Source organism: Oncorhynchus mykiss, chromosome 12, assembly GCF_013265735.2.
Source record: "Oncorhynchus mykiss isolate Arlee chromosome 12, USDA_OmykA_1.1, whole genome shotgun sequence".
In the NCBI taxonomy this organism is placed as follows: Eukaryota; Metazoa; Chordata; class Actinopteri; order Salmoniformes; family Salmonidae; genus Oncorhynchus; species Oncorhynchus mykiss.
The window spans coordinates 70,585,965-70,730,143 of NC_048576.1; the positions used below are offsets into that span (position 1 = coordinate 70,585,965).

The following is a 144,179-nucleotide window of genomic DNA, read 5'->3' on the forward strand; positions in this document are numbered from 1 at the left end:
AATTGCTGCTGGTCTGCTGCTGACGTCACTCACAATGCACTTTTGCAGCCAGGCACGTGTGTTATGACAGAATATCGTTTTTGTTTCATTTAGAGGGAAATCGCGTGCATTTTAGCGTTTGTCATTTTTAAAAGTTGCTAAATTTGTTGCTAGGTGCAGTTTGGAAAAAAAAGTTGCCAAGATAGACTGAAAAGTTGCTAAATTGGCATCACTGATACTCAGAGGATATGCAGTCAGGAGACACAATTGTGTAGCTATATAATTGGCCTTCTGCATATTCATGACTTGCATGTTTCGTCACAATATGGTTTTGAATGTTTTGGACTGATGGCTGATTTAGCATTCTACTCAATGCCTTGTCAATGAGCACTGATGAAGATTCTGTCAAGTGCATTAGTGGCTTGGAAATACAATGACATTCAAACTAATTAGTAGGACAATATTTTGTCATCATTGTGATGTCACCAGATTGACTTTAGATGCAGTATGTTAGCTAGCTAAAGTTGAAGGGAGGCCACCGGATTCTAGCTAGTGTTAGCATCGTTGTTAGCTATTTTTGACAAACTGCTAGCAAATGACAACACTGCCTAAAGAAATGCTGGCAAAATTGTTTCTTACTAAATATTAGACTACTTTTGCAATGTCATCTTATTTCCAGACAATATAGCGTAATTTAGACTAAACAGTAGTCAGCCTCTGTCCAAAATGACTGGGCTTATCACCACTTTGGGGCACCACCAAAGATTTTTATAGCTAAACCAAGATAGACCACAGCCTGTCGTTTCTAACAGGAACAAATGAGCCAGTGGGCAAAACAAGCTAGTTGGGCAGAGCTAAGCACGAGCTAGCGAGATCCTATTGGCGCGTTCTACCGTCATCTGCATATTTCCTTTAGGGAACACCTATTTTGTGAAGTGCTTGTGTGCAATTCACCTTTGCACTCAAAATAATTAGTCTAACCTTTGTTCAAAACAGATTCTAGTTTTGGGAACATCAAATGTTTAAGTGATGAGAAAATTTGCAGAATGTCGGCCAAAATCCATCTCGTCACTACCATATTCGACCGAGTGACAGAGCTGCAACGTATGCGAGCTTGTTTGCAAACACATGTGTAAAGATACATTAAAATATGCAACTGGCTTACAGGTTTAAAAAAAAAATCATAAGACCTCAATCAAACAACAAGATAGACAAACATGAGTCCATGTATATATTTTTTGGTTTTATGATTTTTAAACAAATATAAGATTAATTACAGCATAATTTACAGATATGTTTTTTCAAATAAGATCTACAGAGTGAACTCAATTACCGATTCAACTGAGCACTTAAGTCAGGAAGTGATGGACAAGTGTGGGGTTGTGTGATGTGGCATCACATCATGCACATATACAGTCAAACAGAAGTGAAATATCACTTGAAACTGATACTAACATTATGCAAATTACAAAAAAAACAAGGTCAACACATTCAAGAAGTATTAGCTTAAAATAAATCATTCATACAGTATGAGAAAGGCACTACATAAACCATTTAGGCAAAGACTAGTGCAGTACTGCGGCAATGATCATCTCTATTGTTATGGTTTAATGAAAACAACAAATGGTATTCTCATTATGACAAACTATGAAGGATAAAGGGGTATGGTATGAATTCAAAACACCAAAGAATAATGTACATTTCTATCTACAATAACAGGTTGGCATTCATTGTCATCAATCTTGTCCTGGAGGGAGCTCTGCAGTGGTCACTAGCTGGCACAGCCAGTCATAAAATCAGATTTTAAACCCAACCCTAACCCACACTGATAACCCCAACCTTAAATTAAGGGGAAAAAAGTTACTTTTTCTTTTCATACATTTTTACATCACCAATTATGAATTTGCAGCTGGTCCAGCTAGTGGAAATTGCTCAGGGCAAGATTCATGACAAACATCAACGTACTCTACAATCCAGGGAAGAAATCAGTATCTTCCCTTCAACTGAGACACGCTGCCTGTCGGCTGAGAGCAGGGCTGAGCCCAGGGGAGAAGGTCAGAGAAATATCCTGCCATTATCAATGCCATTTCAGACACATAAAACAAAAACCACTCACATAAATTACCTATATGAATGAATGTTCAATTAACAAATTCACTAGTCATCTTGGTTCTCATCTCCTTGGTTTTTACAAACACATATTACTGACTCGTGTTAGTGAGATTCTAGATACAGTTTTTATGTAATAAGGAATAAGATACAACCGGAAAGAATGGACCAGGATATTTCTCAATCAGATACAGGTGTCCCCTTCAATAGAGAATGACATGGGACACAGACAGACGGACTACCAAAAAGGTCATCACGTTAATAGGTCATTGAGAACTATGAAGCTAACAAATAACTTCTCTTTGAAAAGCTAGACAGCCATCTTCCTCTTTAGAGATTCTTATAAAAACAAGCGCTGGTTCATAAATGAAGGTTGGAGATCAAAACCATCTTAAAAAGAAAGTCAAGGAAACAAAAATATACCTTTGTATTAAAAAATCTACAATTTAAATAAAGTACTTTGTGTAACACCCACAGGAAGTGAGACGTGGCTTTTCGAAACATTGAAACCAACGCCTCGATCACACCGATAGCGTCATTGCATTTTGGTACACCTAAAGTACATTCCTTTCCAATGGAACGCTGCATTTGCCTTTATCTAACGTAGGCATCAAACTGTATGTGTTTGGTAGCAGAAGGTGAATGTTGAACTTTTGTTGCAGACATATCCAGATGATTCTGCGTACCATTTTGCGCAATGACACTGTAGGTGTGTTTTTAGGCGTTAAGGTGAAAGGTAAAGAACAAAACAAGTGGCTAAATGTAATGCATCTCGTTCCCTTTCACAATATGGGACAGAGGTACCTGTGGATTATAGATTTTTGAAGAAAACGGGGAGTTAAAAGATTTAAAATGAGTCTGGCTCGTTCGTCTCTTCACATGGGTGACGCCACGTCAGAGCTCAACTCCATGTCCAGAGTGAGGGAGTCTGGGAAGACAGAAAGCAAGAGGGCTGCCATTAAAACAAGTTAAACCTTGCCTCACATTTAAGCACAGTACGAGTATGTGCATGTGTGTGTGTGTGCGCGCATGTGTGTATTAGTGTCTGTCAGGACTTACCCAGCGGGCCAGGGTTGGCCTCAGCCTCATTGTGCATCAGCGAGTCCAGGGTGCGAGGGGACATGGGAAACAGGTCACTGGTGTTACCAGAGTTAGTGCTGCAACAAGACCATACAGGAGAAGAGAGAGACACCAAGATGACATGTTAACACACAAACGTCATAGTGATTAGACCTCTGTCCTTTTTACCACAAGCAATAAGCTAACTGTCAGTCTACTTCCAGTGCGCAAGTCATTTTCATCATCACTGCTGTTATGTCACCACAGAAAAGGACAATACTCCACATTATTACAGGTTGAAATACATGAATCAAGTAGTTCAGTGTTGACTGGGTCGGATTAGTAACCGGTTAGGACAGTTCAGCCCCTATGTGTCAATGTGCTTCCCAGTGGCAAACGAATGACTGAAGTTAGACGACAGTAGCAGAAAGAAAGGAGAGCAGTAGATGTGTGAATGAGAGAGAAATGACTTGTCCTCTTGGGGGCAGCACTGAGCACATTGTCACATAAGGATGCTGGGATAGTTAGTGGGAATGTTAATTACAAATATTCTAGACAATCTAGTTTGTTAGAGCAAGCCAGTGGGCAGAAACACACCAAAACCCCCTACACCCGACAGACATTCCATTCTAAAAGTGCAATGACGTCTCACAACAACCTACTACTATAAAGTCATTAGTGGAGAACAGTGGAGGCTGCTAAGGGGAGGACGGCTCATAATAATGACTGGAACAGAGCGAATGGAATGGCATCAAACCATGTGTTTTGATGTATTTAATACCATTCCACAGATTCCGCTCCAGCCATTACCACGAGCCCGTCCTCAACTTCCCGCGGTGGAGAACTAAAGGAAGGACCAACGTTAGGGCTTTAGGCGTTATTCTCCACTGAAGGCACTTCTAATGAGAACTTCAGTCTACAGCCTTTCAATCCACAGCCTCTTCTCCCCTCCTGCTGTTCTAGTCCGTTCATAATGACATTGAAATGTAGACCATTTTGATACCATTATCAAGCTGTAAACTAAACATGGCTAGTCTGTACTGATTTTAATGGAGTGGTCATGACACCAGTACATAGACTTACAGGGAGTTTGAAAGGTGAATGATCTACTGAGGATGTGACTGGGAAAGGGAAGCCATCTTTGAGTAGAATGAACCCAACTCAAAATGGCTGTATACAATATGACTGGAAGATTCGGTGGTGTTAGACCCAAGGAGAGTGACAGTGAGTTGGAAACAAAACGGTGTGGGGGGGGGGGGGGGGGGGGGGGGGGGTGAGGAGGCCGAGAGACTTATACACCATTCCTTATCTGAGTCTTACCCACCCTCTCACACACATACGTAGAGAAACACACACACACACACACACACACAGCCCTACATGCCCCCCCACTGCCTACCCAGGGAATATCCCGTTCCCAAGCAGCTCGCTGTCCGGAAAGTCCATGAACACGGAAGGGCACCTACGGAGACAGGTCAGGATCTCACTGAGCAATCCTCTCCAACACCCCCCTCCACCAAACAGACACCTCTACCTATGTAATACACATACTCATCTAATCCTACAGAGACAGGTCAGGTTCTCACTGAGCAAACCTCTCCAACGCTGCTACACCCCCCCCCGTAAACAGTACCTTCAACCCTGGGTTAGCCAGTATACACACCCTTTTGATCCCTCTACTAAACTCATACACGCCCTCTCCGTCCCGGAATAGAGAGCACTGAATGGACTTCAGAACACCTCACACACACTGTCTGTTCCCCTAGAAGTGCAAGGAAAACTTTCTCTTTGGTTCTACTAGTGGTGTTATTGTGTTGAGCGATTCGTATTAAAGTGATCTGTATGCTTGTCTGGGGATCATTACTTGCTTCCTCCACTCTGCTTTTTCTAGAGAGATGTGTACACTTTGCTCTTGCCTGCCTACAGTCCTGTGCTTCCTGTTCCATTGTCCCCAGGCCAGACCAATGCCTGTATAAATAAGGGAAAGACACTGACTAATAGTGAATCCGTCTGTCAGTTTGTTGGTGATGACGATCTGGGAACCACTCTTCCAGGGTAAAACTCCCACCCTTACAAGAAGCCAACAAGGGGATGTTGTAGAAGATATAAGTTTTACAGTTTGCAACTTGACTGTCCCAGTTCCCATTACACAACCTAGTGTGAAGTCACTTAGGAGCATTAACTCCTTGGAGGGAAGTGAGCACTAACAGCTCTCAAGGAAAGTGGATACTTACGGGGTTACACAGATGAACTTTGTCTTTAAATAGGGTTGAATGGCTGCGGGAGAAAACCAGAACACGTTTTAACGTACACACAGATCAAAATATTCCCCATCTCACAAAGCATCAACCTCTAAAACGGTAAAGAAGTATTCATTGTGGAGGTACTTCCAGATCTTCTACCGTTAACTCATCCCACAGTTTCCATGACAATATGTTAAACTTCCTGATTGACTTACTACTACACGGGTCTCCGAGCTCCGCCTCTGGAGCAGCTTCCGGTCGGCAGTACTTCCCGAAGGCGTCCTCCTTGGGGATCTCTGGGAAGAGGTAGACCAGCGGAGACACCAGGATGTTGGTGGCGTCCATGATCTTGTATCCCATAATGATCTCCGCAAAGGACATGCTGTTGAGCTGCTGCTTGGTGTAAGGCTCCACCGACTGGATCTGAGTCTTCCCTAAAGACACACAGAGAGAATGAGAGGGATACGAAACCATGTCACAAGAGCAATAATGAGATTATGTTGCACATTATTTAGTTCAGACAAAGACCAAATGACACGCACAATAGGAAAGCGAGAAAGACAGACAGAGCGTCAGCCAGCCCAACACGCTGTCCTCTTACCACTGATGTCCTTCTCCACCCAGGTGAAGGTGATGCCTCCCTCCTTACTGCTCTCACTGAAGCGCAGCAGGAAGGTACCAGGAGGCTTAGGGCTCAGGATGGCCCTCTCCCTTTCCTTACTGATGAAACCCAGAATATACCTGCACAGAGAGAAATGACATTTTTTATTGTCACTTACACCGGATAAGACAGAGAAAGACAATTTAACTGCATTACACTTGTGCATTAACCCTAAAACCTGTACTCCTCCTCAATCCAGTGTCCTGCTATCTAGGGTTCAACGGCTCAGTATTACAGTTCTCAGCAGTGCTCATATGAACTCAATGTCATGAACTCAACTCCCTCCAACTTGGATTTTGCCCAGCTGTTCCAGTAACAAGTCGGTAAACAAACAGAAGCGACCTCTCACCCTTCATTCCACAAAGCCAGGATGTACTTCTTGACCAGGTCAATGATGTTGTCCAGCCATACCCAGAAAGAGAAGCCTTTACCCGCCATGTTCTCCTGAGGACAAAGGAGGATCTAATCAATTCAAACTGAAGCCGTTTACGACAGATAGATAGCTATAACAACATATCAATAGAGACTGATTGGGCAAGGACATACTTTGCAGAACTTGGCCCAGGTGATCTGGCATCCAGAGTAGTTCACACACGGCCCTAGACAAACAACACAAACACATTTAGTAGGCATTGACGCCATACAGACCATCCATAGAAATATAATTACTGGAGTGGACACTCATTCCGACTCTCATTCAATGTTCTGTGATAAACATCATTCTATTGCTTTGGAGCCATGCAATCCAGATGAAGGTAGAGTTGCAGACAGAAAGGTTCCTCGCCTAGTAGTTTCTCAGCCAGGGTGGTGAGCTGCTCGATGGTCAGGCCTCTCTTAGTGGTGGAGGAGAACTGCCAGCTCAGCACCTCCGCTACCTGATCCCACGTCCCCACCGGAGGCTTGGTGAAGAAGTTCACATTCTATAGGACACAACAACAGGAAGAGGAGGTCAAGGTGGATTTCGGACACATTTTAACCCTCTCCAAGACAGATGCCAACGCAAAGAAGGTATGACACAGGAAAGATGATATCAATGAGACTATTTGGGGGACAGAAGTTGCAGGACAGCGGTCTAACGTGAGGTGGCGCCAGCCGTCTTACCTTGGGGTGGTTGGTCAGCATGTTGTACCACAGGATGGAGGCCCAGGCGTTGGGCATCTGGCAGATGTTGGAGATGACCACCACTGGTAGAGAATGGGTCTAATGGACCATAGAGAAAATGCATGAGGAATGTTAACCTGGACGTAGGCTCTATTAGCATATACGTATGGAGCAAAAGCACCTTTTGCCAGGCTTTCGACACTAACCTAGGCTGTTCGGTCATTCTATTCAAGTCTGACATGAAATGCCATTTAACACATTAATTTAATTGTATTATTTTTTGGATTGCTGTGACAAAGTAGTCGGCCGTGCGGGAGGAAAAGCTGTCCATGTTCTGAGTGAGATGGCAGAGACATGGAGTGCTTAGTCCCTCACTGAGAATTAAGTCTTAAATCACACAGCAGCACCCCTCGCCTCGCTAAATGGTGTCGTTTATAGAAGACGGAGTGTTGTGGTAAATTATTTCACAACGTGGGAGTGCCAAACCCTCCCTCTCAAATGCCCGCACCCTAATTTCCCTCCATTTCTCAATGCTAATGTGTTAATTATCCTGGCTAATGCATTTTCACACTGCTGTGTTCAGGGTGGGGTATTGCCGCAGTGTTGAGCTCAACACAAAGCACTAAGCCCTGCAGGACATAACCATTAGATGAATGATTCCTGTGTCCCAGCAGGGGGCTTGGGCTAGCTACGGTGAAATCAGAGGGAGGAACCATGGTGGTGCTAAGGGAGGTGTTGAGCGGGTCAGAGATGGATTACCCCTGGACTCGCTCCACCGGCCCGGGGGTGGATGGGACGGATGATGGGGCGAGGAGCAGCAACAGTAGGGAAGCACGGAGAACAAGTGTGATACTAAATCAGCTCATTAGTATTCTCTGCATGGGGAGAGCAGAGCCAGGCCCCTGGAAGCCTAGGGCACCATCAAGCTAATGATAATGACTATTTTGTCTATTGGCTCGCGTGTGTGGCAGAGCCAACTCGTGGCCTTAAATATCTAATCTCCGTGTAATTGCTGCTGACGTAGGATTAAGGTGGAGTTAGGGGACTACATGCTGAGCGTTTGGTGTGGCCATAATGAGACTTGACAGAGACCACCTGGGAGTTAGGAAGCACAACAGCAACTCCCCACGCAGCCTGTGTGCACACAGGTAGAGAGCGGAGTTAGGTCTCACCTCCAGGTCGATCTTCAAGCCCTGGTGGTAGACCTCTGTCTCAAAGGTGATGAGGTGGAGCTCCTCTGTAACAATCAGGGAGGCCTGGGGAGGAACAGGACAGTCAGGGTTATAGGTCGATTTGATGCTACTATCAATACGGATGACAATTCCCCAAATTACAAGTTTAAGTTAACAGTATCGCTAGATCAGACACCATAAGAAAGGGAGCATTCAAGATTGAGTGTGGGACTCACATCACTGTTGGTCCTGCCACCATTGCCACACCTCTGTTCCCTCAGGGTCTGAAAGAAAAGGGCAGTTATCAGTCAAGCAACATACTGTACAGTATCACACTAGACTCCCCACTGTACTGACTAACAGACAGTCACTCACCAGGTGTTTGAACTCTGCCGACAGACTGCCGTTGTTGGACTCCTCCATGTTCATCACCTTGGTGTTGGTACCTAGGATGTTGAACTTTCGGGACCTGGGAGAAGCAGGGTACAGCAGGTAGGGTCGGTTATTCACAGGCTCCATGGCAAAGGGGACCTTCTAATATTGATAGCTTAGGAGACAAAGGGTTTCAACGTAACAGAAAAGTATCTTACCCTCGAATGGCAGCCACGTCCCCAGATTCCCTGAGAAACAAACAATAGGTCAATTCACAACTTCCCTGGGACTGAGTCGATCGTTGTGTTCTACGCAAATCAGACATGATCGTGGGAGTGATGAACGCAAGGCATGCAAAACTCACTTATCAATAATAACTTTGATCTTCAGCTGGTAATTCAATTCTGGAAACTTCACCAGTAATCTGAAAATATTTATAAAATAAAGTTTGGTGAGAGCACATGAAGCAAACGTCAAAGACATCAAATAAGGCAGTTTGGTATTCAACATAGTCATCAACTGGTGGCATTGAGTTGTCCCGCAGCTCCTCTTACCTGACTTTGTTGGTGAACTGCACACCTGTCTTGATGACCAGTGGTCTGTCTGGATGCATGGGCATACAAGGCTGCCTTTCCACCACGAACGCACTGCAACACAGTGACCAGATAAGAGGTGGTGCATTAGAGCACAACAGTGGAAGTCTGTGATCGACAAAACTCTGAAGCCTCATCATAATAAAATGTCAAAATATCTCCATATTGACCAAAGGCTATGCCATGTATCCGAAACATCTGAATATTATGCAAATTCGATCCTATAATAAATATCCAAACCATCTGGACATGTGATAGATATTGAAGCTAAAAGAGAAGCTCCCCACCTCTTCATGAGGTTCCTGAACAAGTCCACTATCTTCTCCTCCAGAGCGGGCCGATGCTGGATGATGGGGTCTCCCTTATAGGACACCTTCTGCTGGAGCTCCTCCAGCTTCTTGATCTGCTGGCGGATCTGCAGCTGAGACTCAGCCAGGGAAGTAATCCTAGGAGGTCAAAGGTTAATCTAGGTCAGTCATTATGGCAGTGCTACTTTGTTCTTTAAACAATTTTGAAACTACAATTGAATCTTATGGTGTCTTGTATCGACTACCAATAACAGCAACTTCTCCTTCTTCGCCATTCTGACGTTTACTCTACATGAGTGTTGGGGGAGATAGTGTACGGTCATGGGGAGGGCACAGAAAATGATTTTAACGTGGAAAGTAAAGGCTACTAATGGTAACTGACCATGTCTCCAAGCGGTCCAGGCAAATGTTGGGTGGTCCTCCGATGCAGGCAATCTGCTGCCTCCTCTTCCAGTCAGCCAGCTCGTCATCTGTCAGGTTCTTCTGGACAAAGTCCATGGCTGACAGCAGCCCTGCCATCTCAGTCACGATTTGCTACAACAGAGAGGGACAACAACACATCCTTCAGACACTGATGTAACCAGTGTTAAAGTGACATTCAGGGGGCTCTGGAATTACTTTTAAGATGAGATACATTTTATTAATCCACACGAGATGGACATCAGCCGCAGTGCAGCGCCCAATGAGCAGTTTAGGGGGTGAAGTTCCTTGCACCTGAGATATTGATGCCAGCAACCCTCCGGTTGCCAGCTCACTCCCTGCCAGCACTAGGATTCGAACCGACAACCCTCCGGTTGCTGGCCCGGTTCTCGAACGTCGAGGCTATGATTATATCTTGCACACGATTCTTAGGATGATTATCATGTTAGACAACGTGATTAGTGAATTTGTTTTACAATTTTGGCCTCGGGGGAAATTAAAACTAAATAGTCTCCAGCCCCACATTCTCCAATATTAGACAGCGATTATCGCCCTCCTCATCTTGCTCATAAATATTGAGTGCCTGACAGCAGCATGAATATTAGTTTAACTCAATTGAAAATGAATGAACGAGCACACATTAATATCAACACACATATCACAGATCTCTGCATGTGTAGTGAAAGGTACTGCTGCAAATGTTTATGTCGGGGATGCAACAGATAGGGAAGCAGCTTGGGGCGGAGAATTAGAGAATGACTAACCCAAATCTATACTATTTAACAAACATGTAAATATGCAGGTTTATGTCATTTACTGCACACACGTATGCAGTTCAAGCAGAATGTCAACTAGCCTAGCCGACTTATCGCAGAAATTCTGACTATCCTGATTCAGGGTATTCAGACCCTCCAAGAAGGGGTGTACGATGTAGGGTCAGATGGACACTAAGGAGGGGTGTACAAGGGCCCTACCCTCCTGAGCTGGTCCAGAGCACTCAGCATCTGTTCCAGCTGAGACATCTTCTGCCGGGTGGCTGCCGCCTGGCTGTTCCCATTCATGTCCTGGGACAACTCTGAGCAAATAGGAGAGGAGTTGGGTGGGTTATCTGTAGATTTAAGAGTCAATGATATTTGGTAGTATTTGATGGCGGGCCAGAGTTTCAAAACAAGAACAAGCAAAATCAATAGTAGTAGTAGAGTATAAAATTAGAGCCTCTAACAGATTCATGTCCTATCCATAAATTCCGATAAGATTCTAGAAAAAGAAATGTAGAATTGTAATATTAAAAGTGAAACTTACCACCCTGACTTTTAAGGGTCTTGTAGTTGAAGTCAAAATCATCCTGGAGATTCTCAAGCATCTTCATCTTTTGTTCCATATCCTATAGCAAAGCAACGCAAAGCATGTCAATCAAATGAGGTATAAAAAATAAAAAAAAACACTCCTGTGTAAAACCACATTCTTCGGACTAAACATGCAGTCTCACCTGCACCCTCTTCCTGATGTCCTGCAGGTTGTGCTCCAGGATCTGTTGTTTCTCCGTCACCACAGTGCCAGACGGGTGAGACGCCGTTCCGTCCTGTGCGGCGGTGGTGGCGGTCTGCAGCAGCCTCTGCTCTTCCCAGAGGCAGCGGGCTACAATGCGGGCGATCTCCATGGGTTTCTCCAGGTACTTGGACTGCAGGTGCTGCTTAATGCGCCGCAGGTTGTGCTGGTAGAGCACGTTGTTCTCCTGCAGGAAGCGGCTGTACTGCTGGTCAATCTCCCCCAGCAGGTTGTGGAACACCAGCGTGGCGTGGGACTCCTTGTTCGCTGCGTACGCCCTGCATAGAGCATATAACCTATAGTAACAACCTAGCCTCTAATAATGTTCAAATCTCTAGTTATAAGTCAAACAAATTGTAAAAACTAAATCTACAGATAAGACATGATATACTTTCCGAATGCAATGTATTCAGACCACGTTACGTTACAGCTTTATTCTAAAAATGGATTCAATTGTTTTTTCTCCCCCTCAATCTACACACAATAGCCCATAATGACAAAGCAAAAACAGGTTTTGGAAAGGTTTGCAAAAGTATATTTAAAAAAAACTGAAATATCACATTTGCATAAGTATTCAGACCCTTTACTCAGTACTTTGTTTAAGCACCTTTGGCTGTGATTACAGCCTTGAGTCTTCTTGGGTATGAAGCTACAAGCTTTGGCACACCTGTATTTGGGAAGTTTCTCACATTCTTATCTGCAGATCTTCTCAAGCTCTGTCAGGTTGAATGGGGTGCATGTAGATTGATGAGGACATGTTTTAATTGAGTCCATTTTAGAATAGGGCTGTAACGTAACAAAATGTGGAAAAAAGGAAAGGGGCCGGACTACTTTCCCGAAAGCACTGGTATCCATGTCATATGGAAATATGACCCACTGAATCTAACTTGCTTTGGTATGAAACTAAGAACCATTTGGCAGGAAAGATTGAAAGATATTTGCATTAGGAGCACTGACTTTTACGGTAACAAGGAAGTTTGGGAAATGAAATAGCTTTGGGTAAATCCATTTGAAGTCCCTTTTTTGACAGCATGACTTTTGCTTTAAACAAAACTGTCCATACATGTCTGCCAATGGAAGAAGCCGTCAGAAAGTGACTGTTTGGACCCGAATGCCAAAACATGCTCAACGTTGAACCATTTGGCTTTCCCCAACACACCATGAGGCATCCATATCTTCACCAATGGAAAATATCAACGGTTGAGTTTGATATCATTTAAAAGTGTTGTCAAACGATTGTTTATTATTTTATTTGTTTTCTTAATATAAACATAAAAAAAATAATAATAATCTTTAACCTCAATTACGTGTAAACTCTGATTTTGTTCATACGTTGTAGCTTAGACCCTACTTCAGATCCTCTGAGGTGTTTGTGTTGTGCCGCCTTCGGTTGAGACACAACATGCTGTTGAGTACAGGGTGGGTGTCATTTCAATCATAGAAATAGATTTAATAGAATGGCCTGATCAACTCTATGCGAAGGAGATGTGCCGCGCTGCATGAGGTAAATGCTGGTCACTTCAAATACTGACTGGTTTTCTGATCCACGCCCCTAACTTTTTTTTAAAAAGGTGTCTATGACCAACAGATGCATATCAGTATTCCCAGTCATGTGAAATCAATAGACTAGGGACAAATGAATTTATTTCAATTGACTATTTCCTTATATAAACTGTAACTCAGTAAAATCTTTGAAATTGTTGCATGTTGCGTTTATATTTTTGTTCGGTGTAATTACTACCACAAAGATGACTGCCGGTCCACCCACCAACAAATGTCGACTTAAAAATGGTAATGTCTATTCTATGATGTATATTTCAATAGGTTTCCTATGGATGACTGGCAGTAGAATTTAAAACATATCTCCATTAAGTCAAGATTCTCTGATGTGTGGACCGACAACCATGTTTGAAAGTTTCTCATTTGAGCACATTTATCAGCCAAAACATGACACCCACCTGTATTCAAGAGCATGTTGTGTCTCAACCGATGACGGGCACAACACAAAAACCTTAGATGATGTAAAAATAGGTTCTTAGCAGCAACATATGCGAATATGAAAAAAACACTGGAGTTTACGCATTTTTTTGATAATTGACATTAAAAGGTTAAATGAAATTATAAAATAGTTTGACAACCCTGTTTGTAAGCTTCTAAATTAAATTAATCTCAACCGGTTATCTTTTCCAGTGATGAAGACATGTGTCATGGTATGGTGGGGTATGCAAAAATAGGTCAACTTTGAGCACCTTTATCTCTTGAAGGTTTTGGTATCCAGGTCCAAAAAGTCCCTTTCTGAGCAACGGGCAAATGTGTATGGAAGGTTTAGTTCAAATCAAAATGGGTGCTGTCAAAAAGTGATTGAACTCAAATGGATTTACCCTTTTTCCTGGCAGAACTGACAACTTGAAATCATGAGATGCCAATTAGGACAATCATTTCCTGTGTGTTGTTCCCTGACGTGCTCCCTGCTAACAGTCTAGCTGTAATGTTGTTGTTGCTACTTCAAAATAAATCAAAACAATTGTAGAGGAAAATCAATGCCACACTGACGACTAAAGTCAACATTTTTGAAAACAATGAGCCTGATGACATATTTCCTTCCCCACTACTAACAAACAGAATGAGCAAGCACAAAAATGAGCCATGTCATCCTGCACAGTGTTGCCAGCAGCAGTGGTGTTAGTGAACTGTGGGTACTAGGTACCTATTCTGTAGTGGTGTTGTGAACCACAGGAACTAGGAAAGTACCCACCAGTCCTGGCTTTCGATCCAGGGGGCGAGGAACTGCCGGAGCTCCATGGGGAAGCTGTCGCTGTATAGGTGGTACAGCTGCTCCAGGTACCTGGTCTCCAGCTGCTGCAACTGGTTCCACTGGGCCATGCTGCCGGCTGCCTCCACAACCCTGTACAGGACACACATGAGGAAACAGTTTGAGGGAGAAAGGGAAGGCAGGGAAGACACAAGGAAGCGAGATACTAATGAGGGGAACAGCTGTGGTCTCTTGATACAACGCCAATGCAGGACGAAACCTTGAGGCCACCGTACAGTACGCCTCTACTTTGAAACATTTCCAATACCTTGGTCAATTGATTTGTTCTAACTCCGATTGTCTTGAATCTGATGAGAGCATGTATAGACACGTCATATTCGACCTGACAGGAAGACCTCAGAAACCGAAGACAAAGTATCTGATGGTACCTCAGCCAGCTTCCTATAAACACACAGAGACATCCTGTTCAGCTCAACACACAGCCTTCACCGAGAAACACAGACCAAAATAAACCCTGGCCTTTGGCCAGACAGAAACCCCGTGGTCTCCCTCATTACAAGAAAACTATTCAGACTTCAAAGTAAACAGCAACCACATCATTGATATTCATCACCAGCAGAATATAATGTCACTGTTGTCATCGTCAACAAACCATTGAATTATGTAGGCTATGTAATACAGACGACACAGTCTGCAAGTTGGCACCAAAATGTTGCTGCTCCTCATTCCTTCATAACAGTGCAATTATATTTTCAAAGTGAGTGATTTTCCACTAACAGCGGTCATGATTTCAGTGAGTTATTTGAGCAGCCATGCTAACCCAGGCCTGGTATTCTTCCTACATTACAGTGTACTTGCTAAAAGCCTTGACAAAATCCTAATTACCACCAGTGAAAGGTAGAGAACAACAGAGCATCCCCCCCAGCCCTGAGAGATCATACAGTCATCAGCAAACATCTGCCACCCTTCTCATTTTACTGGACACAGGGAGGAACACAATGTTCTCCTAGTAGCTCAAATGCACAATAACTTGCAAGGTGGTGGTGAGGCTACAACTGCCCTGATAACAAGTCCCTATACAGTAGCAAGACCATGTTGTACTGTAGGCTAGATGTCAGGACATCCAGAAGAGAGAAACAGGTGCAAACTGTATAGTCAGGGTAACATTTTAAAATCACGGGATTTGAGATTTCTTCCATTCTTTGCGTCATCATATCTAATATGCTCCATTGACAGATTCAGATAACAGAACTTATCCAAGGAATTGGGTCTTTGTGATTGGATAACAGGTGAACAAACATGCTCCAACCACATTTTGCTTTGAAGAGAAACCTAGGGTTGCGTCTCAAATGGGAAGATTTTCTTGTGCCTTGGTCAAAAGTAGTACACTATAGAGAATAGGTTACCATTTGGGATGAATCCTCATTTATAAAATGTCACTTCCTCTTGTCCTACACAGGTGAAACAATGAGTTTAAATTGCCTGTTAGCTTTATTGCTCGTATTGGCGTTGAAATTGGTAGATTAGATTGCAATCCTGGTTTACTTCCCCTGAACTTTTCTTACCATGTCCACTTCCTGTCAGACTGGAATAAGGGCAATAAATAACAATTTGATCATTCCAGTCGATTCCACAAATATGATGAAAAGTCAGGGAAATCATTTATCTAATGCAAGCAGAGGTTATGAGCCACAAGATCACACAAAAAAAGCTTGTGATGATGTGCACTGGAAAACACCGGTGACAAATTGCTAAATGTTTGCCACTGTTTGTTATGTTGCTAGCGTGAACAAGCATATTCCTTTTGCTAAAGCTTTTTGTCGTCGTTGTATTTTACCCCCCTTTTCACCTCAAATGTGATCTTGTCTCATCATTGCAACTCCAGAACGGGTTCGGGAGAGGCGGAAGTCGAGTCATGCGTCCGCCGAAAACATGACCCGCCAAACCGCGCTTCTTAACACCCGCCCGCTGCACCAATGTGTCGGAGGAAACACCGTCCAACTGACAACCGAAGTCAGCCTGCAGCTAATACTTGCTAGCAGATATCCACAGAGTTCCAGTCCTTGCGCTAACGCTAGTTATCAATTGCGCTACAGCTAGTTAGCAACTTCCTTCAAACTGCACGCAGAGACATAATAATGGTATCCACGAGTTTATCTGAAGTAGATACAATGACAAAGTATCCCTTGAAGTCATTCAAAAGTATTACTGAGCGTGAAGTTTTAAATGCATTCTGTCATTACTAAATGTGTCATGTGATAAGACATTTTAACATTACTATTTTTTTTTATTATTTGTTTTTTACACAGAACTGCTTTAACTCAGCGACATTTGAGTTTAAGCCCTGCCACAACATCTCAATTGGGATTAGGTCTGGACTTTGACTAGGCCATTACAAAACTTTTTAACCCTTTTCATGTAGACTTGATTGTGTGTGTTTGGATCATTGTCTTGCTGCATGACCCAGCTGCACTTCAGCTCACAGACGGATGGACATTCTCCTGTAGAATTCTCTGATACAGAGCAGAATTCATGGTTCCTTCTATTAAGGCAAGTCGTCCAAGTGCTGAGGTAGCAAAGCACCCCCTCAACATGAGGTTGAGGTTCTTACTGTGGAAGGCAGCGTTTGGTTTTCGCCAGACATAATAGGACTCATCCAGAAAGTTGACTCAAGTTTTCCAAAAGGCATCTGGTTGATCATCAAAACTCTTGGAAGAATGTTCTATGGACAGATGAGTGAAAGTATAACCGTCTGTGAGCTGGAGCTGAAGCTGAAGCGCAGCTGGGTCATGCAGCAAGACAATGATCCAAAACACACAATGAAGTCTACGTGAAGATGGCTAAAAAGAAACACATTTTAAGTTTTGAATTGGCCTAGTCAAAGTCCAGACCTAATCCCAATTGAGATGTTGTGGCAGGACTTGAAATGAGCAGTTCATGCTTGAAAACCCACAAATGTCGCTGAGTTACAGCAGTTCTGCATGGAGAAGTGGGACAAAGTTCCTCTACAGCAACGTGAGAGACTGATCAACAAGTGGAAGTGCTTGGTTGGAGTCATTGCAGTTAAAAGGTGGCACAACCAGTTATTGAGTGTAAGGGGGCAATTACATTTTCACACAGAAGCATTGGGTGTTGCACAACTTTGTTTATGAAATAAATTAAATATGTAATTGTTGTTATTTGTTCACTCAGGTTCCCTTTATCTAATATTAGGTTTTGGTTGAAGATCTGATAACATACAGTATCAAAAATATGCTAAAATAGAGAATTAGAAAGGGGACAAATACTTTTTCACAGCCCTGCGCCTGATTAAAAGGTGAGCCACTTTCGTGGTACTGGTTATCCCAAGGTGAACTTAGTTGACCAAAGTTCTCGCTAAAGTTCTCGCTAACTTCTCAAACCAGATACGTAGTTCTATGTTCTATGTTGAGGGGCGTTTTACTATGTGTGTCCTGATATTTTCAAATATATTATGTATTGGCCATTGATGTTTAAATGATTGAGATGTATTGACTATAGAGTGACATATTCATATTGGCTGAATACCTGCTCAAGGGCTTGCTCATTTCGAGAGAGCTTAGGCTAGAGTGACATGTTGTCCCAGGGCTCTACTAAACTCTGCTGTGAGGGTCCACTACATTACAAGGTTATTTGAGAAAAGGAAAGATAGGAAAGTTAGAGGGCACCCCTACTCATTTCACATGTTAGACATGTCACCTTTCCTTTCCTCATTCCTCTTTCACTACACTGATGGAAACAAGTGCATCACCCTGCCTGGGGTGTATTCATTACGCTAATTCTGTTGCAAAAACGTTTTGTTTGGTTTGCTTCTGTTTGGTTCTTAAACAGTAAATGGCTTCCATTGCAAGGCATAATGAATACACTAGAGGTCGACCGATTAATTGGGGCCGATTTCAAGTTCATAACAATCGGTAATCTGCATTTTTTGGACACCGATTATGGCCGATTACATTGCAATCCACGAGGAAACTGCGTGGCAGGCTGACTACCTGTTACGCGAGTGCAGCAAGGAGCCAAGGTAAATTGCTAGCTAGCATTAAACTTATCTTATAAAAAACAATCAATCTTAAAATAATCACTAGTTAACTACACATGGTTGATGACATTACTAGTGTATCTAGCTTGTCCTGCATATAATCGATGCGGTGCCTGTTAATTTATCGAATCACAGCCTACTTCACCAAATGGGTGATGATTTAACAAGCGCATTCGCGGAAAAAAAGCACTGTCGTTGCACCGTCGTTGCACCAGTGTACCTAACCATAAACACCAATGCCTTTCTTAAAATCAATACACAAGTATATATTTTTAAACCTGCATATTTAGTTAATATTGCCTGCAACATTCATTTCTTTTAACTAGGGAAATTGTGTCACTGCGTTCTGTGCAAGCAGAGTCAGGGTATATGCAGCAGTTTGGGCCGCCTGGCTCGTTGTGAACTGTGTGATGACCATTTCTTCCAAACAAAGACTGCAATTAATTTTCCAGAATTGTACATAATTATGACATTACATTGAAGGTTGTGCAATGCAACAGCAATATTTAGACTTGGGGATGCCACCCGTTAGATAAAATACGGAACGGTTCCGCAATTCACTGAAAGAATAAACGTTTTGTTTTCGAAATTATAGTTTGCGGATTTGACCATATTAACCTACGGCTCGTATTTCTGTGTGTTATTATATTATAATTAAGTCTATGATTTGATAGAGCAGTCTGACTGAGCGATGGTAGGCAGCAGCAGGCTCGTAAGAATTCGTTCAAACAGCACTTTCCTGCATTTGCCAGCAGCTCTTCGCTTTGCTTCAAGCATTGCGCTGTTTATGACTTCAAGCCTATCAACTCCTGAGATTAGGCTGGCAATACTATAGTGCTTATAACAACATCCAATAGTCAAAGGTATATGAAATACAAATGGTATAGAGAGAAATAGTCCTATAATAACTACAACCTAAAACTTCTTACCTGGGGATATTGAAGACTCATGTTAAAATGAACCACCAGCTTTCATATGTTCTCATGTTCTGAGCAAGGAACTTAAACGGTAGCTTTTTTACATGGCACATATTGCACTTTTACTTTCTTCTCCAACACTTTGTTTTTGCATTATTTAAACCAAATGGAACATGTTTCATTATTTGAGACTAAATTGATTTTATTGATGTATTATATTAAGTTAAAATAAGTGTTCATTCACTATTGTTGGAATTGTCATTATTACAAATAAATATATATATATATAATTAATTTAAAAAATATATATATATTTTTTTAAATCAGCCGATTAATCGGTATCGGCATTTTTTTGGTCCTCCAATAATCGGTATGGGTATTGAAAAATAAATAGTTTGACCTCTAGAATGCACCCCTGGTGTGAGATCGTGCTACGTGCAAAAACCAGACAAACCACAACACAAAGCAGCTGAGCTGACTCATCATCATGTGTCAAAACTCAAACTGTCACCTTCTAATTAAATTACTTGTTATTTTCTTTCAACTTCCTCTTACTGGAGTTTCTCAAGTCATACAAAGTGCATGGGCTTAAATGGATCCCATGTTAATTAATGAACAGCTAAGCTTGTAATTTACAGTACCTCAACAGACAACTCTTTGGCAACAGGTGACAACTTAGTCAAAACCCATAAAATATAGATGACAAGATAGATGAACTACTAAAAAGCAGAAACTTCCTTTGTTCAACCGGACCCTGCATCCATGAGTAGCTTTTTGCAATTTTGGGGGGGGGGTTTCTCAGGTCTTACTCATTGGTAGGAAGAAGTTTGGTGTTGGGTACTATATTTGACTATTATCTGAATCTTATAAAAAAATGTTTTGCCAATTTGGGTGCAGAAAAATGTGCTTAAATTCTCAGAGATCAAATTATACTTTAACAAAATATTTTTTTAGAAATGCTAAATCGTATCTTTCACTAACTACAGAAATGCTTTCAGAACGATCCGAGATGGTGGGTGTCGAAATCCTCTCTCTTTTTTGACTCAGTCACACTTAGAACATGAAAAGGACACCACACGATTCAGATCATATCCAAAATGGGCATTACCAGTGCCTATAAAGATTGCTGGCTTTGCTATAGTTCTCCATACACAACTGAAAAGAGCAGAGCTTTTGTCAGAGCAGCACTTGTCCCATAATTCCCATTAGAGAGTGGGGTGGAATGCACAGGCAGACGACAGAGAGCCACAGAAACACAGAGCTCCACCAGGGTTAACAACACAGCTGTGTGAACAGTGGCACAACACCAGACAGGCCTGGAGATCTCTACAGCCTTGGCCTACAGAAGCAAGTCAACATGAACTTACTTTCACTGAGCCTGTGTTGAGAGAACTGTAGGTCTCAAGAACAGGAAACATTCCACACTGCAGGAAGGCAGCAGTCATTTGTAATCACCAGTATCTCTCTGCAGCCACTATGGGTAGGCTACACCATAAAAACATTGTTTAGACATGTGACAAGCGCTTGTCTAAAAGAGCGTGGTGTACTGTACAGCATGGGAGGTGGGATCAGCCTTTCAAGGAATCTAGTCTGTTGTTCAGCTAAAGATAATTTTACTAGAAAGCGTCAGTCATGAGGGCCATGAAAGCAGCCACATCCTCTTGCCCAGTCCATAACTAGGCATGGGCCTAGAACTTTCTATGTAACCGAAATAATGTTACTGTAGCTTTCTGATACCAGCATTGTCATTGTACTATTGTTGCACAGTGAACTGTTAAACCCCATATTTCTCTAACTCAGGCAGGGAGTAAGTATAACACATTTCTACACCTCACTACAGTATCAAAGTCTGACTCAATGCAGTAAGCAGTTATTTTAAGTCACCAGGGCGCAGTTTTTCCAGATCAAAATGATCCTGTGTTTTGCTCCACCTTCTGATGTGGTCCGTCCTCATTTTTGGATGTAGTTTTAAGAGAAAATGGAAACAAATCTCTAGCCACATCAGATGCTACAACACAGATCGTGTTATATGATACAATATTTCAACCAAATGTTATGGTCTTTGTCTTTTTAAACAGGGAACACAACACATGATCATTTTGTTCTGGATTAAATGTTTAGATAATCTGGGCCCAGGTAAAAAATAAAAATTAAAAAAAATAAAAAAAAAACAGCAATTTAAACAATGATATTTAGACATAAAATATTCAGGAAACACCAAGAGAAAAACAACTTTCAGTTATCATAAAACCACCGCAAAAGCTGAAACAAGAACATTGGACAATGGAAAGATTATTTGAGGAAGAGATTCCAGGAAAATGCATTACTTTATTCCGGTAAGTGTTTCCTGGTGCAGTGTCAGTAGAACATGTGTCAAGTAAGGAACAACATCAGTGACAACCTTGCAGCTTTATAGTCACTCGCCAATGCTATGTAAACAACTAATGACAAATAGGTGATTGTATGCTATTTGGCACATGGGTTATCTTACATGTGACATGTGCTGCTGCCCATCATCAAGCAAAAGGGGCCCGCAGGGGCCAGAGTGCACAAAGCTGTCATCAAGGCAAAGGGTGGCTACTTTGAAGAATCTCAAATATAAAATATAGTTTGATTTGTTTAACACTTTTTTGGTTACTACATGATTCGATGTGTGTTATTTCATAGTTTTGAGGTCTTTACTACTATTGTAGAAAATAGTAATAACAAAGAAAAACCCTGGAATGAGGAGGTGTGTCCAAACTTTTGACTGGTACTATAGGCCCAAAGGCTGAGATAATAGAAGACACAGTGGCAGAACAAATTCAACCACACCTTTGTTTCATCACAAAACCGGATAGCTACCTCTGTCCAGTGAAGTCCACAAAGCATATTGCATGGAACAAACATCTACATGACCGATAGCATGGTCAAGCAAGTTAATGTTTCCCACATTTTCAGACCACTAAACAACTATTGATTTAAAACCACAGAGTTAATGCAAGTCACAAAGAAAACAGTAGCTGCCTCCACTATTCCAGCACCATTTCAACTTCAACTAAAATATACCAAAAACAATTTAGTCCAATCAACGTAAGCTAAATATGATGAGGCTGTCCATGGTTCTGATTTCTCTGTGTGTGTGTGTGTGTGTGTGTACACCTTCGTGCAAGTAGATTGAAACACCAATGCCATCCTCCTCTCTTTCATGTTGATGAAACAGTCTATCACTGTCATACAAAACACTCTTTTATTTTAGGCTACCTGGCAAAAATGCTTGCTCCCTAGCCTAACTTCCCATTCATGGGCAACGTTAGCTAGTTAACATTAACCTTCTACATTTAGCTACATATTGAGTTTCCATCCTCCAAGGCCAGGGGCACAACAATGTATGAATTAATAGTTCGATCCGAATCAGCATAATAATCATTGGCCAGTACTGAGAATGAAGTAAAACCACAAGTCCAAATCCCTATCTCCATCCATGGCTAATTTAGGCAAGGGTCAATTGTAGCTTGCTGGCTAACCACAGGAGGACAACAACCCAACGAGATGGAACAATTCAAGTTTTTCAGTTAATTACTTATCCTCTCAATGGGATTTGATAGGAGTGATTCCAAATCCAACGTGGCTTCCCATTACACTTTTTTTGGTGCGTCAGGCTCATTCACAGTTGAGCTCAGCGCTGATTGACTAATTGCTTATACTGTTTTTGTCCCATCGAGGCCAGACTGTTTTGATCGCTCTGATGCTTTCATCCTGTTAGATTCAATTCGCAAGAGGCTGAGCGTTGGACAATTATGAAACAGACGAAATAAATGATTTATTATTTTTCATTTTTGGGCTTCCCTTGGCATCCATTAATACACGCCCCTGGTTGTGTGTGTTTGTAATCCCTCAAACTGTAGACTGGTTGTTGCAAACCTGGAGGCATGCATGGTTGATGTGATGACTTTCCCAAGCACCGTTTGATGGATCAAATGGCCGTGACATGCCCACATGAAAGTGGTAATCAAAACCTGCACCACTCTGGATGTGGCTTTGACCGAAGTCAGCATCCCATCATGGTTGCACTTGCAACTTCATAAAATGTGCCATATCATCTTTGAAGAAATGGCCAGCACATCATCACAATAATTAGGCATAAACGGCCGGCGTATGCTATCCTTTGAAAGCAAACGTAGAACATACAACCGCTGCAACGATTGGTAGGCCTAATCTATTTGCGAAACAGTGTGATTAAACTTTTGGCGACTTATATAAAAGCATGGAGGACGTAGCTCCAGTTACTTAGTGTCGAGTGAGTTTCACCGATTGGAAGTGTATCCTCAATCTGATAATACATTGATGCTGCTCGCCCACCACACACAACTACAATGTGTTGTGTAACACATTTTTAGAACTTTACTCTCAGGGCCCAACCACAATATGATGTATAAAGAATACAAAGCAAAGGCGTCTGCGAACGCCTACTTACCCTACTGTCCACGGGAAAGTGTCAGAAAAATGATCCCGTCAAATCGTAGCCAGACCCCAGCCTTAAACCACCAGAACGAAATGTCTTATTGTACAGGACAATCGAGAACTTTTAACCAAACTGTATTTCTAACAATCGGAACTACAGTTACGTAGCCTACTTCAATGTCGCGATACTATACACACTGACAGCTAGTTGTCCAATTCCACCAGGAGTGCAGACAAACATCGAAAGGCGTTGATTGACATACCTAGGATGCAACAGAAGACGAGAACACAATTTCGTCCAATCTTTGTGTAGGATATTGCAAAGAAGGCGGGATTAAAGCTAAATGGAGGTTGTGTGTGTCGTGTTTATTGCGCTGTTCTGTGTAAAACACACTCCCTCCGTTTGTAGGGAAAATTGCATGTACGAGCATGACCTTGCAGCGGGAGAAGAAATAACCCCAACAGAACAGCTGAACTGGAAGTCATCTGAGTTACTGGCAGTCACTACGTCATCAGAAGTGTAATAAGAAGAAATGTGAACAACGTTGATATTTCTGTTTTACACAAATCAATATATATTCGCCATCGACAAATACTCTAACCAAGGCTTTGAAAACAGTTTTATTCTAGTATTTGCATATTCAAATTATACTTTAACAAAATTATAGCATATAAATTATATGCTATAGCATATAAAAATGGGGTCTAGTCTTCTTCTTCATCATCATCATCAATGTAGGCTATAGCAAAACAGTTCAGCAATAATTCAATATTTGATCAACATGTTTACTTGGTTTCATGGGACCTAAGAATTCCAGGGTTCTATGCTCCTAAACATTCACATTTTTCTTGTGCGGCATTGCCCATCAATTTGAGAGTGGTCATCTCTCAGGTAGCTAACCTTATAGGCCTAGGTCATTATAGTACATTGTGAGACTAATAGCATAATTTGAGTGTCCCTTTTCAGCAGGGAAATAACAAGAGTAGAAACATTACTGAGGTTATCATACTCGTAGGTCAGGTCACATGCTGTGAAAACCAAATTAATATGATCGGTTTCCTGAGAAATTCCCAAATTTTCCCTTGTTTGTTGTAATCTACGGAGGCAAGGAAACACGGTTGACAATGTTAACTTTCATTACAAACTCACTCACACATCGAAGCAGCATGACTCAAATCTATATCCCTAATGACCAATAGCTCAAGCACTCTTCTCTTTAATTTACGGTGTTTCGCATCTTTAGTCCGTGTTTATTATGGAGTAACATCGGCCTATGGAGCAATGTCATTATTTACAATGTGTCGGTTTTAATGGTTTTCAAGGAAAAGTGAACATGTTGGTTTCTTCTTTCTGATGCAAATTCATTCAAAGAAAATGAATGGCCTCTGTTTACCCCATGTGACTAATCTGAGTGTAGTAATGGTCTATAATAGAGCTGTACTGGCTGCACTTCACATAGCATTGGGTTGAACTTTGACCCATTCAATCATCACAGTGGTAAAGTCTGGTGTAAATCATATATCTTTATTGATATATAAGTGGTTAGACAAAAAAATAGTCATTTAATTCAACAGAAAAAGCAAGCTTCATTTTTTGATCTGTCATAACAATAGGGAGATATCATCATCTCAGTTCAGTTGAAAATGTCAGTGCTACGTTCTCTATACTTGTAATCAGGATATGTACAGTATCCTGCAGGGTTGAGGTCAGTTGTCTTTCAATTCCAGACAATTCAGGAAGTACACTGAAATTCAAATGATCTTAAATGCTTTTCAATTAGGAACATTTGGAAATGTAATTTGGTTTACTTTCTGAATTTACTGGAATTTAAATGGAATTGGCCCCAACCCTGGTAACCTGCAGTAGTTTGTCTGATTATTTTACAAAAAACTGCATGTTGACTGACAATGCTGCGAGACTACACTACATGGCAAATAAATAAAGAAACAGTTGAAAGATGAGCGGTCACTGCTTGTATCTCGATAAACACAAAATATGAACTGCACAAAGACCTACAGATTTTTTGAGGAATAACTTAGGTTGCTTTTTGACTGCATCATCTCTCCTTCTCTCTGCACTGACCTCTCCCTCCACATGATCACCCTGCCCCCCCCCCTCACTCTGTCTCTGTCTCTCTCTATCACACACACACACACACACACACACACGTCCTCTCTCTGTGTTCCGTCTCACTCTCCTTAATCAGATTCCTGCCTCATTGATTATCCTAATGGTGTTCCACAGAGACCTCCCCTCCCTACCCCGGCCCCTTCATCAAGGTCGGTCAGACACAGAGAGCTATGGAGACACGTAGAAAAGCCTTCTGGAGCTTTTCTGCGTGTGCTTTCAGTCCTTCTGTACATAGTCTCACTACTTTGTTTTCCAGAGGCATGTCTTGTAGGTAGAGAAAGAACACGAGACAACAGCTTTTAGCTTGTATTGCATTTACTGGTCTTACTTCACGTCAAACTCAAATCATCTATTCTAATCACCATCGTCTCCCTGTATCAGACCCTTGCCAGACCACACAGGCACAAACAAGCTGACAAGTAATTCAAATAGACAGAGACTGAGGTCCAGGAACAGACATGTATTTTATTTGTTCACCTTTGCTGCCGGCACAAACAAAATTGGATAGCACTTACATTTCTGTATGTCACTATAGACTTTCATTTAACTGTCACCTGGCACATTGACCTGTGCTGGAGGGGTTCTTACAAGATTCTCTCCTTTGTCTCCCCACAATTACAGCACCCAATGCAGTCCAGGTGAAGTGCTGGATATATCCTGTCGTTAGCTGTGGCCATGGTGATAGATTCAATAAGCAAGGCTCTGTCAATCTCAGACAGACTCCTCTTCCAGGAGAGAAGCCTCTGGAGTAACAGTAACGTGGCAGGTTAACACAGTTATGTCTGTGCTTGTTATAGCATATATGTACAGTACATGCATGAGTCTTGTAGCACAATGAGCATACATGCACACAGTTGTACAATGTGTGTCAGTACAATTAAAAATGTTTTTTTTTATTTGTATTTTTATGAACGTTATCATGTAAGCACAGTGAGAGAAAAAACAAGGAAACAAGTTAACTTCTACAGAACGACGGCACTAGGAACCTTTGATCAGTGACCAGCCCTAGTAACAACCAGGTAGTTTGGTGGTTACACTGGTAACTTAAAACTGAGAGTAAGATAACGATTTTCCAGATATCACAATATAGTACAACTTAGAAACTTGATGAAACATTCTTTAAAAAAAGGAAGGCAAAACTATGCAACTAAATTCAGATCTCTTTCAAGTCGTCACTAATCCTTCATCCTTCTCGTTCTCTGTTTCAAAACAACAACAAAAAATAGGATCTGTTGCGATCCTGTTTTTTACGTGAAAAACTTTTGAAATATTTAAAGAGGATTACTTTACACACCTGGCACCCATCCACCCCATAACATAATTTAAAGGTACACTAGTTTTTCCCTGATTGGCTCAGGATTTGTGGCTGAAACGTTACACACGCACAAAAATAGTTCCATTTATGCCTATCAGTGAGTCTTTTCCTCGTCTTTTTAATATTGCATTTGCCGTGACCCTCCCTCTCGGTCCTCCAAAATGAAAACAATCAACCATTAGGGCCACACTGTTGATCAGAAATGAAAGCTTCATAGTGCTCCTCTAAGAAAAATGAAAACTAGCTTAAATCTTTATCCTTATCTTATCTATCTCGTCCTTTCAAAACCTTGACATGTTGACAGAGCTTGTATGCCCACTCATACAGTGGAAATCTGGCTGCTCAAAATGGCTGTGAACATTTGTTTAACTGATCTGTAAACTCTTCAGCCAAGGAAAAGAGGGTCCCCTGTGTCACTCCCCATGCACGTTGAAACCATCTTTAGATGTTTCCAGTTTGTGCTCTTACTCTTCATTTGTCAAAACTTAATTTCTCTGACCTGCACATCACATGACCACCGACCATCAAATCAAAAAATCTCAAGACACCCCAACACTGGGCACACACTGGTCGAATCAACTTTGTTTCCACATAATTTCAAGGAAATGACGTTGAACCAACGTGGAATAGATGTTGAATTGACGTCTGTGCCCAGGGGGGATATTTCCATATACACTGTTATGTACTGTATATCCTACGTTAGCAATTATTGGACATCAAATCACAATAGCAACTACTATTTATTCCATTAGCATTGTGGTTATTCTATTTCAAAAACAAAAAAATAAACACAATTATATCAACAAGCAATATCCCAGACTAGACCAACCAGAGTCATTCACAAAGACAAGAAAATATGAAAGGAAGAAACAAAACTGCGAGCCTTGGTTAAAGTTTTTTGTTGTTCTTGTCTAGAACAGCAAATACTACATTGAAAGTAATTCCTGGTGAGTAATACTTTTTTTTCTCAAACAATATGTATTTAGGCACGTACGACTAAGTCGCTTTGGATAAAAGCGTCTGCTAAATGGCATACTATGTTATTATTATTTTTATTATAAGATGAATAGATTGTGAACACTGTCCCGACAGTCCTTATCATGCATGCTGTGTCACTGTCATCCAAATGTAGTATGTTTCTCCTCTTCTTTACTCTCCTCATCCCTCTATCATATCATTCTTCCAATCCTACTGGGCCCTGTAGAAAGTTATTTGCTGGTTGTCTTCATGCTTGTCTTCACCACAGGGAGCTTACTCTCCAGCCTGATCAGATGCTCTGCCACCTGGTCCTCAGCCACCTCCAGGAAAGCTGCCATCTCTGGGGTGTCTACTCTCACCAGCTCCTCCTCCTCTTCATCCAACTCCAGGACAGCAGCCATCTCTGGGGTGTCTACTACTCTTACCAGCTCCTCCACCTCCACATCTCCCTCTCCCGCCTGCAGGGCCTCATTCTCGGCCACCTCCACCATCTCTGTGCCCTCTGTGTGCACCACTTCCACGTCTCCATCACGGAACTTCTTCACGTGGAAGGTGAAGGGCGGCACGCGGTACACGGTCGTCTTGGAGCGGGCGTAGACGGTGTGGTCGGGGGTCAGAGACTTCTTCAACATCTCCTTGGAGCCCTTTAGCTTCTCCTTCCGCTCCATGTTGGGGGTCATCTTGTTGCCCAGCTTGCCCATCTTCTTCTCCAGGCTATGCTTGGTCTTCTCTAGCTTGTCGTGGGTCTTCTGCCTGGTCTTCTCCAGGTTATCCCTGGTCTTCTGCTTGGTCTTTTCCAGGTTGTCCTTGGTCTTCTGCGCTCTCTTCTCCCTCTGCTCTTTGGAGAAGGCCTTCTTGATGTTGTCCACGCGCGCCTTGCTGGAGCGTTTTATCTTCTCCGCCCGGGACTCTTCGATGATCTCCTCGATCTCCACCTCCTCGTCTGAGTTGAGGCCAGTGAGCGCCGCCTCGCCCCCCTCCTCAGGTATCTGCTCCAGCCCCCCTTCCACAGAGCAGCCCTCAGCTACATTCTCTGCCACCTTGGATGACTTTAGAGAGGCTTTAGCAGCCTTATTCTCATCCTGTGAAGACACAAAGGAGAGAGTGGATGAGGTTAGACAACAAGAAGAGTCAACATACAAGATAAGTATGAACGTTTATGTTTAAGGCTCCAGTTAGGGTAAAAAAACCCGCAGCAGATCCTGTTTCGCAGCCAGCTGATAGACTAGGACAGTATTACATATTTCTTTACTCTGTTTTACCGTTTTATATTATATTTGTTTTCAAGCATCAGTTTGCAAAGACAATATTAAATCTACCTCATTATATATCAGTGCTCTGAGGGAGATAAGCTGTTCCCATCCTAATGTGTTCATTCATAGGGAACAATGTGTTCACAGAATGGGATTTGTCCAATATATATATATATATACACACACATTTTCAAATTGACTGCATGATCATAGAGATTATATTGAAGTGTCACGTTAAAGCCCGAGGCAGAGAAAATGAATTCATATCAATTCATATGAATGTGGGCTCTGAGATGGAAATGAAATTTGACATTTATGTGTGTGATAAATGATTCATCTTCATGGCTTGCCTCAGATATGTAACTTTATATTTATCAGTCGCATAAAAAAAACATATGAAACATGACTGCTACTGGTGGCCAGCCCCATCTAGTGGTCATACAATACAAACTGACCAAGACTCCAAAATCAGCACAGACAATGAAATACTGTCCAGCCAATAGCACAGACTTTCCATCTGTACCCTAGAATGAATGACTACAATACTTTAAATCAAGTCTTGCCTGAAACCTCTGTTTGTATGTGAACCTGCAGACTGTGACTGATGTAACATTTAAGAGTGAGAGACTTTAGTCAGATTGAAAGTCAAATGTCTAGTTATGTGTTTCCCTGCCGGTTGTGTGATAACCACACCAAAGGGTTAGGTTATGTAATATGCTTACTGAGATGAGCTGTAAAGAGGTAGGACTACCAGTGACATTTGAAAGGTTGTAGGTATCCATCCTTACACTCACTAAGACTGAAAAGCCTATTAGAGAGAAAGAGAGAGAGAGTATGTATGCATGAGATACACCAGGAGAACATTTACCACAGTTATTGCATGATTCAGCGAGGTAGGAGTGTGCAGCGAGGTAGTTTACCAATAGCAGGAAATGCTTTTGTGTCTAGTTGGTTCAGTATGCTAGTTTCAATATTTGGCACCATACCCACCTGTATGACATGCTCTTTCACAAGCTGTTGGTGATTACACTTATTTTGTGTACTGAACATTTACCAATTAGTTTGGCTGAGAAGACCCTGACACTAGTTTCTAGTGTAACCAAAATAACTGCAAATGTTCTCAGTATTTCCAAATGGACTGGATCATACAGTCTTGCACTCCATCTAGGGGACAAGAAAGTTCTAGCAGCCTGTAAAGGGACGCCACATCAGATAAGGCATTGTCTGTTCCTAAAACCAGTACTTCACACTGACATTCACAAATACTCACACACAACCCATCTGTCCAAAACATCCCTTGACACTTATGCTTCTCTGACAGCTGCCACTCACTCAGCGTCTCAGTGATTTTTTTTCTCTCACAACGCTAGAGAAATGTTGTATTACTGAATATCCACTGAGGGAGACCAGGAATATGCAGAGGATGTTGTCCCTCCTAATGCCCTATGCTAATCCTAGCATACCCCTCTGACCCTGCATCCCATAGAGATAGCTATGTCTTTGTTGTCACTGCCCCGCCCTGTCCCATCATAGCACTGCTCACGTCACACTTAACACTTTCCACTGACTCTATGCACACTCACACACTACACTACACACACACACTTTTACACTCAACATATGCTGCTGCTACTCTGTTCTTTATTTTACTCTTATTATTATCTATCCTGATACCTAGTCACTTTACCCTGCCTTCATGTACATATCTACCTCAATTACCTTGTTGATCCGGTACTGGTACTCCCTCTATATAGCTCCATTCTTGTGTATTTTATTTTATTCCTCGTACTACTGTGCCTCGCGTTACCATGTGACTTATAAGATTGTGTTTACATTTGACTTTCACTCATTCTGTAAAATTCTATAGTATCACTTATCTCTTCAAGTGTCTCTTGCTTCTCTATCGCGCTCTCTCTCTCTCTCTCTAAACTCTTTAACCCTGTCTCTCTCGACACTCTCTCTGTCTCTGTACACACTGTCCAGATATAATGTTGGGAAACTGGCCCAGTCCTGATTGTCTGAACTGAGTCACCTTCCTCTCTCCCCTGCCATGTGTGTGTGATCTCACATTGAGAGCATTGTGGGGAATGGGGATAGGTCGGCTTGTAATCAGGGAGTGAAACAATCTGTGTTAGGGTTGGTGAGCTAGGGTTGTCTGTGTTAGGGTTGGTGAGCTAGGGTTGGTGAGCTCATCTCAACTTTGTTTTTTTACTTCTAAGTTTTTTTTTTACCCCAATTTCGTGTTATCCAATTGGTAATTACAGTCTTGTCTCATTGCTGTAACTACCGTACGGAGAGGCGAAGGTCGAGAACCGTGCGTCCTCCGAAACACATCCCAGCCAAGCCGCACTGCTTCTTGACACAATGCCCACTTTACCCGAAAGCTGCACCAATGTGTCGGAGGAAACACAGTACACCTGGCAACCATGGCAACCGTGTCAGTGTGCACTGCGCCCGGCCAGCCACAGGAGTCACTAGGGCGCGATAGGACAAGGACATCCCTGCCGGCCAAACCCTCCTCTAACCTGGACGACGCTGGGCCAATTGTGCACCGCCCCATGGGTCTCCCGGTCGCGGCCAGCTGCGACAGAGCCAGGATTCGAACCCAAAATCTCTAGTGGCACAGCTAGCACTAAGATGCAGTGTCTTAGACCACTGTGCCACTTGTGAGGCCCCATGTTTGCTTTGTGTGTTCTCCATTTCTCTTCCTCTGCCTAAAAATAAAACGCTCATCTCCACTGTCATTCCCCTTTCCCTGTCTACTTTGCAATGTGTCGCGTAATCACACTGCTTATTGATTCCCGAGGCGATGGCTGGGGGAGATAATCCGTCCGTTAGCTGGGTTTGGCCTGTTGACAGAGTTGGGCATAATTTGAGGCACTGCGATGGAACAGATCTGTATCGCTTTAGTCAACTAATTCGTTCAGGAACTGCCAATGTAAAAACAATGCCATGGCAACCCGTCACAGTAATAAGGTTAAAGGTGGAGACTTGCATCATTGTGACACATGAAAGCAGGTTTGTAATGTTTCTTTAACATCTCATGAAAGGTGTACCCATTGTCCTCTCCTACCTCTCCACCCTGCTGTTACCTCATATTAAATCGGTCTTTATCATTTGTTCCTTCCTGTGTAGGTGTACTCCCAGAGCATCTAGCCCTCCTCCACCTCAATTAGTACCACTTTCCTTTCTCCCCTTGTTATCGTCAAGGCAACAATCCCTTGACACTTTCTATTTGTTTCATCATAGTTCAAACAAGCAGCTCGGGATCACAGCTCATGCAAAGCCAAGGCTTTTTATGATAGCTTTCATTACTCTTGTACCGGGGGAGATGTGAGTGTTTTTTGCAATGATGAAATACATTTTAAAAAGTACTTGACTGGAGCAGCGTGCACTGTTAAACAGGATAATGTGATGTTCAAGCCTGCAACATATGTTCTGAGACAAATTGTGATTTTGAATTCCGTACTTTGGCTTATTCTGACATACTGAACATCATACCTCATCACTGCCAGGCAGATAGTATGTTCATAGGTTTCATATACTGTATTTTTGCATCAGCATTAACCAATACCACACCCTTCCCCTTATTAATCCTTGTGCTGGTCTGACGTTCACAATGGTACTAGTGGAACCTATCATAAAATGGCCATCGCTTCCTTATCTGGTGCTGTGTCCTACTCTGCTTGCAGTGTGTGTGTTTATTTCGGGCTCGCCTTTCCCTCTCTCCGGATTCCATCCACCATTCCCTGGCTACTAGCCACTGTAACATTCTGCCCCCTCCCCTCCCAGTCCTCAACAGGGCAACAGATAAACACAGGAGCATGTCACCACGGCAACCACCATTGTGGAATATCGCCCCAGGTGGGGTGTGAAGATTAGCCTGATAAACGACTATGGAGGATGATGACATCCCAGCGACACCATCGGAGGAACTACTGTACTAAAACGCTACGGTATGGTGTTCTATGGGACAGATTAGATTCAGAACATAACTGTCATCATCATACTAATATCAACAGTCTTGCTATAGCTAAACAGTACATTACCCCTAAGCAGTATGTTGGCCTGGCCTAACACTGATTCCATTGGGGTGATGTAATAAGATGATGGGTGCCTCACCCACCTCGGTACAATGCCACATAGAAACTGAGAGAACAAATTGAGAGGGCAGTTCTCTCTGATGCCAGCCAGCCACTATGTCTAGACTAGGACCCATTAAAAAGCTCTTTCCCCCAACCAGCCCTTGGTTCTTCCAGAGTCAGACCCTGTTGACTCTCAGAACCTTCACTCAGAGCCTCACTGCAGAATAACAATCAGGTGCTGTGAAGTCTGGAACAGGAAGAGGCTGCAGGCAATGGAAAAACTGCTCAGCCGGGCATTCTGGGGAAGTCATCCAAACGTAGGACGCTACATCATTGAGGGCATCGCCATCTCCTGTGTTGAGGTGGTGCCCCGACGCAGCCTGATTAAAATCATGTAGGAAAGGAAATGCACGTCTTCGCAGCCATCAGTAGCTCTCCCTGTGTGTGATTAATGAGAGAGAGAGGAAACCCTGTGTTACCCTCCTCTCTCCTCCCACTCTAGCCGTGGAAAAGTCTGGTCTACATGTGAGTGTGTACGCTACTTTGCTTGAAGGAGTGCCTGTGGAGAATGTGGTTTGTTGAGTGTGTGTGAGTCTTCACAGAAAGAAAGAGGGAGCTCTGTTTGTTAATGTCTCTTTCTTTGCTCGGCTCGAAAGGGAGAGTGGCCTGGGGGGGGGGGGGGGGGGCTGAATTACAGCTCATGGAAAAGCTGGCAGATGAGGAGGAGGAGAATTAGCACTGGTTACACTGTGTGTGTGTGTGTGTGTGTGTGTGTGTGTGTGTGTGCGTGCGCGTGTGTGTGCGTGCGGCACACGCATGTTTGTGTGTATGTGGAACAAGAGTGTCTGTAAATCTCTATGTGCAATACTGTGTGTGTTTGTGTACAGTGTGTGTTGGCTATGACAGTGTATCCTATGCAGGGTGCTGAGTCCAGGCAAGTCTATTGCTCATGAGTCGTCTCTCTGAGGGAAACACTCCCTAGGAGGTATTCTGAAAACACACAAACCAGCCTGAGGCCCAGAGAACACAGTAAACAAGTCATGCATTCTACTGACTGAGAATGAAATAACAGAGAGAGAGAGTGTGTGTGTGTGTGTGTGTGTGTGTGTGTGTGTGTGTGTGTGTGTGTGTGTGTGTGTGTGTGTGTGTGTGAGTGAGTGAGTGAGTGAGAGAGAGAGAGTGAATGAGAAAGAGTGTGTGTGTACTTATTAGAGAGAGAGAGAGAGAGAGAGAGAGAGAGAGAGAGAGAGAGTGTGAATGGGAGAGAGTGTGTGTGTACTTATTAGAGAGAGAGAGAGAAGAAGAAGGAAAGTTGAATGTACAGTGGTAAACAGGCCTCTTAACATTTAAAGTCTTGCAGTCCCCATCGATGCTACATGAAGCCTATCCTGTTTTGGCACCTGAATGCAGCATTTTACTATTAAAACCTTAAAAGGCTTTCTAGTTTGGTTATTTTTCTCCGAGTTTGAGTGTTCTGCCTCTGACTCATAGGCACTGCGGATCATTATTAAGCACACACTAGTTGCCATGGACGACAACAGAGCAAACAGTTGTCCAAACCACAGCTAAAAACTACAGCAGCTATGGCTATAAGGGCACTCTTTCGTCTCCTAGCCAGCCCAGGGCCCCTTTTCTGCAACACAAAGCCACACTCTCAGACTCTCTCTCCTTAGATATCAGTCACAGTCCTATGACATCAGCATTTTATAACGTCAATTAAATAAACCTAATATTAATGTCTGTCTGTCTTTCATGACCTATCAAAAATGTCATGTGGATTTGATAATTGTTGTAGATAAGGAATGTCACAGACTAAATTGTTTTGTAAATTACCGTCCATGCCCTTTTGGATGGAACTGAAGGTTTTCACAACAAAAGTTTTGGGAATGTAGATGAGGACATGTTTGGATGACATTAGGATTGATGCCAACCCTTTACTCTGGTACCCTCCCGCATCAGATATTTCACAAGAACAAGAGATGAAGCCTAGTGAGGTAAGAAGTGCTACTTGGGTTTTACTAGGCAATGGACGTCTACCTACAGATGTAGGATCTTAATATGAGCCAGTTCACTACAGCAGGAAAATAATCCTTCAGCAACAGTAAATGTGAATTATTATATGGATTATAATGAATTTACATTTTATTTGTAGGGGTTGATACATTTTCCGATAAGGAATATCAAGTCTGACATTTTAAAATGAAAATTACAATCCTTTTTAAGCCTTGAATATACTACAAGTTTGCATTTCATGCTGTGCAGGAAAATTCTCAGTAACAAAAGCGCAATCAAATTAAGATCCTACATCTGTAATAAATGACCTCTACTACCATCTTAATCAGATGCCCGTGACCTCCCTCCCCCATTCCTCCTGGGGCAGAGATGAGAGGCATGCCTCGTGAGTCACCCTGGCAGCTGTCTGATCCGGTCCAGCCCCAGTCTGCAGTATGCAGCTGTGCCTTCAGCTTTCACAATGACCCATCTGGGCCCCTTCTACGGCAGGAGCAGAGGGTGGAGGGCCCCGGGCAGTTATAAACATGGTGCTAGCAGCTGATGTACTACAGGCTACTGTACATTTCCGTTGCTTAAGCCTCCTATAGGTATAGTATTTTGGGGCTCAACACATTTAACACACGACTATAATGAGAATCGTTATTTACAAGAAGCTGTTACAGAAGGGAGTGGGGTAGTCTATGCATCCCAGCTCACTATTTTAGTTCAATTAGACGCAGCCAAGGCACAGAGATCAGGTTCTCGTTCCGTCTACCTCGAGCATCCTGGGGAATCCTCATGACCACCATCATGATGCAGTTGAGGAGTACAAAGGGAATTCTGTGCAATGACCCATGACATGTTTTGCTCCTCTCTGATCTCACCATCCCACTATGGCAAACAATGTAACATAGCCCAACTGTGACGGCTTCACATGAAATGAAGCAGTGGAAATACACTCTCACCTTTGCCACCAGGACCTCTCCCTTTCCAAACTGAATTCCAGACAGCCAGGTTGAAAAAGTTCCCTGTATTCTATTTGGGCACAATTGTGGTGTAATGGTACATCATGTTTGACACCGGAAGGGAGTTCCTTGGGGTTTCTTTCAGAGCTATGTGTGACCTCACCACACAGGAGTCTGGCGGGGATATATCCCTTTCCAAGGCTCAGCGAATCCCCTCAACCTCTCTCTATGACTACAGCCACTGGAATCCCTACAACTACAACCACTGTCAACATGGCATCACCAGCCATCATGGAACCTTTGCCTTTCCACACGTTTCTCTGTAGGACTGACACGTCTGACTCTCTAACGTGGTGATTCCTACAACTACAACCACTGTCAACATGGCATCACCAGCCATCATGGAACCTTTGCCTTTCCACACGTTTCTCTGTAGGACTGACACGTCTGACTCTCTAACGTGGTGATTCCTACAACTACAACCACTGTCAACATGGCATCACCAGCCATCATGGAACCTTTGCCTTTCCACACGTTTCTCTGTAGGACTGGCACGTCTGACTCTCTAACGTGGTGATTCTGTAACTTCTGTACTGAGATCTGCTCCCAGCGTCTAACATTAACACCAGGTTGACAGTTTAGATATAAAGTCTGTATCAGATCGCATCGGGCTGTAGTAATGATTAATGGAGCCATCGTTCCTGCCTAATAACATAAGACACACATCAAGCCAGTAATCCTGCGTCATGTCAGTCTGCCTTTTGTTCTAACTGTCTCCACTGCGTAACTGATTCTGCTTTATCTAAAGGGCACATCCTTGGGGAAGGGAGGGGGATGTTTTAATGGGAAAAGTTTGACATTCGAGGAAGAGCTTTTGTTCTCAGTTTTTATCTGCTTGTCAGGTGTGCAGCAGCCTCTGTTTTGGTTTTCACTATCAGACTATCCCTGGAGTTTATTGGGACCAACACAATCCAACGTGTTCTCCTTCCCCTCGTCCTCCTCTGGTGGAAGGTTATGCCACCCGAGATGACTGATCAATGTCCTATTATGAGATATGCCAGAGTTGTCAGAATCTCTACTGCTGAAGTTCATATCTCATAGTTGACATCAACATACCTGGGTGGGAGGCATTAGTTCTATTACCTGCACTTAAATGTCTTCCCTCTCAGAGAGAGAGGTGTTAAGTAGTTCTAGGCAGTGGTGTGTCTTAATAAGGGTGAAGTATTGGAAGAGTAATAACAACTAAAGCCAGTGTCAAAACCTCCATCCACCCACGAAAGCTCCTTAATAAGAAACCATTTTAAAAGCTTGATCAGTCTAATGCCCTCTGTGTGCAGTCTGCTAGTTTAATAATCCGAGTTATGAGTGGCCATAACCCACCCAGTGCCCTGCCTAGATCTCAGTGACAGGATATAACTCACAGGGCAGTGCCAGGGACACACAGTCTGAGCAGCAGGCACATGTCACCAGCTAACACAGCTGCACCTGGAACTGCAGGACACACTCTCTGAATACACATATGTTATGCACTGTGTTTTGATGTTGACATCTGAATAGCCGCACACAATCACAAAGACACAGGTGTGCACACACAGAGATACAGAAACACGGAGGCACATCCACACACACACACACACACACACACACACATACACTGACACCATCGTTCTGTGCTGCTGCCGGTGGCTAAATCAAGTCTCACTCTATGAAACAGGACCCTCCGCCATTCCATTCCACATCGTTGCAAGAGTATTTATAATCAAAGCACTAGAGCAGATTTTCTTTTACACGGTTTCTGAAAAATTTGGCTGAGTTATTACGATCTTGGCAGTGGCCTTTGAAGTAACGGCTAGAGCGTAGGCTACAACGTACAGTAAGTAACATGTTTTCAGTGGTTGCCTCAGCTCCCACAATTCTGTTGACTGGAATTGGAACAAAATATCTGTTGACCAACCCAGGAACGTTGAGTGGCAGATGGACAGGTGCCCTGACCTTTAGCTTGCCTGGCAAATCATGTCTTCTGTTGTGGGAGCGAGGCCTGTAAGCCAAGAGGGCAGTGGGTGGTTGAGCCCAGTGTAGACGTCTGGGTCATACGAGTAGTTCATGTTTGTATATCTTAATAAGTACAGCTCACAGTGACTTCATCTGGTCCCCTTAATTTGGTCCTCAAGTGCAAGAGTAAAGGCTTTGACCCATACACTCGCTCAAAAGTACACACACATGCACTCATTGACAGGATGAGAGCTGAATTAGCTAATGGGTAGCAGGAAACAACAGTCTTGTGGGTCTGCGAGTCAGACGACAACAACAAGTGATGCTGTTTCCCAACAGGACCCCACCTCTCGCCCCCAACAGCATCAAAATGAGCCCAGCGTGAACCATGCACATTGTTAACAATGCTGCATGTGCTCCAGCTGTAAAGTCTACTGCTAATATATAAATAGGCATGGACAAAGAGATACACACTACAGTGGTTTCAGGGTAATATACTGTGTTCAGTTTGGCAGTGTCTGAGGGCCACTGGCCTTCGGCCTCAGGAATAGCAGGGGTCCTCTTTCTGCTGCACATATCCCACTGGCAGTGATATAAAACCCTGTACGCAAGAGTAACACTGTCTATCAGCCAATCCCTTATCAAGCCTTCACACAGCCATGTTGCCCAGATACTAGCTATGAGACAGATCTGTCAACCTTCATGAACCCATTGATCTTTGTAAAGAAACTATTAGAAGGAGCATAGCTTTTACCAATTAGTATTTGTTGGGGGTGACTGGGTGTGATAGGGTGGAGCAGGGGTCTTCAACAGGTGGCCCATCTGTTTGGGCTTCATTCTGTCAATTTGCAGTCTACAAATGATTATAATTATGTTCCGTCCCCCAGATCATCCACTCAGAATCTAGTTGGGGACTCTAATGGTAGAGGGAGGTGTAAAGAAAGACAGAAGAGAGGTGGATAGAACCACCACCGCTGGGGGGCATATGTAGTCGGGTTTTAGCGGCACGCTGCACTACCACCAGACCAGACCCCGGCAAAGCACTCCTAGATCTGACAGAACTGTGTAAGCAATAAGGCTGAAAGTCTACCAAGCTCTCTGAGTTAATAGGTGGAGCTAAATGATTGAACCTATCCAGTCATGTCTGGTATATCTGTTTCTATATCCGTGTCTTGTGGGGCCAGGGGTTGATTTGAAATCAGGCATACATTGCCTGATTACATTACATACATGATACTGTGATGTGAAACCTATGCAAGTGCACCTTTCACAGCGCTTTTTGATCTTTCCCAAGTATAAAAAGGAAAGAAAAACAAAATGAATGACAGCTCAGTGCTCTTGGCTGAACTCCTCCTAAAGCCAGAACAGATATGAGAGAAGAGGGAGATAATCATTAGAGGAGCACAGACTGCTACGCTTTGCCAATAGATACAGTCCATGTAGCTAGCTGGCTCCAGGCTGTTCCAGTCTGATCTTGGGCCATGATAAAGATGGTGATGATGGGAGGGAGAGCCAACAGAGAGAGCCTGTGGTTTGGAGTGAACTCAGGATGTTCAAGGAAAATCCACACCGGAGGAAAGAAGAGGAACATTTTATTTGACGCAAACATACAAGAATGTAGGATCTCCTTGTCAAAACGAGGGCTCCCCCTTTTTCCTGGCATATTATGGCTGTGGTCTTCCTTCTGTTTCTGTCCATACAACATTTAGGATCCCCTGAATACTCGGGCAGACATCTTAGAACAAAAATAACAATAAAGTGAGTGGAATTACGGTGAAAGGGCATGAAGGGATACACTTCAAATAACCTGTACATGAACGGCTTACCAAAACTGATATAATACTCCTGAATTTGCACTCAACATAGAACATAACGCCATGTCAGTGTGTCATTCAGAAATGTGAACAGTGCGGGAGAGGGGCAGTCAACTAACGTTTCACACACGCAAACGCACAATGACCCTAGTAATGAATCTCTCGGCCAGTGTTCTACAGAAGAGCTGACACGCAACAGTGAAATGTAGAGCCTGCCAGACATCTCTCCACAAGCTGCAGGAACCGGAGGGTGGGGTGGGGGTATGAGTATGGATGACAGGAAAGGTTGACCCGGAGGGGAGTGAGAGACAGTGAGGGAAGGTGGGAGATTCCAAGGGGATGAATCAGTGCCAACTTGGTCTGCTGTCTACCTCTCCATTCCTCTCTCTCTCCACCCTACTGTACGTTATCATCACACCCCTCCCGGGTTCCCCCACAGTGATCACAGTGAGTCTGGGAGGACAGGTTAGTCCCCTACTAGACCATAGAGGGGTCACAAGCTTGAGTTAATTGGTTCTGAAGTGCTGCCATGTTTGCCTGGGGTTGGAGACAGAGACTGGGGGAGACAAGCTGTAACTGAGAAGTTGGATGTCTCCTGTGATACAGGACTGTCACTGTCCCCTGACTCCGTCCCCTGACTCTGTGCCAGAGCAGTACAGGGATGCTGAAGAGGCTCATCCATCATAGACACACATATCCTCACAAAGTATGGTGATCTTGAGTCTTCAATAACAGATGAATGAGTGGACTGACAGTCCATGCTACACCCTCAATGCAATGATCAGATGGGCGGAAGGCCTTGGTCCACAGACACCTCTGAAGCATCCCTGGAGGAGGGGAGGGGAGGAGTAGAGAGAGAGGGGGGTGGGGTGATAAAAGATGGGTCAAGGGACATTTGAAGTTGAGAGAGGGCCATGAGATGTAGCTTTATCCTAGGCTGCCACAACACTGTCAGCTGCTGGGACCCAGAGCGAGAGAGAGAGAGAGAGAGAGAGAGAGAGAGAGAGAGATTGTGTGTGTGTGGATTGTGTGTTCTTCTGTCGATCCAGGTTTAATTATAAAGCATCCCTGTCAGTATGTTTCCCTGATGCTAGTAACATGAAAGGATGTGACTATTCTCAGAGTGTACTCACACGAGAGAAGAACAGCTGTGTTTGACGCCAGCACAAACTCACACAGGCAAATCACGGAACATGCACGGACAGAACATGGAACACTTGACTTGACACTTGACACTATCAGCAGTTGAAAACGTAAGGTTATTTGCGTAACCCCAGTTCTCTGATGATGGACATGAGATGTATCACATGTGGGGTTTGCTAGGACCGCCTACTCTCTCGAAAGTACCTATCAAATGTGTCTGTTGGGGACAGACAGGTAGAGTGGAAAATGTGGTGAGAGACCATAAAAGGAGCCAGTCTCCCGCTGTCTGGTTATTCTCAAGCATAATTATCTTCCTCACACTCTTGCGAGTAGGGGAATGATATAGTCACTGCTCCATGACAAAAACTGCAAAAACAGAGAGTGTGCATCAGTATCTGGCAGGCCTGTTTCTTCTTCTCTCTCACTGGCTATGCCTCTCTCTCCAAGTGAGGATGGATAATTGCTGATATGCTAAGCCAGCAGCATACCACCCTACATCCCACTACTGGCTTGCTTCTGAAGCTAAGCAGGGTTGGTCCTGGATGGGAGATGCTGCTGGAAGTGATGTTGGAGGTCCAGTAGGAGGCCCCCTTTCCTTGGGTTGAATTATTTTATCCCAGGGCAGTGATTGATTGCCCTGTGTAGGGTGCTGTCTTTTGAATGGGACGTTAAACAGGTGTCCTGACTCTCTGTGGTCACTAAAGATCCCATTGTAGGGGTGTTAACCCTGGTGTCCTGGCTAAATTCCCATCTTCCAGCTTCCAATTGACTCATTCATCCCCTGTAACTATTCCCCATGTCATTGCTGTAAATGAGAATGTGTTTTCAGTCAATCTACCAGGTTAAATAAAAATATAAAAATAAGCCCTGCATGACGATAGCTGCCAGGACTAGTCATAAGCAGGATTTTAACTGCCGACCGGGAAATCAATGGGCTCGAAGATGAAGAGGGAAAGGATTGGTATCGCCCGGGCATCCAGGGGCTCCACTTTTCCTTTGTCTGTTAAGCTGGATATTCTCAGCCAAAGTGTCATTTCTCCCACCACCACTAGGCTCATGGTACGACCACATCCTTGGATGACACTAGGCATGGATGCTATGGTCTGTAATCATACAGATCTCCTCCCAAGCATCTGGGTCTAGGGCCTCCAAGTTCAGTTTCTTCCTCACCTCCACCAGTAACTCAGCCGGATATTACTCAACAATAAAGAGGTCCCGTTGAGAGCTCTAAATGCTTGGGCCAAGACCATGTTAGTTTTCTGAAAAACAGAGGCAGTGAGGCGCTGGTGTCGTTAGTAACACAGCACATGGGGATGAGTTGGTGAGCCAGTGATGGCTGCACCATGGGAGAGTTGCCAAAACTATATTGTGTATGTCCAGGCTTGGGGTACCCTTAGCAAGAATTCTGCTAGTGATGGGTTTTTCCCACAAGCCCTTAGCTTCCCTGAGGCAAGCTGGTACCGCAGGGAGCAATTCCTTTAATGGAGCTGTATGGGACTGGAGTCTCTTTCTGTCGTACAGGTCCCTTGACGGGCCCTGGGCCCGCTTGCAGATACTGTATGAAGGAGCCCAAACTCTATTGGAGGAAGGGCAGCTCCACTGCTCTCGGGCCGTCAGGTCAGCTGACCTGAGAGGGCGGGAGAACGTGATCGTAATCTCAATGATCTCCGTGAGATTAATCCCATCGTCATCCTCATCATCCCCTAACTCACCCTCCCCCAACACTACGTCGTCAGACAGTGAGGGGAGGGAGTCAAGGCTATCCACCATGACCTCGCCCCAACTGGGCTTAGTTGCGGAGAGCTGAGCCTCAGCTATCGCTGTTGGCTCGAAGACAAAGAGGGGCTATTGAGATACAAGCACGTTTCAGACCTTTTCTCGTAAGCACTCCGCAGTGCTCACAGGACTCAGGGTCCTCGAATAGAGGATGGGAATCTTTCCTGCTTGACCTATGTCACTCAAACACACACACACACACACACACACACACACACACACACCAACGAGCTGAGAGCATTTGCCACAGAGACAGTGGGAAGGAGTGAAACCTGACTCAGAGCCAGTGTTGATTCACCATGCTGTCACTCTCTGGCCGAGCTGCTCCAATATCCTTTAACCCGACACCATGCAGTTGCTGGCAATAAATAGAGCTGGGACTGAACCGTGTAGGACTACGGCAACATGAAGGCCACAGTTCACACAACTGACTACTGGTAGAGTCACAGTTCAGACAGTTACAGTGGTGTGGAGTGGAGTCACAGTTGACAGTTCAGACAGTAACAGCAGTGGCATTCACCATTCTGAAAGTACATTTAGTAACATAGGGGTCAAATTTCATTGGGTAATATGGGAGTCAAGGTTAACACAGTAACAGTTCAACAGTAAGTATTAGTTAGTTGTTTTGAATGGCAAAGCACAGGGGATGTAGAGGATGAGGAACTAAATGTGACAGGAATTTTCAGCTCCATCCATGGCTTTTTTGGAACTTGATGAAGCATGAATTTAAGGAAATGACAAGGCATCAGTAAACAGAGAAACCAAAAAGTGTTGTAATACTTTTCACTTCACATTGGGTTGCTCGCACGCACACAGACTGTAAAAGAAGTCAGAATGCCTCAGACAGAATCCAGGACTGGGCGATAGGAGCAGCGTGTCAAACAGCAGGGGGGCCCTCCTTTACTGAGGTAATTTATTAAGACCGGCCGTCTCCGATTGGGTTCCTGCTAAATGCCAATAATGTAACCTAGTGCCACAGTGGACATTCCAGGACAGGGATCTGAAAATAAGACCGCAAGCCAATGCGGTCTTTGGTAATCACTCTTCCCAAATATGTCAATGTTTTATAAGGCATTATACTGACCTCCTCTATAGGCATTTCTAAAGATTAAAAGACAAAATATATAATTTAGGCATTAGACAAAATGTATTTTCCAAATAGGTCCTTCCTCTGCTTTCTTCTCCTCTGGTTGATATACTGTACTGCAATCATGCCAGCTAATAAGAGCAGAACTGAGTTCAAATACAATTTAAAATATCTCAATTACTTTCACATGCATTCAAAGCAAGTATTCAGATATATTTTCTTTGAAAAGACAAGTAGTTTAATATTTTAATGCATTTGGAAATATACTTTGAAAGTATTTGAAATACTGAAAAACACTTACTCAAAAACACTCCCATGCATTTAACACAGGTATTTGAAAATTGTATTTGAAATAAGTATTTGAAAACGATGTCAAATACAATTTGGCAGACTATTTGGTTTTTACAAATAACCATTAAAATACTCAAATAAAAGTACTTGTTTTGGGCTGTTTATCAGAAAATCCTCAAATACACAGAAAAAGTATTTTAAATACCAAATACTCAAAGGTACATGTATTTGTAGCCAGGTCTGAATAGGAGACAAGACATCACTGAACTTGCCCCCTGCCAGGTTGCAAGCTACCAAAAGTCTCGCCCTGCCATGAGGCTGCCAGCTGCAAGCCATTAGACAGACATTGCAGCACGCAAGGCTAAAAAAACACCAGCCCATGGAGTAGCAGGCTGCCACAGAGAGAGGGGCTGTTCAGACTCAACTCTCTGCCACTCATTCACACTCTCTCCCTTCCCTTTCCCTCACTCATCACAACGGAATCCCTCTGCTTGACTAGGACTTTATGTATGTACACTGGAGTGGTGTGACTGGGAGGTATACAGCCTGGCAATCTGTAATTAGGCTACTCTGTATTGAGACACAGGGGAAAAGTACCCCCGCTGGTTGCTATGGAGAGGGCAATACAAAGAGACAGCCATACATGTGAGGGGGGAACATAGGAATGCATACCAGGGCATACTCAAGTTTATATTGAGCATGAAACAATACATGTACTGTATTTTCACTCACTGTATACGCTCAGGTAAAGCGAAGCTAAATACCCCCAAGCGCATACTGTAAACAAATAAATTATAACTCTGGAAATCAATGGTAATGCAGAAAGTGAGTACAAAAATACAAATGAATTAAAAGAAACGCTTTGAAAGCAGCTTGGTTAGCCCTGCGAGGAGAGTTGTAGGCTACAGCTACTTATAGTAGAGTAGAGCTGACTCTTTCCACAGTTCTATATTCACACAGAGTTATTGTGGGTTTTCCAGCCAGTTAGGCCATGATGAATAGGCAGCATGGCACCGCTTCAAGACTAAAATGTCTTCATCTTACACTGTGTTGAGGCTTTCAACTATCTGTCACAATCAGTCGTCATAGGTCGGGCGTTGGTTTAATCACATGTGGACCACCGGTACTACTGTGTTTATGGTGTCATCTTATGATTTGGTCCCACAGGTCTGGCTTTATATAGCATTAGCGGCATTGGTCAACCATGAGACACTGTGGTCTGGGAAAGGTCAATGAACTCACTCCATGTGTCATTATTCATACAAACTACCGCACCGGGCAGACGTCAATTCAACATGTATTCCACGTTGGTTCAACGTCATTTCATTGAAATGATGTGGAAACAATGTTGGTTCAACCAGTATGTGTCCAGTGGGACTAAGATGAGTATCACTACTAACTAACACACTTGACATGCATAGCCAATCTGTGCAATATAATTTCCTGTTGGTAGACAGTGTTTGGAGTTTTTCAGAAAGGGCTGAATCCTAAGTTGGGATACATGCACGTAAATCTTTGACATTATGTTTTAGTAGAAAGTATAAGTTACACACACACATCTCAAATTATAAATTACACCATCGCATCAGCATTCGGCTCTCAAGCAAGAGCTTCCTCTCCTGTATCAGTGTTTCTCTACTCCAGTCCTCGAGTACCTCCTAACACATTTGTATTGTTGCCCCGGACAAGCACACCTGAATCAACTTGTCAACTAATCATCAAGCCCTCTAATGAGTTGAATCAGGTGTTTTTGTCCGGACCTACAACAAAAATGTGTACGGCTGGGTTTCCTCGAGGTTCGGAGCTAAGAAACACTGCTCTAAATACCTCACTGGTCTAAATACCTCACTGGTCTAAATACCTCACTGGTCTAAATACCTCACCAGTCATGGAAAGCCTGAGGCCGAATAGCTTTGGCCAAGTATACCAGCTAGAGCAGTACCAGTTTAGGGTAAACTCCTTGAGTGAAGAGTCACTCACTCTGGTGAGAGAATGTTAAAACAGTTGCTGTAACGTTATAATAAAGTTCAGAGTGTATTTCGCACTGGCTCATGATTTTCCCATGCATCATGGAGAATTCACCCAACCCTGTGGTGGAATCTAGTGGTCTTGTACAAGGTTTCTCCACCTCACATCTGAAGCAGCCTACTACAACCCACTGCTACAATCTACCATACACGAGGCTGTGTATCCATCTTTTGATCCACTCAAACACTGATACACTGCTAACACTTTCTAATAACTTTCATGGATAAGCATTACTAAACTACATATATGCTACCTTAATTTTTCCACTCTGTCACCGCAGAGAATTTTCCTGCGCAGCAGAAAATTTAAATTGTATTCTGTTCAAGATTTTTTTAAAGTTTGTAATTTCCACTTAAAAAATGTCAGACTTGATTTATCCTAACTAAAAATGTATCAACCCCTACAAACATGTCCATTAATTATAATCCACATATTAATTAACATTTCCTGTTCCAGCAGCATTATTTTCCTGCTGTAGCAAACTGGTCAAAAAAAGATAGCACACCTGTATTCAGCCTGGCCTCAGAGCCTGTTGGTATGAATACACACCCCCCTCTGTTTCCCACTCTCACCTGGTAGATGAGAACCTTGAAGTGTCGTCTCTTGAGCAGCTCGTTCTCGTTGCTCTCCAGCTTCTTGATCTGGCCCGCCTGCTTCTCCAGGTTGGTGCGGACCGTCTTCACGTTGACGCTGACCTTGCGCACCTTGTCCAGCATCTTGTTGACGGTGTTGGCCGTGCCAGTGTGGCTCTTGGACAGCTTGGCCAGCTCTCCCTGGATGCAAGAAACAGACTTCTCCATGTCCTGCTGTCTGGTCTCCAGCCCGTTCTGGGTCTGCTGGATCTGGTCAACCACCCCGATGATCTTGTCCAGCAGAGTCAGCACCATGACCCCATTTACCTGCGCCTCACTCTTGGTGCCCGAGCCCGTGGCCAGCACCAGGTCCACATCTTCTGAAAGGTCGTCTTCATCGCTGTCGGTGGCGGGCTGGACCGCTGCGGCCACCAGGGACACCTCCTCGTCGTCGTCAGACACCTCGGTCAGAGCCACTCGCCCCTTCTGCAAGCCTGCTGGATCCGCCATGGCTGTCAAGTCCAAACACACACCGCTCAGCTCTCACGCTCACTCAGGATAAAAATACACTACCGGGAGAACAAACTTTGAGGGGCCACCCTGACCAAAATTCTGATCCAAATACTTTTCCTTTCTATGAAGGGACACTTCCACTTCCTTGGCGTTTTTCCTCTTCCCAATTTCAAGTCTACTTGTCTTCTTGCTGTATTACTTTTCCTCCTTTTTCTCTTATTCTCAGTCTTTCTCTCTATCTGTCTTTGCGTCTGCCCTGGGATGCTGGCCAACCAACGGGAGTGGAGCCTCTCACTGCTGAGGCATGTGTGTCCTGACTCAAATGACAGGACTCCCTATGATACCACCCAGTCAAACTTTTCCTTTCCTACAGCCGGCCCCCAGTCCACCCCACCCGCCCCCCTGCTCCTGGGGCTCCACCCCATCCCCTGCCCAGCCTGAGGGTATAAAAACCTAAAGCCCTAGTGGTTGGGCAGAGCCTGGCAGACCCCGCCCCGATAGGGACTGCCAGAGGGGAGGCAGGGGAAGGAGCCAAACATGCACACAATGGCACAGATTAAGTGCAAGGTTTTAAATTCCAGTCACTTGCATAATTCATTTAATCAAATCTGTAATTTCAAATATCATACCACATGGTTGAGTCAGAATAGAGTTTTGGCTAAACATGTTCTATAACTGGGAATAGAGCCCAACAGTGGAGGTGTCATAATACCCATAAAACCTAGCGGTCAAACAGGGAAATGGTTCCATTTGTTTTCCCACCATACATTTTTCCCATAGGGAATTTTTAGAAACATTTAAAATAAGAGATGTGCTTCGTGTAGGCTTACCCAGGCATGATGTTTTGATAACCATATAAATCTCTCTCGGACAAGGTGAATTTATCAATATATTCTATTTACTCTCAGAATTGAAAATGCTAATTAGTATCAAAGTAGACATGCAAGACTACAAATCCCTGCAAGCTCCTGCATGTCATCTCTAGCTGACACCTTTGCTAACAGGTATTGTGTCAATTTAAAACTTGGACAAAACAGTTCACAGAATTGTCAATTTAAATACATTTTGCTAATTTATTCATTGTTAAACCTAGATAGGATTTTTTTTTTTTTTACCTTTGCCTTGATTCGGCAGTCTCGTCCAGATCATCATGGCATTTGTAGTTCTTCATGAGAGCCACATTAGCAGCTAATTAGTATTTCATTTTTGAGGGGGTATTTATTAATAAAAGTCACCTTGTCCTAGAGAGATTTACACGGTTTACATCAAAACGTCACGCCAAGGTAAGCCTACACGAGACACAACCCTAATTTGAATTATTTCTAAAATCTCCTATGGGAAAAATGAATGGTGGAAAAACAATTGGAACCATTTCCTTGTTTGACTCCAACCTGTAAATTACAAAAATGTAAATGAGACAGAGAATAGGGAAAGAAACTCAGAGTAAGGTTAAAAAAATAAAAAAAACATGGATTAATTTAATATAGCAGTACACGCACACACACAGACTTTTATCCGCTATATTTGTCCAAGTGTTATTTATGTTTAGGCGGTGGTAGACAGACCAAACCTTAATATCGTCTCCTTATAGAAATCTATTTGTAAGCAATGTGGACTCTCTTTCTTGGGATCCTACATGTCTTGCATAAAGAGGATGAAAAGTATGGTGATTTACACTGTTGTTTAGATCTCCAGCAGAGGGCATATTATCTTCATGGGCCCTCCACATTGTGAAGTTGCACACTGTCATTTTTCAGCAATCAATTCCAATGACAGTAAGCGAACACATTCTTGTCAGGTCAATGCTAGTCAGTCACTCAACTTTACATTTATGGCCATTCCTGTTTCCAAATATACATTTTCTTCATTACAGGGTTCGTGGTAAATGTTTCGACCATTCACAATTAGGCAGGCCAGCAATCTCACAAGTATGGGGCCCCCGGAGTCCAACTTACTCACACAGGACAGGCCCATCTACACACACTAGCAGCAAGCTGCTCAAAGAGAACAGGAAATATGTCAGTATCTAGTCTAAGTGCACTTAGACTAGAAGTGCCATATCACAATCACAGACACTACTAGGTGTTGGTATAGTTGCCCCCAGAGCTATATATTAAGAATAAATACATGGCTCCGTTTGCCCCTAACCTCTGCTTCATGGTCAGATACAGTGCCTTCAGAAAGTATTCACACCAATTGTCTTTTTCCACATTTTGTTGTGTTACAGCCTGAATTTAAAATGTAATACATTTAGATGTTTTTGTTGTCCCTGGCCTACACACAATAAATCAAATCAAATTTTATTTGTCGCATACACATGGTTAGCAGATGTTAATGCGAGTGTAGCGAAATGCTTGTGCTTCTAGTTCCGACAATGCAGTAATAACCAACAAGTAATCTAACTAACAATTCCAAAACTACTGTCTTATACAGTGTAAGGGGATAAAGAATATGTACATAAGGATATATGAATGAGTGATGGTACAGAGCAGCATAGGCAGGATACAGTAGATGGTATCGAGTACAGTATATACATGAGGTGAGTATGTAAACAAAGTGGCATAGTTAAAGTGGCTAGTGATACATGTATTACATAAGGATGCAGTCGATGATAGAGTACAGTATATACGTATGCATATGAGATGAATAATGTAGGGTAAGTAACATCATATAAGGTAGCATTGTTTAAAGTGGCTAGTGATATATTTACATCATTTCCCATCAATTCCCATTATTAAAGTGGCTGGAGTTGAGTCAGTGTCAGTGTCAGTGTGTTGGCAGCAGCCACTCAATGTTAGTGGTGGCTGTTTAACAGTCTGATGGCCTTGAGATAGAAGCTGTTTTTCAGTCTCTCGGTCCCAGCTTTGATGCACCTGTACTGACCTCGCCTTCTGGATAATAGAGGGGTGAACAGGCAGTGGCTCGGGTGGTTGATGTCCTTGATGATCTTTATGGCCTTCCTGTAACATCGGGTGGTGTAGGTGTCCTGGAGGGCAGGTAGTTTGCCCCCGGTGATGCGTTGTGCAGACCTCACTACCCTCTGGAGAGCCTTACGGTTGTGAGCGGAGCAGTTGCCGTACCAGGCGGTGATACAGCCCGCCAGGACGCTCTCGATTGTGCATCTGTAGAAGTTTGTGAGTGCTTTTAGTGACAAACCGAATTTCTTCAGCCTCCTGAGGTTGAAGAGGCGCTGCTGAGCCTTCTTCACGATGCTGTCTGTGTGAGTGGACCAATTCAGTTTGTCTGTGATGTGTATGCCGAGGAACTTAAAACTTGCTACCCTCTCCACTACTGTTCCATCGATGTGGATAGGGGGGTGTTCCCTCTGCTGTTTCCTGAAGTCCACAATCATCTCCTTAGTTTTGTTGACGTTGAGTGTGAGGTTATTTTCCTGACACCACACTCCGAGGGCCCTCACCTCCTCCCTGTAGGCCGTCTCGTCGTTGTTGGTAATCAAGCCTACCACTGTTGTGTCGTCCGCAAACTTGATGATTGAGTTGGAGGCGTGCGTGGCTACGCAGTTGTGGGTGAACAGGGAGTACAGGAGAGGGCTCAGAACGCACCCTTGTGGGGCCCCAGTGTTGAGGATCAGCGGGGTGGAGATGTTGTTGCCTACCCTCACCACCTGGGGGCGGCCCGTCAGGAAGTCCAGTACCCAGTTGCACAGGGCGGGGTCGAGACCCAGGGTCTCGAGCTTGATGACGAGCTTGGAGGGTACTATGGTGTTGAATGCCGAGCTGTAGTCGATGAACAGCATTCTCACATAGGTATTCCTCTTGTCCAGATGGGTTAGGGCAGTGTGCAGTGTGGTTGAGATTGCATCGTCTGTGGACCTATTTGGGCGGTAAGCAAATTGGAGTGGGTCTAGGGTGTCGGGTAGGGTGGAGGTGATATGGTCCTTGACTAGTCTCTCAAAGCACTTCATGATGACGGAAGTGAGTGCTACGGGGCGGTAGTCGTTTAGCTCAGTTACCTTAGCTTTCTTGGGAACAGGAACAATGGTGGCCCTCTTGAAGCATGTGGGAACAGCAGACTGGTATAGGGATTGATTGAATATGTCCGTAAACACACCGGCCAGCTGGTCTGCGCATGCTCTGAGGGCGCGGCTGTGGATGCCGTCTGGGCCTGCAGCCTTGCGAGGGTTAACACGTTTAAATGTCTTACTCACCTCGGCTGCAGTGAAGGAGAGTCTGCATGTTTTCATTGCAGGCCGTGTCAGTGGCACTGTATTGTCCTCAAAGCAGGCAAAAAAGTTATTTAGTCTGCCTGGGAGCAAGACATCCTGGTCCGTGACTGGGATGGATTTCTTCTTGTAGTCCATGATTGACTGTAGACCCTGCCACATGCCTCTTGTGTCTGAGCCATTGAATTGAGATTCTCCTTTGTCTCTGTACTGACGCTTAGCTTGTTTGATAGCCTTACGGAGGGAATAGCTGCACTGTTTGTATTCGGTCATGTTACCAGTCACCTTGCCCTGATTAAAAGCAGTGGTTCGCGCTTTCAGTTTCACGCGAATGCTGCCATCAATCCACGGTTTCTGGTTAGGGAATGTTTTAATCATTGCTATGGGAACGACATCTTCAACGCACGTTCTAATGAACTCGCACACCGAATCAGCGTATTCGTCAATATTGTTATCTGACGCAATACGAAACATGTCCCAGTCCACGTGATGGAAGCAGTCTTGGAGTGTGGAGTCAGCTTGGTCGGACCAGCGTTGGACAGACCTCAGCGTGGGAGCCTCTTGTTTTAGTTTCTGTCTGTAGGCAGGGATCAACAAAATGGAATCGTGGTCAGCTTTTCCGAAAGGAGGGCGGGGCAGGGCCTTATAATACCGTATAATGTAGGATTATGTTTTTAGACATTTTTAGAAATGAATGAAAGATGTCTTGAGTCAATAAGTATTCAACCCCTTTGTTATGGCAAGCCTAAATAAGTTCAGGAGGAATAAATGTGCTTAACAAGTGACATAAGTTGCATGGACTCACTCTGTGTGCAATGATAGGGTTTACATGATTTTTGAATGACGACCTCATCACCTCTGAACCCCACACATACAAGTACAGTTCACTTATGTCTGGAGATGTTGCTTCAATATATCCACATAGTTGCACCCCCCTCATGATGCCATCTATTTTGTGAAGTGCACCAGTCCCTACTGCAGCAAAGCACCCCCACAACATGATGCTGCCACCCCCGTGCTTCACGGTTGGGATGGTGTTCTTCGGCTTGCAAGTCTGCCCCTTTTTCCACCAAACAAAACAATGGTAATTGTGGCCAAGCAGTTCTATTTCTGTTTCATCAGACCAGAGGACATTTCTCCAAAAAGTACAATCCTTGTCCCCATGTGCAGTTGCAAACCGTAGTCTAGCTTTTTTATGGCAGTTTTGGAGCAGTGGCTCCTTTCTTGCTGAGCGGCCTTTCAGGTTATGTCGATATAGGACTCGTTTTACTGTGGATATAGATACTTTTGTACCGGTTTACTCCAGCATCTTCACAAGGTCCTTTGCTGTTGTTCTGGGATTGATTTGCACTTTTCGCACCAAAGTATGTTCATCTCTAGGAGACAGAACGCATCTTCTTCCTGAGCAGTATGACGGCTGCGTGGTCCCATGGTGTTTATACTTGCGTACTATTGTTTGTACAGATGGACGTGGTACCTTCAGGCATTTGGAAATTGCTACCAAGGCTGAACCAGACTTGTGGAGGTCTACAATTCTTTTTTTTTAGGAATTGACTGATTTCTTGTGATTTTCCCATGATGTCAAGCAAAGAGGCACTGAGTTTGAAGGTAGACCTTGAAATAAATCCACAGGTACACCTCCAATTGACTCAAATTATGTCAATTAGCAGCTTCTAAAGCCATGACATCCTTTTCTGGAATTTTCCAAGCTGTTTAAAGGCACAGTCAACTTAGTGTATGTAAACTTCTGACCCACTGAAATTGTGATACAGTGAATTATAAATGAATAATCAGTCTGTTAACAATTGCTGGAAAAATGACTTGTAGCATGCACAAAGTAGATGTCCTAACCGACTTGCCAAAACTATAGTTTGTTAACAAGACATTTGTGGAGTGGTTGAAAAACGAGTTTTAATGACTCCAACCTAAGTGTATGTAAACTTCCGACTTCAACTGTATCTGTAAGGTCCCTTAGCCGAGCAGTGAATTTCAAACATAGATTCAACCACAAAGACCAGGGAAGTTTTCCAAATCTTTGCAAAGAAGGCACATATTGGTAGATGGGTAAAAAAAAGAGAAGCAGACATGGAATATTCCTTTGAGCATTGTGAAGTTATTATTAATTCCACTTTGGATGGTATATCAATACAGCCAGTCACTACAAAAATAAAGGCGTCCTTCCTAACTCAGGGATTTCACCATGAGGCCAATGGTGACTTTCAAACAGTTACAGTGTTGAATGGCTGTGATAGGAGAAAATTGAGGCTGGATCAACAACATTGTAGTTACTCCACAATACGAACCTAATATTCCAAAACATGCATCCGGTTTGCAACAAGGCACTAAAGTAAAACTGAAAAACAAATCTCTAAAACAATACACTTTTTGTCCTGAATACAAAGTGTTATATTTGGGGCAAATCCAATACAACACCTTACTGAGTACCACTCTCCAATTTTTCAAGCATAGTGGTGGCTGCATCATGTTATGTGTATGCTTGTACTCATTAAGGACTGGGGAGTTTTTCAGGATAAAAAAAATAAATGTAATGGAATTAAGCACAGGCAAAATCCTAGAGAAAAACCTGTTTCAGTCTGCTTTCCACCAAACACTAGGAGATGAATTCACCTTTCAGCAGGACAATAACCTAAAACACAAATCTACACTGGAGTTGCTTACCAAGAGTCAGTGAATGTTAGTGGTTGAGTTACAGTTTTGACTTAAATCTACTTGAAAATCTATGGCAATACCTAAAAATGGTTGTCTAGCAATGATCAACAACCAATTTGACAGAGCTTGAATAATTTTTTTAAGAAACATGCTGTAATCGCTTCCAAATGTGCATTGACTCAGGGGTGTGAATACGTATGTAAATGAGATATTTCTGTATTCCGTTTTCAATAAATGTTTTTTTTTAAATGTCTAAAACATGTTTTCACTTTGTCATTATGGGTTTTGTGTGTAGATGGGTGAGAAAATAACTCAAGGGGTAGGAATACTTTCTGAAGTCACTATATTTTATCCTTCGAATTTGGAGTTGGCGGGTCTGCACCCAGATCTGTTGCTTGGACAAGTTTAATTGGTAGGTAGTATTGCGGTTAACAGAGTTGGGCCAGTAATCGAAGGTCGCTAATTTGAATCCTCGAGCCAACTAGGTGAAATTTCTGTCATTGTGCCCCTAAGAAAGACATTTAAACCTAATTGCTCCTTTATGTCGCTCTGGATAAGAGCGTCTGATAAATAACACATTTTAACGTGAATGCCAATAATTAGATGTTATCTTTATATGAGTTGAGGGGTGCATCATGATCATCAATATTATGCATAGGTGACGTGAAGCGCAGTAGCCAAGCCTCTGATCAGCTGATATTTCGTTGAGCGCTGTGTGTGGAACAGCGTTGAAAACTGGGAGCCGGGAACGGAAGACTAGTAGCTAGCTACAACAATAGTAAGAAATGTTTGGTGACAGTATTACTTGTTCAATACCAGCATTGTTTCCTATATATATTTCCCCCCCTGTAGCTAGTAAAGCAAACGTTACGGATGATTCAGTAACATTCACCGCACAGTAGCTCGCTATAACGTTATCCGGTTACCGTAGCTAGGTTTAACTTGCTATGCTAGCTATGATTTAAGATTAGTTAGATTTCTGCCAAGAGAGGTCAAATAGCCAAATAACCTGAGTGTCAGTCGAGTAAGAACGTTAGCTAGTAATTTTGTACTTTAATATAACATTGATGTTTTTGCTGAACAACGTTAGCCAGCGTACGTTAAGAGAAAGTTTGAGGTCCAACAAGTGCTTCGCCTGCGTCCTGGCTAACTAGCTAGCTTGCTATTAATGTTTGTTAGTTAGCTAAATTAGCCAGTTAGCCAGCGGTGCAATTCATTGTCAGTTCATATCGTCGATATACGGTGACAATTAACTGTACCGCTGGCTACCGAATTTTATAGCGAACTGCTTTGTTCTTATGTAACGTTAACTAACGTTAGTTAACGAGTAGCAACTGTCAAAACACACAAACACTAACGTTAGATCAGACTCACTCACTGCCTGACTCGAGCCGTCAAGGATGCAGACAAAAACTGGTCATGCAGATATGCTAAACAAGCAGTGACCATACTAAAGAGACCATCTTTCATGGACTTCAATTATATAGTTTGCTAAATGTATCCCCACTAGTTGTTCAACCGTTGTAGTTAGTGTTGATATTGACGATGTAATCCTGCTTGACTGGCAAATCAGATCACATGATACGGTTCAATCCATAGCTAGCTAGCTAAACCTGTTATTGCTTAAGGCATTTGCACTTCAAGAACATATGAATATGTGTGTTTAATTTACTTTTAATGAGTATAGTGTGAACCTGTTGTCTGTCCTGAGTCATTTTGCACCCTAGACTGAGAAACTCAAAGGCTTGGCTCGAAAACCTGTCATTGATTGTACAAAATGAGATAGGGGGGCCTATTGTGAGATTAAACTAAATGAGGATCGTACTGTCACATATGATGGTACTTTTACATGTATTATGGTTCTTGAAGAGTGGCTCCCCAGTTTCATGACAACATAATGACTAATGAGCCAAACTGAATTCCTGCAAAGATTATGGGTGCTAGATGTTAGATTTTTTTTCTGAAACATGCCTGCTCCTCGCTTAAGTGTAAACCATCACATCACTAATACAGAATGTTTATTACTGCTGTACAATTAGGGTCATCCTTAACACATTCGAAGAGGGTGCAGGTCTATGCCAATGTCTTTTTCTCTGAAATTACACTTCAAATCAAAAAAGTTAAGGCTATTGTAGTGTGAAAGGAAACAACACAAGGGAACTCCTTTGGCAATGTAGGCCTATGTATTCTCAGAGTTGGCTGTCTTTTTGAAAACATTGGAACAATGTTCCAACAAACATTCCTTCTGGTGGAACTCAGCTTCTCCTGTTTACTGTGCAGGTGATGTTTTCAATCTTTTTGACCCTAGCTAGATATCCAGGAGGATCCCATTGATCACTGAACAGGTGCACCACACTACGCCATCATGGGGGAACTTTTCAGAAGTGAGGAGATGACTCTGGCCCAGCTCTACCTCCAATCAGAGTCTGCCTACTGCTGTGTCAGCGAATTGGGAGAGATTGGAATGGTGCAATTCCGTGATGTGAGTCGTCCAGGCTTCTCTTTTTCCATTCCTCATTGTGATGCTCTAGCGCTAGACTATGCTTATTATCTCTCCTTTCTTATTGAGTGCTATTCTGTCTGTCAATCCATCTTCAGGCTATATAGGTCTAGAGCAGTGTAATGTATGGCTGTTAACAAAGGACAAACTCAGGAAGGAGGTAGATGAATATGGTAGTCTGTTGTAGTAATATCGAATCAGTCAGATGGTTGTGAAAGCACATACCTTGGCGTCTGCAGCATTTATCATGTGCCAGTAGCTGACCCTTTAGGCTGAGCATGGGAAAGCTCACACATGACATCCCTCCTGGGATCATATGGTGTGGGGGAAAACTAAGGCAGTGTTTCCCGTATTCATTTAGCAGCAGCGGGCTGCCATTTTGTTCCAGAAAAAACCCTGGAGTTAGTGTACAAAACATTAGGAACACCTTCCTAATATTGAGTTGCAGCCCATTTTCCCCTCTGAACAGCCTCAATTCGTTGGGGCATGGACTCTACAAGGTGTCAAGCGTTCCACAGGGATGCTGGGCAATGTTGAATCCAATGCGTCCCACAGTTGTGTGAAGTTGGCTGGATGTCCTTTGGGTGGTGGACCAGTCTTGATACACACAGGAAATTGTTGAGCGTGAAACACTCCGCAGCGTTGCAGTTCTTGACACTAAAACAGGTGCAGCTGGCGCTTACTACCATACCCCATTCAAAGGCACTTAAATCTTTTGTCTTGCCAATTCAACCTTTGAATTGCACACATACATAGTCAATTGTCCCTACTTTAGCCCGTCTCCTCCACTTCATCTCTACACTGATTGATGTGTATTTAACAGGTGGCATCAATAAGGGATCATAGCATTCACCTGGTCGGTGTCATGGAAAGAGCAGGTGATCCTAATGTTTTGTACACTCAGTGTATATTTGTAGCATTTGACTCATTGAGTCCTAGGTGTTTTTCAATTAGATAAATACAGATGGGCAATGCCATGTTTCAGCCAATGTATTTGAAACTGCTATGCTGCGTCAGATAGGCTATAGTGCTTTTAAAGGGAAAATTATATTTTAGATTGTGTCAACATAATTGAACTTTAATGCATTTTGCCGTAAAATGTCCTCTTAAAAAAGTCACCAGAAGTGAATTTCTCAGTTGTTCTCTCCCAAAAAAAACTCATGCCCCAAGACTGCCCCAGCATAAGGACATTCTCCCCATCCCCCACACCAACGTTGCCACACGTTCTGAAAAAAATCCTAGGGGAAACTCTGAAAGGGACTAGCTGTTGTACCCAGTATGTTATTATACCCTTTATTTGGTTGTATTACCTCTCCTCGTTCATAAGATCAAATGATAGTGCGGACACCAGTTAGCTGTTTTCAGAAGATATTAGCAATGCTGTTTTCGCTCTGAGGTTTCCTGGATAAGTTATTGCATTTTTATAGAAGTAGCCTAAGCTACAATTTCTTTGAATGCATCTTAGTGTTACAACACAATGTTTGTCTCTAGTTGTATATGACAGATAATAGCAAATGTATTGAAGGCATTTTTATCCCTGCGATGGCAAAAGGTTTTGAATAGTTTGCATGTTTGCATTACAGTTGAACCCAGACGTGAACGTGTTTCAGCGCAAGTTTGTCAATGAAGTGCGTCGATGTGAGGAGATGGACCGCAAGCTTCGTGAGTGAGCTCAAGTGTTTAACCCATTGCTTCACTCATTATACTCCCCCATATTTACAACAGTATCTGCTATTAGTTATCCCTACTCAGACCCAGTCATCTCACTCTCTCACAGGGTTTGTGGAGAAGGAGATCAAGAAAGCCAACATTCCAATGGTGGATACGGGAGAGAACCCAGAGGTCCCCCTCCCTAGGGACATGATTGACCTGGAGGTAACTTTACGCCGTTCTCACTAAGAATCCACTCTGGTTACAAAGTGCTCAACTCACCATGTCCCCAGCTCACTAACTCCCCCATCACACTCTCTCTATAGGCCACTTTTGAGAAGCTGGAGAATGAGCTGAAGGAGATCAACACCAACCAGGAGGCCCTGAAGAAGAACTTCCTAGAATTGACGGAGCTCAAGCATATCCTGCGCCGCACCCAGCAATTCTTCGACGAGGTCAATTCCACTGTACACAAACCAATTCACTATATATTCACAGCGTTTCTGTGCCTGCCTTACTGACTAGGCCCCTTGCGGGCTCCATAGTGAATGATAGGATTATGTTAACTTAGTATGGGTCAGATGTCTGCATCCTTTGTACAGTATATGGTTGCATAAGGCTTGTGTATTTATAACGGTTTGGTAATTACATCCCCAACCCCAGACCAGTTATTCAAGTTTAAAGATGCACCTAGGTTACATAGCAGAGTAATACGCCATACACAGATAGTCATTCACATGTGACAGAGACGAGACTACCTACTGTCTGTACTTTTGACCTGCATCAACTCCACTCCACTGAGTTTGCAAGCAAAGCTACTTGAACTTAGAATGTTATCGCCTATTTTACAAGCGCTTATGAGGTTGCATGGGGGTAAATCATTCAGCTGAATGTGTAGCCTTTTTTGCCAATAATTTACTGTTCATATAAACCCTAGCTAGCTGTTTGCTATGTTTTATGAAGAGCCTGGCCTGTGTTCAATATCATGCTCCTGCCCACTGAACTGTCAAACCTTCCCAGGGTGTAAATAGTTCCCCAACAAAGCAAGCCAGTTGTTCCTGAAAACAGGGATGATTTCTAATGCTTTTTTATCATATGTCTAATTGGCTGAAAATATCTTGGTCTAAATGTATTGGTTGTCATTCTCTCCACCCCGCTGCAGATGGAGGACCCCAATCTGCTGGAGGAGTCGTCGACCCTGATGGATCCCGCTGAAGTAGGGACCCGTCCTCCTCTCAGACTGGGGTGAGTCCTTGGTCCACTCTATTAAGGATGCATTAGCCATCTCCTCAAGACTTAAAGGTCAATGAAAAGACTGTCATTACATTACTTCCTGGAGGTGGAGTCAGTCAGTGTAACACCTAAATGGTTTGGCCCACACAAGCTCAGGCTGTCAGATTAGTTGGGCCACTAAGGTCACTTGACGGAGTGTGTGCGGCGGTGCTCTGTCTCTCTCTCCGTACTCTGTCCCTAAGCTGACAGCCCACATGCCCTGTCAGTATCGGTGGACAATTGTTTCCTAATGACTTTTAATGGTTGATAAGAGGCCAGTACTACTACAGGTGCTACCACTCTAGCATGTTGCCTGGCAGTAAGATGTAGCTCTGTTTATCAGGGTTCTGTCTTCAGTAGTGGACAGAGTGAGCAGATAGACATCAGACTGATAAGCAGTTTACATAGCATGCAAACACCAGCAACACAAAATTGATACGTGGACACATGCATTCTAGAAGAGGGGGACATCAAAGTTTGTCATCTATTTGCAGACAGAGGCAAAGAAAATATATTTGATTAAATGTCATAAAGTGTAAGCAAATTGGGGACAATTTCAACAGAAAATGGGGTGAACAAAATAATTCTCAGAAAACCGTAACTAAAATAGCTCAATACTGTGGTTGTGGCAAAGTTTAGCGCAAATTTTTTTAATGGATTGCTTGGTACAGATGCAGTGCCCCAAGGCCCTAGGGCTTCCCATCTGATGTCTGTTTGATGCTCCTCCATGTCTCCCATGCCCTCAGCTCCCATTCCTATATCCACCACTATCCAGAGAGGATGTTTTCATCAGTAGTGCGCCCATCACCAGTGTGAACAAACAAAATCAATGACCTCTGTCCTTATGTGCCCAGGTTTCATTCTGCAATGCCATTGCATTACGGACTGATCTTGGATCAGCTCCAACTTGAGCTGCCATTTAGGGACCTGACTCATTGCAAATATCAAACACCTTATTTTGAGATGAGATGCATTTTGTAGCTATTCTACTGTAAATGCTGATCCATGCCTTATCGTCCTCCTGTAGGTTTGTTGCTGGGGTGATCAGCAGGGAGCGCATCCCTACGTTTGAGAGGATGCTGTGGAGGGTTTGCCGTGGTAACGTGTTCCTGAGGCAGGCAGACATTGAAGACTCACTGGAGGACCCTGCCACGGTCAGTAACTGTTCACTGATACTAGTATAATAATCTGGAGGGTTTAGGGGAACAAAAACTGTGCAGGATTTTGTGACCTATTCAGTGGTATACTGTTGTACCATGACCGCTTGGTGGCACTCATGACAATCACAATGTCATTGATCTCCTTATTCATGCTACCTCACCCATACTCTTTATGATAGTGATATTTCTGCTCTATAAGGCAATGTTTAGTCTCCTCTTCACTTAACTCCTGTTGATATGTTTTCCCTACAGGGTGACCAGGTCTATAAGTCTGTCTTCATCATATTCTTCCAAGGAGATCAGCTGAAGACTCGGGTTAAGAAGATATGTGAAGGGTAAGGGGCTATGATTGGTTGAGAAATTCAAGAAACGCTAACTAATCTAGACAGAGGAATGTTGTAATTGGTTTTCTGTTCCGCTCCAGGCACTCTGGGTTGATCAACCCCTCTCTCCTTCACCTCTCAGGTTCCGAGCGTCACTGTACCCCTGTCCAGAGACCCCCCAGGAGAGGAAGGAGATGGCTGCAGGGGTGGCCACCCGTATCGATGACCTGCAGATGGTACGGCCTGCCTGGCCTATTGTAAAACAGACAGGGAGTCCACACAGTCAGCTAGCCAGCCAAAACGAACAGATATTTACATCATGTCTTGTTACATAAATTAAATCTAACAGATCCTTACATTTTCAAGTGAATTAGTTCCTCAATATTTCATCTGTTTTCATTGTGAACTTGATCTGGGCTCTATCATGGCTTCTGATCAGTGTTCTGTTTTGCCTGTAACTGTATACTCAGCTGCCAGAGGCTGTGGTGGAGGGGAGTGGTAGGTAACCACATGAGGTATGTGGCTAACTCAAAGGTGTTTTTAGTCATTAGTTTGAGGAAAGAAACCTTCTTTCTATTTTTCAACATGACATGAGTCATCTTTTGATGTGCTTTTTGGATAGACCTTTATTTAACTTTCTGCTAACTTTAGACTTTTGCGTAGTCAGGATTCTTGCTCTGCGTCTTGCTGCTTCAATGTCTGTGGAAGTTTCAGTTCCTCTTTCTGCCATTTCCTCTGTTATGAGCCGTCAAGCCCTCAGCCAAATCATGATGAAGTGGAGGGAAAGACTGATGATACCAGATTAGTTCCCCCAGCAGTGTTGCAGTAATATATATTTTATCTATCACACAAAACCACAGAGGATATGTTTGTTGATCACATTAGGGAGGCCTTCAAATTGAGTTAACTTCTGTCTGTTCGCAGTGTTCATATCTCAAACGTTCTGGCTTCAGTGTCTGACTCACTCAACCTCTTCGGCGGTAGTGGGCGTCGGCATCAATGGGCTGGGTGGAGCTGGGTGTGAAAAAGCTACAGGGAGAGGTCAGAAACGGTTGTCACTCGTGCCGTGCCAGGCCCATGAGGTGGCTGAACTGGATCTGCCTCTGGCCTGCCTTTGGAAGAGCACCTCTAAACCTGGCACAGTGACTCACCGCTCTAAAACGGGGCAAAAACAGGAACGGGACTGGGAGTGAAGGCTAATCCCAACACAAACACACACACCACCTCTTTGGTATTATAATCCAGTGTCTAACACCCTGTCTCCTTGTGCCAACTGTGTCTGGTGACCCAGGAACAATGCCTGTCTCAGTGTTTTCTGTTTTTTGCAGCTGTTGAGCAACATGTGAGCTGTGGTCTTTAGAAGTCCAGCCCACACAGACAGAACTTCAGTTTAGCCTTCCATGGAACAGCAGCAGTGTATGGTGCAACACCATCCCTATACGAAGAGAAACTCAATACTCCCTCTGGGAATACCCAGTTCTGCTCCAAAGCCCTACGTAGTCTGGTGGCGCAGACGGTTTGCACTTGGATGGAGGCATCCTTTCCTTGTTTGGCTAGGAGGAACCCTCACTCGCCTTGCATATAGGAAACCAGCTGATCATCAGGGTGGTTTACACTGAGTTCAGCCAATTAGCCACCCACTCCACCCACACTCACATAGTGACCACATTTACTACTCACATTCTCAGGAATGGGCTTAGCTTGAAGTAAAAAAAATAAAAATAAATCACTCAGTGTACTTCTCTCTGATAGACAGACGCCCAGTGGTGTGTGTGTGTTTCAGTGGTGTGTGTTGAGAATCTCTGTGGTTCAGGATCAGTTACAGACCCCAGTGTGGACAGAGCGTGAGAGACTCTGCATTATGTTTGGCAGGCCCCCTGTCTGCCAGAAATGTTAACATCCTCTCATTGCCAGTAAGTGCCTGGGAATGCATGCCTCGCTGTTTGAGGGTCCACTGTTATGCCCGTCGCTACGGGGGAGGGATAGTCGTCGACAAGAGAGAAGGGCGAGGGTGGAGGGGAAATGCCCGGCCCGCTAGTTTGGGAGTGAACAGTGTGTGTTTGTGGGCGTGAGAGGGTCTCGACAACGTGGGCGAGAGTGGGTGTAGGGTAGCGGCATGTTAGCAATCCTCTGATCATAAGACATTAACTTGATATGAGTCAGTGCTGCATACCTGAGAACGCCTCCGCCGGCTCTTACGGGAAACCCTGCTACGCTGGGTCTGATATAACCCCTTATCAAACTTGATCACATAGTGCACACTGTCCAGCAAAGCCTTCTATTAATGTGAACCACCTCCACAAATAAGAAGTGGAACATGATTCATTGCAACAGCACTTGCTGTTCTGGGCATGTAGGGAAGGCACACTATGCAGACCAATGCCACTCCCTACACAATTCTAGCTTTGAGTGGAAACTACTAGAGGATTGTCCTGATTCCACAGTCTCTGACCCTGGCCTACATCTAGGCCTGCATCTGTTTTCCAGTTGAGGTCGGTTTAGTTAGGCGCATACCTTTTTTTGAGTGCGAATGTGTTGAGAACTGAATGCAAACTTGAACAGTCGGTAGACTGTCTAGGTCAGAGCACCTGAGCTAGTTACACAGCTGGATATGTTCTGTACCCAGCCACGCAAGGTTTCAACTACTGTAGCATCCTAGTTGCATCTTGTCTTCATATCTCAAACCCTGATCTCCCTCCCCACTACAGGTGCTGAACCAGACAGAGGACCACAGACAGCGGGTCCTGCAGGCTGCAGCCAAGACCGTCAGGGTGTGGTTCATCAAGGTGAGGAAGATGAAGGCCGTCTACCACACCCTGAACCTGTGCAACATCGATGTCACCCAGAAGTGTCTGATCGCCGAGGTGTGGTGCCCCGTGTCAGACATGGACTCAATCCAGTTCGCCCTGCGGAGAGGCACGGTGAGTCAAGAGGACACCCGTCTCGACTAGAGGCATGGGGGAGTTACAGGAAGTTTTAAGTTGCGTCCCAAATAGCACCCTATTACTTTTTTAGAGTCCATAGGGCTCTGGTGGAAAATAGTGGGAATGGGTTCATTCCATATCTATTTAATGGGACATTTTTATTATACTGTTTAGGTCAAGTTCATTGATGGAGGACACCGTAGCATTAAGACATTACGAACCAGCGAGCCTCAGTCACCAGTTAACCCAGCTTTATGCCTGGACTCTGCTAGGCCATTAAGTCTCAACAGATCCAGACTGAGAGACAGTGCTAACAGGATGTGGAGAGGCACTGCGTGAGTGCTGGGTATGTGAGGATTTTACACCCATCATGAGGCTAGATTCCAGCGGTATCAGGACGTCATGCTGTCTGTCCTCTTCTGTAGTCCTGTCCTCTTCTGTAGTCCTGTCCTCTTCTGTAGTCCTGTTCTGTTGCCCTGTTCATGCCAGTAAGGGCTTAACCCTGTCACGGACAGCATTCAGTCTCCATGCTGCATTTATCCCACCAGGCTTTTTTTTACCTCATGTGCCTCATTGAGAAACACAGGGACATACTGCCCTCAATATACACACAACGATTCTGCTTCTACCTCAGCCATCGAACCATCCCTTAGACAAGCTGTTGTCTTTCACACACAGCAGGCGTGGGAGATCAGATGATACATGTAGTATGATAGATTCATCTCCAAACCAGCTGTGGAAATGAATCTGTCATATTAATCTGATTTATTGAAGACGTTGTTGCAGAACTTTTAGTGATGGTTGTATGGAAGGTCCCAGTGCCCAGTCTGCAGAAAGCAGGAGGATTCCTCTCATTCCTGAGTGCTGAAGAGATCCCAGGCCAGCTGACAGTCAAACTCTGGCTGGAACAACACAACATCCCTTTGTTAGACACATTCATGGGAGATTGAGCTAGCAGGGCAACTCCTGCTGTTCCCAATGCCTTGTAGGGCTGAATACCTCAACTCCCTGTAGAGGTTAACAGAGCTCTATTGTTGTGTCCTCCTGACCATCCTCTGAGTGTGTTTCTGACTGTCTTTCTGTCTTGGTCTCCAGGAGAAGAGTGGTTCCACCGTCCCTTCCATCCTCAACAGGATGCAGACTAAGCAGACCCCGCCCACCTTCAACAAGACCAACAAGTTCACCTCGGGCTTCCAGAACATCGTAGACGCCTACGGTATCGGCAACTACCGCGAGATGAACCCAGGTAACCACATCTGACACGATCAACCTCCTCTCTCTCTCTCTCTCGCTATCCTTTATTCCCCTTTTATCATTCAACTACCTATTGTTCAAATGATAGACATTGTTTCATGTACCTCACTAGGCAGCAGACTTATTTTATAGGGATCTCATAACTCACATAATGTCTATGTATCCAGCTGGCTAGATCACTGTGCCAAAGCCGGTGATAAATGTTCACCCCCGGTGCCAAGTCTATTTCCCCCATTATCACCCCATCACTGTCGATCATGCTGTATTGTGTATCACTGGTACGTGTGTCAGTGTGAGCTTGGGTTGGTTCAATCTCCCATTCCACAATGTGTATGCTCATGATTCCCTCCCTCCCTGTCCCCAGCCCCATACACCATCATCACCTTCCCCTTCCTATTCGCTGTCATGTTTGGGGACCTGGGCCATGGGGTGCTCATGACCTGCGCTGCCCTCTACCTGGTCCTGAGAGAGAGCCGCCTGGTCGCCCAGAAGAACGACAACGAGGTAGGGAGATCACTACCCCTGCCATCAGCCCATCAGCTCCATCCCTCACCCCTTATCCAGACTCTAGCTCCATTACTGGGAACTAAACAGGGCTTGGTTACCTCTCTGCTTTAGACAGATTCTATGGCCCTAACACTGTAGTGGCATCATGATTGCCAGTTTAACTTTCAAGTTGATGCTTTTTGAGTGTGAATAAATAACCAAATCCTCTATGGCTAAAACAAAATGTAACTGAGACCAGATTCTAACAGTGTGTAAAGTATCACTTTTGGTCTCTGCGGATGTTTGGCGTGGTGCGCATTCAGCAGGACGCAATATTTTGGAACATTCTGATAAAAATATTCTATGTAGAACAAACATGCCTCTGACATGTAGAATAAGGAATCACTTCGGCTCTATTTATGTTTTTTCTGTCTGCAACGTTCTACAGTGTTTTGCAACAGAACGTGGCCATAGTTTGATTCTAACAGTGTAACGTGTCACTTCCTGTCTGCGGGTGTAGATGTTCAACATGGTGTTAGATTCAAACAGTATCACTTCCTGTCTGTGTAGATGTTCAGCATGGTGTTTGCTGGGCGCTACATCATCCTACTGATGGGCATCTTCTCGATCTACACCGGCATCATCTACAACGACTGCTTCTCCAAGTCCCTCAACCTGTTTGGCTCTGGCTGGAGCGTCAGGCCCATGTTCGACACCCGCGTTAACAACCTCACCTGGTCGTAAGTATCCCCCTCTATCGGTCTCGTACTGTCTGTGGATTAGATTAGTTTACCTCCTGTACCTTGTTGGCAGTGCCCTCTGTGAAGTGATGATTCATGCCATGTTTGATGTTCTCAGGTTTCAGACACTTGATGAAAACAAGGTTTTACAGTTGGACCCTGCAGTAAGAGGAGTCTTCAATGGCCCTTACCCCATTGGCATTGACCCAGTGAGTACTCCGTCTCTGTGACAACAAGCTGAAATCCCCTTACAATAAAGATGGATAGTGAGCTAAAAAAAAGTGTTATTTTGACAAATGTAATATGTTACATTTCTATCATCCTGATTTCATTGTCTTATAACTGTTTGACTGTGTTCTTCAGATCTGGAACATCGCCACCAACAAGCTGACCTTCCTCAACTCCTTCAAGATGAAGATGTCAGTGATCCTGGGGGTCATCCACATGCTGTTTGGAGTGTCTCTCAGTCTCTTCAACCACCTGTGAGTCATGCTTAGAAGCTACAGTCCTTGTATATAGAGCACTGTCTATGAATTTGAAAGGGTTTATATTTCCCCATCCTTATCCCTCTGCTGTCTACCAAAACAAGTGGTGGGGCGCTTTTTTATTTTTGAGGAACCATGACAGTTTGTTTCCTGTCTACATGACTATTTTATCTGATGGTGAACATGTCTTGTTGTTTTCTGAAGGTATTTCAAGAAACCCCTGAACATCTACCTGGGCTTCATCCCAGAGATTGTGTTCATGGCCAGTCTGTTTGGCTACCTGGTCATCCTGGTCTTCTATAAGTGGTTGGCCTACGACGCTCACACCTCCAGAAATGCTCCCAGTCTTCTCATCGCCTTCATCAACATGTTCCTGTTCAACTATAACGACCCCACCAACCAACCCCTCTACAGAGGACAGGTGATCATTCCATCCATCCTTTCATCTGTCAATCTGTCCTTTTTAAAAAAAAAATTGAGCGAGCCATTTTATGGTGGGATAATGTGTGACGCCCCATACGCGTCTAACATCCCTCGTTCTCTCGTCCTTCCCCTCTACAGATGGTTATTCAGACGCTGCTGGTGTTGATAGCCCTGGCATGTGTTCCCTGTATGTTGATAGTGAAAACCCTGGTTCTGCGGCGACAGTACCTCTGGAAGAAGAACTTGGTACTGTAGTAACCTCTTCCCTCCCACACACACTTGTTCCATTGGGATCTGGAGTGTAGAGTTTGTGACCCCAGCAATAACCCCTGTCGTCCTCTTGTCTGTTCCTCCAGGGCACCCAGAACTTTGGAGGGATCCGGGTGGGAAACGGCCCCACGGAGGACCAGGCTGAGATCATCCAGCATGACCAGCTCTCCCAGCACTCGGAGAACGACGAGCATGAGGTGAGAAACCAGGATGCCCCCTAGCCTCCACTCTGTTGGCCTAGCACATATGAAGTATGTGACCAGAGTAGTCTATTATAATGTTGGCCAAATAGCGGACTCCATTAGATACTGCTGTAGGCAATATGATCCAGACCGAGCCCAGATGGAATAACCTTGAGTAATAAAGTCATCAGCCACATATAGAAACCCAACCCATTTACTTTACTTTACCAGAGCTCTCATATTCCCTGCTTCACCAACAGCAGCATAGAATATGTATTCATTATAGAAGTGGCATCTGGCAGGAGCAAATGAAACGGACCACAAAGCTAATCCAGCACCTCTTATTACTCAACATGTGCGTTATTGTAATACCTACAAAAATGTAGTTTAATTTTTAGACAGTAAACAGTCACACTGAATCAAGTCTGTGGGATTGTTCTGTGTTCTCTCCCTCACCATTTCAGGAGTTTCTGATAAACAAATGAAACGATACAACAGGCTCCTGTGAACCTCAAACCAGACAAGCTGTCAGTTTGTTTCTGTAGCTTTCAGGAAGCATTTATGGCTGTTTACAGACAGTTTGCTATTTTATGGTTCCAGGACCCAGGATTTATAGAGCAGCTTTCAAAGCGCCTCACGCAGATTCCTTTATTTGATTGGAGGTTACTTTATTTAGCAATGTTAGTCTACAGTCCATGCCACTATAAACTCTAAGGTTTTGGACTAGAAGCGATCTCTATGTGATTCAGTGGACGGGGCTGTGCTGGAACAAATCTTTTAATTCTAATATGTTGTATTCATTTCCAAGATGTTTTAGAGCCATGTTACATCGCATGTTGATAATGTGAGCTCTGGCTCATTAACAAAAGGCTGAATGAATTGCAGTGGTTGCATGTATCACCATGCAATCCGTTTCAAGCCATTTATTAATTGCATAGTATATTTCCAGTTCACTGACCAGACAGCGTTTGTGTTTAGAGTTGTGCAGCTCCTCCCTCTGGCCAGCAGGTGTTCAGGCAGGCAGGGTGCTAAGTAACTAACACAGTAAATATAGCATTTCTGTTTTAACATGGAGGAACTCATTTTAACAGGCCACCTTTACTGAATTCCTGCCTATAAACTGCTCGGGTCATCTGGTCAAGTATCCAAATTATTCTAACCGTGTTAATCCTAAACGACAGAGCTTAATTCATTAATTTGTGTTAAATTGGGAAATACCGTCTTTGGTCTGCGATATGGTAAATGGCTAAAGGCTAAAGCTTTAGTTAGCTTTTTTTCTAACCAGCCTTCCTGAATGGCTGAGCAGGGTGTAACCCAAACAGCCCAGTCCCACCTGCTGTCACTGTCAGAAGTGGGTCACCAACCCCATTGGTCATTACATTCCCCATCACTGTCTCCCCTAGCAACCTCAGAAACACACACAACAACAATATGCCAAAGACCCAAGGCCTATAGATATATCTGGAAATGTCACAGTAGAATGTTGTCACAAAATACTTAGCATGCACAAATGCATGCTTTTGGAGGAATTGCAATGCACCACCTAGATACCAGTGCCATAATGTTTTTATGCAGCCCCTTAAGAAACTTTGTCAGTAGTTTTGATCCAGTGCCTGTGACGACTGCAACACCTAATCACATTGTGTATATTTTACATCTTCCTATGTTTAATGTCATTGTTTTCTCTTGTTTCTCTCATCACTGTGTTCTGTTGTCCTGTCACTAACAAACCTAACTCGTTGTCAATCGCTTTCAAGGCCCCCGAGGAGGAAGTGGTAAGCCAAGCACTCACCCCCCCCAATCCCCTTACCCAAAGCGCATGTCTTGCTAGTCTCTCTATGCCTCTGCTTGTGTGTGATAGTGTGTATCTCTGTCCTACATGTGTGTTCTGTCCCCTGAGGCTGTTGACTGTGTGTTTGGTCTGAGTTTTTGCTGTCTCTGGGTGTTCAAGGGATTCTTCTAACACGCAGCCGCACACTTGGCCACACCCTTGGCCACACCCTTGGCCACACCCTTAGGCTAGTAGTGCTTCCTGTCTGCCCCGATCATGAGGTGGTACTACCATTACCAGCATGGCATATCCTGCACAGCTCCTCATTTGTCTGGTTCATGGGTCGTAAGGAAGGAGCTTCTTGGGAGACCTCTGCTACAGAGGTCTGACTAGTGGGTCAGGCTGCTGTTTCTGGAGCTGTTTTAATCTGGTGAATGTCTTCCTCAATGTGGTACCGTTTAGCCATGAACTTTACTGTCGTTAGAGATTGCCCCGGACCTCATTTGGACCGGTCTCCCGGTCCCTGTACTGTTGTGTCCTTGTCACCTAGAGGTTCATACTGGGTGTGTGTTCTCTCTCCCTCCTCCAGTTTAACTTTGGGGACGTGGCTGTGCACCAGGCCATCCACACCATAGAATACTGTCTGGGCTGCATCTCCAACACAGCTTCCTACCTACGCCTATGGGCCCTCAGCCTGGCACACGCACGTGAGTACATAAATCTCTCTCTCTCTCTCTCTCTCTCGCTGCGTCTCACTCTACCCTTTTTGGTTTCTCTTTGAAAGGGTACAGAAAAACAGTTGATTTCCTTCTCTTCCTCTGTGATCCAACAGAGCTGTCAGAGGTTCTGTGGACCATGGTGATGCACCTTGGCCTGTCCTCCAGGAGCTTTGGGGGTTTCGTTGTCCTGTCCATCATCTTCGGGGCCTTCGCCGTCCTCACTGTCTGCATCCTGCTCATCATGGAGGGCCTGTCTGCCTTCCTGCACGCACTGCGTCTGCATTGGTGAGAGACGCACTGATCTCTTGCACATAGACAACATGTTTGTTCAGTCTGAGGAGTCTCAAACTAAGGTCTCGAGAACCTTCCCTGCACTTAACAGCTACTGTAAGCTGTGGAGGGCTCCATCTTCTGCTAGTCTGGAGTCCTCATTGACTTGGGTCAAATCACATTTTATTGATCACATATACATGTTTAGCAGATGTTATTGTGAGTGTAGTGAAATGATTCTGCTTCTAGATCTGACAGTCCAGCAGTATCTAACAGGTAATATCTAACGATTCCACAACAACTACCTAATACACACAATCTAGTAAAGGAATGGGATGAAAATATATGGATGATCAGTGACAGAGCGGCTAAGATGCAGTAGATAGAATAGTGTAGTATACAGTATATACAGTGCCTTGCGAAAGTATTCGGCCCCCTTGAACTTTGCGACCTTTTGCCACATTTCAGGCTTCAAACATAAAGATATAAAACTGTATTTTTTTGTGAAGAATCAACAACAAGTGGGACACAATCATGAAGTGGAACGACATTTATTGGATATTTCAAACTTTTTTAACAAATCAAAAACTGAAAAATTGGGCGTGCAAAATTATTCAGCCCCCTTAAGTTAATACTTTGTAGCGCCACCTTTTGCTGCGATTACAGCTGTAAGTCGCTTGGGGTATGTCTCTATCAGTTTTGCACATCGAGAGACTGACATTTTTTCCCATTCCTCCTTGCAAAACAGCTCGAGCTCAGGGAGGTTGGATGGAGAGCATTTGTGAACAGCAGTTTTCAGTTCTTTCCACGGATTCTCGATTGGATTCAGGTCTGGACTTTGACTTGGCCATTCTAACACCTGGATATGTTTATTTTTGAACCATTCCATTGTAGATTTTGCTTTATGTTTTGGATCATTGTCTTGTTGGAAGACAAATCTCCGTCCCAGTCTCAGGTCTTTTGCAGACTCCATCAGGTTTTCTTCCAGAATGGTCCTGTATTTGGCTCCATCAATCTTCCCATCAATTTTAACCATCTTCCCTGTCCCTGCTGAAGAAAAGAAGGCCCAAACCATGATGCTGCCACCACCATGTTTGACAGTGGGGATGGTGTGTTCAGCTGTGTTGCTTTTACGCCAAACATAACGTTTTGCATTGTTGCCAAAAAGTTCAATTTTGGTTTCATCTGACCAGAGCACCTTCTTCCACATGTTTGGTGTGTCTCCCAGGTGGCTTGTGGCAAACTTTAAACGACACTTTTTATGGATATCTTTAAGAAATGGCTTTCTTCTTGCCACTCTTCCATAAAGGCCAGATTTGTGCAATATACGACTGATTGTTGTCCTATGGACAGAGTCTCCCACCTCAGCTGTAGATCTCTGCAGTTCATCCAGAGTGATCATGGGCCTCTTGGCTGCATCTCTGATCAGTCTTCTCCTTGTATGAGCTGAAAGTTTAGAGGGACGGCCAGGTCTTGGTAGATTTGCAGTGGTCTGATACTCCTTCCATTTCAATATTATCGCTTGCAGTGCTCCTTGGGATGTTTAAAGCTTGGGAAATCTTTTTGTATCCAAATCCGGCTTTAAACTTCTTCACAACAGTATCTCGGAACGGCCTGGTGTGTTCCTTGTTCTTCATGATGCTCTCTGTGCTTTTAACGGACCTCTGAGACTATCACAGTGCAGGTGCATTTATACGGAGACTTGATCACACAGGTGGATTGTATTTATCATCATTAGTCATTTAGGTCAACATTGGATCATTCAGAGATCCTCACTGAACTTCTGGAGAGTTTTCTGCACTGAAAGTAAAGGGGCTGAATAATTTTGCACGCCCAATTTTTCAGGTTTTGATTTGTTAAAAAAGTTTGAAATATCCAATAAATGTCGTTCCACTTCATGATTGTGTCCCACTTGTTGTTGATTCTTCACAAAAAAATACAGTTTTATATCTTTATGTTTGAAGCCTGAAATGTGGCAAAAGGTCGCAAAGTTCAAGGGGGCCGAATACTTTCGCAAGGCACTGTACATATGAGATGTAATGCGATATATGTAAACGTTCTTAGTGCATTATTAAATTGACTAGGGCTCCAGTTATTAAAGTGGCCAATGATATCAAGTCTGTAGGTAGGCAGCTGCCTCTCTGTGCTAGTGGTGGCTGTTTAACAATCTGATGCCCTTGAGATAGAAGCTGTTTTTCAGTCTCTCGGGCCCAGCTTTGATGCACCTGTACTGATCTGTCCTTCTGGATGGTAGCGGTGTGAACAGTCGTTGTCCTTGATGATCTTTATTGCCTTCCTGTGACATCGGGTGCTGTTGGTGTCCTGGTGGGAAGGTAGGTTGGCCCCGGTGACGCATTGTGCAGACCGCACCACCCTCTGGAGAGCCCTGCGGTTGTGGGCGGTGCAGTTGCCGTACCAGGCAGTGATAAAGCCCGACAGGATGCTCTCTAAAAAAAAGTTGGTGAGGCTTTTCGGTGACAAACCACTTTTTTTCCCCCAGCCTCCTGAGGTTGAAGAGGTGCTGTTGCTCCTTCTTCACCTGCATAAGAGGACCATTTCAGTTTGTCTGTGACGTGTACACCGAGGAGCTTAAAACCTTCCACCTTCTCCACTGCTGGTCCCGTTGATGTGGAAATGGGGGTGCTCCCTCTGCTGTTTCCTGAAGTCCACGATCATCTCTTTTGTTTTGCTGACATTTAGTGAGAGGTTATTTTCCTGACACCACACTCCGAAGGCCTTCACCTCCTCCCTGTAGGCTCTCGTCGTTTTTGGTTATCAAACCTACCACTGTTGTGTCGTCTGCAAACTTGAGGTGTGCCTGGCCATGCAGTCGTGTGCCTGGCCATGCAGTCGTGGGTGAACAGAGAGTACATGAGGGCTGAGAACGCACCCTTGTGGGGCCCCAGTGTTGAGGGTCAGCGAAGTGGAGATGTTGTTTTCTACCTTCACCACCTAGGGGTGGCCCGTCAGGAAGTCCAGGACCCAGTTGCACAGGGTTGACGAGTTTGGAGGGTACTATGGTGTTAAATGCTGAGCTGTAGTCAATGAACAGCATTCTTACATAGGTATTCCTCTTGTCAAGATGGGATAGGGCAGTTGGATGGCGATTGCATCGTCTGTGGACCTAATGGGGCGATAAGCAAATTGAAGTGTTTCTAGGGTGACAGTTAGGGTGGAAGAGATATGATCCTTGACTTGTATCTCAAAGCACTTCATGATGACAGAAGTGAATTGCTATGGTGTGATAGTCATTTAGTTAAGTCAACTTTGCTTTCTTGGGAACAGGAACAATGGTGGCCATCTTGAACTGGGGGACAGCAGACTGGGATAGGGAGAGATTGAATTTGTCTGTAAACACTCCAGCCAGCTAGTCTGCGCATGCTCTGAGAACGTAACTAGGGATGTCGTCTAGGCCGGCAGCCTTGTGAGGGTTCACACTTTTTAAAAAAAGTTTTACTCATGTTGGCCACGGAGAAGGAGAGCCCACAATCCTTGGTTGCGGGCCACGTCGGTGGCACTATTGTCCTCAAAGCACGCAAAGAATTTGTTTAATTTTTTTGGAAGCAAGACGTCCACGACGGGGCTGGTTTTCTTTTTGTAATCCATGATTGTCTGTAGACCCTGTGAAGGAAGGAGCATGTCTTCAGTTGTTTCCTGGAGGTGTGGCTCAGCCTTCTAGCGCCCCCTGCTGGTGAAACTATGGTAACAAAAGTTTTAGCTCTAGTTTCTCGGGGCATCGTCTGAGCCCTCAACCGTGTGCGTCTCAATGGAAACCGGGCCTGTCTCTCTGTCCCACTGGTATTAAGCAGACCGGTGCTACTGGGAGCTGTGGTTATCCAGCTCTCACCTCCAGCTCTTTCCTGGCCAGGAATCTGGAATCTCTCTGCATCCCATAAAGCAGTGGAGGATTGTGTGTGTGTGTGTGTGTGAGATGCTTTCCATCATGGAGAAACTTCTGGTGTCTCAGAACAGCCCTGTTGAACTGGAAGGGATCATGCACTGGCACCCTCTCACAGCACTGACACAGACCCTCATCACTGTATTTACCCAGCACATTGGAATCTAATGCTCCACTCTCACTTTTTTATTTTAACTTATTTTTCTTAGTGGCCACTAACACAGTTGTAAATTTGATTTCGAACTGCCAAGGTAATGTCAGGCATCTGTCAAATGTATAGCAGTAGTAAATGTTTATCTAGCTGTGGCCAACATGCATACCCACTTGCTCCTATTTCAAAACCATTTGATCCAGTCAGAGCGATTCCTCCAGTAGCTGAGAGAGGAGTCATCCCTTAAACACTTCTTGGTATATTTTAGAGTCTGACATTTTAGCTTCAATCAAATACTGATTCTGTACTCCAGCTCTTTGGATTTGAAAGGATACAATGACTGTAGTTAAAGTGCAAACTGTCAGCTTTAATTTTAGGGTATTTTCATCCATATCAGGTGAAACGTTTTAGAAATTACAGCACTTTTTGTACATGGTCCCCTAAAATGGGGCGGGGGGGGGGGGGCTAAAAGTATTGGGACAAATTCACTTGTGTATTAAAGTAGTCAAACGTTTGGACCTATTCCTAGTACACAATGACTACATTAAACTTGTTGGATGCATTTGCTGTTTGTTTTGGTTGTTTCAGATTATTTTGTGCCCAATAGAAATGAATGGTTTTGTAATCAATTTTATTGTAAATAAGAATATAATGTTTTTAAACACTTCTACATTAATGTGGATGCTACCATAGTTACGGATAATTGTGAATAATGATGATGGAGAAAGTTAGACGCACAAATATCATACCCCGAAGACATGGGGGTCGATCGATTAATCAGAATGGCCGATTTAATTAGGTCCGATTTCAAGTTTGCATAACAATCGGAAATCACCTTTATTTAATCTTTAACTAGGCAAGTCAGTTAAGAACACATTCTTATTTTCAATGACGGCCTAGGAACGGTGGGTTAACTGCCTCGTTCAGGGGCAGAACGACAGATTTTCACCTTGTCAGCTAGGGGGATCCAATCTTGCAACCTTACAGTTAACTAGTCCAACGCTATAACCACCTGCCTCTCGTTGCACTCCACAAGGAGACTGCCTGTTACGCGAATGCAGTAAGCCAAGGTAAGTTGCTAGCTAGCATTAAACTTATAAAAACAAAACAATCAATCATAATCACTAGTTAACTACACATGGTTGATGATATTACTAGTTGATCTAGCGTGTCCTGCGTTGCATATAATCTGACTGAGCATACAGTATCTAACTGAGCGGTGGTAGACAGCAGCAGGTGCGTAAACATTCATTCAAACAGCACTTAGGTGCGTTTTGCCAGCAGCTCTTCTTTGTGTGTCAAGCATTGCGCTGTTTATGACTTCAAGCCCATCAACTTCCGAGATGAGGCTGGTGTAACCGAAGTGAAATGGCTAGCTAGTTAGTGGGGTGCTCGCTAATAGCGTTTCAAACGTCACTCGCTCTGAGACTTGGGAGTAGTTGTTCCCCTTGCTCTGCATGGGTAACGCTGCTTCGAGGGTGGCTGTTGTCGTTGAGTTCCTGGTTCGAGCCCAGGTAGGAGTGAGGAGAGGGACGTAAGCTATACTGTTACTGGCAATACTAAAGTACATATAAGAACATCCAATAGTCAAAGGTTAATGAAATACAAATGCTATAGTGAGAAATAGTCCTATAATTCCTATAATAACTACAATCTAAAACTTCTTACCTGGGAATATTGAAGACCCATGTTAAAAGGAACCACCAGCTTTCATATGTTCTGAGCAAAGAACTGAAACGTTAGCTTTTTTACATAGCACGTATTGCACTTTTACTTTCTTCCCCAACACTTTGTTTTTGCATTATTTAAACCAAATTGAACATGTTTCATTATTTATGAGGCTAAATAGATTTTATTGATGTATTATATTAAGTTAAAATAAGTGTTAATCGGTATCGGCTTTTTTGGTCCTCCAATAATCTGTATCGGCGTTGAAAAATCATAATCGGTCGACCTCTAGTGCAGAGCCAAAACATCAAAAAATGTGTCACTATCCCAATACTATTGGAGCTCACTGTAAATCGGTTTTCAGTCTAGGGAGAAATTACGATCTCAGATTCATAGAAACACAAAGCCTATCACTTTTATTTGTTTCTTTGCCTTAAATGTTCTGAAGGAAAGTAGTGCTAGTTGACTACGTCAAACATAATGCCGCTAAAGTTTTACCTTCTCTTGTAAGCATATTCTAGAGCCCCAGCCTACCCAGATGAACATCTACCTCCAGACATAGGGAGGAATGACGAGCATGTCTGCTTCCTCCATTGAAAGGTTATCCAGCCGTTAGTTTGCAGGGAGATTTTATAAATAGGGAGATGGAAAGAGGGTTGTGTTTCGCTTCTGAGGACCAGGTCTAGGCCTTAACGTGGGTGTGATACAAAGTGGGTTACACAGGGAGGTTGTGGAATGGAGAGCAGGGGTCATCTCACCATCATCTCCATCTGGCTTTGGCTTGATACAATCATTAAGGGCTACCTATATTGCACCTCAAAGAAACTCTAGTTTAAAGGGACTCCAGACTTACTTTCAAAAGATCTTTGTATAACTGTTGATGGTGCTAGACTAGTATATGCAGCATTGATCTTTGCATTGATTGATGGTTCTTATTGTAATATGCCTGATGTTAACTGTCACCTCTCTTGTTCTCTCTAGGGTGGAATTCCAGAATAAGTTCTACGTAGGCCAGGGCTTCAAGTTCCTCCCGTTCACCTTTGAAAGCATTCTGGAGGGAAGGTTTGAGGACTGAACACTGTCCTGACCACTGCTCCAAAAACCTCCCTGTTCCTCTTGACAGCCAATGTGATGTTGGTGTAAGGTAGACTCCACCCACCCTCGGCATTGCCACAGGAACCTGTGTGATTAACTCTGGGCTCGCTGGTCAGGATCTTGGGTAAAATAGCTCTTTCTGAAAATCTGAAGTTAATCACATCTGTATTTCATATCCTGGTGCCGTGATTGTTTTGTTTGTTCGATTAAATTATTTAATGTGTTTTTTTGTTGTGAAACCTGTCCAATGATGTGTTTGAACCTCCCTATGAAAATTGCACTTCTGATCATTGTAAACGAGGACTAGCTTTCCGGTAGTCTAAAATTTAGTTATTTTACAGATTGTCATTGATACAGTAGATGTCCATGGAAAATGAGAGAAAATGGCACCAGGCTCTAATCCAGTAAAGGCTGGAGGTCTTTAAGTGTTTTTTTATGTCCCTTGTCCTTACCAACATCTCCTTCTCACGTCGCTGCTCATATTAATACACAATGTTCACCCACACATTCTCTGCAGCACATAAAATCAGACATACCTCTACTGTAAAAAAGTCTAAAGGGATTGCGTTTTACCACACAATGACTCATGCTAGCAGTTTCTTTATGCGACGCAGTGAATTTAATCTCTTAAGTATCAGAGGTAGATCTTGACGCGTCCTATAATTTTCTGCCGTTTTGACCTGATGTGTTCTATACTGACTGCGCTGTTTTGGACTACATATCTGTGATGTGCAGTGAACTATGGGTAACCTGTCTGTCACGTGTCATATTAGTGTGGAGTATTTCAGAAGTGTAGAAAGTAGCTGGATTTTCTGTGATAATCCGTGACTATGAGATTATTGGTCATTGTGTGTTGATTCGTTTTTTTGTTCCACACCTGTCTAATTAAGTGTTTACACCGTGAGTGTAGGACCGTATGAGGGGAGAGGGAAGGACAAACCACACAACAGGAATATGTAAAGGGGATCTGTGTATTGACATCAACTAAATCTGTATATGATGGTGGTTGCATTGAGAATCTGTCTATGTGTTTGTCATTAAACAGGAAAGAGCTGGTTAAACAAACACATTTTACAATTCTTCTGGCTGGGATTGGTGGAGGGTCATATGTTTCAAGTGAGCAGTTAACAGATCAAGTAAATTAGTGTTGGGTTTTGAGTGTTTAAGGGTGTAAGATGCTGTTTAGTGGATAATTCATTGAATGCTAGCACCACACTTACATTCAATTCCAACACTTTTTTGGGGGGTAGTATGGCAAATGGTTAATGCATTATGCATGCTTTTAATATACAGTCACAAACGTCAAGGCCAAAGTTTCAGTTTTAGCACAGGCTATATGAATACAGGGATGACAACAACCAAGCCAAGGGCACTTTCTGGTGGTTACTGAGTGTAGTGCAGGTATGGTTTTCAGCATCCGTGTCTAGTTTCTCAGCAGTCCCCATGAGGGAGCTGTTGCACTGGAGTTATCATTGATCAGGCAGCCAAACACATTCTCACTGTAAAAGCTTATTCCCTTGAATCATTCAAGTAAGGTAAATGTTATTTAGTAGACAGTGCTCTGTTCTTCAAAACTAGCTGTCAACGGAAGGAAACTTCATTTTCACCGTAAGGGAACTTTTCCTTGGCTGTCCTACCAGAATCCGATATGTGTAAAAAGGTCTTAACATCAGCTAAAACGTCTCCGTGACACATCAATTATCTGAATGACCTGCTCTACATGTGTACTGGAATGTGATATCTTAAAGCTCCGTGCTAACCAAAGGAAATGAGTCCAGAAACGGCTGGGCACTTACTGTAGCACATCAAGGTACTCATCCGCTCTCACATAATAGGTATTTTGTTATAGTAAACCGCTTTTCATTGCATAATGGATTGACCTGATTAAGATTTATAATGGCAGGGGATTGTGTTATATTATTTCTCCAAAAATCTTAAGTGCACACTAGATATTTCTCCTGTTGCACAGCTAGCTCAGAGTCACATTGACCCTCTTTATCCTGTGGAAGACAGCTTGAAAATAGAAGCCCCCCCCCCCCCCCCCCCAATCCCATAATTAAACCTGACCTGGTTTATCTCAAGGAATAACAAGGACAAGGGAAGACATGTCGAGGGGCTCCTCAGTTGAACTATATCTATGGGGTCTCTGTCTACATGGAGTGGCCCTGAGGCTAGTGTGGTTCTGATCCATGTGTTACTGTAAAGGGCCCTTTTAAACAGTAGTACTCAGACAAGAGGGAACACCATGTTCTTCCCCTGACAATATTTGTTTTCTAGGGCCCTCGACACAAGGCCCCCCCATCTGTCATAACAGCACAAAGTAATAATAGTTGTTTATTTAGTGTACTTTTTTTTTTTACAACTTTTATTTCCCAGCGTGTCATGGATAAGCAGCAGTAAGAGCTGGCTTGCGTAAGAGGCCTAGAATCCCCACTGTGTTTACATCACCAGCCCCCCCCCGCCCCCCGTTGGTCATGTTTCTAAGGATGAGTTTATTTTTCTCCTTTACCAAATTAAAATATACAGTGTTCTTTAACTGACCACAAATAATCTCCTTTGGAATGTTATTTTTCTAGTATGGTTACAAGAGATTTCTCCTGGGTCAAAATATGCTTTTACAGCTGTTGTAATTGTACTGGCTCTGATTCTCAAATCTCTTCACATCCAATGATCCAGGTACAGTAAAATATAGGGACTTACAGGCTCAAGATGTGATAATCAATTAGGTACAAATATGTGCACAGTCACAGCTCTGTGGTAGGTATCACCCCCCCATTTCAAAGCCCAGTATTTTGTTGAATAACAGTATTTGCACAGTCTATTTTTAGACACTTGTGTGTACTGTACACTGCCTGTGTGTGTGTGTGGCCTGTGTGTACAGTACACAGGTCTATAGGGACGGCAGTGTACTCCAGCATGGAATTGGAACATTGTGTACCTTGCTAAACTCATTAGCCTGATTCTAACACCCCTTTAACATCCTCTTGACAGGCTTACGGAGCTTTTTGTTTTTGTTTACCACAATCTGTGACTCGGTATTCGATTGATCATATGCTTTTCTTTAGGTCGGCACTTTTTCTTCCCTCCCACAATTGGGGCCAATGAACCTTGGATGTGACAACCCCAGTGCTCAGCCAACCACAAGGTTCTTAGAGGTGGAAAAACTGGCGGCACACATCCAATCATTTCTAGCCCCAGTTATTGTTTAGTTATTCCAATGTGCATCTGCTTCTACTGTCTGAGTTGCAGGCACATTGAAATGATGGAGAAATCCTATTCTAGCTTTAATCCAAGGCACCACTATAAACCACAGGCATTACTCAGTAACGGGAGTAAAATGATCTGTGAATTACAGGATTACTAATGACCCCGACTGTGGAACATGGCCTAACCACAGCATGTTACCCATTTTGACCAGGATGACTGGCCCAGTCTCAGAAGTATCTTTCAAGTAAAATATCTGACTTAAAAACAGAAATCAACTTTGATTGAAGAAATCAAGTCTCTCCTGTTTGTTTGCCATTGAATAACAGAGGAGGAAAGACGAGACAATTTGTCCTGGGAGTTGTAGGACTTGTTACCTCTTGACATTCCTCTGAAGGCCCCCTCTCTTTCCCCACAGCAGTAGCCACCTCTTAAACTTAAATAATGTACCATCTGTCAGTTTATCCTGACAGAGATGGGTTAAAGAAAAAACTCCTTAAACTTAAATTGGCACAGCTGACGGATGGTGTAAGAAGGTAGAGTCGGAGAGACAGGTGAGATAATAAAGGAGAGCGTTAGACACGTGAGTGACTGGTACATTAGGTATGTTAAACGCCCAGGTGAGGCCGGGACAGAGAAACCCACTATTCTGAGGGCTAGGGCTTTTCCTTGCGATAGTGTTATTACTGCTAAGAGCTCTGATAACATTGTTACAGAAACACTTTTCCACGACCTGTCTGGCCTCGCCATTGTTATCAGCTGGGTTTTTTTGTGCACAACGATTTGGCCGATTTACATCAGGAAGTTTCTCACAATATGAACATCTGACTCTAATGACGGCATTACACACGCATGCACAAACACACCTCTGTGGGAGTGAGTTACATAACAACAGAGAGGAAGGAGGAGGAGTGGAGGAAGAAGAAGCTGCAGACACACAAATGAAACGATGACAGCCTTTCTTCTCGTTGAAGTGTCCGGTGCTCCCCCGGGCAACCTTGAACGTATTCCTAGAGGGTTCCAACAAGTTCTTCCGTGGTATCCTGATAAATCAGCTGGTCCTAAACTGTAAGAACACAGGTTTATTGGTTTCCCTGCCTCCTCATCAACACACCCGCTGGAACAGAACCAGTAATACCAGCTGCCATGGCCATCATATCATCACGCAGCACAACATTGTCACCCTTCTCCTTTACGCACACACAAAATTACAGTCATGTCACCAAACCAGAACCAAAAACAGCTAATGCCAGCCACCAGCTGAAACCATCATGGTAAATAGACGGATCCTCAACTCACATGGGCACACCAAGTGGCAGTTATGTCACGTCACTGACGAATCGCAAGTCATAGCTTGCAATTAAATCCAGGAAGCCAGAGTTGTATTGTTCCCTTCCTCTGACAACTACAAGCGTGGCAGAGTAGAAGAAGTCACAGGGTAGAGAGGTATTGAGAAAGGCCGGGAGAGGAGGGAAAGACCAACAGTATCAGCCTATAGCAGCTAGAGAGCGTGTTGTGTACTTGACTGTTCCCCAACCCCAGAGCTGAAGTGAACAGTGTACATGCGATTGGGATGGAAATGACTAAGAGCTCTGAATGATCCAGACCACCAGATTCAGTTCTGTTCCCCCCTCACTCTGAAACACTGGACTCCCTTACACGCTACTAGAGTCACAGTGAGCCCACAGAGTTCACTGTGGGTGTGTGCGTGCATGCGTGCGTGCATGCGTGCGCCCAAACAACTATTTGGCAGTATTTTTATTGCTGTCAGTGAGCTTACCCACCACACAGAAAATGAACCCTATAAGGACTGGCTTAGCTGTGCCTCTTGTTTTGATTGTGGCCTTTTCAAAGGTATTGAGTTGAAGTTGAGAAGATCCCCCCTGAGTTGAGTATCACCAAGTTCAATAATATCATTTCTGCCAATGCTGCCTGCCTCTTCCATGTTGTGGCAGGATGCAGTTGCCACAGACTGAGAAAAAACAGACATCAGCCATCTGACCTAGCAACTTTTTGTTTAAAATGCTTTTGTGTTCTTAAGATTTTTTTTCCAGGGAAAGAATAAATAGCTGTGCTTAACCAAAGGCATTCAATGTCTTGGCTGAGAATGCCTCGCCATGAGAAACATATTACCCGTGGTTAGGATAGGCTTTGTGCTCTCTGAACATTTTCTTTTTCTCTCTTCAAAGCGTGACTTAACTTGTGAAAGCAATTTTCTCTTTATTTTGTCTTAGTTGATATCTACAGAGGACGCAAGCAGAACGTCACTACACAGTAGAGGAACAGTATTTGCATGTGCCATGGTTGGTCTTGTTATCAATAGGAAACACTACTGGCCATGACACGCAAAGACATGAACCTCTGGGTCTTTTCTCAGTGAGTCTTCTCTCAGTCTCCTGTGAACTGCACTTGATGACATGAGATACTTGAGGTCAATGCTGGAATGTAACACAACAAGTAAACTAATTGGAGAGGGCCAGACAAACAGGCACATACCAGATGAATTGGTATGTCAATGAACTGTCAATGTTGTAGGCTACACTTGAGCTACTAGAGGGCAACTAGAGTTATTTGCTGGAACACAGTTGGATCATTTGTCGGCCTGGGGAATGGAATGCCCTGTGATGTGACGAGTGGTTGATAGATTGACAGGCTTGTTCACTGGGATCTAATTGCTGTACCATTAACAATGCCTTAATAATTGTTCACATACAAAGCTTGTCAAACTGATACAAGTTCTGATATTTAAAAGGTGAGCAGGTCCTGAGAGAGAAGAGCGTAAAGGGGGTGGGGTGGAGAGAGGGAGTATCCTAAGGCAGCCGAGCCTCCTAACCCCTCCAAGGCCCTGAGCAGGGATTGTTTTGTGATCCCCCTCCTCTTGACTATTCTGACATCAACATGATCACACCGTAATGAAACTTTAATCAGGAACATAAGAATCAAATCATTTCCCCATTATGTAAGGTGTGAGGGAGCAGCTTCTAGGAAAGCTGAAAGACTGACAGAGATCTAGAGATGGAAGAGAACGGGGTGAATGAAAGATGAAAGAGCACCAGAGAAACATGACGGATAAAGACAAACAAAAAAAGAGAAAAGTCAGAGAAAAAAATAAGGAAGTAGGCAGGGGTATGAAAGAAAAGAGTCTGGGCCATTTTATTCCCATGGTGTCAGCTGCTAAATGTCCTTAAGTATTGAAATAGAGCATGGTAAGGACATGTTGGCTTGGTCTTTCATATGAACAGCCTTCACACTAATCTCATAAGGAAGATCTCTCGAGACGTCATATCGATATGATCTTATGGAACAAGTCCAACATTCTATCTGCATAGTATTTGCTCTTTGCTCAAGCAATTCAAATGAACACCGGTCCAGTGGTCCATATCCCTAATTCCAACCTGTTGTCAAACATGGTCAATCTTGGTTTTGTAACTGGTGATGTTGAGTTCAGTCAATGGTGTCTATATGGGAAGACAAAAGATTCCTCCTCTTCCCCACGTTCTGCTTTTCTGATTCCCTGTTACATGTTCAACTCAGGGATCAAGGTTGTGACAACTTCTGCTCTTTTAGGATGCTTGGTTACCAGGGAACAAAAAGCTCGCTGGCTGCTTTTAGCAGGAACGATTTAAGAATTCAGACGTCTGACATTTTGCGAACGGAACGGCCACATTTGGTTTTGTACATCAGCAAAACAGTTCACCCAGAGTACGACTAACATCATGGCTGGAGATGTGAAGGGGAAGGGCAACGGAGAGGAGTTAGATGCTGTAACAGATCATTGAATCAATTTATGTCCTGCTATGGTGGAAAAAAAGATGGCCAGGACTGATAAACTAAAGGAAAACCTCTATGCCAAAGCCTTTGCATCTGCTTCTCCTCCAGAGCAGGTTATCTTAGCGTCTATGGAAGCTTGACTTTATTCTTTTCATCTATATTGGTCCAGTGGTTTTGCGCTGTAGTTCTCCCGTGAAGCCGTTGGTCTTGATATAACTACACCTGAATTAATTTTTAAAATCCTCACAACGGCTGTCTTCCAGATATCAGGACACAATGTTCCCGCAATTGTGTGAAACCCAGCAACACAGGCTGTGACTATTACCTCTGTCATGGTTTGCATAATGTGTGCGTGCGAGGGTGTGAATGTGTGTATGGGGTTGGTAGGTGTGAAAAAAATAGCAATGGTGTAAAACAGAGCCACTCCTGCTGAGAAAACAAAGGCTATATTAACACGGGTGAATAAAGTGAGAGGGAAAGTTACTAACATTTGCATTCCAAAGGTCTGAGGAGCAGGATATAAGGTAAACGGTCACTCCAGGCAGGGCCCGTCTCTCCGTCTGTCCAGAGCTCAACACGGCCTGCGTGGAGCTAGCTGGACTTAGTGACAACCCTCAGCGGAAGAGCACATTAAAGCAAGAATCCAGAATGTTGGCATGCAGGGACATTGTCTCCCTTGTTTACTTGCAGCAGGTTAAACAGTGTGTGTGTGTGTGTGTGTGTGTGTACACACACACAAACGTGAAGAAAGCGTTGCAGCATGTCCCTTTAAGTGACACTGGTATTTCCTGTGAAGAGTAGCTAGATATTTCTGGAAACCCATCAGTTCTTCTTGCTACATTTAACTTGTTTTCCCAAAAATACCAAAAACAGGAAAGACAGACACTTGGGAAATGGTCTTCAGTATAAACTAAAGATACTGTAGTTGGAGGAATGTTTTTCAATTGGAGAGACTTGATATTCAGCACACATGAGGAGAATAAGGTTAAAATGGGTCTCAATGGTTCCCCGGTCCTTTGTACAAGGAAATGCATTCTGACCAGACTTAAGCTTTGTGGTTGAGGGAACAAGACAGTGTTGGTTGTTCCATGCCTAAACAGAGCACACAATGAAGTCAATTCATCAAGATGAATAGTTTAATACAAAATGTACATTTATTGTTCTTCGATACATTTTTGCAAGGCATGCCATCAACATTTATTAATTTCAATGTAACGTCCACCTGGACACAAGTGCAAACCTGCCTGAAATTCATGAGCAGTAACCAGGAATGAAAGTCACAAGTACAGAGTCGAGATAAAAAAAAAAGAAAAGAAAAAAAAAAAGAGTTATACAATAATTATTAAAATGTTCATACATTATGATCTTAAAATATTTTACAGATTATTCTTACACTATCAAACAATACACACTTCAGTCATTTTTGAGAAGTCCTCAAGAGTAATTTCTCTTCACTCTCAAACACCACATATCCAAAATGAGCTTTCTTCAAAGCCTTTCAATTGGTTGCAATTCATTGAACTGTCATTAAACGCCACAATTCAAAATTGTGACATTATTGAATCCTAGTCACTTCCTTTCAAAAAGACATCTGTTCACAAAGCCTGAAGGGAAATATATTGTGACATATCCAATATGGCAAACTGATATTTCAAACATGAGTACATGGAAATTGTGCAACAATAGCAACAACAAAAATCTTACAAGAATAAACAGAAACATCAACACAGCAGGTGAACTATATGGCACTTGGTGGAAACAGGTGATGCAAATATATGAACAACAGATGGTGGGAAGTGGCCATGTACATTTGTGTCTTAATTAATCATTCAACTAAACTGTGCTTTTTGAGCCATTTCATCAAGACTTTGGTTAATACTTTGATCATTTGTGTAGTTCATTTTTAAAATAAAAAGTGCTTTAAATTGACATCAAGATTGTCCTTACACTAAACAAAGGATGTGATTTAATTAGATGTGGTGATTGAGATGGCTTTCTATGTTTGGAGGCCTGAAGTGGTCATATGAACACAAACAAAATCAGAGAAGACGATTTAACCCTTCTGACTGGTTTCTGTGAGGGCACTCCCCTAACACAGTCAGTCAGTTTTCCTTTGATGCCTAGGCAGCATCTCATCTAGGGACATCTGTCTAACCACATTGGCATCCTTCATAATCAACATCATGAAAGGCATATAAGGTTCAGACCTCAACAAAAAGCAAAGTGGTTCCAACTTCCTGTTGGCCAACGTCATTTCCTCTCAGCATTTACATCCTCACAAAGGAGAGGCGAAGTCCTGGTTCAAAGGTCGGTGAGGGAGTGGAACATGAAGGGCAGCCAAGGTGAGAGCCAACAAGGGATCAACCCAGCCTGGGACAAAGCAGGACTTCCTTCACTGAGAGTGCAGACCAGACCAAGTGATGGATGAAGTCAGTCCCACTGTTCTAGTCTTCATAGCCGAGCACAAAGAACTGGCCCACTCCTTCCATTCACAGCACTCATACAGTTACAGTACCCTCGCTACACATGCATTAAAGTGTGTCAGTGTGGCTCATTACCAGACGCCACGCATCAGCACACTATCAGCACAGGGTAACATGCATCAAACACGCATGGATTTACTGCACACGGTCAGCTGAGCTCAGACAGATTTCACATCCATCGCAGCAGTAGCAGCAGCACACATACAGAGTCAAACAGAGCTGGAGGCCCTGCATCGGACCAGACCAGGTCTCACTGGCTTCCAGACAGTGTCCATTCTGTGACAGCAGTCCAGTCAGTCACTACACACAGTGTCTAGTGGAGCCCTTCCTCAGCAGATGAGCTCCTGTTGGATCTCTGGCAGTGCGGGGAAGGGCTCAGAAGTGAAGGAAAAGGCATTGCGGCCTGTCTTCAGGTCTACCTGACCGGGGCATATCAGGTACGAACCCATGCTCTCCAGCTCTGGGGAGGGTGCCGGGCTCTCAGGCTCAGACTCTGATTGGCTGGTCTCAGGCTCGTCCAATGAGGGTAGAGAGCTGGCGTGGAGTTGGGTGTAGAGGGAAGCTGGTCCAGTCAGCCAGGGGTGGTTAAGGCACTCCGCTGCAGTGGCTCTCTTCCTGTGGACACACAGACAGAGGATGCGTGTCAGATCTCAAATCAATCATCAATGTCTAGGCAGCAAGGACTTTAAAGCTTCTGTTCATCAGTTTTGAAAGTAAAACTGAAATAGCTAATTTGAATATATGTAAAGGAAAGCAAATAGGTGACAAATATGCAGTTATATAACTTCCTGTCCCTCCCATTCCCTCAGACACTCTTCTTTCCCTGACAGTCTTTTTGAAAACCACCAAAGCCCACTGTTTCATCCCAGTCTTTTCCCCTTTTTGGGATTACTCAGACACACAGGAATTTTTCCACTTAAAAAAATATATAAATTATACTGCCGATAATCTGCAGCAATTAAATTATATTGAGTGAAGATTATGGCCTATCACAGCGATAGACTACTGCTGTTTGTCATTGAGACATACAGTATCTAGCCCTTCTGTGCTGGAACACTTGATCAAATAGTGACAATGGTGACACAGAATGTGTTAATAGTCGAAACGTAACAATGATTAATATACGTTACCACGCATCTGGAGACTTAACGAGGATGTGTTGCAAACAGCAGTATGAATGACATCATTCACCTGTTAATCAGTGTTGAACTCACTATGGGACATGTGGGAGAACATCTGTCGGGCTGTGGCACTGAACTGATTGAGTGTTGATTCTTGACCCTATCCTGTTCCTCACCTGGGGTTTTTGAGCAGCAGGGTCTTGATGAAGTCAATGGCGAGGGAGGAGACGCCCTCGAAGGCATCCTGGGAGTAGTCCACGTTGACCTGGGAGATGTTCAGGAAGGTTTCCTGCTTGTTGTCCCCCAGGAACGGAGACTCGCCCGTCAGCATGACGTAGGTCAGGACCCCTATGGACCTGAGAGATGAGGAGGGAACGGTGTCAGACTACAAGACATGGGGAAGTATTCTTCTCAGATTTCCACTGTGGAGCTGGCTGGTGATCAATATTTTATGGCTTCTGGAAAAACCAAGATGTATTGAAGACACTAGCTGACATCTGCTTGACACTGTCTCTTTAGCTCATACTCACCACATGTCTGTCGCTATGCTGATGGGTTCATAGTTCAGGATCTCTGGAGCTGGAATAGCATAGACAACGCCAATTAGTCCTAATAAACATTTTACAGTACTGAAGTTTAGAATTGCTTATCTATCTTCCTTATTGATATAATCTGACTGCAGAAGCCAGGAGGCAGGACTCACCCACATACTCCGGGGTGCCCAGGATCTCTCGGACTTCTGTCACACTGTCCATGCTTCTGGACAGGCCAAAGTCCACGATGCGGATATCACCCAGTGGGATGGCACTGGTCAGCAGGATGTTCTGGGGCTGAGGGGCGAGACCGAGATAGACAGATTAGACCAAATCCAAAGAGTGCGTGGTAAGTGAATTTACAGTCAGAGGTCACATACCATGCTTGATTGATAGTTAATCAGTTGAGTAGTCATTGAGCCTCAAGGCCTTCCACTAAAGAGTCTAATCTACCTCTACATGAATAAGCCAAACCCACAGAGTGTACAGCCTCAGAGATTCAATATCACTAAACCAGGTTCATCCCCTTAGCCTATTAGAGGATTCCTAGGAAAGGTGGGATGTCTTGGAGGGCCTATCACATTAGATGGCTCCTATATCATATACGATGCTTAACCTCTGGGTCATACTGGCTAGATTCCTGGCCTGGGGCCTTTGGCCAGGACATCTTGGACCAAGTGGCACAGCGGTCTAAGGCACTGCATCACTAGAGCTGTCATTACACACCCAGGTTTGATCCCAGGCTGTATCACAATCTAGGATAAATGAAGGACCAAGAGAGACAGACCAGAGGCAGAGACAGCAAGCCTGTGACATTTCACCAGGAATAGACTTAACACTGTCTATCACTGGGGGAGTAGAAAAGGAAAAATGGGGAGCCAATAAAAGCTAGTCTGAGGACAGTCGGTTCAGTCCCCCTCACCCAAAAACCCTGCTCATAAACCCCCAGGATCAGAGGAGTCCATCGTCATATATAACCTGCCTGCCAAGTTCTAACATGTTCCAAAACAGTATTTTATTCATCCTTATCAACAATACAAATGTTTTTGACATCACTGGGCAGACAAAACAGACCTATAGGACTTACAGCTTTTGTTCTGTGTCTTCTGTTACACAACCCTGCAGTATTTACAAAATAAGTTTGAAAGAGAAACCAGACCCTGACAGGGTTCATATGTAAGAGCAGGAACTACAGGACAATAACTACGCAGCATTCACATACAAACAGTTGTCACTCGTTAAAAGCTAACAGAGCAACTTGGATGGGCGTCTTTATTTGCTAGAATACAGGAAGAGTTACTGCTCTGCCACATTAAGGGGTTCTCATTGCTTAAGGGGAGAAATATGGCAGTTGAGAAACAGTCGTCCATTCCAGGGGTGTCCTGTTTTTTTCACTAGTCTCACTTTGACAGCCGTAACTTGTAGTGGATTTGGTTTTGGGTTCCAAGAAGAGCTTTCTACTGACCTTCAGGTCCAAGTGGACCACATTGTTGCTGTGCAGACAGGCCACGCCGGTGAGGATCTGTCTGGCCAACCTGATCACATCCTTCTCTGTGAAGGCCTCGTCGTTCTCCGCAACACACTGGTTGAAGATCTCTCCACCGGCAGCACTGGAAAACACAGAGGCAAAGGAGGATCAAAATAGACCCATAGCGATGAGATGAACAACAAACAGTACATGTTTATCATATCTGTAGTTTACACTCATGAAGTCTACACCCTTACACTGTAAATCACTGCATTTGTACAACTATCAACTCAAACATGGCGACAATGCCAATCCCACCCCTATCCCGTTATCACATACACAGTGAAGTGTTACGCAACTGGCCCTGTGGTTATTGTACTTTGGGCTTGGGAACAGGGTCCGTGCTCCACATCCACACACAAAGCATGTGACTCCTGTCTGTGGCACTCCGACGTTCCCACACGAAAATCAGAAGAAAAATGGTGCCTCCCTGACCTCAGCTTTGACTCGAGATACGAGGACCCATATCAGTCAGTGCCAGCCCCAGATAAGGCTTTCCAGAGTTACACATTCCAGATCAGTTAAGTCAAAAACAAAAAACGAAGGGGAAAGAATTTCAAATCTATCGAACTAGAAGATCCCTGTCGTATAATAAAGAGTTACCTAAGACTTGAGACAGTGACAGCACACTGAAACAATCCCATAGTTTACAGTAGTGGATTACCACCACACTGCTGTGTCGCTCCCCCAAAATTGGAAGTTTATCCAATCTGGGCACCCACTCCCAACTGCTCAGGATTAGTGGGGGGGGGGGGGGGGATTGTCCTATTTTTTGGATCCACTTAGAAAATAGAAAGGCCAATTAACAAATTAAAATGCTGACATCTCATTTTTGTTAAGGCAAATGCCTTGTTTGTCAATTCTAGTCATGCTTGTGTAACAATGGTAAGCAATGCCGTCCGGGACATGGCAGATTTATGTTGGATGTTTCTCCAAAGCAGATGAAAAGCCTGGAGAGGGGACGCTTGCCAAATAGCACAGCCATGTGTGGGGGATTTAGTCAGCACACATGCTTTTTATCTATGACCATGGCCCGGGCATAACTGTTACATAACCACACCATCTAATCCCTGGGTAGCCCCGCACTGTTGCATCCCTACCTTTACTGTCCTCAGCTGTGAAAATATGAGATTGTGTTTTTCTGGATATCCATCATTGCGCCATATAAATCCCCTTTCGCTCGGGGCTCCACACATTTAATGCTGGCTGTATCTTTTGACCCCCCCCCCCCCCCCAAAAAAAAGGTGTTGGTGGAAGACTACTAAAAGAAGAAAGGGGACCAAAGTCCCTACAGTACACATGTATACCAAATATGCATAGCAGTCCTAGTTGACCAGTTTTAGGATAGAGGAAATGAGAGACATCAGTGTGTTGTTGGAAGCATGGCTTTGATTTATGCTTGCTGACAACTGCATGATTTAAAATAAATACATTAAAAAAATAGATTGTGCCACTCATCATTCGTCTGTTCCATGTGCTGGGTCTCAATTTAATACAATTGACTCAAATAGGTCTAATTATCCCACCCCTTCCTTTCCCAGTTTTAACTATTTACCGAAAGGCGAAAGCAAAAATACCCTCCAAAATACTTCAATAAACTCTCATCTAGGAGGAGACAAGGCTTTTAGTACTAACAAGAGCCATCCTGTAGAAATTAAATGGACTGAGGACATACTCTCCAAGCACTATGGAAAGATCTGATACATCTCCTGCCATCATGTTTGTATGGTCTCATTTCTCCCTCTATGCCTCAGTGGATCAGTCTCCCCACTGTCAGTCAGCAGACAGACGACATGGAATGGTTTCCCATCCACTTAAGACAGAATAACTGCGCAGAGTCCCATCAAAAGAGATTCACAGTAGCCGTCACCCGCAGAACATTAGGGTTGGGCGGAGGGCGGGCAAAGAGCTACTTGAGAATGAGCTGAAGACCGACGAGCCATGACTTCCCAATGAGAGGATGTGGGACAGAGTGTGTATTTACGTATGTGCTTCACAATATTGGCTGCATTCTCACAAGCCAACTTGGTTAGTCTGGGCTTAAGATCTCCAGGAATAGGCATTTTACTCTTGCTGGCCAGCTACCAAACCTCAAAGCCTACTACTGATCACTTCTCACAGGGCCTGTGTGTTGACTGCATTGTGTCCTCAGCACAGTACATAGACTCTGGTTTCAGAGTTGTCATCATTTAGATGAGACTATGCTGTGACAACACTCATCCTCCGTTACAGGAGACTTGATGTGTCAAACCTTTACTAGAATGAAGAGAACTCAGTACAAACGGTTGTTCAAGGAGCTTTTTCCATTTAGAAAATTGCAAACACAATTGATTAGACAGCACTCATCCTCAAAAACACTTTTACTAGTTCCTAAAAAGATATCCTGAAGAACATATTGCAGTTTTAAATGAAGGCCAGTCCATGTCAGACAGTGGAGATGTGTGTCAAAGACTCGTATATAATCCATTCACTTAACCGAGGACTGCATACATTTTGAAGTGACAAAGATAAATGGCTGACGTGGACTGGAGGTGAGAGTTTCAATTTGCATTACGTAAGATGTTTCAAAACCCACGCAAAAACATCAGATACAGTTACACTTGAGGATGAAAGCAGAATTAAGAGGACAGAGGGGGGAGAAGAAGAAAAAAAAAAACATCATCCTCTTTCCCAATTGCAGAGGGGCTGAAAAACTGTTCTAGAAAAAATAACCTCAGGAGTGATTCCATCAGCGCTGAAAGATCAAGCTTGAGTGAGTCAAAGTGCTACATTTTCATCAACATACCCTGTAAAGCTTTAAAGCTGCTCTCGGGTTATGATTGGCCGGGCAATCTGTGGACCCGACTGCCATTCCCAAGACTATCCGATTGCCTGTAATTGGTTAAGATTTTGAGTTCCTCTCATCTGAAGTGACCTCAGAGTTTACAGCAGTGTCATGAGTTCAAAGACTGAGGTGAAACGGCTAAGTACAGTATTCACAAAACGTGTAACTCATATTGTTTGCCAGATAAACAAATATGTAGTGACTGAGGGTTGGACCAAACCTTCGGCGTGCGTACACTGACCGTGAAAAACAAACGTCGGGTGACTTGGTTCATCTAATTTTCCCACATATAAGGTAGACCTCTAGAAATGCACCTGCACAATACTGTATTTGTCAATATGACAAAAACGTAAGATGTTTGGTCTCATCCTAGAGGGTTGTTTGATCTCTGGTAACATCATGGGTTTCCTTGACAAGACATGTAGAGAGTTGGGAACACACAGATGACAATCTAATATTTGTTGGAGAACCATTGAAGACATTTATTTTGTGCAACTATTCACCACCATCAGAAGCAGGCCATGGACTGTGCCCCTAGTACAGAAAACCATTATGATTAAACCGTCAGAATGCGTTCTAAGCAGAGATGATGCAGGTTCATTTCTCATTAAAAAGTGGCATTTTCAGTTAGACTAGTCATTATGTGTGGTGCTCGCACAGACTGGGTTTAGACTTACTGATGAGGAAAAGTTTGTTTCTCGCTCCCATTTCTCATACGTTGCGTGGGGATGTGGTTGTGGCTATGTGCAGACCAATGTGTGAGTATGAGTGTGAGTGTATGCGCATGCTACTTTGTGTGTGTGTGTGTTTTCTACTTTTGGGAGCATTACTAACTGCTTCTATGTAAACCCACAGGAAATGGAACATTATTCTCTGGTTTGCAGCAAAGCTAGCCCACGCTGAGGTCAGAGAGCCCTTTCACAGGCAAAGAGTTCACAGTCATACAGGCTGCAACAGCATCTCAATGGCTGCAGATTACCAGGTTAGTAGGGGATTTCACTAGGAACCATAACCTATACTGGGATCTGGATGAACATAGGCCTAGAAGAATCTCCAAAGAATCTCCAAAACTTTCAGACAGACAAAAGACAACTGCACGAATGCACAAGGAAGCGCAAAGTTATCTGGCAGCTAGTGCAGGGCTATGGACCAGTGCCTGCCCCTGCAGGCAGGAAATAGTGGCTCTGCTTCCTCTTTCGAACTGGGGTCCAAGGCCAAGCACATACCACGACCCCCCCCCTATAGGGAACCTTTTGTTCTGCGGGAGCATTCTATGTCTAGGACGGGAATGGGTGGAGATGTCTGGTCATAAACCACCCACCAGGGTCAGGAGGGGACACAGTCTTTTGGTCTTCTAGATGAACTGGTTGGTGGGGTGTTGTCTATTTGTAATGGGGCTTGGGGATCATTACAATGCTTGTTACCATCTCTGGCTCCTAATTAGAATGAGACCAGAGTGGTCATGGAGGACACCCATGACACACACGCTAGATAGTAGTCATAGGATATAACACCAGACCAGACAGAGCCTTTCCTTCCACCCTGACCTCATTGCTTTGTTGATCAGATGGATGCAGCTCAGATGCTGACTGGTTCCCCTGTGTTTGGATGGAATGGATGCTTTGAAGCATGATGGAATAATTTGACCGATGCTAGTTTTTCCTTAAAATGTATCACGTGACAAATACTTATTCTCAAGAATCTTCAAAATTGAGTCATTTGGTCCATCTTCGTCCGTCTGTTTATAGAAGCACTGACACAATCATAGTAAGGCAAGGTAACAAGAATCGGAGATGTGGCTATGAGCACAGCGACCAACCACAGGGGAGTTATCATTTCCTTATAAGGTTACAAGGTTCAAGCAGGCCTGCGTGTGTTTGGCGTGCGTGTTCATGCAGCTGTTTTTAAAGGTGAGAAACTCTTGAGTGACACGCAGCTGCATCCTCAGCAGTAAGAGTGCAAACACAGGAAGTTGACGTGTGAGGGTTAGACTGGAGAGATGTAATCTACCATTTTTCAAGAAATTCAACGCTCTGACATTCGCGTCACTCAACATCTCATGCGGTTTTGAAACAAAGAGGACATAAAAAAAATCCCATGTTTTATATCAGCAGAATACATTTTTACTCAGGCGACCGCATCAAAACCTCTCGAAACTACACAGAAAGAGAAGAACCTGCAGAGACGGAAAGTTTTTTCGGTAAATGGCGCATAATGGGTTTTCATTTCCCTCCTCATTAGGAACCTTATCATTTCATCCCGTTTTTCCTGCCAGTGCTGCATTGTGGTGGAGCATCAACATGTACAGAGAGTTTAAAGGGTCTTCTAGATTACCATCACCAGCATTTTCTCCCATCACTGGCGACATGAGCTAAGGGTGGTGCAGAGATCCAAACACACACTCACATACTGTGCACACCACGTTTTCCCATGGTCTTTGCGTTTTGATGCATTACGAGTTTACTCACCACTCGAGGATGAGGATGATCTCAGAGTTGGTCTCGTAGACCTCATGCAGCGCCACCACATAAGGGTTAGCCTTGGCTGACTCCAGAACAGCGATCTCGTTGAGGATGTCCATGCGGCAGTCCTCGCCCTTCCGACGCTTCCTCAAGAACTTGGCAGCGTGCTCCTTCCCTGTCGCCTTTTCAATGCACTTCTTCACCACAGCAAACTTTCCCCTGGGAAAATAAAAATAGTGGGGGGAAGGGATATGTTGAATAATCAGAAACACAATTAAGAGTTTCATTTACAGGAGGCTTACACGTTTGATTTGGTTGTCTTCAATGTCTTATCGGTAAATCTGATTGACTCTGGCCATGAACCTGCAGGGAGTAATCATGGGAGAGAAACGGCAATTACAGCACTGAGAGCTCCAAACAATTATGACACAACCAATAAAGCAAAAAAATAAATAAATGCAGTGCAGTGAAACAGATTAAAATAGGTAGGATGCACAGGCCACTGAAAGACCACCAAGGAAAATGAAGAGGTGGACTGAGTGGTATTACAAAACAGAGGGATACACATGGAGTTATCAACCATTGTTATGCAATATAGGACTGATGATGAGCACCAAGTGATAGGCTCCCTCATCAGTGTAGTAAGATTTCCTTCTCTCCTCTTCCTCCTCGGTGGAGGGCCTGAAGGGCAGGAGGTGGGCCCCAACTGTCACTCCTGAGTGGCTGAAAGGACAGGCAGGGGGGAGGGGGAATAAGACTAATAGCACTCTTTAAAAGTCAACATAAAGAGAGGAGTGCAACAGCTGGGCTTGTCTGTCCACAAGCCCCACCCCCAGAGAAAAGAAAAGAGGAACGTACAACCACAATTCTAGAATACCATCTGAGCATTCCATTTGCTGCTGCATACATTGATGGATACAGCAGAGGTGTTGTGGGTCAGGCTGCGGGTGTGGGCAGGAAATCCAATGTGTAGAATCACCCCACTGTGTCCAGCCTTCTACAAACACTATCCCAGGGTGATAACAGAGCCTTGTACACTTCCCATTCTTACAGCTGACAGCAGCGGGGGACAAATGGAATTCCCAAACGCCTCCACCCAGACCTTAAGCAGGACCCTACATCTCCTCGGACAGCCACACAAAGGCCTGTGCAGGCTGACCAGCAAACATGGCAGCCCAGCAAACATGGCAGCCCCTGCACTAGGACCAGGACCACCCACTTCCCTGGGGCTGGACTCAGGGAGAAGTGGGTCCAGGAGGCCACAGCAGAGTCCTCCTAACCCCTGAAAAAAAAAACTGAGTCCGCAACTTCACTTATCAAATCATTTGGCATCCCTGTTAGTGAATTTTGGCCTTCCCTCGCTACCCTGGTTCAACTGACAACTGTTTCTGCCATGTTACTTGACATACAACAGACACTGTTTTGGAGTCAATGTCTTTGGCCAGACAGAGCCTGGCAGTGAAAGGCAACCATTCATAAAAACTGCACAGGTAGACAATGGCATCCCTACAGTTATGCTATTAAAAGCAGTGTCTGTATGGAGAGGGAGTGTAAACCTGGTGCTGGTCATTTTCTCACATCTTACCTCCAGGCTGGCTGTACTGTAAACCTAAGCCTGCTATTCCTCCTGGATATGTTAGCTGGCACAAGCCCATTCCCTGTGGGCTGTTCCTCCTTCCCCTTTCTTCACTCTCACTGGTTCCCAGCCCTAGTGAGGATTGCAAGGGCACATTGTTCCAAATCAAAAAGACCCAAACCAGTCAAAGTCAAAGCCTTTCTCCTTTAATTAGCCAATTCCCCAAGTTCAGAGCAGCTACCTCTGTGCTGGGAACTGCCGATGATATTAAAAGAAACCACAGGCGATGCTGAGGAGCAACAGGAGGCCTTTTAAGATGGTGACAACAGGTCAAAGATTGCTAAACTAGGCCATCATTACCCTGCTGTTTTAACACAGTGTCTGTAGTAACACACCAGAGACAAGAGCACAGGGGTTATAGGTGGATACAGACAAAGTTCGACATGCTTCAAACGTCTGACCCATGAGAGAATACATGACTTTCAGCCTTCTCCTTGAGCAGGAAGCTGCTCCTTAGAGACACTCAGACAGAAATCACGTCTGCCACTTGAAGTTTGTCTTTAACATTTTGTGAAAATCCCAAATCCCACAGAAAAGGCAATTATGCAGACACACCAACACCTGATTTCCAGATCTATCATTATGCAGCTTCACGTCATCATGTCTGCATGTATGTGGTGTGTCACTCCCCAAATCAACAGGGGATCATAAAAGGAAGTTTTCATTCAGTATGCATAGTGATGGCACTAATTTAACTGAGAAACTGTTTTTCCTGTGGGGTCTGTGTTTCTCGAAAGGGGAGTGACCCAGACATGAGTCACTCCCCTTTTGAGAAACACAGACGGCTGATCACCTTCAGCTACCTAACACAGTACAGGCTGGGTTCCTCTTCATAAACTCCTCTCAGACGACACAAAAACCTACACATTTTTGTTGACAACCCCTTTGCTGTCCTTCTAAATCATAGTGAAGATAGTGAAAATCTAGGCTAAGTAAATATCAGAGGACACCCATTTGACCTAGAAACAGGGATCGGTTCCAACTAATTCAAAGTCAATATCTTTCATGTCAACTCTTGTAACTTGTTCTCAAAGTAAAAACTCTTCTACGTTATCTAAATGCCTGATTTTTGTGTGAGTATATTTACAGAGGGGGGCGGGGGTCATTGAAGGGAAGCAATCAGGGGCAGATTTCAGAAGCCTTCAAAGGTGTTACTGCAGGTTTACCAGGGGCCACAATGTCTCAAACATTGTGAAGAAGAGAGAGAAGGGGGGGGGGGGGGGGGGGGGGGATCCATCCCTCCTCTTCTACTGGCCATCTAAATCTTGACAAGCTGCTCTCCTGGCATCCAACACAGCTCACATTCCTGCACTTAATGGGATTTATGAGGCCAGATCAGGATGTTGTGGGGGCGAGGAGGTAATGAGAGGAGGATGAGGAGGAGAGAGAGATGGGGGCGGAAGAAGTGCCGAGAGGACGCTGGGCTCGCTCGGAGCTCAAACAGCCCCCCCCCACCCCCAGGTCCTGGCTGCTGGCCCAGGATGTCCCATGGTGTCAGACAGGGAAATCTGGCTGCTACCAACTGCCAAAGTGAATGAGTCTTTATTTAGCACCCGACTGCATACTATCCAGAAAAGAGAGAAACATGTAACACCTCCCAGTCTCCCACTCCATATGAAGTTATAAAGGACGGTTGCATGGGGTATTGGTACAATATCACCTGAGACAGAAACGATGCGATGACCCAAGTCCAGATTAGTTAATAATCCTAGTCAACAGGTTAGAACTAAAACATTTTGGCCCTAGGGAAGTAGTAGCTACTGGCTACTGGCTTTTTAACAGGAGTTTAAAATCTCTGAGACACCACCACCCCCCCCCCCCCCCCCCCCCCCCTCCCATTCAACTGCCTTGGAATGCACACATTTTAGTGTCTGGGTTCAAATGCATTGTAGGTCACACTCGCTGATCTGTGGAGAACAACAGGGGGCCGGAGCAGGGCGGAGGGAGACTGATGGTAATTGCACGTTATCCCCCACCCTGACCTCCAGGACAAAACAGGGCTGATTGGCAGGGAATTAGCCCACTGTAACAATCCCAAACAAACAGCCATGGGTGAGGCTGTAGGCATGGTCTGGATTCTGGAACAAACAGAATAATAGCAAACATCTCTTCCTGTGTTAATAGCTTGTGTTTGTGCCAGAGATTCCTTGGATGGTGGAGATATAGAGATAGGGAGCTACTGAGACCAGTGATGGTACATGTAGGTCAGAGCATATGTCATGCTAATAATACTGGGGCTGGTAAAATGCATTGCATATTCACCTTTCTACCGAGGGCCCCCACAGCAGTAACAGTTAAAGAGGGGAGAGATGGGGATATAGGGTAAAATGATTATCTCAATTCAGTTTACAGGGGACAGAATGTGGCACAATTGAAGGAGAATCAAAGAAGTCTCACAAGCCATTGATTGAGGCTAGGGATAAATTACAAATGGAGGACATTTTTTTTGTGCTAGTGTTGATACTGTATGTGTATCATGAGCATAAAAATGGTCCCGTTGTAGAATTAAGTAACATTCAACATACCATCCACCCCAAAATAAAACAGCACACAGAAAAACAAGGTTGATTTAGCATCACAATTATCATCTCAAGTCCTTACTCATGTAAAATCAGCCATGAAAAACATGTAGCCTACGTACCAAAACAAAACCAGCTCTCAGACTACAAGAGACATAATTATGATGCTCTTTATTGCGACTGAAAATATGCGCCTGCGTTGGTGTCATCCGAACACTCCATTTAGTATGGTATGTATTCATTTGTGGCTGTCCATCATTCATTTAGTATGATATATTACAAATTGCAATTCATTCATGTTATTTATGTTACGAATTTGCAAAAAGTTTGATATGTTACGAATTCCAATTTGCTGCTGCTAACGTTCGGTAGCTGCTAACGTTCGCTAGGGTAGGAGTTAGGGTTAAGCATCAATGGTGGAAAAGTTACTCACTTGTCATACTTGAGTAAAAGTAAAGATACCTCAATAGAAAATGACTCAAGTAAAAGTCACGCAGTAAAATACTACTTGAGTAAGTCTTCATTTTAAATATACTTAAGTATCAAAAGGTAAAAATATACATAACTTCAAATTCCTAATATTAAGCAAACCAGATGGCACAATTACATTTTTTATTAGGGGATAGCCAGGGCACACTCCAACATAATTTACAAATGAAGCATGTGTTTAGTGAGTCCACCAGATCAGAGGCAGTAGGTATGACCTCATGATAAGAGTGTGAATTTTACAATGTTTCTGTTCTGCTAAGCATTCAAATGTAATGAGTAATTCTGTGTGTCAGGGAAAATGTATGGAGTAAAAAGTACATCATTTTCTATAAGAATGTAAAAGTAGTGAAAAATATAAATAGTAAAGTACAGATACAATCAAAAAACAGATATAGTACTTCAGTACTTTACACCACTACTTAACATGCTAAGTAGTTGCAAAGTAGCAAAAAAGTAGTAAGTCGTTTCAAAGTTGCTAAAATTGTCCATGATGAGAATCCAACACGCATGCTAGATGTTCGCGTTATACACCTGGCCAACAAACCAATTGTTTTGCTATAAGTAACCATACCAAAAGTAACATACACTAAACGTAAGTATTCCGGATGTACGTTTACTATATTACGTATAGTCTATGAGACAAGGCTGGTTATACTTAAATCAAATTCCAGAAATATTAGGCCTCACACAAAGAATAAATCCCACAGATTTCCCTTACAAAAAACAAAATGCCAACTACACAAAACAATTTCATGGGCGCAGATCGAGAGTCTTCATAGCAGTGTCAGCGCCACTCATCCGGATTGGGCCGACACCGTGAAATGTTTACGTATTCCCGTTTGCACGTGCAGAGAGAAAATACAAACATTTCCCATTTGTAATATCTCACTTTAAAGACTGAACAGTGTGTTTACCCCTGCCTCCCCGTGTTTACTTCGCACTGCAGCACGCATTGACACCTATTGTAGCGCATCATTTCATGATCTGGACAGGGTACACTATTAAACATTTCAAGCGACTTACCTGCCCAATTCTCTGCCAAGCAACTCATAATTGCTCGTGAAAGGATCGGTCCTAATTCTCGTGTGAATTTTTGTCACCATCCCGTTCTTGTTCATCATTGCTTCGCAGTCCGTTTGGAGAGAGGTGATAAAATATATTTCCTTGACAGAAGTTATATTTGCTGTTCTATACGTTCAAGTTAATTTCATCACAAAAAATACAGAGGAAGATAAATTAAGAGAAAAATATGTTGTAATAGAACAGCAAACTTCTCAGCACAAAAAAATGCCCAGGTGAATTCTGTGACCCTCAGAAATAGACGTTGACTGACAAGAAATAGAAAGATTAATCATTCAAATATGAAGGAACTGGTAATACACCGCAGCTGTAATCAAGACAAGCGCGGTATGTTGGTTTGCGTGTGGATAGACAGTCCCAAAATTGAGCTCTATCTCAGGGCCAGGCTTTCTCAGTGACGCTGTGACATGAAAGCCAATGGTAATTTGACTTTGTTAAGGGGGAGGGTTAAAGTCAGTGCGCATACTACGACACGGCTGATAGACAGGCACTAGCCTTACTTGGGGTGGCATTCAACAGGTTGCCTACTCCTACTGCCTCAGTAGATGTCTTTAAAAAAATTGGACACAACTACACCTCTTATGCAGGTAATAAGTAACCAAACATTACCGCCTACTGCTTAGATTGTGCAACACACACACACACACATACACACACACACACGCACACACACACACACACACACACACACACACACACACACACACACACACACACACACACACACACACACACACACACACACACACACACACACACACACACACACACACCTAAAAACAATAAGGGTTTGATGTAACAGAAACATGCTGTAGGCAAGTGAGCAATCAAATGTGTCAATCATTACTTTGGGCAAGATTTTACCAATTGAGGCATGCATCTCTCCCACATATACTGCAATTATGGCAGTCAGTCAGACTGCCCATGGGGCATGATGCTAGGAACTGCTCTTCTCTCCTCCTGAACATGTGTCCTTCACCCCACCACTGGGAGTGGCACATTTTATGTCAGTGTCCCTGCCCTGCTGCCTGTCATCGAGCAAGAACGTACAACATGTCCCCATCCATTGGCAAACAGATTCAGACAAAGAACAAACAAAGTAGAACTACCATGGCCTGAAATATCATGGCCCGTAACAATGTTAAAGTCCAAAATAACTTGAAAAGTAGGCCAGTCGTCAAGGATCGCAGTTTTCCCTTTATTTTACAATGACATAATTTCATCAGGACCCAAAATAATAAGAAAGCATCCCTCCCTGGGCAGCCACAGTGGAGACCCAGTAAATTGGGCAGCCACAGTGGAGACCCAGAAAATTGGGCAGCCACAGTGGAGACCCAGTATATTTGGCAGCCACAGAAGAGACCCAGTCTATTGGGCAGCCACAGTGGAGACCCAGAAAATTGGGCAGCCACAGTGGAGACCCAGTATATTTGGCAGCCACAGTGGAGACCCAGAAGATTGGGCAGCCACGGAAGAGACCCAGTATATTGGGCAGCCACAATGGGTCCCAGTAAATTGGGCAACATGCATGGCAGGACTTCAGGCATCCTCATTAAGTAATTGCTGTTTACAACTGTCAGTAGAGCAGAGCAGAGTGAGTTGGCCCATGATGCAGCAGCACCAGGCCTGGGCTGGGCTCCGTCCCCTGGGAAATGTGTCACCTAAGCACCAGAGGCTTGCTGACATCACGGCTGGCCTGGGCTGAGGATGTTCAATGTTATAGGGCTGAAGGCCCCTGTGTTGGGGTGGATTGCCCCCTGGACAAACAGAGCTGGTCATTCTGTATGGGGGATAGTTTTCCTACACAGCTGAGACACATCCCAGACAATAAAGGAGTGGTGGGGGGGAGGTTGAGGTTATGACCTCACTTTACAAATGGTGTAGAGTGGAAAGACCACATGTGGCAAGGTGCCATATTGATCTTTATCAAGCCATTCATTCACAGGACCAGTCAGCTTACAGCGTCCTGCTGTAGCAGAATGCAAATGTACTGTTGCTGTTGACGTTGAATATCAATCAATGGTGTCATAATGGTAGGAAACATAATTATCTTGAAATTGGCTGAGTCTTTGTTTTTGTACATGATAGCCCAATCTTCATTCCCTGTGTTTATACTGAAGGAGAGATATGTGAGCAGATAAGCGGGAAAGAACAGGAATGCATAAATAATGCAGAACAAAAGAAAAATGGAAAGAACCCAATCTAAAATTCAGACGGCTATTTCTGGTTGTCAGGTGGCCATTGAAAACTACTAATGCGTCCTAGAAAATCGCCACCGGTCTGGTGCACAGTATTTAAGTAGAAATGTACTTTTACTTTTTACTTTGACTCAATTATGACAATTCAGTACTTTTTCCACCACTGTATTTTAGTACATTTTAAACCAGATACTTTTAGACTTTTACTCAAGTAGTATTTTACTGGGTGACTTTCACTTTTACTTTAGTAATTTTCTATTAAGTTTATCTTTACTTTTACTCAAGTATGACAATTTAGTACTTTCCCCACCACTGCACAGCAGAGCACGGCACGGCACAGCACAGCACAGGACAGCACAGGACAGCACAGACAAGGGATTTGTTTAAGGTTACCATACCAAACCTTATTTGTGTTGCCACAAACAGAGCGGTGAAAAAGTAGACTTATTGAGAATTGGACATTCCAGGGGGCCTGTGAAGTCATTAAGGACCAGCGACTATGGGTTACATAACCCTGTAATGTTGCTGCCTGCCTCCTCAAATTGTTACCTTAAGTCTGGGCTGCGTGCGTTCCAAAACCTTGACCCCCATCGCTATCACCCTGCATTAAACCGGGGTCAGAGTCCATACAAGCCACGCTAAGGAGGGGGCTCTACTCGGCCCCTGAGACCTAATGAAAACATACCATTGAATTAGCCTGCCAGCCTGCAGTTCAACTCACATACATACGAGATGTTCAGCCGTGAGCTGGGGACCGTGAGCACATTCAGAGGGACTGGAACCAATCGTTCTGGACTGCTGTCGGTTTAAAAAAAAAAAAGCTTTGTGTGTGAGTTTTGGATTGGTACCGATAGATAAAGTGTCAAAGTTATGTGCCTGATGTTCTTCAATTGGCATTTGAATGGTTCTGTATATCAGGGAACATCTGAACTCTTAGCTATGTACGTAAGCTAAATGGTTCCATTCAGAAAAAGAATAGCTTAAAATTGTGTGCAAGTCTTACATGACCATACGGTAAGCACACGTGAAAATGAAACAAACAAGCACAGAGGTGTGGCTGGGCACGTTGTCTCAGTCACAACATTGCAAATCCAATGACATCCAATAGCACTGAGAGACCAGCTAGAGACACAGACAAACATGTCAAGGCAAAGGGCCCTCTAAGTGAATCTTTCCTCACAAGACTGATCATGTGACACACAATCCTTCCTTACATGAGGTGTCTGCCATCATCCGTGTGGAGGGAGAAAGGGATGAGTGTAACGTAGCGGAGGAATTGGGAACTTAAGGACTGGAAGAAAGATCAGGAGGAATGTACGCTGCCAAGCACCCTTAGTTACAACAGCCGTTAAGTTAGTGAAACAGATCTTTTGTCCAATTAATCAATATGGTCATTTCTCTTCTTTTCTCTTTCTTAGTGCCACTAGGGTCTGTTAATGGGGATATTTGTTATATAAGTGTTTTTCTCCCTAGGCCTAGACCCTGTCACATGCTGGTAGATAGACATCTGCTGCTGTTCCTTTATGAGGCTCCTCAGAAACCATCCTAGAATAGTTAAGTGGAGATCTTCTGCTTTGATAAACCACTGTGACTTTCCTTTTCTGTCTGAGGGAAGGAACACCATGACCTTTTCTCTCTGTTTTGGTTGTTTTTCTACAGCGAGGGAGTTAGCGTGGCTGAGGCAGCATGTCATGGACAGGCACCAGCAGGCAGGCAGGCAGGCGGTCTGAGGAGGGTGTGCCGTCTCCACACACGCCAAGTGTGGTATCAACGATGAGAGGCATCGCATTTCAAAGCCCTATCTGACACACACAGAACACGTCTCTACACTCTTAGAAAAAAAGGGTTCCAAAAGAGTTCTTTGGCTGTCCCCACAGGATAGAGCCCCTTTTGGTTCCAATTAGAGCTCCTTTTGCTTCCAGGTAGAACCCTTTTGGGTTCCAGGTAGAACCATCTGTGGAAAGGGTTCTACATGGATCCTAAAAGGGTTCTTACCTGGAACCAAAAGGGTTCTTCCTGGAACAAAAAAGGGTTATTCAAAGGGTTATCCTATGGGGACAGCTGAAAAACCCTTGTAGGTTCCTGATAGCACCTTTTTTTCTAAAAGTGTAGAACTGACAGGGTGACGATGGAGTTTCTGGCACACTTATGTCTTTAGACATATGTCTTTAGTTTTTAAGTCTTTTTTTCAGTGGTTACAGACAGAAGACATTGAGCTAGTGATGACGTGAAGCAACCAACCATAGGGCTGTTGGTTGAAATGAACATGGGGGGCTTTCTTGACTAGTTATAGAGTGAATATAATGTTCACAAAGACAGAGTCCTTGATTTACCCCTATGAGGAAATTTGCCTTGTTGAAAGGGGTGAAAGACTTCAGTTGCAGACTTAAACCATGTTCAATCCCCATGGAGGATGATTGCTGGTTGTCGACCTGCTGTGTTTACGGTTCTTAGATATAAACTGTTGCTTACGCACAATGCGATCTTCAGTAATGAACGGGTGATGCCCCGAAAGGTTACTTTAGTTAATCTCTGCCTAAATCCATCTTGGATGAATGAGATGCATTGCCTGTCATTGCTTGTTTACAGTATAATACCATACCTGCACATACAGTGCATTCAGGAAGTATTGACATCCCGTGACTTTTTCCACATTTTATTGTGTTACAAAAGTGTGATTAAAATGTATTTAATTGTCATCTACACAAAATACTCTGGAATGTTAAAGTGGAAGAAGAATTCTATATATATTTTTTTGTACTTAATAGACATTTTAAACACTAATATCTTGATTGGTGGCTATGTAATGGTCCTGTGTGTAGATGGTGTAGAGAGTCAGGCGCAGGACAGCAGATATGAGTAATCAACGTACTTTACTCAAAAATACAATAATACAAGGCGACATAGCGAGCCCACAAAAAACGGACTGATGTACAATGAACAATCACTCACAAACAAAACATGGGGAACAGAGGGTTAAATAATAAACAAGTACAGTGGGGCAAAAAAGTATTTAGTCAGCCACCAATTGTGCAAGTTCTCCCACTTAAAAAGATGAGAGAGGCCTGTAATTTTCATCATAGGTACACTTCAACTATGACAGACAAAACGAGGGGGAAAAATCCAGAAAATCACATTGTAGGATTTTTAATGAATTTATTTGCAAATTATGGTGGAAAATAAGAACAAATGGAAAATGAAAAGTGGATCGGCGCTGGCTAGATGGCCGGTGACGTCGAACGCCGAACGTCGCCCGAACAAGGAGAGGGACCAACTTCGGTGGAAGTCGTGACAGGCGATTGTGAGTCTTTCTGGGTTAGTCACGAAGAGCTTTGCACACCTGGATTATACAATGTTTGCCCATTAAGCTCTGTCAAGTTGGTTGTTGATCATTGCTAGACAGCCATTTTCAAGTCTTGCCATAGATTTTCAAGATGATTTAAGTCAAAATTGTAACTAGGCCACTACGGAAAATTTAATGTCATCTTGGTAAGCAACTCCAATGAATATTTGGCCTTGTGTTTTAGATAATTGTCCTGCTGAAAGGCGAATTTGTCTCCCAGTGTCTGTTACAATCAGACTGATTCAAGTTTTTCTCTAGGATTTTGCATGTGCTTAGTCCTATTCCGTTTCTTTTTATCCTAAAAACTATCTAATCCTTGTCGATGACATGCATACCCATAACATGATGCAGCCACCACAATGGTTGAAAATATGAAGAGTGGTACTCAATGATGTGTTGTGTTAGATTTGCCCCAAGCATAACACTTTGTGTTCAGGACAAAGAGTTACTACAATGTTGTTGATCCATCCTCAGTTATGTCCTATCACAGCCATTATACTCTGTAACTGTTTTAAAATCACCATTGGCCTCATGGTGAAATCCCTGAGCGGTTTCCTTACTTTCTGACAACTGAGTTAGGAAGGACGCCTATATCTTTGTAGTGAGTGGGTGTATTGATACACAATCCAAGTCTAATTAATAACAACTTTTTTTACCCATCTACCAAAACTATAGGTGCCCTTCTTTGCGAAACATTGGAAAACCTCCCTGGTCTTTGTGGTTGATTCTGTGCTTGAAATTCACTACTTGACTGAGGGACCTTACATATAATTATAGGTGTGGGTTAAAAATCATGTTAAACACTATTGTTTCACACAGAGTGAGTGTAGATTGAATGTAGAGTGAAGTGTGTTGATCAGTGACACAAAAACTTAATTTAATCAATTTTAAATTCAGGCTGGAACACAACAAAATGTGGAAAAGTCAAGGAGTGTGAATGCTTTCTGAAGGCTCTGTATGTCCTTCTGGCCTCTCAGTATTTGGGAACCAAAGCCATCTGTCATCCAGGGGTATTTGAAACACTTGGCAGATGGGACTAGAACCAATATCTAAAGGTTGTTAGCCTTGTAAAGGTTTGTAGGTTTGGTACCTAAAGTCCTGTAAAAGTGCAGAATGATATCATTGCAGAGTCACTATGGTGACTCTGGAGTGATGAGGGTGGGCCCACGTCACACACTGTTGCTCTCGCCTCTGTGTTTGTTCTGACCTCAGTGAAAAGATGCCTTGAAGGAGCAGGAAGGTCTCACACCACATAAAACCACATTTTTTATTTAATTGGGCAAGTCAGTTAAGAACAAATTCTTATTTTCAGTGATGGCCTAGGAACCCCATGTTCAGGGGCAGAGGGACAGATTTTCACCTTGTCAGCTCGGTGATTCGATCTTGCAACATTTCAGTTACTAGTCCAATGCTCTAACCACTAGTCTACCTGCTGTCCCACATAGGGCTAACAGCTTTTGTTGATTTAGATCCTTACCACACACACCTCTCATGTCTTGCCCCCAGCCCTCTTTCTCCAACTAGTGGTATTTGTGGCACATCTATTGTGGCTAACAAAAGGAACAAAGGTCCCCTCCATCGGGTTGGCGGGGAGCCGTTGTACTGTCCTGATCAATCGCCGGCCTCACAATGGTGCTGTGCGTCACTCGCCACAACAGAGCTTGCTGACGTACCGTGGTGACGTTCAAGTGATAGAAAAGGCACAAAAAGACGGACTCCAAATACCGTTGGAAGCCGAGGGTAGAGAATAAAACAACAAAGGGAAAGAGCGAATTAAAGAGGAGAACGTCAAAGTGATATCATTCACTCATTGGTAATCGGAGGAACAAAGAGCAGTCAGGTCCAAAAGTAATGGGGTTTCATCAATGTGTATTTACCAGAAGAGGCTGGTGGGAGGAGCTATAGGAGGATGGGCTCAGTGTAGTGGCTGGGATTGATTCAATGGAACGGAGTCAAACATGTGGTTTCCATATGTTTGATCTGTTTGATACTGTTCCATTATACCATTCCAGCCATTACAATGAGCCTGTCCTCCTATTGCTCCCACCAGCCCCCACTGGTATTTACGCATGTTAGATTGGCTTTGAAGTCACTTCTTCATGGAGACAAACATGCAGTATAAGCTATAGGAACTTAGAATTGGTGACAACAAGGTAGGGTAGCTAAATTGAGATTTAGATAACGCTGTCAAAGTGAGATCCCTGATAGGATTATTTACCACTATCTGAGGGGGTGACTGATACTGAGAAATATTGACTAGCCTGTTTAACACCAAATGACCTTTGACATGCAGACCATCAACTTTATCCTAAAACTGCTTTCATGCCCAATCATCTTGTTTTGGATGATAACAGTCAAACCATTGTTGTTGCATTTTGATCAGTGAGGCTGAATAAGAATGGGGTCAATCACCTATAGTGCAATCTCCTTCTCCTTCGTTTACTGCTGCAGCCTTTCCAACTCTAAGGATGAAACGTGAAGAAACGTTTCCTGATGAACTGTGTGACTTTGGTCAATCATACAGGAAGAGGGGGTCACCCAGGTGCCTGCTCCTGAGTAGTTATCAGACACATGTCGTTTTTAATCAGTGTGAAAAATAGGCTTCCCATACAATTGTTCACATGCTTCGTAAACAACAGGTGTGGACTAACAGTGAAAGGCTTGTATTCGGGTCTTTTCCCAACAAGGCGGAGTTAAAGAGAAGATACAAAATAAAAATTGAAATAATGACACAAGGAATAAATACACAGTGAATAACAAATAACATTAATGAGTAAAAATCACATGGCTATATACAGGGAGTACCAATACTGAGTTGATGTGCAGGGGATACGAGGTAATTAAAGTAGCTATGTACATATAGTATGAGTAAAGTGATTAGGAAGCAGGATAGATAACAGACAATAACAGCTTATGTGGTGTGTGCGTGTGTGTGTGTGCGCGTGTGTGCGCGCGTGTGTGTGTGTGGCGTCAGTATGCATGCGTGCACGTGTTATGTGTGTATGGGCATATGTAGTGTGTGTGTGTGTGTATGTGTGTGTTGGGGTGTTAGTGTAAGTATGTGTTAGTGTGTGGGTAGTGTCCGGTGTGTGTGCATAGAGTCACTGCAAGAGAGTTCGTGCAAAAATGGGTCAATGCAGGTAATCCGGCTAGCCATTTGATTAGCTATTTAGCAGTTAATTAACTTCTTGAGTGTAGGGGGCAGGATTTTCGTTTTTGGCTAAACCCATCTGTTGGGGGCACACCTGGGAACGAATCTCCGCCTGGTTCCACTGGCCCGGGATGAGGTGGGCCGTGGAAGGCTATTGTCACAGCTGCCCAGAGTGTCAAATCACTGCCCCAAAAGCACACTTCCGAAACCCGTGCCATTTGAACGCTTCGCCATGGATATAGTGGGACCCCTGGTAAAAACGACACGAGGACTCCGGTACATCCTGGTAATAGTAGATTATGCCACCCGATATCCCGAGGCCATTTCCCTATTTTTCTTTATTATTTTAATAAACACCCTTGAAACTGAACGATCACACGTGTCCATGTCTGATCAGTGTAAACATTTTGATAAAACCCCCTGTTCTGCCACAGCACTTATTACTGAAGCGGGTGACTGATGTGGTAAACTCCTCAATGTTATCGGATGAATCCTGTAACATATTCCAGTCTGTACTAACAAAACAGTCCTGCAGCTTAGCATCCACTTCATCGGACGACATCTGTATTGAGCGTATCATAGGTACTTCCTGTTTGAGTTTTTGTTTGTAAGTAAGAAGCAGGAGGGTGGAGTTATGGTCTGATTTGCCAAATGGAGGGCGAGGGTGGGTCTTGTGAGCATTTCTGTGCGTTCCCATTTAGATTCCAATGCTAGGTGAGAGCTGACACATTCACAATGCAATCTGATGGAGGAAACCATCCCCCCTTTTCCTCCAAACATAACGATGGTCACTATGTCCAAACAATTCTAATTTTGTTTCATCAGACCAGAGGACATTTCTCCAAAAAGTACAATCTTTGTCCCCAAGTGCAGTTGCAAACCATAGTCTGGCTTTTTATGGCAGTTTTGGAGCAGTGGCTTCTTCCTTGCTGAGCGGTCTTTCAGGTTATGTAATTTTACTGTGGATATAGATACTTCTGTGGATATAGCATCTTCACAAGGTCCTTTGCTGTTGTTCTGGGATTGATTTGCACTTTTCACACCAAAGTATGTTCATCTCTAGGAGACAGAACGCATCTTCTTCCTGAGCGGTATGATGGCTGCGTGGTCCCATAGTGTTTATACTTGCGTACTATTGTTTGTACAGATGAACGTGGTACCTTCAGGCATTTGGAAATTGCTCCCAAGGATGAACCAGACTTGTGGAGGTCTACAATGGTGGAGGTATTGGTTGATTTCTTTTGATTTTCTCATGATGTCAAGCAAAGAGGCACTGAGTTTAAAGGTAGGTCTTGACATACATACACAGGTACACCTCCAATTCACTCAAATGTTGTCAATTAGCCTATTAGAAGCTTCTAAAGCCATGACATCATTTTCTGGAATTGTCCAAGCTGTTTAAAGGCATAGTCAACTTAGTTTATGTAAACTTCTGACCCACTGGAATTGTGATACAATGAATTATGAGTGAAATAATCTGTCTGTAAACAATTGTTGGAAAAATGACTTGTGTCGTGCACAAAGTAGATGTCTTAACCGACTTGCCAAAACTATAGTTTGTTAACAAGAAATTTATGGAGTGGTTGAAAAACAAGTTTTAATGACTCCAACCTAAGTGTATGTAAACTTTTGACTTCAACTGTAGGTACTTTATATTATTTATGCACTGAGTTTACACATAGATACCAACTTGTTTTTGATTGGCATCTAACCTTAGGCTTGGAGAGTTTCTCTGTTTTGCTTCAAGGTAAAATATGTTTAATGAATTACTTTTTTCATTAACTGCTAAAAGTACTCTCTTTGTTCCAGTCTAATTAACTTTTCCTTGGAGACCAAAATGGGGGAACTCCTTCAGCTATCAAGGTAGACTACTGTTTGGGCTGAATTAGTGCAAAAACCACACACCCCTGTCTAAATGGAGTGAAATTATTTATTTTCCTCCGGCAGACCCAAATAGCCCTCATCTATCAAGCCTTTCCCCCAGGGAGTATATACACTCCTAATTGCTTGCGTTTCTCTGAGTTGAACCCCAGCCAAAGCTAACACCCCCTGTTTGCCAGCCTGGAAGCGCCATTCATAAGCGTGAATAATGTTAGTCATTTCTTCACACCTACAATAGTATATCAACAGGAGAGACAGGCCGACTAGATGAATCATGACTGTTAATCAAACTATAATGGCTGGTCCCAGTTCAGCTCTCCTGTCCTGAACACTGTCTAATAGGGAAGGAATGATGGGACGGACTCAGAGAGCGAGAGAGAGAGAGAGCTTGAGGGTGAGTCAATGATGAGAGGCAGATTGAGGCACGCCAGGAGCATGAAGCTCAGCGGCCTGTCTCTCCCACACACACTGCTTCATTACCAGTACATTACAGTGTTCTGGCAGCAGCATGTGTTTATCACTGAAACAGGTCTGCATCGGTTGGGAAAACAGAGATATAGCTATCGCTCCCCAGAATGAACACACAGTAGGCTACAGTAGCTCTGTAGATGCACGGCAGGATGCCCATTGCTGATGTTTCAATCATCTTTTCAACACACTTACATTTTTCTTGAGGACAGGATGTTTTCTCTCTCTGAGCTCAAGCTGCGTGGGCTGTTGCAAAGCAGACACAGGAAGAGAGAGAAAGAAAGAGTGAGAGAGAAAGAGAGTAAAAAAGAGAAGATGAAAGCCATTCTCAGGTAAAGGCAGCAGAGATGTTCAGCCACATCCTGCCGCGCTCCATCGCTCTGTGTGAACTCTCTGACTGGAGGAAGACAAAACGATAACTACTGCACTGCACATGGTTATCAGACACACACTGCACGTGGTTATCAGACACACACTACACATGGTTATCAGACACACACTGCACATGGTTATCAGACACACACTGCAAATGGTTATCAGACACACACTGCACATGGTTATCAGACACACACTGCACGTGGTTATCAGACACACACTGCACGTGGTTATCAGACACACACTGCACATGGTTATCAGACACACACTGCACGTGGTTATCAGACACACACTGCACGTGGTTATCAGACACACACTGCACGTGGTTATCAGACACACTGCACATGGTTATCAGACACACACTGCACGTGGTTATCAGACACACACTGCACATGGTTTTCAGACACACACTGCCCGTGTCTTCATGTGTTGAGGTGTGTCTATAGCATGCAGATAGGTCGAAATAGGCAATATATACATGTATGGACTGATATACTTGTAAAATGTGACAAGAAATCGGATTAGGGTAGAGATACAGTATGAGCAACCTTGATTCCATGCTATTGAAATATGTTGGTTGGGCTACACTGAGATTCAGGGAATGTCTCTGCAAAAAGGAGAAGCCAAACCTGTGAGTTACTGAAAACCATAAACAGTAAGCACTGCTAGCTAAATCAGACAAACATACAATAGTTTCAGCTTTGTCAAGCTAATGCCACAAATGGTCACATGAGCAGAGGCTTTCAAATGCATGTTACAGTTTCAGTGGTCACATACTACATGCAGCTATTACACCATCATAAAGACATTTAAGGTCTGCATGGCTCTAGCAGATGCAGCCTTGCCCTGCCCCAGATAGACAGGAAGACAGACAGGCAGGCAGTCAGGCACAGACGGACAGACAGAAAGACAGACAGACAGAGATTTTTCAGCTGTTCCTGTAGGCAGCCAAGTGTCTCCAGACTCCATCCCCCTCATAGCCGGCACATTGTCTCCCTAATTCAATACAAGGCAACACGAGACCTAGAAATGACATGGGCCAGATTTATTGTACATACAGTTGGCTATACCTCATCATGAAGTTTAGATGTCAGATGTGATCAAACAAGATTAAATAATATTGCTGAAACTGTAGGCCTGTTGCAGGCCCAGACGAGAGGATTGTGTTGGGCAACCGCAATGTTGCACCCGTGGCCATCCATCAACAGCATGCCTGTGTCAGGGTTTAGTTGTAACCAAAACAAGCTACTATTGTCTCTTCCTGGCTGTCTGATGATGTGGAAAAAATGGAACGAATAATTGCAGAGAGAAAGCAAGAGAAACAGATGATCTCCCAAAACAAACATACAAGCCCTGGTATTTGTCTCCACCATCTCTAGATGGCCAGCATAACATCCTGGTAAACCATGGGAGAGGAGCCTTTCTCAATGGGAAGGGTTCAGCTGCAGAGCCTCACGTATGCCTACGCTTCCTATGTATGGGCTTGTGTATGACTGGTGGATAAATGGGGGGAAAGTAGTAGGAGACGGCTATAGCACAAGGCTTGACCTAGACAGTCAAGACCAAATCAAATACAGAGGGAAAGACTGTAGAGGAAGAAAGGAAGTGAAGAAGGAGGAATGAAGCTGCATGAGGACGACTATTAAAAACACAAGGACGGAGGATGTGGAAGAGGTGGTGGAAGAAGGGAGGAAGATGGAGAGCGGAGAGGAGGAGGTGAAGAGATAGGAGTCAAGTTAGAACACCTGACTCAAGGTCCACAGATTGTCAAATATATTTGATTTGGCTTCTGTGATTAGTGATGTGCAGAGAAAGAGAGAGAGATAGAGAACACTAGTTGGCAGGCGGAAATACCATGGTCTGACTGAGTCAGACAAGGAGCAGCTGGAGACACTACACAACAACCACTCCCACCGCTGAAAAAAAACCTGTGTAAAACACAAGACTCCAGAACAGATCATTGTAAACTTATACCGTAACACTGCACACACAGTCCCAGACCATCGTCTGAGAATAACAGATATTATGATAAATGAATTTGCATACATTTTTTAGAGGCTTTTGGTTGTGACTTCTAAAAATGTGAATGTTTAACGAGGGAGAAACAAAAGTAACTTCACTGCTATGGCCTTGTGCAGTCAGGCGTAACAAACACACTTCCAGGATGCAAAAACAAAAGGTCCTAGAATAATATGGTAACGTCTCTACTTCAAAATGAAAAACAGAGAGATGGTGCTGCTGAGGGCTCTACTAGCAACACCACCTAACCTCAAACAATATGCCCCCCCCCCCCCCCCCCCCCCCCCTTCCAACTGCAGCACCCACTAAAGGCCTCAGCAGGCTTCAGTTCGACTGGCACCTAGCAACGGCTAGACGAAGCGAACAAGTGTTTTCGCATACTCCCTTAAAATACCTTAATTGAAAGCGGCAATAGTACTGTTTGTCCATTTTGAGATGCCGTAGCCAAATCAAATCAAATTGTATTGGTCACATGAGCCAAATACAACTGGTATAGTAGACAGTCCTTAACCAACAATGCTGTTCAATGGTGTTTAAGAAAATATTTACTAAATAAACTAAAGTAAAAAAAAAAAAAGTAACACAATAAAATTACATATCAATAACAAGGCTATATACAGGGGTTACCGGTACCGAGTCAATGTGCGGGGGTACAGGTTAGTCGAGGTAGTTTGTATATGTAGGTAGGGGTAAAGTGACTATGCATAGATAATAACTGTGAGTAGCAGCAGTGTAAAAACAAAGGGGGTGGGGGTTCAATGTAAATAGGTTCAATGTAAATGTTCACCAGTCTTATAGCTTGGGGATAGAAGCTGTTAAGGAGCCTTTTGGACCTAGACTTAGTGCTGCGGCACGCTTGCTGTGAGGTAGCAGAGAGAACAGTCTATGACCTGGGTGACTGGAGTCTTTGAAAAGGTTTTTGGCCTTCCTCTGACACCGCCTAGTATATAGGTCCTGGATGGCAGGAAGCTTGGCCCCAGGGATGTATTGGGCTGTACGCACTACCCTCTATAGCGCCTTATGGTCGGATACTGAGCAGTTGCCATACCAGGCGGCGATGCAACAGGTCAGTATGCTCTCGATGATGCAGCTGTCAAACATTTTGAGGATCTGGGGACCCATGCCAAATCTTTTCAGCATTCTGAGGTGGAAAGGGTGTTGTTGTGCCCTCTTCACGACTGTCTTGGTGTGTTTGGACCATGATAGTTTGTTGGTGATGTGACACCAAGGAACTTGAAACTCTCAACACGCTCCACTACAACCCTGCTTATGTTAATGGAGTCCTGTTCGGCCCTCCTTTTCCTGTAGTCCAACTCGTTTTCATGCAGTACACACTTTCTCAAAATAGTCAGAATTTACCTAAGATAACTCAAGAAATCTGTCGTTTTTGCAGGAGAGATCTTAGTCACACGGTTTTACATCTAAGATGTTTACTGCAGTATTTCGCAATGAAAAAAATGTGCATGAAAACGAGTTATCTCTCATTGAATGACAACAAAGATTTTATTGAAGAATCCTTACTGTTGACCAATCACCGACGAAGGGGCGTAGACTTCGGCTACTGACTTGAGCTTGCCTTGAGAATTTTGTTTGGTGTGCTCGAACAGCCAAAAAAAACCTTAATGAAGACCAAAACAAACAAAAATTTCACAAAATGTTGTTATAATATATGCACAAACTCTTCCGAACTGTTTCATCTGAGAAGCATGCAGACGCCTCTAAAAGTACTAAGTACCATGGATCATTTAGCTATTTGATTTTGACATTTTAGGAACCCTTTAGGTATCAAAAATAATATTTACAAATTATTTGGACAAAATATTGAGTTTGGCCTTTACTACTATATCTCATAGATAAGTCTGGAATAGCACATTCATAAATGGCAAAAAGACAGTCAAAAAATAAATCATAAGGAATAAGGTTGTAAAGTGTCTGTCCTATATCTAGGAGATGTAAGAAACCTTGTGAAATATTTAGGTGTTCTTTGGACACATATTTAACCCCTTATTTTTTGTTTGCACAAAACTACCTCCATACTTCCATTAATTTGCATAGATTACCTTCAGACGAGTCCCCTGACACCTGTGAGTCTCATCTTTCCATAAAGGGGTCATAATCATTTTTAGGACAACCGTTCGGACGCTACAGACGTTTTTGTGAGAAGACCGATTTCCGGGATGTCTTCTGGTCTGACAAACACCGCTTTCCCTCGGCCACCTTCCACCGCAGATGTGGAAGTGGTCCGCAGCCCATGCAATAAACTGACGGATTTTGATGGGTATTTTTCATTATGTTACTTAGATTGTAGCACGGGTGCATTAATAGACTTGTAAGGATTAAGGCCTCTGTATACTCACTGTCCACAATTTGTTGGATGAAACATGGGTTATAATTAGCTCTTACAGTGCCTTGCGAAAGTATTCGGCCCCCTTGAACTTTGCGACCTTTTGCCACATTTCAGGCTTCAAACATAAAGATATAAAACTATTTTTTTGTGAAGAATCAACAACAAGTGGGACACAATCATGAAGTGGAACGACATTTATTGGATATTTCAAACTTTTTTAACAAATCAAAAACTGAAAAATTGGGCGTGCAAAAATATTCAGCCCCTTTACTTTCAGTGCAGCAAACTCTCTCCAGAAGTTCAGTGAGGATCTCTGAATGATCCAATGTTGACCTAAATGATTAATGATGATAAATACAATCCACCTGTGTGTAATCAAGTCTCCGTATAAATGCACCTGCACTGTAATAGTCTCAGAGGTCCGTTAAAAGCGCAGAGAGCATCATGAAGAACAAGGAACACACCAGGCAGGTCCGAGATACTGTTGTGAAGAAGTTTAAAGCCGGATTTGGATACAAAAAGATTTCCCAAGCTTTAAACATCCCAATGAGCACTGTGCAAGCGATAATATTGAAATGAAAGGAGTATCAGACCACTGCAAATCTACCAAGACCTGGCCGTCCCTCTAAACTTTCAGCTCATACAAGGAGAAGACTGATCAGAGATGCAGCCAAGAGGCCCATGATCACTCTGGATGAACTGCAGAGATCTACAGCTGAGGTGGGAGACTCTGTCCATAGGACAACAATCAGTCGTATATTGCACAAATCTGGCCTTTATGGAAGAGTGGCAAGAAGAAAGCCATTTCTTAAAGATATCCATAAAAAGTGTTGTTTAAGGTTTGCCTTAAGCCACCTGGGAGACACACCAAACATGTGGAAGAAGGTGCTCTGGTCAGATGAAACCAAAATTGAACTTTTTGGCAACAATGCAAAACGTTATGTTTGGCGTAAAAGCAACACAGCTGAACACACCATCCCCACTGTCAAACATGGTGGTGGCAGCATCATGGTTTGGGCCTGCTTTTCTTCAGCAGGGACAGGGAAGATGGTTAAAATTGATGGGAAGATGGATGGAGCCAAATACAGGACCATTCTGGAAGAAAACCTGATGGAGTCTGCAAAAGACCTGAGACTGGGACAGAGATTTGTCTTCCAACAAGACAATGATCCAAAACATAAAGCAAAATCTACAATGGAATGATTCAAAAATAAACATATCCAGGTGTTAGAATGGCCAAGTCAAAGTCCAGACCTGAATCCAATCGAGAATCTGTGGAAAGAACTGAAAACTGCTGTTCACAAATGCTCTCCATCCAACCTCACTGAGCTCGAGCTGTTTTGCAAGGAGGAATGGGAAAAAATGTCAGTCTCTCGATGTGCAAAACTGATAGAGACATACCCCAAGCGACTTACAGCTGTAATCGCAGCAAAAGGTGGCGCTACAAAGTATTAACTTAAGGGGGCTGAATAATTTTGCACGCCCAATTTTTCAGTTTTTGATTTGTTAAAAAAGTTTGAAATATCCAATAAATGTTGTTCCACTTCATGATTGTGTCCCACTTGTTGTTGATTCTTTACAAAAAAATACAGTTTTATATCTTTATGTTTGAAGCCTGAAATGTGGCAAAAGGTCGCAAAGTTCAAGGGGGCCGAATACTTTCGCAAGGCACTGTACACTCTACACAGGAAACTGGTAAACAACACTTACCATGAAACATGTTCAGACAATGTGCACTACTACAAAAGTACAAACAACAAATATATCAAAGGATACACAAATCGAAATCCTCAACAACACCTTCTTGGTTACAGGATCTAATGAGGAATTGAAAAAGCTCCAGCAGAGTTTTTTTTCCCAGAGAAGAAATGAGTGTGGAGGACGAAGTTGCTTTAAACGCCAGCCAACAAGATCTTTAAGAGGTTGCCATGGACCTTATATCCATCGCACCACAGAGACCAGACTGACAGGGAGAGTTTTGTGGTTTGGGTCAGGGGGAATGTCTCAACGTCAAATGCATTGAAAGTGCATTGAAAGGGTAACTCAGAGCACAGGCGGGATTGATACCCAAGTTCTGAATGTCATACTCTGTGTACCTTTTACTCAGCATTATGTTCTTCATCAGAGGTCGAAAACAGGTGATTTTCTTTGGTCAAAAAAGAATAAAATCACCAGGAATTCAGCTAACAATGGGTTTCATTTAGGAAATCTGTTCACCCAGTATTGCCACAAATAAATAATACATACATATGTGATCATGTAAAATTATATTAAATTATAGTTATTTTCAAATACAATCTCTTTTTGGGCTTAGTTGTGGTCAATTTGCAGTGTACATGACATGAGGTAGGGGTCACAGGTCAGAGGAGGTGGATAATCTTCCTCTTTCTCTCTGCAACGGTCACCCTCCTCTTCCTTTTCTTCCATACACTAGATAGATGGCACATTTCCCAATTCTCTCAACTCTTACGTGTTAGGAGAATAAAGCACAGGATATTGATTATTTTTTAGAAGTAAGAACGCTTACTACTTACAATAACAATACCCTTGTGCTGACTTGTGTTTACAGTTTATTGAGTAGGGGAGAGAGGGGTACATTCAGCATCACCACAACAAGGTATTCTTTTAAACAAAGATATCTACATACATTACCAGTCCAAGGTTTGGATACCTGCTCATTCCAGGGTTTTTCTTTATTTGTACTATTTTCTACATTGTAAAATATTAGTGAAGACATCAAAACTATGAATTAACACATATTGAATCATGTAGTAACAAAAAAAGTGTTAAACATATCAACATATATTTTATATTTGAGATTCTTTAAAGTAGCCACCCTTTGCCTTGATGACAACTTTGCACACTCTTGGCATTTCAATTAACAGGTGTGCCTTGTTAAAAGTTAATTTGTGGAATTTCTTTCCTTCTTAATGCATTTGAGTTAGAGGTGCTATACAGAAGATAGCTCTATTTGGTAAAAGACCAAGTCCATATTATGGCAAGAACAGCTCAAATAAGCAAAGAGAAACAACAGTCCATCATTACTTTAAGACATGAAGGTCAGTCAATGCGGAAAATTTCAACAATTCTTAAAGTTTCTTGAAGTGCAGTCACAAAAACCATCTGTGATGAAACTGGCTCTCATGAGGACCGCCACAGGAAAGGAAGACCCAGAGTTACTTCTGCTGCAGAGGATAAGTTCATTAGAGTTAACTGCACCTCAGATTGCAGCCCAAATAAATGCTTCACAGAGTTCAAGTAACAGACACATCTCGACATCAACTGTTCAGAGGAGACTGCGTGAATCAAGCCTTCATGGTCGAATTGCTGCAAAGAAACCACTACTAAAGGACACCAATAATAAGAAGAGTCTTGCTTGGGCCAAGAAACACGACCAGTGGACATTAGACCTGTGGAAATGTATCCTTTGGACCAAATTTGAGATTTTTGGTTCCAACCTCCGTGTCTTTGTGAGACCAGAGTAGGTGAACTGATGATGTCCTCATCTGTGGTTCCCATCGTGAAGCATCGAGGAGAAGGTGTGATGGTGTGGGTGTGCTTTGCTGGTTGAGACTGTCTGTGATTTATTTAGAATTCAAAGCACACTTAACCAGCATGGCTACCACAGCATTCTGCAGTGATACGCCATCCCATCTGGTTTGTGCCTCAAGGCTGTGTAAGGGCAATTTGAACAAGAAGGAGAGTGATGGAGTGCTGCATCAGATGACCTGGCCTCCACAAACACCCGGCAACCCAATTGAGATGGTTTTGGATGAGTTGGACTGCAGAGTGAACGAAAAGCAGCCAACAAGTGCTCAGCATATGTGGGAACTTCTTCAAGACTGTTGGAAAAGCATTCTTCATGAAGCTGGTTGAGAGAATGCCAAGAGTGTGCAAAGCTGTCATCTAGGCAAAGGGTGGCTACTTTGAAGAATCTAAAATATTTTTTGATTCGTTAAAAAAAAAATTGGGACTGGTACTGTATATGTCAGAATCTTGTGTATCCCTGCAAATAATCATAATTCATGTAAACATAACAGTTTTGAAAACATAGCTTGTCCAAAAAACGTGGTCTCTTGCCACAATTTATGGGGTACATTGAGCATAGGGACAGAGTAAGGTGAGCCGTCTTGGGGAAAGTGGGCAATGTCCTGTGAGAGTGGGCGATGTCCTGTGAGAGTGGAGGATGTCCTGTGAGAGTGGGTGATGTCCTGTGAGAGTGGGTGATGTCCCGTGAGAGTGGATGATGTCACGTGAGAGTGGGTGATGGTGCTGGAAGGTCAAAGTTTCATTCATGGAAGGGGGTTGTGGTATATTGTAAATCTTAAATGTATGCCAACATTCAAATATAGGTCTCTCTGTTCAATATCACGTACCCTTCCATTTCTTGACCTGTTGTCTGGGATGGGGATGTTGTTTCGATGTGCCAATTCATGTTTCGATGTGTCCTTATGTTAGGTCCTAATGCGGCTATGATAAATGGCTGTGGGCTACACTAGTTAATTTAGCAGACAAGTGTTGCTTATAATTCTGTGGCATTATTTTATAGTATTTCATAGTATGAAGAATAAAACTGAACAAAGCTGAATAAAACATAAATATTTTCTCCAAACGATTTGAGGGAGTGTGCACATGCAGCTATTCTGTGATGAACGTTTAACAAAGAAATGTGTACTCCTAAATGCTTAATTTAGAGTTATTATTGTAACTTTAGTTGTCCTACAAACATTGGGCTATGTGATTTGATGTTTAAGACATTGTAAGGCTGCATGCTGAGACTCTAATGATGATTTGAGGGAAGTTGTTTGAAAGGCATGAGCTCTCCTTTGTTGTTTTTTTGTGCAGGTTGTACACACTCCAATAGTCTCTCATTCACAATTTGACAAGCACTTGATAATGCCTCATCCCCTTTGTAGCCGTAATGGACCCCCAAAAAATTATGCTGGGCATCTTTCACACGTGATAATATACAATTCACAAGTGATTGGCTAATATTGTCACCCATCAGACTATTCTTGATTTAATCTTGTCAGCTTGTCAACATGTACTAAATAATATATGTGTGACATTTGTTTGATTTGGAATGGACCATTATCATGCAACTGTCTCGAAACGGGGGCAGCTGTAAAATATATGTCATCTATGCACTTAAATAACGAATGGAGGATGTTTTCCCCGTGGTTGATTTTCATGCCAGCCAGGTAGCTATACTCCTGCTGTACATATAAGCAATGTGCTTAATATTAGGAAAGTTGAAAAATAAATATAATAGGCCTGGGTGTAGTGGGTGAGAAGTCAATCGCAGGAAGCAGAGAGTTCAGGGTAGTGCTATATTTAATGCACAAAACGGTGAACATACGCCAACCCCACGAAACACAGGGCACACAACAAAACAAATGCCCCAAACACGGGCACTTAAACAGTCCAGCAAAATCCACGAAATGGGAAACACGTAACCCACAGATGTGCACACAAGTTACACAAAACAATCCCGCACAAAGAGCAGGCGGGCCTCCTGGTAAATAAAGCCTGACTAATCAGCCTAAAACACAAACAGGTGAAACCAATAAACAGAAAGGGGAAAAAGGGATCAGTGGCAGCTAGTAGGCCGGTGACGACGACCGCCGAGCGCCACCCGAACAGGAAGGGGAGCCACCTTCGGTAGGAGTCGTGACAAGGCCTAGCCTGTAGAAAGCTGATCCTCCTCTTTTTATTAGAGGCCATCACTCTGTTTTCTCCCGTAATTACATAGCCTATAAAAAAATATTGTGCAACATGAACTCATGAGCCCCCCTTGAAGTGTTTGATTAGATTTTTGAATTTCATTTGCATTGATGTCAGAGTGATTAGAGCGACAATAGAGTACTGAGTACCAGACAGTTAGCAAGTTTTGTAGGCTACTAATGACCAGAAGCAGCATGAGAGGTTGGAGCCTAATTACCGTGACTGAATTTGACTGCCTTCATGATGTCGTAAGCCATATGACACATTGCAAAAATACTATGCATATTATGCATAAAACATAATTATAATTTGTATGGGGTATGGTGGCTATTGGCTATTGGCTATCAACTTACCCCATGGCTATTGGCTCAACTTAACACAAGGCAAACATTTTGACTACAGTATACTAGCCCACACAGGCTAGGTTTAGGACCTCATATTGTAGTTTATAGAGACGCCAACTTATGTATAAAACAATCTTAAAACATCTACCTTGTTTTAGATACAAGCATCATGAAACCTAGAACAAAATAAATGTGGACCCAACTTGCTTACCACCTTTTCCATGTGGTTTCTTCCCTCACATACTCCATGAAATGATGATTCTCCCTCTCCCCTACAAATAAATGGAAAAAATAAAAAAGAGGCCTATTTCACTGATTTACTTCTTCAATATGAGTAATCCAGACGTTATACATAATGTCTACAGCTACAATATTGATAGCTCACTCATACTCTGACATTTCAGCAAATGTATGACCATTGGCGTTTGGAGTCCAAACTATCTCTGCATGGAAAAATTATTTTAATCTTAATATTGGGCCTTGGAATGTAGTCTACCTCATACACAACAGCAGCCAGAATAATCATACAAGCACCACAACAAAGCCATGAGCAACGTCTTCATCACCACTGAGTGTACATGATCCTTACACTATAGTCGCTACAGTTCCACAGACACTAGATGACAGTGAGCGTTTCCTAACCTGAACCTCCCCCTTGTGGAACACTGGACTGGACCACAGATCGGTTCGGGAATTTCCTGGATTTCCTGCGGTACTTCAAAGTGGCTGGATGAAAGGAGGACGTTGGACCAGATCCAGCTCACAGCTGGCTTCAGTGAGGGGTCGTAGCGTGTAAGAAGAGATGAGGTCAGAAGGGCAGAGCTGATGAGTCCTTAAAAACTCTGAGGGGAGCAACACAAGCAGCCCATTGCAGAATCTGACGAAAGAAGGAAGAAGGGCTGGGGGGTACTTCTCTCTCCAGGCTCTAGTTCTTTGATTCTGTCCGTGTGAGCTGATCATGCACAGTCCTGCTCGTCTGTCTGGTGAAGTCATTCAGATTCACCCCATTAAATGGTGAGGAGCAGTACTGGCGCTTGCCCAGTAGCCTGCTTGTGCTTCCTGTGTTTTGTTCACTTCCACACAAACAGATCGCCTCCTGTAAATCCTGAAACCCAAGTTGGAGATTTTTTTGAAACCCTAAATGAGGGTGTAGCTCTCTCCTCTCCCATAAACCCACTCTTTGGGTTCTTTTAGTAGTCATAAACCCCTTGGCCTATCAGACACTTCAGGGCGACCTCACATCTTGAGAGTGTCAGTGTTTCCTCCAGCTTGAGGACCCAACATGTATGAGTTATAGCACATATCAGCAGCCAGTTATTCATGTGTCCCTCATGACCCCAGTAATAAAACGACCTACCATACAACTCCCCATTTCCCCTCCGCTTTTCAACACATCACTCCCTTAACCGGACCATCAACGCAGAGCACCAATTCCCTCACACACTGCCTTCTAAGTTTAAGATGACCAGATTTTCCACCAGAAACATTTACAAAACCAGCCTTCAACAGAAGTTCACGTTTTACAGTACTCCAGAGGATTAGGTACAAATGTACACATACGGATGTGTAAGATGATGAAAGGTGAAAGTTTGGTGAAATATGGTCTCTACCAAATATCCTATAAGGAACTCAGAGGGTGTCAGATTTTTACTGGTCTGGTGTGTTGCACCTTGCTCAGGCCTCTCTGTGTTGTAAATGTGGCCACACAACACACTGGCTGTGATTCAGCCACCCGGTCCCCTGTTCTGTCTACTGACATCCAGGGGGAGTGGCCTGTCTATAATGGATGTCCCACCACTGTTGCACCCTAGACGGATACACCTCTGGTTGTGGGAGGGGGCCGGGGGGGACACTCCTCCAAAAAGCCCATTGAGGGAGGGGTGAAGGGGTGCAGCACACCATCTGTTAGCTTAAACAGACTCTTCATAATCAATATCAGTGGTGTGTTACGATCTGAGATTACTACATGGTGTTGGTGGTGGTGGTGGAGCTTGTGGGTGGAGATTCTCCAGATGTTTTTTTTCTCCCATCCCGATTAGATCAAAGTCCTGCTGTTGTGTTTTTGAAGTCGGGTAACTTAGGCTGACCACACTTCCTTTCAATACATAGAGCAGAATTTAGCATTTTGATGGCTCTTGTGTTGAGAGATGTTGAATTGCACCATTGTCCCGTCTCCTCGCCTGAGGAGGGGCTGTTAGGGGGTTGAGGGGTGCTGATGAAGAGGGAGCGCTCTTCACTGTAGGCTGAGGTTACTTGGGTGTGGGCCACTTTTCGCCTCCCGGACCATAACTCTGACCTCAGTGTGCATGTTTCTCACACCCCTGCCTCTCCTCAGCTGCAGCACAGGCCTTGCTTGTGTCTCTGTGTGCAGCAGGGCCACTGTGCTGGCGCGTGAGTGTGGGGATGGCAACTCGTGGGGACCGGGAGGAATGCAGCTCACAGACAAAGAGCCCAGAGGAATCCCCCTGCTGATGCAAGGCTGGGCCAACAAGAATCTGCTGCCACTCCAGTGTTAAACTCAGAGACAGGCCTGAGACTGTCTGTGGACCAACTCAGACAAGCAGATCAACACTGGGGCAGTCAGAGAGCATTTCACACACATCACCAACCCTACTGTCACATGCCATGAATCACTCCCTCTACTCTCAATAGACAATGACATGATCAAAATACTTAAACCACATGCCGTGGATGACATATTTTATGACATTAATGTAATGTGTCTGAAAATCTTTCTCACGCTTCGCACATTATCAAAGTTCTAGCGAACAGACGTAATTCAAGGCAGATCTGGCTTATCTTGTCAGTTCAGTGTTTTCCCAGTTCCTTTGAAGCTGTCTCTTTCTTGTGGGCAGAGTGACCTTGCAGACGACCACAATAGCTGTCCACTGTGGTGTACGATACCGGGCACTGATCAAAGAGACAGACACATAACAACAGTCACATGATCTCACTCATGAGAGCGTGACGGACCTGGGTCGGAAATATACAACCGGCCGCTCAGCAGAGGACTCCGGTCATGACAAGTGTCCTCTATGATTACATGTTAAACACTATGTTCTAGGTAAGCCTTAGAATACTAGTCAGGGTGCTGTTCACAGTGGATGAGGAAAAGCTGAGAGGGATTCGTGATGACACCTAGAAAGGAGCATAGGAAATATCCTTCTGAATAACTGGAACTCGTAAAGACTGGAAGCTCTGTTATGTCTTTAATCTGGGTGGAGTTGGTGTTCCTCTCAAACATCAATAGAATACTCTAATGGAAATACTCCCAGAGCTAAACTTGAATTGCCACAGGACAGGTTTGACATGATTTTACAGCCCCATGACCAGGCTGCTTATGACGCTATTCAGACTTTGTGTGCCAGAGAAATGAACCCACAGCAGTATTATTCTACTGTTCTCATTCAGTCCTCACATAATCAACGTGACTTACTGTCAAAACCAATAAATCATGTTTATTAAAATACATAACTATAAAATCACTGTAAGTATGACAGATTTCAGGCAAACAGAGAACAGAACAAATCAGGGTCAAGTGTAGCTGAGGAATCAGTTGTTGGTGGAGGAATTTTCAGAGACTTTCGGGGAGACGTGCAGCACATCGTGTTCCCGAGAAATGGTCATCGACCTTGGTCAAATCACCCCATATCCACCCCAAGACAGTAAGTAGACCTGGTCAATGTACTGGGCCAGACAAAATGTCATAGACCCATTCATTTGTCGAGACAATGTCACTTAACAACGCACTTAAAATATCACTTAACAATGCAAGTTGCAATGTATCATTACTGCCAATGAATTGACAGATGCGTAGAACAGGTCAAGTGAGGCCCGGGGTCCTGGGACAAGGTAAACAAACAGGCAGTGGCGATGTCTGATAGGCACGTACGGCCTTTTAAAAACACTCACACAATTCAGAACTTGGCTTCATTTCTCCATGGTCTCCCTGGTTTTTATGAGAAGGAAGTGATGCTGTGAAACGATAAGAGACAGATGGGCCTGTGGAACGTTTCTGAGTACATTGGATGTGCATCTACAGCCTCTCAAACAGTAGGGGGGGGGACAAGGGGGAGTCTATATAGAACAAATAGATTCACGGGATTCACGGGATTTCTGGAAAATGGCCATGATATAATGAATCATCCAAACTCGCTGCTATCCTTTCCTAATGTTGAGGGGGCCAACAATGTGTCTGGAGAATGAATTTGAGAGGTATGTTAGACTTTTTTTGCTTTGTGATTGTTATTTAAGTTTTGATTGAAATGTACGTTTTATTGGCCCTGGTTAATGAAATGAATCATGGGATTTTAGAGTTAAATGCCCTTAAAATACCAAACTCATTCTGATCTGGATGTCTTTACCATTCTCTCACTCTTACTTCTATTTTCCCAAACTTTCCCAGCTTGGGAGAGACTTATGGGAGCGGTGTCTTTCAATTAAGCTATTCCCCCAAGTCAAAGTGAGGCACCAGAATAATATGCAGACTTCTGTGTCGACAGGCTATCTGAATGTGGTGGTGACACATTATTCCCTCCAGTGGAAACAAAAACACCAGAAGGTAGTCCCTGGTCTGGACACCAGTTAAAATGGGTGAAACTCCTGCTGGGCCTGTCTTTCAAATGAACCTAGCCAGCTGATTTCACCCAGTGAGATTTCAGGGGGTTAGTTAAGCCATTAAACGGCCGTAGTGCCTCTCCATCGAAGACAGGCTCATATCACCACTAGAGAAATCACGAAGATCAATCTGAAGTCTATAAGAACATTCTGAAAGAACAGTGAGAAGGAAAGGAAAATAAACATCTATGTGCGTTGCCGATGCACACCTGTCTCTCCACTGATGCCTATATATAGTCATCCCACCTAAAAAACTATCTGTGGTGATTCATGGTATGGCAGATCTAGGCCATACAAACATGGTTCTGGTAAACCGCACCCATCCAGATACTACATGTCTAGAAACTGCTGAACAAAGAAGAAAACAATCAATAAGAATCAACAAGGTCTCAGAACAATGACTCACTATGACAGGAATGCTCAAAATGAAGACTGGTGACATTTCTTTCTATTGAGGTCTCAGCCCTATTCAGGGAGGAGGAACAGTTGATATAATTGTGAGGATTAGTTTCACTGTGAAAACAAGGTAGCTAGGCTGGGCTACTGGGCGAGTACAGGGAGTAGGTAGCTAGCTAGGTGACAACACATTCTTAGCAGGAAATATAATCATCTAATAGCATCAATTAGAGCAGTGAAGAAAAACATTTCAGGTGATCTCCCTAGTGTTGTTTGCATACCTGGGTTGTGAAACTGCAATTACATTATAACATTGTGTTCCCTGGGCCCTATGTTCCCTGGGCCTTGTGTTCCCTCAGCACTATGTTCCCTGGGTCCTATGTTCCCTCAGCCCTATGTTCCCTTCAATATCTTCCCTTACACAGTAGTGTAAAGTACTTATAATAAGTAAAAATAATTTTAAGTACTACTTAAGCAGTTTTTTGGGGGGTATCTGTACTTTACTTTACTATTTATATTTTTGACAACTTTTACTTTTAATCTAATTCACCCACTTATCAAGAGAACATCCCTGGTAATCCCTACTGCCTCTGATCTGGCAGACTCACTAAACACAAATTGGTTGTTTGTAAATTATATCTGAGTGTTGAACTGTGCCCTGGGCTTTCCGTAAATCATTTTAAAAACAAGAAAATCCTGTCGTCTGGTTTGCTTAATATAAGGAATTTTAAATTATTTATACTTTTACTTTTGATACTTAAGTACATTTGAAACCAAATACTTTTAGACTTTTACTCAAGTGGTATTTTACTGGGTGACTTTTACTTTTACTTGAGTCATTTTCTTTTAATGTATCTTTACTTTTACTCAAGTATGTAAATGTGATACTTTTTCCACCACTGCCCTTACGTAATGTGTTCATATGTGTGTTATTGTAGTTAGGTTGCTCAGGTAACAATATACTTAGAGTGTGGCTGGCAGCCAATCAGTGCAAATCCTCCCTTCAATAACAAGCTCTGGGTGGAGCACCCTCTCTAGAAAAATACCTGAAATGCCAGTTTTGGCAATGTCAGAGTCTAGAGATTGTCCTAATGTTAAATGTTGGAAATGTGCTGGCCTGGGCCATAAAGCAAAATGCTGTACTGAAGAAGACATGTGCAGCCTGTGTGGAGGTGAAGGTCACACCAACTTCCAATGTCCAGTTGCCTGGACATTGGTAAGAACAGTTGCAGCCTCTAATCCCAGGCCTGACAAGGAGGGAGAGAGAGAAAGTGAACCCCCGGCATCTGACCCGGCCCCCCAGACAGTCAGCAAGACTACCGCTCACGCTTTGGCAGTGTGTGCAATCACAGCTGCTGGTCCAGGAGCTGTGACAGAGCCCAGAAGAGAGCCAAGACAGCGGAAGAAGAAAGACATAGAACCAGTAAAGTCCCTATCCCTGTCCCTCTTCCCATCCCTCCCTCTTTTCCTCCCCACTTCCCCTCCACCCCTACCTCCCAATGATGGCCCAACCACGAGCACTCCCATCATCACGGAAGGTCTGAAAAGACAGGGGGTTTCTCTGGGAGAGGAAGGAAGAGAGAAGAAGAAAAGGAGGAAAAACAAGTAAGGAAAGCTAACTTATTTACTGCAAACTACGGACAATGTGCCTAATCTAAGACGAGATATTTAAGATATCATTTAAATATCTCTATATAGGCCTATCTATTATTTTGTGGTTCATCTTAATACTGGCACTTGATTTAAAAAAGTTTAAAATATTCTGGACTTCATAATTTTCCACAGGTCAGTTTTCGTTAGTATTTTCAGTTGACATACTGTATATTCTGTGTTTCAAATTTAAATTAATGTATCATATCTTTGTTATCCAACAATTTCACATGAGGTTTTCAAAATCTTTTTGGGCATTTTTTAAATCATAGTAATTACTGAATTAACAAAAAAGGATAACAAATGTATAGTCTGGTTTAATCACCTCTCTTTGATCCCAAACAACCAGCGAAATATAACCAACCCCCCAAAAAACATATACAGGGCATGCGAAAGTATTCAGACCCCTTGACTTTTTCCACATTTTGTTACAGCCTTATTCTAAAATTGATTAAGTTTTTTTTCCCCCCCCATAATGCAAAAACAGTTTTTTAAATATCACATTTACATAAGTATTCAGACCCTTTATTCAGTACTTTGTTGAAGCGCCTTTGGCAGCAATTACAGCCTCAAGTCCTCTTGGGTATGATGCTACACACCTGTATTTTTGGAGTTTCTCCCATTCTTCTCTTCAGATCCTCAGAGTAATGGCTGAACAAGGGCGTGGATAATGTACATCTAGCTGTTTTTCTATGCATCTGCAGGACAGAATGGCAGAGTCCAGTAAGATCGGGGGGAGGTGTGTCTTTTTCTACAACAGCTCTAATATTAAGGAAGTCTCAAGTTTCTGCTCACCTGAGTTAGAATACCTCATGATAAGCTGTAGACCATACTATTTACAGAGAGAGTTTTCATCTGTATATTTCGTAGCTGTCTATTTACCAACTCAAACCGATGCTGGTACTAAGACCGCACTCAACGAGCTGCATAGGGCCATAAGCAAACAAGAAAATGTCCATCCAGAGGCTGCGCTCCTAGTGGCCAGTGATTTTATTGCAGGAAAACTAAAATGTGTTTAATCTCATTTGTACCAGTATGTAACCTGTGCAACTAGAGAGGAACAACTCTAGATCATCTTTCCTCCACACACAGAGACGCATACAAAGCATACAAATCTGACCATAACGCTATCCTCCTGATTCCTGTTTACAAGCAAAAATGTTAACAGGAAGTACCAGTAACAAAAATAAGTGCATTGACGACAATGTCCCCACATTTACCATGCGGACATATCCCAACCAGAAGCCATGGATTACAGGCAACGTCCACATTGAGCTAAAGGATAAAGCTGCCGCTTTCAAGGAAAAGGACACTAAGCAGGATGTTTATAAGAAGCCCTGCTATGCCCTCTGATGAACCACCAAACAGGCAAAGTGTCAATACAAGACTAAGTATAAATTCTACTACACCGGCTTTGATAGTCGTGGCAGAGCTTTCAAACTATTACAGATTATAAAGGGAAACCCGGCCGAGAGCTGCCCAGTGACGCAAGCCTACCAGATGAGCTAAATGCCTTCTATCCTCGCTTTGAGTCAAGCGAGCATAGAAGAGCACCAGCTGTTCTGGACGACTGTACAATCATGCTCTCTGTAGCTGATGTGGGTAAGACCTTTAAACAGATTAACAATCACAATGCCGCAGGGCCAGACAGATTGTGCCCAAAAACGCCAAGGTAACCCGTTTAAATGACTACCTCCCTGTCGCAATCACATCTGTAGCCATGAAATGCTTTGAAAGGCTGGTCATGACTCACATCAACACCATCATCCCAGAAACACTGGACCCACTCTAATTCACAGACCGCCACAACAGATCCACAGATGACGCAATCTCTATTGCACTCTACACTGCCCTTTCCCACCTGGACAAAAGGAACACCTACGTGAGAATGCTATTCATTGACTAGAGCTCAACGTTCAATACCGTAGTGCCTTCCTAGCTCATCACTAAAATAAGGATCCTGTGACTGAACACCTCCTTCTGCAACTGGATCTTGGACATCCTGACGTGGAAGTATAACTTCACCACCTGGAGTGCCTGCAGGTGGTGAGAGTAGGCAACAACACATCCGCCACACTGACCTTCAACATGGGGGCCCCTCAGTGGTGGGTGCTCAGTTCCCTCCTGTACTCCCTATTCACCTACGACTGTGCGGCCGATGACAATGAGACAGCCTATAAGGAGGAGGCCAGAGACCTGGCAGCAAGGTGCCAGGACAACAACCTCTCCCTCAACGTGTGCAAGATAAAGGCACTTATCGTGGACTACAGAAAATGGAAGACCAAACATGCCCCCATTCACATCAACGGGGTATCATGGTCCGAACACACCAACACAGTCATGAAGAGGGCACGACAACACCTCTTCCCCCTCAGGAGGATGAAAAGATTTGGCATGGGCCCTCAGATACTCAAAAAGTACAAACAGCTACAGCTACACCATTGAGAGAATCTTGACTGGCTGCATCACCGCCTGGTATGGCAACTGCTCGGCATCCGGCCACAAGGAGATACAGAGAGTAGTGTGTACAGCCCAGTACATCACTGGGGCCGAACTGCCTGCCATCCAGGACCTCTTTACCAGGCGATTTCAGAGGAAAGCCCAAATAATTGACAAAGACTCCAGCCACCCATGTCATAGGCTGTTCTTTCTGACATCAAAGGGCTCCTGAACAGCTTCTACCCCCAAGCCATCAGACTGCCGAACAGCTTATCAAATGGACTATTTACATTGACCCACTTTACTATTCAATCTTTATTGTCATTTTTTGCACTGACTTTCATGCACTGGCTATATGCACACTTACTTGACTCTACCCACACACTCACACAAACTACACTGACACTCCAACACACACACACACACACACACACCAAAACACAAAATAATATATTTCCAGTTTAGTTGTTTTAACTACCAGTTAATCCAATCGCAAGCAACGCAAGATACAGTATGTTTCAAATTGCCCTTGTAAGTACTGCTGCTCAAAGTAACATGCTACAGTACTGTACATTACAGTAGAATACACCGTTTTCACATTAGGCAATACACTTACATTACCCTGAAAAATGTACAGTAAATCTATCATTTCTATAATATCTATCCAATGTGTAATCAAAAGTGTGATCAATGAAGACATCCTCAACAATCATTCATGCCCCAATTAAAAAATATATATAATTGCAACATAGGTGTACTGTCTGTAATAAAATTTAAGAAATGTAATAAAACAAATGAAATGATTGAAAATAAAACATAACGTTCAGCACAAATTCATTTGCATCAAGCCTGTCTCATCCACATCACAATGAATGTTCTCATTGTTCATGCACTGCGGTAAAAACCTTTTGGCATGGCGAATCCAAGCTTGACATTGGTCTGCATTGATGTTGTTGAATGCCTCATCCATGGCCAGAAGGAGGGTGGCACGCTCATGAGGATGGGGATCGTACACCTTCCACCTCCATGCTGAAAATAAGTCCTCAATAGGGTTGAGGAAAGGAGAGTATGGGGGCAGGTATAGGGTCATGAATCTGGGATGGGCCCGAATACATGTCTGAACCACCTATGCAAGGTGGAACCTGACATTGTCCCACACAATGACATAGATGACCCATTCACCTTTGCAGGCCTGCTTAATTTAATTGAGAAAAAACAATTAGGTGTGCAGCGTTGTCGGATCCAACGTCCTACCAGACCATTTTCAGAGACAGCTGCATACATGTATATGTTTCCGCCACGTTGTCCAGGTACTTGGACGATAGCCTGTTAGCCGATGAGGTTCCGCCCACGGCGTGGAGTTTTGGCCAGGTTGAAGCCCACTTCATCAACAAATAGTGTATATACTTGTGGTTAGTAGGCTGAAGGATGCTACATTGACAAAGGTGTCATCGTTCTACTCAATGTCCTGCTTTATTTCAGACAGCCGTATGTCATTCCTGGCCCTCACCATTTCCACCACTGTCCACTCCTTCTGGTTGGTCACCACACGGCCATGGCCACCACCATGGGGTCTTCTGTCAATTCTGAGAGTAGGACAGAGTATACTGTCAACAGATCATGCTGTAAGAATACTGTAACATGTTTGACATTACAATATGTAATTTACTGTAAATGTAATGGTAAAGAATAGTGTATATCCTGAAGAGCTAACCGGTTTAAGTGGCTAAATGTTCTCATGATCTAATTGACAGTTGATTTTTTTCAGATTGGGGTAAACTAATCTGTCAGCCTCTGTCATGGTAAGGCCTCAGTTAACCCATTAAGCGCAGTTGGATTAAGTCATGGTCATATGTAATTAAATGAGAAGAGAATCTGGTGAAAAGTATTGTGAGCATTGCATTGGGAAAGGCAATGACTATATGAAAGGTATTTCTAGATGAAACACTGATTAGGTTTGGTGAAAAAGTAACTTGTGTGATTTTGTGTGTTGTACTTTGTCAATTGAAAATAGTACCAAAGAGATACTGTATTTAGGTGTACTTTTTAAGTTGGGAACAGGCTTTTTCACTGTAAAGTCTACACCTGTCGTGTTCTGCGCATGTGACCAATCAGATTTGAATAGATTTTGAAATGTGTAATAAAGATAACATATATGTTTAACAAAAATAAAAAAAGAAGCAACAAAACAAGAGGATGCAAAAAAATCTCTGTAACTCACGAAAGACAAAAGTAACAGAGAGATATGGTTTTAGAAGCTGATCTTGTTTTAAAAAAAGCAACGGTGGGAAAACCTGACAAATTGTAGTGTTGTAGTATTGTAGTATTGTAGTATTGTAGTATTGTAGTATTGTAGTATTGTGCAGAGCCAAAGCCCAATCACAAGCAAATTTCATTGTAGAATGATGTGGTGTTTGTTTTCTGTTCTGTGTCCTGTGTTAGAGTGGCTGAGGAAGTGGGTCTTAGCAACCAGCACACAAAGTGTTGCAACTCAACGAGAGAGAACACAGGAAAGAGCCTCAGACAAGAGAAGGCAGAGACACGTTTTGCCAAAACGTGCAAAAGTAATGTGTTTGTGTGTGTCAGGGCCCATGTTACCTTTACCTCTACAGGCACTCTGTTGTCCTTCAGACAGTCGCAACCACCTCCACAACCCACTTCACCATGCCAACACACTGAGTCAGCTGAAAACAGAGAGGGACAGAGGGTGGTGAAAGAGCACTCCACTGTGCACTGGTCCACACAGCTCATCAGCTCTTTCTATGGATGAGAGAGCACAGACAATCATGCCAGGCAGCAAGCAGCTATACTGAAACAATGAGGGGGCGGATCGAGAGATGGAGTGTGTCAGAGTGAGAGATGGAGAGATCGATAGTGAGTGTGTGGGAGCGAGAGAGGGAACGGAGGAAGGATCAAATACATTTCCAGAAGGACATATACAGTACTATAGGAAGAGAAAGATGAAAATAAAGAGAGAGAACAAGAATAGAGACAGGAGGAGGCTGTAGCAGGTTGAGAAAGCACTGGTTGAGGGAGTGTGTGTGTGTGAACCTATCTGAGCGCTGTGCAGTGGGGTGGAAATGTGTCTGGTTAAACTGCAGGGAACAATTAGGTGCATATCTGTATGGTTGACTCACCTGCTGTGCCTGCGTTCCCCCTGTCACTATAGCTTCCCTCATCACAGGTGAGCAGGCAGAGCTCTCCCTAGCAGTCTCTCCCAGCAGCACCTGGGGCTAGGTACACTGTGCCAGAGAGGAGAAGATAAAGCGCTCTGGCATTTAGTTTACTGGCACACTATTTGGGATACTATTTGTGATACTGTACATCAAATGTTCCAATTACCTTCTGAGTATGGAGCCAGGGTCCTCTTATTGCTAACTTGTTTTCACGGTCGACGTACATGTCTCATGCACTCAAACAACAATGGTTTGAATTATGTCATACTTGTAAACTTATGTTAAAAGTATGGGGTTTATCTGATCTGACCTGTGATTTAATGATGTGATGAATCTATGCAGAAAGTCAAATGGCTTGCCGTTCCCATGTACAACATCCAGCATGACAGATCTCACTGTAATGACTGAACAGGGAAGATACGTATTAGCCCTGTTCATTCTGACATGTATTTTTTATGCCTGTCAATCTGACGGACTCATTCATCAGAAAAGCCACCATGATGCTTCAGCTGCATAGCCTGGTCACGTATCCCCACTAGCTCTGTCCTCCACTGACCCCGACCATGACGTAGACAACAGCCAAGACCTCAGGGATGAAAACAGACTTGCCCTGGGCCTAGAGCAAACTCAAGAGCTGCCGGACTAAAAGAGAAGCCGGGAACAGGATGTCCCCAACATAACTGAAAATAAAGAATGGCCGGCCGTCTATTCAAGTAGATGGGGGAAATTTCTCACGACACAATCCCCGGCATTTCCTGGAATGCTGGGACTCGAAACAGAAACTGGACTAGTGGAATGCTGGGACTCTAAACAGAAACTGGACTAGTGGAATGCTGGGACTCAAAACAGAAACTGGACTAGTGGAATGCTGGGACTCGAAACAAAAACTGGACTAGTGGAAAGCTGGGACTCGAAACAGAAACTGGACTAGTGGAATGCTGGGACTCGAAACAGAAACTGGACTAGTGGAATGCGGGGACTCGAAATAGAAACTGGACTAGTGGAATGCTGGGACTCGAAACAGAAACTGGACTAGTGGAATGCCGGGACTCGAAACAGAAACTGGACTAGTGGAATGCTGGGACTCGAAACAGAAACTGGACTAGTGGAATGCTGGGACTCGAAACAGAAACTGGACTAGTGGAAGGCTGGAACTCGAAACAGAAACTGGACTAGTGGAATGCTGGGACTCGAAACAGAAACTGGACTAGTGGAAAGCTGGGACTCGAAACAGAAACTGGACTAGTGGAATGCTGGGACTTGAAACAGAAACTGGACTAGTGGAATGCCAAACTGCCGGTTGCTGTTAAAACTGACGCACTGAGACTCTGGTCCCGTAAAGGACACTTCCATACCCACCATTGTCCAATACATCACTCTGCAGACCTGCACCAAGGCTCCCTGGGAAAGGACACATTCATAATATATGACCCTCTGCTCCATGGCCGTGACAGGATCTGAGTGACCTTTAACTTTATCCTGTGGCATATGATTGGCCTGTGGCTTCCCTGGAGATTATTGCTGGAGCCATTGAATGTCGAATATGTTTTTCCTGGAAATGCAGTACAATTTGAGCTGTACAATTTATCATTTATTTGTCCAGTTCTCAGATTATTGATATTAGCGGTGCCACGGCACGGCTTCAAATACCAATAAGATTATCAATGTTCTGAAAACATATTTCATTACGTATTTATTATCATGCATTATCACTTCAGTATGGCATGCTCCCTCAACCATTTTTATTGTTTTGTCAAGTGAGTAATTTAGAAAATATGTGAACTAAACTAATTCCATTTCATCTAATGTGAAAAGTGCACAGTATAAAAGTGCTGATTGTGCTTCGAAGTGAGTCTGTTAGCTCAGAGCGATCCATTCTTTCCACCCTTCCTCTTGTGTTTGGGCCTTGATGACTTTACCAGAGAGGAGTGAAAGCTGCTCCCTCCGTGCCAGCTTGTGAAAAATGTGCTGTGCATTTCTCAGGCTCTTTCTTCTCTCTCTGCCTCTGTAAACCTGCCATCTACTCCATGGTAGAAAGAATGGAACTATTCCTACTCTTCACATTTCCCATCTTTTTGTGGTTTAGAAGCATTAAGCAGGCATATAAAGTTATAGCTCCTTGGTTTTTATCATTTTGGATAAAATTCTCTCAAAGGGGGGATTTCTTTAAATCTCCCACCACTGTCCCTGCAGACCTGATGAGTTTCACAGAATGGAGAAATACCTTTCATTTTTACCGTATATCACACCAAAATGTACAATATGTGACCGACCGCCTCTATTCAGGCTTATGTAGCAAAATTTGAAATTGTGTTTTTTACATTGGATAAAAGTAGAGACTCAGTGCTAGAAAATTGTGTATCATACACTGCAGTTGATAAACAGTGGGAAAGTAATTCTGCTTTGAAAGTTAAACTTGTAACCCCACTTTTGCGAAAATGGCCCTTGAATGTTTTGGTACGCCTTCTGGCTCTTCTTTAGTATGTAGTATGAATCTGCAGGTAGCTAACTAAAAGTATGCTTTAATGTGCAATAAAAACAACTTTCTGACAACATTTTAAACGTATATCTAAAAATGTAGCTAGAATCTTATCTGTATACATGGATGAACACTTCATGGAAGACTGGAACCGTTGAACTTTGTGTTGTTTGTAGCTACATCTTGTTTGGCCAGTGTTGTGTCAAGTCACTCCAGTTCACACTGACCGTGATATGTGCACAAGGTAGCCCATCACTTTTTACAACTGAAATGTCGATAGCGCCTGCTAAATTCAGGCCATCAATGGTGTTAAGAAAGTAGCAAAACTTTTGTAGTTTTCAATGGCTAACGTTATATCTTTCAAAAACGGCATGGTAGAAAGGCCTGTCAACACATGTTATAGATTGAATTATGCTACATGGCAGACCAATCCAAACTCATCTCCTGGCATGTCCAGCCTATCCATTATCTCAGCCAATCATGGCTAGTGGAAAGACCCCTGGCTTTTTCCGTAGCAAAACCAACTAGGCTCGTAATTTAACAATTGTATTTGTATTTATGGATGGAATACAAGTTTGGTACACACACTTCCACTGACGGTTGGCACAGATACAGATATATTAGACCATGCCCCCAAATATGCCAATAAACCAAACCAGTACATTGGCCCCACCTACATTTCAAAGCACAGTGATGATTGTACCTTATATTCAAAATATTGGGGAGAAAAATTGACCGTTATACTAGATTATCTGCACATGTACCCTAAAAGGAACCGACCAGTATCATGTGAGTTCCTATGTGTACCTTTGAGGGTACTTTGTTTACCTTTGACCTTTTTGTACCCCAGGGAACCACACTGTACCCTAACCATACCCTAATTTTGAGAGTGTGTGGATATATGTTCTGGGTAATAAAAATGTACCTGGTGGCACTGCTGAAACATTAATGCACCATCCACTGGTCTCTACCCACTCAGACACAACATACACTGCTGCTAAAATGATTATTGATTAGATGTATTACTCCAGTACTCTGCTGTCCATTGATTATTGATTTCCATTAGTATTCAGCTACTTATCCTGCTACTGGTCACTATTACTCCTGTTTACATGTATATATTACCATTAGTATATTACGAAAAGTGTTTATATATTCCTGCTACCAGTCACTTTTCAGCCCTGTTTACATGTATATCCTACGACCAGTCACTTTTTATGTATAAACCCACCTCAACCGCTCCCGTACCCCTGGACATGGAATAAGGTACTGGCAGTGACCTGTATATACTTGCATTCTTGTGTTTCTTATTCACATCATAGTTCTTGTGTTTTTTATTTGAATTTTATTTTGTATTACATTTTGTATTATTATCTATACTATTAGTATTATCACTACATTGTTGGGAAAGGGATCTCAAGGTAAGAGTTTCACAGTACTGTTTTTCACCTGTATCCTATGCGGGTGGCGAATACAGTTTCAAACTTGAAACTTCCACCCAAAAGCTTTACATCAAGTGTCCCCGAGGACTGCTTTTCTTTTTACGTTGTTGTCCAATAATCAGATATTTTTTTACTTGAATCTGGGCAACTTTTAGCGAAGTGCAGAACTGTAATCATGCCATTAAATCTGTGTACAATCTCTACCATACCCGCAGACCTGCTGGCATCGCGGGACATTCAGGTCACTAGCAACCAACAGTTCTGAGTTCAAGTCCCGAGAAATGTATAGTCTCAAGTAACCAGCATTCAGCAGCATGCTATCCTTTTACAGCAATAATACCTTCAGTCAGCTGTACAAATGCTGCAACTTGTTGTTTACCTTACTTTCACTGCAACCAGTAGCCTGTAGTGTACCGTTCAATTACAGGAACTGTTTAACAGTGTAGTATTTAATGCCATAAAAGGAAAACATGGTAGAGAATGAAAGAACAGGATGAGTCTTCACAACCATCACAACAGTAAAGAACCTTTTTTATGTGTGTATGCTGGTCCAGCATGGTCAGATAACTTTATTTACGATACCAGAGACAAAAGGTAACCTGCATGCCCTCCTCTGTCTGTCAGTTTCAGTAAACATCACAAGAGGATAACGTCTCAACCGGATGAGACAAATCCGAGGTCATTTTCTTGTTACAAAAATGAACAAAAGTTAGCGGAAAATTCCACCCCAAAACTATATTTTGATATTTGTTTCATTAGTCCATTGTTGACATTGTCCCAGCGCGTTTAGCTTGTCATCAATCAAGTTTTCAAGATATGTCATTTTCAAAATACAGAAATCATACCCATATGCTGCAAAACGCAGCATGATGTGATGCAAAATGCATCATACGGGGATGAATTCTTAATTCTAAAATCTTCATATTGATATAGGTTGTATGTTGTTTATCTAAACTCAAAACATAATGTTTGATGTCTGTACTGTACCACACTGTGCCTATTACCTTGTCATAATCAGAGGAAAATCAAGGTCATATTTTTACAAATGTTTTAGAGATCGAATGACTAGCCTAGCAGTTAGAATGTTCGGCCAGTAACCGAAAGGTCTCTGGTTTGAATACTCAATGCGACAAGGTTAAAAATCTGTCGATGTACTCTTGAGTGAGGCACTTAACCCTAATTTGCTCCAGAGGTGGTGTACTACTATGGCTGACCCTGTAAAACAACACATTTCACTGCACGTTGCAATAAAACATATGTTTCATTTATTTTTTACTATCACACAGTTAGCTTCTGTTCAGTACCAAAAGAATTCAACACTTTCTTGATTGTTGTTGTTCTTAAACTTATGGTCAGTGGTGCCACCAGCATCTTCATTGTTTAGGAAAGAGATTTAGTTGTGGATATAATCATCCTATCAGGTGATCACACTGGAATCAAACAGAGGCATTATCTCAAAGTGAAACCCTTACTAAACAAGCCCCTATCTCCTTCCTCTAACACTGCCCAGGTGACACAAAGCCACCTGCACGGCCACTATCAGCCAATCACGGGCAAGATAAACAGCCACAATGTCACCCTCATCTGAGCTGAGAAATGAGGAACATGCTGTTGATGACAGCAGAGCAGGTTTTGGTTTTACGCATGTAAGCAAGAGGTTTGGGCCGTTGGTAAAGTTAGCAGGGAAGACTGTATGTTATAAGAGTGTTATAAAAGTCATACTGATAGGGGAGGCAGGTAGCCTAGTGGTTAGAGCGTTGGACTTGTAACCGAAAGGTTGCAAGATCAAATCCCCAAGCTGACAAGAGAAACATCTGTCATTGAAAATAAGAATTTGTTTTTAACTGAATTGCCTAGTTAAATAAAGGTAAATAACAGTGCAGCATACTGTGAAGGTATTTGGACCTTAAAGATATAAAGGATTAGGATGAGAGATGATGCAATGAGAATTGATATAGCATGAGGACTTCCTCACAGTTAGACCATTTCACATTTCGAATTAGTTGAATGTTTGTTCAGTCTCACCTTCAGAAACCTCTCACTGTGAGCGTGCAAATGAGAATCAGACTCTCACTGCTATCTATAAAGGTTTGGTAACGTGACATTTCAGTTCAACCTCAGTCACCACAACACGTCTGCAGTTGTTTCACTTCTGCTCATCTTTCTCACATGGGACATCCTATTGAGCGTGTGCTGCTGTCTTTAAATGTAGACTTTTCACTTTAGTCTACATATTCAATGCTTTCAGCTTCGTTTGATTAGCCAAACTCTATGTGGCTTAGCCCATCTCTATACTGCTCATAGACCAATGACAGTGACTCTTTCCTCAGTGTGCCAGACAGACATTTATTGTTCATCTCCAAAACATCCTCCAAAATCACTCACATTTCTACTGGGAGAAACACCCATACACAGAGCCTAACACATGGGGAAACCGTTCTGTCTCTAAGTAGCCCAAAGGGCCTCCTGAAGGAGGTGTGTATTTTGTGTTGTGTCTGGTTTTGGAGGTGGGCCAAGGAAGGGGAATTTTCCAGACCTACATACCCTCCTGAACCCGCTGTGGGCAGGGGGAGAGGACACGTACAGAAGCACCGGGCTGTAGCATCATCTGATTCTGACTATATGGAAAACAAATCCTTACAAATGACACAGTGCAATCTAATCTACAATCAGTCATCCACAAACATGGATCATATTCACACAAAAAATGTCATTCTTGAAAATGGGGCAACCAGGTAGGTCTATCCAGTGAAAGACAATTAATACTGTATTGGAAACTGAGGCTTTATCACCACCTAGTGAGTATTTATAAAGTCTATGGTAGGACACGCAGACATAATACACACAGAGACAGACAATACTGAACTTAGGGCAAACCTAGTCTTGGCTCCCAGGCTTCTCTCAAGAAGGTGAAGAGAAAGCCTGTGACAGTGTCAAGGGCAAATCACACTGTGTGTTTGTTCAGTAATTGGGACACAAACACCACTATGCAAGCACTCCATGGGAGGTCTTTCTAAACACACACTACACACTATGCATGACCTGATGTATCCATTAGGCCTACAAACCTTAGGACTCACTCTACACCACAAAGCATGCACAGAACAGCATAGCAGCCTAATAATAGACTCTCTGTATCACTGGGGCCCTCTTGTTGCTGGCAGACAAACAGGGATGGGCAAAAATGACAAAATACCATAAAGTTCAACGTACCAAAATAAACTACATATAAACTATTTTGAAATATATTTAAAATGCACGTATTTTGTATGTTAAAATACAGCAATAGATTTGCAAGTAGCCGGCTCGAACAGTAACACCATTCTCAGTAACGGTTCTGTCACGCCCTGACCTTAGAGAGCCTTTTTATGTCTCTATTTGGTTTGGTCAGGGTGTGATTTGGGGTGGGCATTCTATGTTTTGTTTTCTATGATTTTGTGTTTCTATGTTTTGGCCGGGTATGGTTCTCAATCAGGGACAGCTGTCTGTCGTTGTCTCTGATTGGGAACCATACTTGGGTAGCCCTTTTTCCCTTCCTTTTGTTGTGGGTAGTTAACTTTGTTTGAAGCATCATAGCCCTGTGAGCTTCATGGTCAGTTTTTATTGTTTTTGTTGGTGACATTCTTAATAAAAAGGAAAATGTATGCTCACAACGCTGCACCTTGGTCCTCTTCATTTGACGGTCGTGACAGGTTCCTTGCTATGACAGTGATATGTGTTGTTTATCTACCTTAGGTGAATGCATTGACTATAGGTCACTCTGGACACTGGGTATTATTGTTGGCCTTGTTTCAGGGTCATGTCTAGATGGGATACAATTTAACATAATTCTCCTAACCTGCTGCGTAAATTCTCCTAAACCTGGTACGAAAAGTCAATTTTGATGAACTGTATCCCTTCTAGACAAAACCTTGTTTCATTGTTTCAGGGCAGAGCTCATTAGAATAATACTCAGCATGCTTTGCAATTGTACATTTTTGCATACACATTTATATTTAGTTAATTTGGCAGACGCTGTTATCAACAAAACAATAGTGTCATCAAATTTCTGATACCAATTCAGGGTGAAAGGGGGCCACAAAATGGTGAACCACTATAAAAAAATGGTATAGAAAAGTATTTGGTGTTATGAAAATAGGAATTACAGCTCTCAAATATCTTGTTACAAAATACATTGGAGTGTAGTTCAGCCCAGTGTGATACTGACAAAATTCTCAGAAGTAATTGAAATACATATTTCAAATATATGCAGCAGAAATACTGCCCATCTCTGGAGACATGGCCTGTACTGTACACTTTTCTGACAGGTGGAGATTAATGCACTTGGCACGCAGATCCAATCACCAAATATCCGCGCTAAAATGAATGCGTTTTAATCGACGGCCACTTGGGGCTTTAGGGAGCGCTGCTGAGTGATAGAGTGGTCGAGCGCGGGCTTGTGAGCGCCCTTTAATTTGCTATGGCCGTGGGGGGAAGAGATCTATATCGGAGGAAATCAAGGGCTGTCTGGACAGACGCCTTCTTGGCAGATGAACAAACCCCATTTCTCTTTTACCCAGAGGAGTTGACTGGAGACGGCCATTGGGGATGAGGTCACCGTCACCACCACGTGAATATTTGCGTGATGGATTGAGCCCCTGGTTTATTTGCATTGAATAATAATAGTGCACTTATGTTAAATTATTACTCGGCCAGG

The 144,179-nt window shown here is 43.3% G+C and overlaps 4 protein-coding genes across 14 annotated transcripts; 1 reads left to right on the plus strand and 3 right to left on the minus strand.

The window, feature by feature from the left end:
- Positions 1-1,201: 1,201 nt before the first annotated feature.
- Positions 1,202-24,005, minus strand: LOC110538194 (signal transducer and activator of transcription 3). 8 transcript variants are annotated; one of them, XM_021624843.2, is made up of 23 exons: positions 23,769-24,005; positions 14,321-14,470; positions 11,507-11,843; positions 11,320-11,401; positions 10,992-11,092; positions 9,980-10,131; positions 9,577-9,735; positions 9,251-9,343; positions 9,061-9,120; positions 8,915-8,944; positions 8,700-8,793; positions 8,561-8,608; positions 8,325-8,408; positions 7,153-7,251; positions 6,836-6,971; positions 6,598-6,650; positions 6,401-6,495; positions 5,992-6,131; positions 5,606-5,824; positions 5,382-5,424; positions 4,547-4,609; positions 3,148-3,245; positions 1,202-3,016 (listed from the first exon to the last, which is right to left on the minus strand). In XM_021624843.2, exons 2-23 carry the CDS (start codon positions 14,446-14,448, stop codon positions 2,964-2,966), a joined length of 2,367 nt encoding a protein of 788 aa, XP_021480518.1. In that variant the 5' UTR covers positions 14,449-14,470; positions 23,769-24,005; the 3' UTR covers positions 1,202-2,963. The 8 variants fall into 8 exon arrangements, with proteins under 8 accessions (XP_021480518.1, XP_021480517.1, XP_021480516.1 ...); XM_021624842.2 differs by having other exon boundaries at positions 1,202-3,040; XM_021624841.2 differs by having other exon boundaries at positions 10,992-11,125.
- Positions 24,006-26,326: 2,321 nt separating this feature from the next.
- Positions 26,327-48,033, minus strand: LOC110538196 (caveolae-associated protein 1). The gene is made up of 2 exons (XM_021624847.2): positions 47,178-48,033; positions 26,327-29,261 (listed from the first exon to the last, which is right to left on the minus strand). Exons 1-2 carry the CDS (start codon positions 47,685-47,687, stop codon positions 28,410-28,412), a joined length of 1,362 nt encoding a protein of 453 aa, XP_021480522.2. The 5' UTR covers positions 47,688-48,033; the 3' UTR covers positions 26,327-28,409.
- Positions 48,034-54,999: 6,966 nt separating this feature from the next.
- Positions 55,000-78,849, plus strand: LOC110538197 (V-type proton ATPase 116 kDa subunit a1). 4 transcript variants are annotated; one of them, XM_036938256.1, is made up of 22 exons: positions 55,000-55,321; positions 56,845-57,025; positions 58,627-58,705; positions 58,821-58,918; positions 59,020-59,148; positions 59,856-59,938; positions 60,993-61,119; positions 61,378-61,460; positions 61,591-61,684; positions 64,157-64,369; positions 65,468-65,618; positions 65,991-66,130; positions 66,683-66,852; positions 66,971-67,061; positions 67,216-67,334; positions 67,542-67,758; positions 67,899-68,006; positions 68,117-68,227; positions 69,970-69,987; positions 70,573-70,690; positions 70,816-70,987; positions 77,671-78,849. In XM_036938256.1, the coding sequence occupies exons 2-22, from the start codon at positions 56,909-56,911 to the stop codon at positions 77,762-77,764; spliced, it is 2,532 nt and encodes an 843-aa protein (XP_036794151.1). In that variant the 5' UTR covers positions 55,000-55,321; positions 56,845-56,908; the 3' UTR covers positions 77,765-78,849. The 4 variants fall into 4 exon arrangements, with proteins under 4 accessions (XP_036794151.1, XP_021480525.1, XP_021480524.1 ...); XM_021624850.2 differs by having other exon boundaries at positions 56,856-57,025; XM_021624849.2 differs by having other exon boundaries at positions 55,001-55,321; positions 56,852-57,025.
- Positions 78,850-85,881: 7,032 nt separating this feature from the next.
- On the minus strand, positions 85,882-101,843 carry LOC110538198 (serine/threonine-protein kinase 17A). The gene is made up of 7 exons (XM_021624852.2): positions 101,378-101,843; positions 95,717-95,929; positions 90,362-90,506; positions 89,067-89,193; positions 88,894-88,942; positions 88,540-88,719; positions 85,882-87,857 (listed from the first exon to the last, which is right to left on the minus strand). Exons 1-7 carry the CDS (start codon positions 101,473-101,475, stop codon positions 87,572-87,574), a joined length of 1,098 nt encoding a protein of 365 aa, XP_021480527.1. The 5' UTR covers positions 101,476-101,843; the 3' UTR covers positions 85,882-87,571.
- Positions 101,844-144,179: the final 42,336 nt, after the last annotated feature.

Coding starts and splice junctions, on each gene's coding strand:
- LOC110538196 (XM_021624847.2), bottom strand. CDS start 47,687: ATGGCGGATCCAGCAGGCTTGCAGAAGGGGCGAGTGGCTCTGACCGAG. Junction 29,262..47,177: donor TCAAGGTTCTCATCTACCAG/GTGAGAGTGGGA, acceptor GTGTCTTCACAG/GATGAGAATAAGGCTGCTAA.
- LOC110538197 (XM_036938256.1), top strand. CDS start 56,909: ATGGGGGAACTTTTCAGAAGTGAGGAGATGACTCTGGCCCAGCTCTAC. Junction 61,461..61,590: donor GTTAAGAAGATATGTGAAGG/GTAAGGGGCTAT, acceptor TTCACCTCTCAG/GTTCCGAGCGTCACTGTACC. Junction 67,759..67,898: donor AACCCCTCTACAGAGGACAG/GTGATCATTCCA, acceptor TCCCCTCTACAG/ATGGTTATTCAGACGCTGCT.
- LOC110538198 (XM_021624852.2), bottom strand. CDS start 101,475: ATGATGAACAAGAACGGGATGGTGACAAAAATTCACACGAGAATTAGG. Junction 89,194..90,361: donor TGGTCCACTTGGACCTGAAG/GTCAGTAGAAAG, acceptor CTCGCCCCTCAG/CCCCAGAACATCCTGCTGAC. Junction 88,720..88,893: donor AGCATAGCGACAGACATGTG/GTGAGTATGAGC, acceptor CTCATCTCTCAG/GTCCATAGGGGTCCTGACCT.
- LOC110538194 (XM_021624839.2), bottom strand. CDS start 14,448: ATGGCCCAGTGGAACCAGTTGCAGCAGCTGGAGACCAGGTACCTGGAG. Junction 8,794..8,914: donor GACGTGGCTGCCATTCGAGG/GTAAGATACTTT, acceptor TGCTTCTCCCAG/GTCCCGAAAGTTCAACATCC. Junction 6,496..6,597: donor CCTGGGCCAAGTTCTGCAAA/GTATGTCCTTGC, acceptor CTTTGTCCTCAG/GAGAACATGGCGGGTAAAGG.